The 144,179-nt window shown below is 39.8% G+C and overlaps 1 protein-coding gene and 1 long non-coding RNA gene across 3 annotated transcripts; one reads left to right on the top strand and one right to left on the bottom strand.

Annotated features, from left to right (window-relative positions):
- Positions 1-21,599: 21,599 nt before the first annotated feature.
- On the bottom strand, positions 21,600-29,002 carry LOC127354598 (uncharacterized). The gene is made up of 2 exons (XR_007881593.1): positions 28,956-29,002; positions 21,600-21,782 (listed from the first exon to the last, which is right to left on the bottom strand). It is a non-coding gene; the product is annotated as an uncharacterized LOC127354598 (long non-coding RNA).
- A 43,096-nt stretch (positions 29,003-72,098) lies between these two features.
- si:dkey-87k14.1 (leucine-rich repeat transmembrane protein FLRT2) lies at positions 72,099-141,612 on the top strand. Of its 2 annotated transcripts, XM_051383795.1 has the most exons (5): positions 72,099-72,488; positions 104,939-105,244; positions 127,899-127,992; positions 136,276-136,619; positions 138,145-141,612. In XM_051383795.1, the coding sequence occupies exon 5, from the start codon at positions 138,592-138,594 to the stop codon at positions 140,599-140,601; it is 2,010 nt and encodes a 669-aa protein (XP_051239755.1). In that variant the 5' UTR covers positions 72,099-72,488; positions 104,939-105,244; positions 127,899-127,992; positions 136,276-136,619; positions 138,145-138,591; the 3' UTR covers positions 140,602-141,612. The 2 variants fall into 2 exon arrangements, with proteins under 2 accessions (XP_051239755.1, XP_051239746.1); XM_051383786.1 differs by lacking the exon at positions 127,899-127,992.
- Positions 141,613-144,179: the final 2,567 nt, after the last annotated feature.

The following is a 144,179-nucleotide window of genomic DNA, read 5'->3' as shown; positions in this document are numbered from 1 at the left end:
TAATCTCACTCATATGCACCTGCCTAATGAAATAGATGTGCAGAATATTACCTTATTACTGTACTGTACCTTATTTTGTGAAGAAAAATGCAGGCATTTGTTTCTTTATGCATTGCAGCACTATTCAATCATCAAGCATATACATTGGATTGATTTTAGTTTGAGCTGGTCTATAATCCAGCATTGACTGTGTTGTTGAATAAAACCTGTATTACTACCAAAATATTAACCTGTTGGTAAGTTCAGCAATTAACTTGAATGTGCTATCCTTGGGGTCCTGATATACATACATTATTTCATACAAACAGCATTTTAAGTTCTGTTCTCCCCATCAAAATAAGGAACTATATGTTTTTACATTCTTCAAGTTATCTCTTATGTCTCTAATAGTGGCTACATTAACTCTTATGGGCAGGTCCAGGATCAGTCCAACATCCACCTCACTCACTCCACTCAAGGAACAGTTACCCACGCTGTCTTATTTTTTGAGCTTTTGGAAGGTTAATCACTCATAATTGTACCTCTGGAGATGCATGTGGAGCCAAAGCTTGGTTATGGACTTGGCTTTCTGCTCTCTTCGTGGACCCAACAAGACCACCGTCCACTGCTCCAAGCTCATGTCATCACCACAGACACACACACACTTGGTATGTGTGAGGACCCTGCACTTTTCCCTTCACTAACTTACCATAAACTGAAAGCATTCTATGTAATAACATCTAACAATGTAACATTCTTAGTGTGTAAATGTATTTCAATTTTAAGACCTGTTTTGAAATAATAATAATAATATATATTAATAATAATAATCAATTAAGAAGATCAACTCAAATTTTGTCAGTCCAATCTCTGCATTTTTGTTTTTTAGCTGCATCGTTGTACACAGAGTAATGAAGAAGTGACAGCATGGCAGGCTGTAAAAGATGTCCACAAAAATAGCGTCATAGTTAATGGAGGACAGCTTGACCCTGTACAGTTGTCATGAACACGGAAATTAGCTATAGAGACCAAAAAACGTTTTTTGTACCAGGCTTTAAACATGTGTATTACTGCTGTAAAGTTGTGCATTTTAATATGGGGTCTTTTTCTTGAGCCAGCCTCAAGTGACTGTTAGAGGAACTGCAGTTTTTTACGTCATTTGCCAGCCACGGAGGTGGCGACTTGGCCAAAATGTAAGGAAGTACTTTTTGTGGCCTAAACCTAACCAAACTATGACCTTTTCACAACTGTAACCATGCCAGCTTTATTCTGAAAGTCTAACTAGTAAATGAATGAAATGAAATATATTGTGTTTTGAAGCGGAGGGCCACTGACCAGGTTGCAGTATTTGACAAGTTGGAAGTGAGAATGTGTTGGGTGTATTATGAATATAGGGAGAGGTGTCTTTCACTGCAGATATAGTTGACACAAGCAACTCTGGAAGAAGCAGAGAAAGACCATGTTTATATCAGTCTTTTATCGAACTCTGAAGCAACTTCAGGTGAAAATTAAGGGAAGTGGGAACATTAGAGTTCAAGTGGGTAATGGCAGGTTGTTGGAGCAGGTGTATGCCTCTTGAGAAGTACGTCTACTGAGTGAGTGCAGTGTGTATTCCTGCACTGCCTGCTTAGAATGCTGAATAAAGCAGCATCAACTCTTACCTACAACCTTGTGAATTACGATGGACAATATTATCTATAATTTTCAGGAAAATAAGTGTATGATTAGATAACTGTTAATTAGTTAAATGTCCACTGTGCAGAATATATCAGTGTACTTGTTTTTGCAGAAAGCGAACAATGGATGAAGTACATCAAATAAATGATAAGTTCCTCTCTGTGGAATCCAACAGCCGGCACTACACTAAAGTTTAATTCTCGTTTTCTTTGTTCACAGAAGGCCATTTGGGAAGTAGATTGCAAGTGGATTGCATGGTATTGATTTTGGATTTGGCAGATGAAATTGTGTGATGTAGTCTCCACACATGCATACGGGCACACATGCACACACACCTACACACACACACACACACACACACACACACACACACACACAACATACACACACACACACACACACACACACACACACACACACACACACACACACACACACACACAAATAAAAGACATAAAAAGCTTTTTTTTAAATTCAAGTTAATAAGGCACAACAAATGCAACCAGGGCTTTTCTTTTGATTCTCCTGGATGTCATTCTCCAAAAACCTCATTTACATCTTGTATTAAAATGTAATCTGGATATGCTATCAGGATAATCAGAATCCACCTACGAGGAATGTGACTTGGTGCGTTGGTGCATAAAAATACAAATATACATATACAAATCACAGAAACATAAAGTACTTATACTTAAATATAATAATACTTATATATTACATATAAATAAATAAGCTAAGAAAGAAAGAAAACTGTGCTGAAGATGAACAGATCCTGGAACACCTGGAAAGGTCCTGCAAAATGATTTGTTAAAAAGAGTGGGAACCCTGAGTGAGAATGTGTTGTGGTGGTGGTGGATACATCATGCTCAAGCTACCCACAATTCAGAAAAATCTTTGCACATGTAAACAAAGCCACAATAATGATTGCTTTTGTGTACCGAAATGTTGAAGAAAAAAACTTGGGTATGGATCAAAAAGATAGGTTGATGTCTTGTTGGTGGAGCTTTGTAGTCTTTCAATTGCATTTTCATTCATGAGCAGTTTTACCATGCACAATGTAAGACTGCGGATATATAGGATTTGCATATTGTATAGCATTTTGCTCTGAAGTGTATTCCAAGAATCAAACCATTTTAACACTACAGATGCTACAATCTGAACTTAAGCGAGGTTACATTTGACAGCTCTTGGCCTCAAGAGATTTGCATCTTTTGTTTATTTTTGCACTGAGAAAAACAGCTGCAGTGTGTCAAAAAAGACAAATACTGTGTCCTTAATCCTTGTTTTGTGTTGACCTTTTTTTTTATAAAAGTAACATGTACAGTATGACACACATTTCTATAGAAGTAGCACCTTATCTATGCAGTCTGATGCAGCGTGACGAGTATGCTGTTTTAAGCAGCAATCCAGATTGAGGAGCTTTGCAGAGGATAGAGGAATCGGTTTCACACCTCGACTGAGAAAACACAGAGGCATCGCTGAAAGCAATACACAGTTGAAATGGTTTTGTAACAGCCTAAAGCGTTCTGTTATCCTCCTCAAAATAGATGCAAAGATAAGACAGTGGGAATCTGCTAGAAATGTTAGGATGCAAGGATGTTTGTATGACTGTGTACCAGTTGTTTTCAGTGACGAGGAGGTCATTATTTCTTAGTCCCCTATGTTTTACAGTACACCATGGGTGACATTCAAAGTGCAGAAAGGTCTTTAGATGCAAGACGCCTATACTGCTCATGTTTGATAAACTTTTCTCACATGTCTATTAAAGTGGAGTAATCCCAACTTTTGCACTTACAAAAAAAAAAAAACATGTATCTTATTTATTCTGTGCAGACTGAATGTCATGAAGTTAACTGTGTAAAAAGAAAAAAGAAAAGAAAATATTCACACTGATTTCTGAAATCCCATGGTAAACAGACTGTACTTATATAGCACCTTTCTACACTACATGCCACATTCATCCATTCACACACATTCATACAGTGACGACAGCACCAGGACCAATTCAGAGGGTCAGTATCTTGCTCAAGGAAATGAACTTGCTGAGATCCCAAATGTCACAGAACTGTTGAGCCTTTCTCACATTAGGTCACTTATTCCAACTCTTTGCTGGGTATTCTTGGGAATCCTCGTCTGTACTGTGCGTGTATCCTAATATATCTTAGAGGTCTATTGTTGTCCAAAAACTATTAAAAGCACATCAGTATGTATGATTAATGAAAAAATAAAAATAAACAAAAAATACAGACAGAGAATTGTATAAAACTTTTGGCAAAACGCATCAATGATATTCACAGGAAATAATCTGGTCAAATTTATCAAAATCACAAATTTTACACAAACTTCTTGCAATTATATTCACTGTTTGGGTTCATTGTACAGTTTATCAGTTGTTCTATGCTATTACTGTTATACATTGAATATAAAATGAAATATTAATTAATAAAAACATGTCACATTACATGTAAGTTTACCCAGTGGTAGAAAAGGAAAAAGCACTAAAGCAGCGGTTCCCAAACTTTTTAGGAAACACACCCTTTCTACATGCCGACAAGGTTGATGCACCCCAATCCCCCACACCTTAAAAAAAAGACACAGCCTATTTATAGCCACATTAAAGCCATCAAGTTTAAATAATGGCCAAATAATCAGAACACTTGTAACAAAATATCCAAGAGATTAAAACAATTCAAATGAAACTGAAACTACGCTGCAACAAAGTTATGATCAAGTCTGAGGGCACACACAGGCTCAGAGGCAGAGAGGCCCATCATGAGAGAAGATGGGAAAAAAATGCTTTAAATTTAAATTAGAATTAACATAGCAGTTACAGAAATTAGAACAGTGGAAATTTAAATCAAATTGCAATACAGTTACAAATGATCTTTCGCATAAAGAACGAAGATAATAAAAATAAAAAAGGAGAGGATCCGATTGCGGATTATCAAATGCAGTGCAGGTGGTTCAGCCTGAGAAAGACAGAGAAGCTTGAATACTCCCAGTAACATAACGGCAATAATGACAATACCCGTGGCCAAATTGTACTTACCCATATTAAAGAGACAAGTGTGCCTGCACCTTTTCACAAAGCTCTAAATGTTTGGTGCAATTGAAGACAGTTTAAGCCTCAAATCTTTCTCAACAGCCTCCAGACTTTGTGGTATATAGCCTTCACTGCTGTCAGAGCAGAGAAACCAGCCTGACATAATAAGTTGTGTCGAAGACCATCAAAACCCTCAAGGTTTGCTTTTCCAAGAATTGGTATGCTATCATTGCCTCAGTACAAAAATCCACAAGTGGCTGTTATTTGAAATCCAACTGCAGTGCTCCATCAGATGACAGGTCAATCAGCTCCTCATGTCCCTGAAATGACAGCTGTGGGAAAGGGAAGCTTCAAATGGGTTGTGAATCCTCGTCTGAGATGTGTCCATAGGTGGGAAGTATTTCTGCAGCGGCTCAGCGAGTTGGTTGAGGTGTTCAATTATTACTTTTCACCCATGACCACATTGTTTGCCGGCAAGAACACGTGAAGCAAGCATTACCCTGTGACAACCAAAGCACTTCAGTGTGTAGCAGAAATGCTTTGTGTTTCATTGCATAAGAGTGTAAAAGCCATGAATTTAGCAGAAGAACTTTGATGAAGTTTTGCTGCATCCTTTAGAAACCTGAAAGTAGATCGTCTGCATGTTTTTGGTTGCTAGGGCCTCCCTGTGAACACTGCAGTGTAACTAGAGAATGGACGGACTTAACTGAGCTACTCCCGTCACTTTTGCGACTTTATTGCACACTCCCATGCAGCGTGTCAATTATATTCAGATGGTCTTCATAAAGATGCCAATTAGATTTTTTTTTCCTGTTGTCCAGCTAGCAAAGCGCCAACAAAAGACATACTTCCTGCACTGTGCCTTCAAAATGATAAAATAAGTACACCATAAAATTTGCCAAATGCGGCCACTCAAGGACCGATCTACCTGAAGAGAGTGAAACTCGCTCTACTTCAAATGACTCACTCATATAGCTAGGGTACATCTGGAAATTGTATCGATATGGCACTAGACTTCATTTTTGATGGCCAATGGCCTTTAATACTACTTAACTATAAAATAGCAGCTGAACATATGCAGGGGTGAAGTAGTTACTTTCTTAAGAATTGCTTCTAAATTTGTGTATTTGCCGCGATCAAGATACGCAAGCTAGAACTACAGTTTTGTCTGGTTCATCCGGTACATTTGACGTGAGTAAGAACATTTCTTTGGTTCCCATCTTCCGAGAGTCTTAAGTTGAGGGTTATATTGGTGCGTTTAAGCGCATTGCTGCTGCTCTGCACTGGCCGAAGGATGTGTGGGTGATATTGTTACAGTGTAAACTAACGGATAAAGCTCAGGAGGCTAGCTCGTCTCTTTCTGTGGAGGACAGCCTCTCTTATGAGGAGTTAAAGGGCACGATATTGCGGGTGTATGAGCTGGTGCCTGAGGCAGATAGACAGCGTTTTCGTGGCCTTAGAAAAGCAGCAGGCCAGACGTACGCTGACTTTGCCAGGGAGAAGAGGATGCTGTTTGACCAGTGGTGTTCAGCATGTAAGGCAGATGACTTTGTGTCAATACGTGAGCTGTTATTATTAGAGGGGTTTAAAAACTGTGTGCCTGAGCGGACTGTTGTGTATTTAAATGAGCAGAAGGTGTCTACTCTGCGGCATGCTGCTAGGCTTGCTGATGAGTTCGCCCTAACACACAAAAGCGTCTTTATAAGACACGATCCTCCTATCGTGAATCTGCTTTTGGATCTAGGGACACGCGTGTCCCAAGTGCTGGTACATCTTTCTCTGGGCAGATAAACAGGGCTTTTTCTGTCATGAACCTGACCATCTAATTACCGACTGCACTGCGTGGAAACGTAAGCAGGAGGCTGCAATATCAAAGCAGGCCAAGGGTGTGGGGTTAATTAAAACAGTGTCCAGTTGTTCACCGTCTACCGTTCGAAAAGTACCTGAGGAATGTTTCAAACCTTTCATTTTCCTTGCATTTGTCTCACTCACAGGAAAGGCCGATGATCAGCGTCCCATCACAGTGTTGCGAGACACTGGTGGCTCCCAGTCGTTCATCCTTTCCACTGTGCTGCCCTTGAGTGAAGAGTCTGCCTGTGACGCCAGTACAATAGTAATTTTAAATAGTTTAAAAGTACAAATCTTTGTTTTCTGTCCTTCTTTAAACGCCTGGTAAATTATTAATTGTTACTCCTCTCTTCCCCTGGACGTTGCCACTGAGGTCGTTACACCAATACATGGGTTTTGCCTTTCCAAACTGTTATGTTAATGCTCGTTGAAGTCAACTTCCGCTGCAGCTGACTGTCTGATATCAACAAAATGACAAAATAAGTTGTGATGTTTCATTATGTTCAGTTTTATTCCAACTACTTGAACAGCATGCCAAAGGTACTGGCAAGAACGTCAATCTACTGTCACCCCTGGACATAAGTTTTACATATAACATACATTTAAATGTAAAACACAAAAAATACAAATCTCATGGCCGCATAACTTGATGGAAAGAGAGGGATGAAACAGGACAGCGTGACACAGAGCAACTGTTTCTGAATCTTTTTAATTTAAACAGATGAGTAACAGTGTCTCTATGCTACTTCCTCTAACTATGTTGTGTGAGTGACTCGCTGTTTGCTTGTTTTTTTAAAGGTTTTTTTGTCACTTTTCTTTTGTCCAAATTTCACCAAATTTTACTCTTGGGTCCCCAGAAATACACCCGCCAAGTGTGAAGTTGAGAGACCACAGCAGAAGCAAAATCAATTGTTTGCATTATCTACACCGATGAGCCATAACATTGTGAGCACTGACTGGTGAAGTGAATAACACTGATTATCTGGTTATCATGGCTCCTGTCAGTGGGTGGGATATGTTAGGCAGCAAGTAAACATTTTGTCCTCAAAGTTAATGTGTTCGAAGCAGGAAAAATGGACAGTGTGAGGATTTGAGCGACTTTGACAAGGGCCAAATTGTGATGGCTAGATGACTGGGTCAGAGCATCTTTTAAACTGCAGCTCTTGTGGGGGGTTCCCGGTCTACAGTGGTCAGTCATCAAAAGTGCTCCAAGGGACAGGGTCATGGGTGGCCAAGACTCACTGATGCATGTGGGGAGCGAAGGCTGGCAATTTTGAATTTTGAATTTTATGGTTGATTGGTGTAAGTTTCCATTTAAATTACCATGGCAATATTTCTTATAGGTCACACAATAGTAGGCTATTTAATGTCCAAATACTTAATATATGTGTTTATTTATTTGGTATATTTCCCACTACATTTTGGTTGTTGATATTTTCATTTGTTGATATGTCTTCTGCAATAAGTTACACATCTTTGAACTTGTAAGAAGAGTATAGGCTGTGCTTCAAAGGGATTTTCAATATTCTCCAAGCAACAGCAGGAGCCATAAGCAGTGATATCTGAATGCATGTGCAGTATGTAGCACTGCAAGCTAGACGCATCCCTACAACTCTTCCATTCCCTTTGAACTACAGTAGTTATTCCTGAGGATGTGTCTAAGGGAATTCCAATCTAAAGTGAGTTTACCTTGCATGTTTTTGTTTGTTTTTATTTTTTTTCAAAATAAACTTTTAAGGCTTATACAACTAAGTGTGCAAAAGTGAGCTATGACATGAGCAAGCACTTGGCGACAGGGGCAAGGAAAAACTGCCTTTTAAGGGGCAGAAACCTAGGACAGACCCTTCGGCTCTAGGTGGGTGGTCGTCTGCATCGACCAGTTGGGGTGAGAGAGAGAGAGAGAGACAGAGACAGAGACAGAGACAGACAGACAGACAGACAGACTGGTGCACAGCAACAACAGTAGCAACAACTACACTAATAGTAGTGACTGATGATGATGAACATGAAGAAGATGATGACGACGACAACAGCAACGGTGGGGGACAATGAGCAGTGAAAATAATAATAATAGTAACTCTAGTAATAATAATAATAATAATAATAATAATAATAATAATAATAACAATATCAGTGATATTAGCAATGATAGTCAAGCAGGACTATGGCAGGAGGCTCCACCAGGATCCATGAGAACCTGTGAGACGAGAAAGCACAAGAACTCCGGGGAAGAAGTAAAGTTAGTAACATGCATTAATGGGACATGAATGAGTGCAGAAAGAGAGAGAGAGGAAGAGAGGAGCTCAGTGCACCATGGGAAATCCCCCCGATAGTCTAGGCCTATAGCAGCATAACTAAGGGATGGTTCAGGACTCACCTGATCCAGCCCTAACTATAAGCTTTATCAAAGAGGAATGTCTTAAGCCTACTCTTAAATGTGGTGAGGGTGTCTGCCTCCCAAACCACAACTGGAAGCTGGTTCCACAGGAGAGGAGCTTGGTAACTGAAGGCTCTGGCTCCTGTTCTACTTTTAGAGACTATAGGAACCACAAGTAGCCCAGCATTCAGAGAACGTAGTGTTCTAGTGGGGTAATAGGGTACTACGAGCTCTTTAAGATATGAAGGGGCCTGACCATGAAGAGCTTTATAGGTGAGGAGGAGGATTTTAAATTCTATTCTAAATTTTACAGGGAGCCAGTGCAGAGAAGCTAGTACAGGAGAGATGGGATCTCTTTTTCTAGTTCCTGTCAGTACTCGTGCTGCAGCGTTTTGAATTAATTGGAGCGTCTTAATGGGCTTATTGGGGCAGCCTGATAATAAAGAGTTGCAGTAATCCAGCCTAGAAGTAACAAATGCATGGATTAGTTTTTCTGCATCTGTCTGTGATAGGATGTGTCTAATTTTTGTAATATTACGTAAATGAAAGAAGGCAGCCCTAGAGGTTTGCTTTATGTGGGAGTTAAAAGACAAATCCTGATCAAAGATAACTCCAAGATTCCTGACAGTGGGGCTAGAGGCCAAGGTAATGCCATCTAGAGTAGCTATATCTTTAGACAGTGAGTGTCTAAGGTTTTTGGGGCCAAGTAGAAGAATTTCGTTTTTTTCTGAGTTTAACATCAGAAAATTGCAGCTCATCCAGGATTTTATGTCCTTAAGACATGTTTGTAATTTAGATAATTGATTAATTTCATCGGGCTTGATCGATAGATATAACTGCGTATCATCTGCATAGCAATGAAAGTTAATGGAGTGATTCCTAATAATGTTGCCTAAAGGGAGCATGTATAAAGTAAATAGTATTGGTCCAAGTACAGAACCTTGTGGAACTCCATGACTAACTGTAGTATTTATTGAAGATTCATCGTTAACATGTACAAACTGCAAACGATCTGATAAGTATGACTTAAACCAGCTTAGTGCAGTTCCTTTAATGCCAATTTGATGCTCAAGTCTCTGTAAAAGAATTAACAACATCTTGATCACTTCTTCTTAGAGCTTTACCAAAATGGAAAATTTGTCCTGTGGTGGTGCTAGAAGAGAGGCCATCGAGTCATTAAATCAATAGGGTCTATTCACTTCTCAGCATCATAATGGCAGTCTATTTAGGGCTATGACAGCCATCTTACCCCCCTTCACTCTGCCACTGCCAACAATGGGTCAGCCTCTAGGTGTGTGTATTGTCACAAGTCTTTTGTAAGAAGAGCAACTGCAGACCAGCGTTTTTGAAAGTTTGTGTAGTTCAGTGCTGTGTAATTGCGCGACAAGGACCAGTGCAAGATATGTTGGTTGCAACAAGAGAGGATTGTGGTCAGAGAAAATGATGGTTGGCATAGGAATCGACCCAAGGTACCCTTCAAGGTGTTGTATTGCCAGTAGTAATACTCAGGCCTCTTTTTCAATGATGGTATTGCAGCTGGTGCTTTTTAAACTTTTAAGCTCATCCACCAAATTGAAAGGGCATCAAGTAGTGCTCCCCTGACCTTTCGTCCAGTTACTTCCATCATATATATGATTTTTTATGCAAAGTTGACAATACCAATTTGAACTTTGAAGCCACCAACCAGAGCCTAGAAGGATATAAATATGCTTTGGGTTGACTGTTTAAGGATAGTTGATCCAAGCGTCAGTATTTGACAACATGGGAATGTATTCAAATTAAGCATAGCGTTAGTTCAAGCAGGCCACAAAGTCAGGCTCAGCTCTCAATTCCAGCTATATCACATGATCACAGCTAATAATAAAGACACATCAGCTGATGGCTCAGCTGATTCCTCCTAAACTTCCTTTTGGAAACCATACACAGTCAGCTGACAGCTCAGCTTATTCCCTCAAGCATCCAATTGGCAAATATCATTCATGGCACCTTATTTAAGCTGCTTTAGCCTGCCTACCTTTGCTGCTTTCTCTACAAGCCATTTTGCAACCCACCTCCACCCCAGCTCCTCCTTTTTATGTTGTATCTGATTAATCAATGTAATTTTCTAATTGTCATTGATGCCTGCTCTGTTCTGTACCCTGGGGGATCTCTGCTGCTGCTCTTCTTGTCTTAAACCTTTTCATGTATGCACATGGAAGGGCAGGGAGGTGTGCTCTCCCTGCCTTAAGGTTTTCCACGTAGGCATGTGGAAGGGCAAGGAGGTCCCAGAACAGAGCCATACCACCAAATGTAATATTCTGCTTTGGAATTTTAGCTTTTGGAAAAGTTATTTTGACAAAAGTGGTCCTAACTGAACTATTTTTCTTGGTTCTGATTGGTTGTTTTCGTTCAGGCTCAGTGGATTTTTTTTTTTACAAATGCCGTTTAGGAGCTCTAGGAGGAACCAGAGGAACCTGCTTTTTATGCCTGATGTACTATTGTCAGAATATAGTGAAAGTTTAAGCAAATATGACAAAAGAAGAGAAGTTACCTACTGCAGCTTTAATAGAAAATGTTTTACTTTGCGTCAGACATTATATCAAAATAGACACACAGACAATATGCCAGATGTGTTTCTTCTCAGTACAATAATAAAATGTATACGGTTGATACCTTCATACCTTCTTTAGTGGCCTAGTTATTATAATCTTACCAGCTTTTGATATACTACAAATAAACAAAAGTGATTCGAGTCTAAATCTCTGATTATTACCACACAGCTCCTCACTTCACCTGGTGATAGTACTACCTGCTGTCAGAGCTTGAGAACTTCATTTTGAAACTTGGATCGATGATGAACTGTAACTCAGGAGCTTAGCTAAGCCTGATCCACATCTTTTTAAGGATCTATATCAGAATAAAAGAAAAAAAACCTGCAAATCATTCACTTAATTTATTCCACTCATGTATGTCTTAAGAGCATTTGCCCCGTGTTCTTCTCTTTTGCTTTTTCAAGTGCTCTTTCATTAAAAGTCTATGCCTTGCCTCCGTTGCTGTAACATATTCCTGAGGACAGCTGCCAGTGATGGTGGATTCTGAGGTGGAGTCGTCATTATAAATAATCTCAAAATTGCCCCGCACCTGTCAACCGGCGCAGCGGATTCACAACTTTCCCCCGGGGGATAATGATAGCCTTGGAAACTGATAAATGTGCGGGGTGTAATCAGGCCCGCCAGCTCACCCAGGCTGGTCTATTCTGGGAGGTGCAAAGGAGCCTGGGAGGGGGCCTTGACAGAGCTCAGGTGGATAAATAAAGAGAGGATCCTCTATAACCTTGTCTAGCCCTCCAACCCGCTCCACACACTATGGAGACATTCAGGCATACAGGATGAATTTTCTTTCAGGGTGAGATACAGTGTGAGCAGGTGGATAGTTTCTGATAGACTCTTTAGAATATTGTTCTTGTCAGGGTGGAAAATCCTCTGAAACAGCATTTAGAGCCGCTCAGGACACTAAAGCTTTAAAGTGAAGCTCATACTAATGAGATTCAATCAGGTGCTGGAAGCTTCCTGAAGAGCACTTGATTTTGTCTTTTCAGGTCTTTTACATTCTTCAAAAGATGAAGCTATGTTTATGTGTATTTGCACTCCCATAGCTTGTTTACAGTCATGTGATTCTGATGACGCATGAAATTTAAATGGAAGGCAGGTAGTGTCAAAACAGAATGGATGAGATGCTGTGCTAGTTTAAATGATATTAGAGAAAAATAATCGAACAGAAATTCACAACATATGTTGGATGTGATTCAGAGGAGTGATTTTTCATCTGAGTTAAAAGACTTGGCCTTTCCGAGGAGGAACTGAAGTTGTTATATGGCTCTGTTCAAAGCCACCAGACTCCTGTGTACACTTAAACTGATAAAGAATGTTTTAAAACAGGCTACATTTTGCTGCCACCACACACACAGAAGTACTTGCAAGCAGTTTTTTCATGTGTTTTTTTTAGGTCAATTTCTCTAATTTTCCCTCTTATGAACAACAGCTTTTGGTACTGGATAAAAGCTCCTTGTGGCTTCTCAGTCTGATTCTCAGAAAATCATGCAAGAATTCATCTTGCCAGAGTTCAAGCTAGCCACAATAGAACCGGACCAATGAGAGTCCTGTAAGGAACTCCTGGCAGCTACTGCATGAGCTACAGGCTTGGTTTAATGCTTTGTGTGTTTGCTCGTGTGTTTAACCCTCATAATACCTTCCCATTGACGCAGTTGTGTTCCTCCATCATGAATTTGACCCCAGTCTGGTCTGACTTGTTTAAAAAACAAAGGGTATGAACTATGATCCAGTACTGTGTTTCACCTTATTAGTCAACTCAATACCAACTCATTAACACCAAGCTTGACCCAAATTTCTATAATTTAGGGTCAGTAAACCTAAATTATATTGCATTTTTTGTTTTAAAAAAAGCAAAAAATCGGAATAATTTTGGCTATAGTTAATATAATAGGAATATATGTTGATTATCACAGTCTGGTATGTGTCAAAGTTTAGTCAGGACACTGTTTTGAAAGCATTTAATTTTTTTCAATGGTGACAAATAATGACACCTGTTGTTCTTCGGGGGGGGTGTGTGTCTGTGTGTGTCTGTGTGTGTGTGTATGTTATATGCGTGTATGTGTGCGTTATATGCGCTGTGTGTGTGTGTTTGCACAGTGTAACTGAATGGCCCTTCTGGGGTCAAATTACGGTAGGGAAGAACACAAAATTGATTGTATGTGGAGCTCCCATACCATGGAACCATCCATGTCATTTTGGTGAAATTAGATTCAAAAATGCCATATTTATGACATAAAAAACATTGAAATGGGGTCAAAAATGACCCCAAGACATTATGAGGGTTAAGAGGTTAGCATTGATACAGCTAGAATCAGTTTCATAAGAACTAGAGTATTTCTTCACTGAAAGAAGAGCAAAGAACAGCACTGGAGGCTTTTCTCCACGGAAAATGTGTTTTTGCATGTTTTCTGGCTCCAGTAGGAGTTTAACTATATTATATGGTTCGTTGATCTGATTAGTTGAAGTTTGCCTGTGATAGACGGTAATAAATGTAATGTAAATTGTTGATTTTGTTGGTAAGTATTTGACAAAGCCATCTGAATGCACCTCAGCTATTCAGTTGTATCTACAACACTGATGTGTTTCTGTGTCCACAGAAAGGTCATATGGTATATGGAAATAGTCACATGGTTTTGTCTTCAGTGCATATATGCGTGTGTGCTTGTGAGGGCCAAAATAAACACATATTGTAAGGAACTGTCAAATTGTCCCCTCTTCACCACCTCATGCTCCATGTGACATGTCTTCTGTGATTAGCTTTCCTATGACAGAGCTATCATTAACACAAAAGCAATTAGAGTTAGAGTAGATGGCTGTCATGGTGAGCCTGTTGTCACAACTGAATGGTATGACAAAATGTGGAAAAACAGACTCTTTATCTAAAACAGATGAGTGAAGCCCAACTCCTGTATTCACTCTTTGATGATCCTTATTTCAATTCCCGTCATCCCAGTGTGGTCTCTCTCCCCAACCACTACCTATTATACTCCCGTCTCTTTGCTCGGTTTACTTTCACTTTTAACCCCTCTCCCCCGCTATCTGCCCATCTCTACCTACCTCACTGTTATCAGAGAAACTGCAGACTAAAGTGGCGGTCTGGCCTCGCTGAGGTTTAACTCTTCTAATCTGCAGCCGGAATCTGGAGATCAGCTGGATCTAGCCCCGCTTATCTCATGGCTCAAATTACACTCTCCTGTGAGACAGTGAGTGAGTGTGTGTGTGTGTGTGTGTGTGTGTGTGTGTGTGTGACAGTGATTGACAAGGTGTGCAATAGCAAGAAAATGAGTGCAGGACCTGTGTGTGAAGTGTACAAGAATTAATAGATTACAAGGTGGTGCTGGCTGCCTGTCATATAAATGTTTAAGTTTCCACTTTTATCTACTGCAGGTTGTAAGTCTGGCTTTCCTCTCCAATAACATTGTGCAGCGCTGCAGGGCTACACAGCTCATCACACCTGCCTGCTTTAAAGTCAGTCTCAGAAGTGCCACTGATGTTCATACCTAGAATGATATTTTTGTTCCATAACTAAGCACAAAATAAGTTAAAGGTCCAGTGTGTAACATTTAGGAGGATCTATTGTCAGAAATGGAATATAATATTCATAGGTTTTCATTTCATCATTGTATAATCACCCCGGGGACCCCAGGTTGGGAACCACTGCTCTAGTGGACCAGCAGGGCTGTTACACACTTTGGTGTGAGACTTGGCTGGTATGTCACAGTTTGATGGAAAACAACACATCTTGAACAATGTAACATTTAAAACAAATAATAATAAAAAAAAACTGGGTGGAGATTTAAGGGATATATATATATATATATATATATATATATATATATATAGACTTGAATGTGGGAGTTTTTTCAAGCTCATAATTGGAGCACTTCCAAGGCTTGAAAGGCATGAAATTCTTCTGGTTGAATCATCACCACAAAACAGAACAACTGTGTTACCTATTATTTCACTTAGAAAGGCAAAAGTACAAGACTGTGCAGTGTAAATGTAAGGACAGCAGGGAAGTACGACTCCCAAGAAGCATCCACTCACCATGCTGTGGGCCTAACGCAAGATTTTAGGTTCAGAAATTACTGTACAGCGTGCACTTGTGCACACTACTGTCGAAAACATGACCTTTAGGTATTCAACTTTAAGTCAGTATGCTGTATTAATATGTGGGAGTGTTTTTTTAAGAGGTTCTATCTAGCCATCGGCGTGCATGTTGGCATTATTGTTGTGTTGTAGTCAGGAGTATTTTTATCTCTTTTTTTTAAATTGTATTTATTCTCCAGGCCAGGCTTAGAGTGTGAACAAAGAAATGTGCACTGTAAAATGTAAATTGTTGATATAAGTATAGTATATAAAACAAAGCCTAATCCTAATCCCTTTGTAATTCAGCTATTCTAGTACACACCTCAGTTTTATCTACAACACTGACGTGTCCACAGAAAGGTCATCTACAAAAAAAACATCACATGGATTTGTCTTCAGCCTGCTTTTCTGTGTGTGTTTGTGTGTGTGTGTGTGTGTGTGGTGTGTGGTGCGTCTTTGGGTGCACTCAGAGTTCATAAACTGCTCTCCTTATCCACTAGTTGTGTTTGACAGGCTGAGGCCAGCGTAGTGAGCAGAGCAGCAGTCAGACCACCTCACCACAGGGTGAAACCACAATCCACAGGAGAGAACGCCTTCACTTCTGCCAACACCCTGCGAGGACAACACACAACACACACTGGACAGCCACCTGGTAGTGTATCTCAGCAACTAGAGGGATTGAAATGTTGTACATTTATGTTGCCCAGAGGATTAATTTTACCCAACTGCTGTAAGTAGTATAAAGTAATTTGGAAAATAATTGACTGCAGCTCAGTACAGATCTAAAAGCATTTATTGTACATTATGAGTGGATTTATTTATTTATTTTATTAATTTTTCACGCATTTCCTGGCCACCATAGTTTCTCCTTCGTACTTGGAAGCGATCGAGTTGCAATGTTCAACTACACTGCTAGATGCCACTAAATAAAAAAAAAACATTCTGTGACTTCCTGTATATTCTTAGAAGGCTGCTGGAAACTGTCCCACTTAACTGCAGCTTTTCGTCACTGCCTCCTCCTGTTGTCGCCGGAGCTTGTCCACTTTCCATGCTCTGAATTTTTTTATTTTTTTCTCAAGCTGTGTGAATAAATCCATTTCTGGTTTTGTGATCACTTCTTAAAAGACTTGAAACTGATACAGATATATGGAAGCCCTAAATGGCCATGGAGTCAAACATTTTTTTTCGTGCCGTTATCACAAGTTAATTACTTTGCTATCTTTGGATAACAAAGCTTGTTTTATCATGATAACAAGTTAATATATCTCATTATCTAGAGATAACAAAGCTCGTTGTCTGACGATAAGTTAATTTATCAAGAGAAAACTTCTTCGGTCCCTGAAGCGGTGTCACCCGTGAAGTTGCTGTTGGGATAGCCTTCTCCTTAAATGATCTGAATGTGATCTGTCCCCACTGTCTGGAGCACATTGGGCAATAGGTGCTAGCTGCTAGAACTAAACAAAACTGTCATCACAAACAAAACATTATTTATTCATAATTATTAATCAGAGCATTCACAAAAATCCCTCAACATCAGCAGGGACAGGCTGTTACAGTTTACATCTCTTGCTTTGTTATCAGAGATAACAAAATAATTCCCCTGTGATCTTGAGATAACAGCATAAAAAAGGCTTGCGTATAAATCCCATAAAATGCACTAAAATTAGCAAAGTTGCCTTCTAAAGGATAACAAGAACTTGGCGAACAGTCAAAATAAGTATAGTTAATACATTTGAATAGGAAATGAAATGCTTATTGATGCTTTCTGACACACATTTCATGTTCCAAAGAAAGTTTGGCTGCACATTTCTCTGACCCAGTCACACCACCCACCAGGCTCATCAGCATGCTGACGTGGTCTGCCTCCTAATGCCTGGATACGCCCTTATTTGGACCCAAGGTTGGCTCTCTGACATTTCGAGCTGATTAAGAATTTGCCTGGGCCGTAACCTTTGCGTGGCGTGAATCTGGCTGTCATTGCATTAGTGCTTCCATTATTATGCAGTCACATCTAATCTCACCTGGAGTTCGGGGCCTTCCTCATGGATGGGAAGGCTGCTAAAAGCCTTTTAATGTATGTGGGGGGATTATTTGAATAGGGCTCTGATTCACAGATAGGGCTGAGGGCGAGGCGTTTAGCTAAGGCCAAATCGAATCAATGTCATTAGACAAAAAGATTCCTAATTTCTGGCTGAATTACACCTCATTTTGCTTCTGTTTAATAAGCTAAATGATATTGTAAGGGAAAAGGTGCCTAGTGCTGATACCGTAAACTCTTTAATTGTGGAGGAGACCTGTGTTTACCTCCTCTACAGAGAGAAACAGGCCTACAGCTGAGACTGATATCACATTATATTTCCTAAATTAATGTATTAATGATTTGTCATATTTTGGCAAGATTTTAGCTGTTGATGCTGTTTTTTCTACGGTTGAACACTTAATCCCCTTTTACTTGTCTTGATCAGTTCAACATTAATTAAGCAAACTGTCCACAGCACTAATTCCTTCAGTCTTACAACACAGTCTTGTTATATCCACCAGTCTGTTGCTGTGCTCTTTATTTTAAGGCAGGCAGATCCGGAACTTATTTATTATCATCAATCAATCATGAAGCATTTATTTCATCCAATAACCTGAACCCTATTCCCTAACCTTAAGTAGTACTACTGTTCCTACTACATTAGCATTACCACCACTACATTACCACTACTCAATTCCTCCATCCCAAAGTGTCTTTCTCGGCTCTAATCGGTTGTTTTCCTTCAGGCCTGGTAGATTCTTGCAAATTTCCTTAGGAGCACTAGAATGAGCCAAAATAACCAGATTTTTTTCACAGATGATCTGTCTCATGTACTACTGTCAGAATATAGTGAAAGTTTCAGCAAATAGTTATTTTTATTAAAGTTACCTACTGCAGCTTTAAACCGTGACTGGGATTGATTATCACATAGTTTTTTCTCTTTTCTTTGTTTTCTTTTAAATATTACAGGGTTAATTTGCTGTATATATTTTCTCATTCAGTATTTTCAAAGAATCATCTTTCCCTCTACAATCAATATAAAACACAAACCAATAATGACCATAGGAATCTGCCTTGTTACAAGGCACTGACCGAGCCAGGCTCTTGAGTCATGCACCATTGTGCTTTCTAATAGAGAACAGAGGGAGCAGGCACTGAAAGAATAAAAGCCCTAATCATATAATGGTTTGGAGTTTCACCGGTGGATCGAGGGAGATGTCAGCAGGGAGATGCACAAGTTTGGACCTCGGCGCTCTGAAATGTAAACTGCGCTCAAAGGTCCTGCCCAACGACAACGAGAAAGAGCCTTCTTCGAGGACACCTGTGACCGCGCCTGCCCCTCCAGCCCTCGCCTGCCTTTGATTTGGATCCAACACATCTCCCCTGGTGCAGTTCCACTTCCTCTGAGCTGAGACCAGGCGAGGATGCGAGTCAAGAAGCCTCTGGAGCTAGTCTGGTGTGAGCTTCTTTTTTACCTTTTTGTTGGCTCATCTTTTTTTTATTTTTCTGATTTTTTATCCATATACCCCAAGAGACATGAATGTTCACAATTTGAAAAAATATGGAAGACAAAATGGTTCACATTGAAAGTTCACATTATCAGCACTCTGGAAGAAGACAGTCAGCTAGAGTTTTTTGTAATATATGTAAATAACATGTAGAATTGCTCATTGTCATTGCATTATATTGTCATTGTGATCTCTAATAGATTATAGTTAGCCCTTCCACATGGTTACGCAATAGCATCTGTGCTTTGTCAAGAAATAGTGACATCTAATTCCATACACAACCACAAATTCAGTTTTTCAGATCAAACAAACAAGATACAACACATTGATTAGTGAGCTTGAGGGGTGTTGGGTTGATGTATTCAACTTTGAACAGAACCAGGCTAGCTGTACCTCCCTGCTTTCAGTCTTTATATGTTGGCTAACCACATCCTGACTCTACCTCTGTACTGAAAACACAGACAAGATAACTCAGAAAGAAGGCAAATACGTATTTTTCCCAAAATATGAAACTATTCATATGTTACTAAAGACTACAGGTATAAGTGGCCCAAATCAGATTCAGATCTATTTTTGTACAGCACATATCTTTTAAATCCTGATTTGGACCAATGCTATGTTCACACTGATTTATTGTTCAGATCTGACTTTTTTATTTTGTTTGTCTGTTAACATTATTTTTTATTTTTTTTGATCTAGAGTGACATAAAGAGGTCACATTGTAAAAAAAAACAGACCTGTATCTGATTTGGACAACATATATGAAAGTGGCCCGAACATGAGCCATTGAGACCTGATTTGTGCTGTTCACACTGTCATGAAAAAATCTGATCTGATTTACATATGAGCAAAAAAATCGGATAAGGGCCACTTGTGCCTGCAGTGTGAACATTGCCTTTCATGTGTGGTCCTCAACCAGATACATGTAGATTCTTTATGTCTGTATGACAGGGTGCTGCGAGTGATCTGTTCTTTTGTGAATGCCGGTCAGTTCAGGACTCTGACCTGTTCACACTGGACTCTGATATGGGCCACATTTTAAAAAAGAATGTTAACAGCCAAACCAAAAAATCTGACCTGGGCAATAATTGAGCAATAAAGCTTGCAGTGTGAACACAGCCTAAATTACATTTACAAAAGCATCTACTTAGACCAGCCAAATTGAATGGGCTGCCTTTTAGCAGCATGTAAGCTCTAAATGTGTGATTATCACCACTTTGTCAAGTTCTCAAAGCAACATGAGTCAAATACACAGACATTCAAAGACTCCAGCAACCACTAAAAGAGCAAAATCGTTTAATGGTGTGAAGGGAACATTCTGGGAGGTAATGATAACATTTGCTAAACAAACAAAATGCATCAAAAAAGAGGAACAGCTGTGGCAGGTGGCAGCTGACCAAAGGGTTAGATGGTTAGCCAACAGAACTGCTGCTTAACACCCCAAAATATATACAATACACTATAACTAGGAGCGGACATAACACCTCTGTGACAATGTACTCAGCTTCATAAAGCTGAAAGAAGGACAAAAAAACATACATCCCAGGCAGGAGTGAAGTTTGTATTTGACAAAGAAAAGTGAAATGTTAAAGCAACAATTAAATATGCTGTGCATTGTAAGATGATTGAGGTAATGTAACTGTGACAGTCATCTGCTGAAAATAACCTGCTCTCATTAATGGAGCGAAGCCTGCGAGCTAGTTCAGGCAGTCAACTCGAGCTGCGCTGATATACACACATGACATCCCTCACTCCATAATCACTAAACAAGCGCACCCTTCCAATCTAGGTCTATTTAAACTGCACAATTTCCCAGCTCTCCCTCTGCTCTGTCAATGCCGCTGTTGCCCTGCATCAGTATTGCTGCCTGCTGCGCCGTAAGCTCCACCACCTCCCCAGCATCCACCTGTAGGTTCCGGCTAGTGGTTTAAGGTATTTGCTCATCACTCCCCAATATCTCTATGTAAACATATCTTCGGGGAATGATGAGGTCAGAGCCTGGATGCCAAAATCTAAATATGCTATACTGCTGTAATAAACATTTCAAACGTGAGTTGTCTGACTGAACTGATTTATATGCTAGCAGAGCTGATAGGACATGTGGGAATGTTTGAAAAGATCGTGAGGATGCCAGTCATCAGGTTCCAATATTACAGTACATTCTGAGATGGTTAAAGGCTGTTGCTCTCATCAGTGGCTTCTATAGTCTATAGCACATAAAAACGTAGTAAAATATTTCAAAGAACTTGGGGTTTATCTACAACATATCATTCTTGATCATGAACTCTAAATGTGTGACAAAATAATCTTAACCTAAGATCCAAGATTAAAAGTAAAAGTAAAAGCACTGTAGTAACCTTTAACACGTCTTCAGTTCAGTCAGACAACTCACATTTTAAATGTTTATTACAGCAGTATAGAATATTCAGATTTTGGCGTCTAGGCTCTGACCTCATCATTCAATTCAATTCAATTCAATTTTATTTGTATAGCGCCAATTCATAACAGAAGTTATCTCAGGACACTTTTCAAATAGAGCAGGTCTAGACCGAACTCTTTAAAACATTAATTACAGAGACCCAACAGTACCACCATGAGCAAGCACTTGGCGACAAGGGCAAGGAAAAACTGCCTGTTAAAAGGCAGAAACCTAGGACAGATCCTTCGGCTCTAGGTGGGTGGTCATCTGTCTCGACCAGTTGGGGTGAGAGAGAGAGAAAGACAGACAGACAGACAGACAGACAGGTGCACAGCAACAACAGTAGCAACAACTACACTAATAGTAGTGACTGATGATGATGAACATGAAGAAGATGATGACGACGACAATAGCAATGGTAGGGGACAATGAGCAGAGACATTCCCTGCAGATATGTTACACAGAGATATTGGGGAGTGTAGAGCAAATACCTTCAACCCCTAGCCGGAGCCTACAGGTGGATGCTGGGGTGGTGGCGGGGCTTACAGAGCAGCAGCAATACGAATGCAGGACAACATTGACAGAGCAGAGGGAGAGCTGGGAAATTGTGCAGTTTAAATAGACCGCCAGATTGGAAGGGTGCACTTGGTTAGTGATTATGGTGTGAGGCATGTCTTATGTGTATATCAGCGCAGCTCGAGTTGACTGCCTGAACTAGCTCACAGGCTTCGCTCCATTTATGGAAGAATTTCTGGAAGTGAGCCAACTGAAGGGCAGTATCTCTCCACAACACTCTCTCTCACTCGGTCTCTCTCTCTCTTGCTCACTCTCTCTGGTAAACAAGCTGCTTTCTGGTTAACACTCTTCACATTTACGTTTAAACTATATGGCATTATAAATTAAATGATATGAAAAGGTTTATTTTTCATAGACATTATACAGAGAGTGGAAACATTGGGCTGGCAGCAGCAGCTCTACAGCAGCCACGCAACTGACACGCTCTGACAGATGTAGCTGTGACTCGCCCAAGGTGCAATATGTAAGAGTTGACCACCTGTTCATTCATACTCTAAACAAATAGGGGGCAGCATATCACCACAGTGCTACTGGTGCTGCTATTAACTGTAGCTGCTGTTAGCTAGTTAGCACAGTTAGCGTGGGAGCTGGATACTGGAAATACAGCCATTTGAGGCTGAATCCTTATCTTGACTTGGCATTTGACCTAGGACTTACCCTTTACTTCGGTCAAGGACAAACCCTATTAGACATCCTTTTCATCCAAGTCTAATTATCTGTAAGATATCCTACATGATGGATGGTGGCTCAAATGAGCAAATATATGAACGGAAGGGACAGATCCATTGACTTTATTGTGGTTTCACTGTGGGGGAAAAGAACACAAAAAATTCAGCTTTCACTCACTAAAAATGAGTCCATGTGCTGTTTTCTTCCTCCTCCAAATGAATCTGATTAATGTTGAAAGTTCAGTGCAGAGATGCTGTTGCTCTCAATGACTCCTGTTCTCTTCACTTTTCTGAAAAAGAAAGAAATGTCTTTTTCTCTGTCACATTTTACCTCTACTTAAGTCGGTGAGAAATAAATTGCCCTGATGCAGTGTTCTGCTTCCTCTAGGAGCTCGCTTTCATCTTTGTTCCCTCTTTTGTACAAAATGGATGCAGCAGACAGAAAGAGCTGCAAAATCTGTATGCATAAAACAAACAGCATATTTTGTATCTGGGAAACGTTTCTCTCTGTCACTGTGTGTGTGCGCTTGTGTGTGTTTTGTCCGCAAATGTTCTGGAGTAAACCAATCTTTATGGTTTACACTTAACCTCGCTTAACCCCAGGATAGAGTGTGTTGCTCTCACTCTTCTCACTTCAGCCAATGTGCATGTGTGTGTGTTTGTTTGTGAAGGTCAGCGCTGCGGGTCGCAGGGCTGCATGGCTGCAGCACAGCCAACTGTTGTTGGCAAAGTGTGCAATGCTCACATTAGAGAAATGAAGCGGCCGCCTGCTGGACGGAGGTGGAGGCAGATGTTGAGAGGCAGCTTCCCAGAGGGCAGAGAGGATTAGCAGGTTATGAGCATGCACTCTCTGCTGCTCCTGTCATTTTTACTTTCAGCTGAGTATTATTGGTCCTGACAAAATGTCACTTCCAGGTCTGACATATTAGCCCCAGTATGGGTTCCTAAAGTGAGTTTACTATTTGTTTGGCCTGGTTTTACAGTACGTCAGATTGGTTTATGCACACAGTGTATGATGCTCAATTTTTAACTTCCGTGTAGAAAAATCTAATTTAGTGTGTCCATTTAAAGCAGCATTTTAAAACAGGAACTCTTTGCATATTGATGAGGCTCTATGAGGCTCCTAATAAAGCTTTGTGGGGCAGGTAGCACTAGCTGTCGATCATGCATGTACTATAATGGAGAGTCATGGAGAAACTGTATCAGAAAGGTTCAATACATTTACATGTGTTAACTCGGTGGAACCAATACTGAAAAGAAAAATAAATTCTGTAAAGAATCTGTCTGCCCATCAGTACTACACAGGATTTGTTCAGGCACAGTATTTAGTGTATGTCACCCTCCTTTTGGCAGCACTTTGAAAATTTAGTTTAAAAGATCACAAGTAGCGTTTCCTGTCTCTGCTTTTCCTGTACAAAACAGGACACAATATCTGCTTACTGGTAACTCATGCTTGAGGCCTTTAACAATAACATTAACTATAACTTGTATAGGTGCCATAAGAGTTAACTATGCCAAAACTGAGCATTAATGTCTTTCTGGCTCAAACTGAAAAAAATCTGAAAGTAACATTTAGATGTTGGTATTTTTATGCCGTGCCTGGCAAGATTAGGCTTAGCGAGGTAGCAAAAATGAGCAAGCTAGCAAGCCACAAAGATAATTCTAACCACAGTTATTGTAAATATAAACAGTATTTGTCTTAAAAAAATTATTGATTTCTGCATAAACTTTCCTCCATAACTGTGTTTTATATAAAGTTGCTGTTCATCTTTGTCTCTGTCTTCCACTCTTCTCTCAATCAGCATGCTGCTGCTTGTCCCTGTACGTCTGCCCTCAGAAAAAGAAACAAATAAATAATTCAAGGTCATCTCAATATCATCAGGTCACTAGGTCATTTCCTTGTTCACTAGGTGGAGGTTTAAATGCAAGTGTGGGTGTGTGTCAACAGAGATAAGATTACAGTTTGGTGTGAAAGAGGAGAGAAAACTTGAACAAAGAGAGGCCACTGCCGCCCCTCTCCACTTACTGCCCGTTCTTGGGGTGAAGTCAGTCTGTCTGGCAGGCTGAACGTGAGGCTGTCTGCACAACAAAGGTATCACTTTCAGTCAGAGGTGGCCATCAACATGTCCGCCTAATGAGTTTGACCTTGGCATGGACACTGTCAAGAGGAAGTCTGAGAGGAAGCGCTCACAGCAGTACATTTTAAGATGACAGGTCTTTCCATGCTGTCAATCACATGGCACTGCATTGTTATGTACTGCATACACTGTAGACCTAATGCTCTGTATTGCTATTTGTCTGTGTGCTCCTAAGGCACAAATGTTGCCATGTATCACTGTCTGAATTGCTGTGTTTTTTCTACCAACATGTCCTCCAAACTAAATGGGTCATTTGTCACTGCCATTGGAATCAACCAGTGTTGGGCAATAACACACTACTACCTTTGTTCAGAAACGGGTAGTGTAAGGGATTTAGTGTTACCTTGGTCAGCTATTTTTAGATTTAGTCTTAGCCTTAGTCCTGAGATCAAAAGTCCATGTTAGTTTAAGTCATATTGAGTCAATATCATCCTTTTCATTTTAAGTAAATGTTTTGCCAGCTAAAACTTTGGACTCTAGTCTCATCTTAGTAGAAGTCCATGAACACTTTGGTCTAATTTTAGATGACATTAAAACATTTGTTGACAGAAAAGGTTTAGGGTCTTAGGTGTTTTCGGGAATACGGGCTGCAGACAACTTAGTTACAGTCTTAGGAATTTTTGCCATCTAGCGGGGTAGTTGCAGATTGCTATTCACTTGCTTCACCCACCCTCCCAGTAGTTTTTGGTTTGTCCAGTCTAGGCTACATGGCGATTCAACATTGGGAATTGTTGGGTCTTGGCACTATGAAAATAAAACTGCATTGAATTTCGGCTGCCATGGAATGCAATCAGCACTGTCTGTAGATAAAAACAGCTCATTATAAGGTAACAGAAACGCAACAATTCTTGTTTTCAGGTAATTGTATGCTAATGAAAGCATTATTTTATTAAATTTCTGCCAGTAGAGCCTCCTAAATGTTACACATTGGACCAATGTTCCAATGTAATGTTACATCTAGGGATGGCACTTTGGTCCTGGTGGAAATATCTCAACACATATTGGATGGACTGGTATAAAATCTGATGCACACATTCATGTTCCCCTCAGGTTGAACTAGCTTTTAACACCATCATCAGGTAAAAAATGTAACTTAAACTAATGCCTCAACTAGTTAGTGCTAAATAGCAAATGTTAGCATGCTAAGACTTGTAACAGGCTGTAAATATTGTTTCAAATTTAAAAATTACAAAGTTTTCTCACACGCTAGCTTCATTACCATTAACACTTAACGATGGCTTCTCCCTCTCCCTCTGCTCTGTCCTGCTCAGTGTGTCAGATGTTCAGTTATTCCTCTGCCTCCTTTAGTGATAATGGAACCTGTATTAAGTGTAATTTATTTACTGCGCTGGAGGCGAGGCTCAGTGAACTAGAGGCACGGCACCGCACCACAGAGATATCTTTAGCCGCTGTAGTTAGCCAGCCCCCAGTAGTCGGTGCAGGCCAACCCAAGGTAGCTTGTGCTAGCTGTCCCCCAGTTGTTCCCGAGCAGCCGGGAAGACAGGGAGGCTGGGTGACTGCTCTGAGGAAGCATTGATCCAAAACACAGAAGCCCACAGTTCACCACCAACAGGTTAATGTTTCCAATTAATTTTACCCACTCAGCGACACACCCACTGAGAAACCAACTCTGGTTATTGGCAGCTACATAGTCAGAAACGTGAATTTAGCGAAGCCAGCGGCCATAGTTAAATGTATCCCTGGGGCCAGAGCGGGCAACATCGAATCGATTACGCCAATCGGAGGTCACTAAAATTAATGTGGAGTTGGTGTGTAACTATGCTAAAACTATGTCGGACTCCGTAGTTTTCTCTGGACCCCTGCCCAATGTGACCAGTGATGACATGTATAGCCGCATGTCGTCATTCCACCGCTGGCTGTCGAGGTGGTGTCCAGAAAACGATGTGGGCTTCATTGATAACTGGAAGCCTTTTTGGGGGAAACCTGGTCTGATTAGGAGAGACGGCATCCATCCCACTTTGGATGGAGCGGCTCTCTTATCTAGCAATATGATTTTATTTATAAGTTTATTTCTAAAACCTGACAGTCCAGAGTTGGGACCAGGAAGCAGAGCTGCTGTCTTACACACTTCTCTGCTCTTCCATTAGTACAGTCACCCACCCAAACCCCATAGAGACTGTGTCTGTCCCCCGACCACCTAAATTATTTAAAGAAATAAAAACAAGAGGAATTAAACATAAAAACCTAATAAAAATGAAAACTAACTCCTCAGTAGCACAAAATAAAAGAATTAAATGTGGACTGTTAAATATCAGGTCTCTGTCCTCTAAAGCTGTTTTAGTGAATGAATTAATATCAGATTATGATATTGATTTACTTTGTCTTACTGAGACCTGGCTGTCCCACGAAGAGTATGTTAGCCTAAATGAATCCACCCCCCCAGTCATATTAATACTCACATTCCTAGGGGGCGGCAGTAGTTCAGTGTGTAGGGACTTGGCTTGGGAACCGGAGGGTCACCGGTTCAAATCCAAATTCAAATGTGTATTTCAGCCTGTGTGTGTAAGAATAAAAAAGAGTGAAAAGAAGAATTTCCCCTAGGGGATCAATAAAGTATGTATCATTCCTCGACGCACTGGCCGGGGGCGTGGAGTAGCAGCCATATATGATTCGGGCCTTTTAATTGACCCTAAACCTAAACTAAATTGTAATTCATTTGAAAGTCTCGTTCTTAGTCTTACTTCTCACCCATCCTGGAAAACACTGCAGCCAGTTCTGTTTATTATAGTGTACCGCGCTCGTGGCCCGTACTCTGATTTTCTATCATTTAGTCCTTAAATCAGATAAAGTAATTATTGTAGGTGATTTTAATATTCATGTGGATGTTAACAATGACAGCCTTAGTAACACATTTATATCATTAATAGACTCAGTTGGCTTCTGTCAGAGTGTAAATAAACCAACTCATTGTTTTAAATACACTCTTGACCTTGTTCTATCATATGGCATTGATATTGAACATTTAATAGTCTTCCCACAAAATCCTTTTCTATCTGAAATTCAAAAGTTATTAAATAATGGTCAATCATTAGCTTATAAGCCAATAGGCAAAACTTCCTACAGCAGATGCCTATGTGACTGTAGCTAAATTTAAGGAGGAGATTCCATCAGTGTTTAATTCAATGCCATGTGACTAATAGAGTCCTATAACAACTGTAGTCCCTCCCAAATTGATAATCTTGTTAATAGTGCTGCAAGCTCACTGCGAACAACATTAGATTCTATCACCCCTATAAAGAGAAAATTTTAAAACATAGGAGACTAGCACCGTGGTACAACTATCAAACCCGCATATTAAAGAAAAAAGTGGCGTTCTTGAAATTATTAGAATATCGCTCAATTTGGCAAGATAGTCTTAAAACCTATAGAAAGGCCCTCCTTAATGCCAGAGGAGCCTATTGTTCAGCACTAATAGAAGAAAATAAGAATAACCCTAGGTTCCTCTTCAGCACTATAGCCAGACTGACAGAGAGTCACAGCTCTATTGAGCCACGTATCCCCATAACCCTAAGTAGCAACGACTTTATGAGCTTCTTTTATAATAAAAATATCACTATTAGAGAGAAAATTAATCACCAAATGCCCTCAAGGGCTTAAAGAAGTTGTTCCCTTACTTGGCCCTTCTTTACTGGATATGATCAAGCTTTCTTTATTGCCAGGATATGTACCACAGTCCTTTAAAGTAGCTGTAATCAAACCCCTTCTTAAAACGCCCACTCTTGACCCAGGGGTTTTAGCCAACTATAGACCAATTTCTAACCTCCCCTTCCTCTCTAAGATTCTGGAGAACGTAGTCGGCAAACAATTCAATTCAATTCAATTTTATGTGCATAGCGCCAATTCATAACAAAAGTTATCTCAGGACACTTTTCAAATAGAGCAGGTCTAGACAGAACTCCTTATAACATTTACAGACAGTAAAGTAAGACCCAACAGTTCCCACCTTGATCAAGAACTTGGCGACGGGGGCAAGGAAAAACTGCCTTTTAAGAGGCAGAAACCTTGGACAGACCCTTCGGCTCTAGGTGGGTGGTCGTCTGCCTCGACCAGCTGGGGTGAGAGAGAGAGAGAGAGAGAGAGAGAGAGAGACAGCGAGAGAGAGAGAGAGAGAGACAGACAGACAGACAGACAGACAGACAGGTGCACAGCAACAACAGTCGCAACAACTACACTAATAGTAGTGACAGATGATGATGAACATGAAAAGGATGATGACGACAACAACAGCAACTGTGGGGGACAATGAGCAGTAACAATAGTAATAATAGTAACTGTAGTAATAAGAATATTAATAATAATAATAACAATAATATCAGGGATATTAGAAATGGCAATCTAGCAGGACCATGGCATGAGAACCTGCGAGACGAGAAAGCACAAGAACTCCGGGGAAGAAGTGAAGTTAGTAACATGCATTAATGGGACATGAATGTGTGCAGAAAGAGAGAGAGTGGAAGAGAGGAGCTCAGTGCACCATGGGAAATCCCCCGATAGTCTAGGCCTATAGCAGCATAACTAAGGGATGGTTCAGGACTCACCTGATCCAGCCCTAACTATAAGCTTTATCAAAGAGGAATGTCTTAAGCCTACTCTAGAATGTGGTGAGGGTGTATGCCTCCTGAACCACAACTGGAAGCTGGTTCCACAGGAGAGGAGCTTGGTAACTGAAGGCTCTGGCTCCTGTTCTACTTTTAGAGACTATAGGAACCACAAGTAGCCCAGCATTCAGAGAACGTAGTGTTCTAGTGGGGTAATAGGGTACTATGAGTTCTTTAAGATATGAAGGGGCCTGACCATGAAGAGCTTTATAGGTGAGGAGGAGGATTTTAAATTTTATTCTACATTTTACAGGAAGCCCGTGCAGAGAAGCTAGTACAGGAAAGATGTGATCTCTTTTTCTAGTTCCTGTCAGTACTCATGCTGCAGCATTTTGAATTAATTGGAGCGTTTTAATGGACTTATTAAGGCAACTTGATAATAAAGAGTTGCAGTAATCCAGCCTTGAAGTAACAAATGCATGGATTAGTTTTTCTGCATCTGTCTGTGATAGGATGTATCTAATTTTTGTAATATTAAGTAAATGAAAGAAGGCAGTCCTAGAGGTCTGCTTCATGTGGGAATTAAATGACATGTCTCTCTCCCTCTCTCTCTCTCTCTCTCTCTCTCTCTCTCTCTCTCTCACCCCAACTGGTCGAGACAGACGACCACCCACCTAGGTATTTGCTCTACACTCCCCAATATCTCTATGTAAACATATCTGCAGGGAATGTCTCTGCTCATTGTCCCCACCATTGCTATGTCGCACTTCTTCTGTTCATCATCATCAGTCACTACTATTAGTGTAGTTGTTGCTACTGTTGTTGCTGTGCACCTGTCTGTCTGTCTGTCTGTCTGTCTTTCTCTCTCTCACCCCAACTGTCGAGACAGACAACCACCCACCTAGAGCCGAAGGATCTGTCCTAGGTTTCTGCCTTTTAACAGGCAGTTTTTCCTTGCCCTTGTCGCCAAGTGTCTTGCTCATGGTGGTACTGTTGGGTCTCTGTAAATAATGTTATAAAGAGTTCGGTCTAGACCTGCTCTATTTGAAAAGTGTCCTGAGATAACTTCTGTTATGATTTGGCGCTATACAAATAAAATTGAACTGAATTGAATTGAATGTCCTGATCAAAGATAACTCCAAGATTCCTGACAGTGGTGCTAGAGGCCAAGGTAATGCCATCTAGAGTAGCTATATCTTTAGACAGTGAGTCTCTGAGGTTTTTGGGGCCAAGTACAAGAATTTTTTTTTTTTCTGAGTTTAACATCAGAAAATTACAGTTCAGCCAGGATTTTATGTCCTTTAGACATGTTTGTAATTTAGATAATTGATTAATTTCACTGGGCTGGATTACTGCAATTCCTTCTTATCAGGTTGCCCCAATAAGTCCATTAAAATGCTCCAATTAATTCAGAATGCTGCAGCACGAGTACTGACAGGAACTAGGAAAAGAGATCATATCTCTCCTGTATTACCATCTCTGCACTGGCTCCCTGTAAAATGTAGAATAGAATTTAGAATCCTCCTCCTCACCTACAAAGTTCTTCATGGTCAGGTTAAAGAGCTCATAGTACCCTATAACCCCACTGGAACACTGCGTTCTCTGAATGCTGGGCTACTTGTGGTTCCTATAGTCTCTTAAAGTAGAACAGGAGCCAGAGCCTTCAGTTACCAAGCTCCACATTTAAGAGTAGGCTTAAGACATTCCTTTTTGATAAAGGCTGATAGGGCTGCCTCAGGTGAGTCCTGAACCATCCCTTAGTTATGCTGCTATAGGCCTAGACTATCAGGGGATTTCCCATGATGCACTGAGCTCCTCTCTTCCTCTCTCTCTCTTTCTGCACTCATTCATGTCCCATTAATGCATGTTACTAACTTCACTTCTTCCCCGAAGTTCTTGTGCTTTCTCATGTCACAGGTTCTCATGGATCCTGGTGGAGCCTGCTGCCATGGTCCTGCTTGACTGCCATTGCTAATATCACTGATGTTATTGTTATTATTATTATTACTATAATCACTGCTCATTGTCCCCCATCGTTGTTGTCGTTGTCATAATCATCTTCTTCATGTTCATCATCATCAGTCACTACTATTAGTGTAGTTGTTGCTACTGTTGTTACTGTGCAACTGTCTGTCTGTCTGTCTGTCTGTCTGTCTGTCTGTCTGTCTGTCTGCTCTCTCTCTCTCTCTCTCTCTCTCTCTCTCTCTCTCTCTCTCTCTCTCTCACCCCAACTGGTCGAGGCAGACGACCACCCACCTAGAGCCGAAGGATCTGTCCTAGGTTTCTGCCTCTTAAAAGGCAGTTTTTCCTTGCCACCGTCGCCAAGTGCTTGCTCATGGTGGTACTGTTGGGTCTCTGTAAATAATGTTATAAGGAGTTCGGTTATGGATTGGCGCTATACAAATAAAATTTAACTGAATTGAATCAGCTTGTTGCATGCTGATATTAGCATTTAGCTCAAAGTACAGCCTCTAGCAAGGCTTTTGACGCTTGTTATCTTGTGATCTGATACTGAAGTCTGGTAATGTGTGCAACTTAACAGTAGATGGGAACTGACAAGCTGAAATTAGGGACGGTCTTAAAAGTGCATACAAACGGCTGAATGCCATGAATGCTTTTCATATTTTTGAGTTGTTCAAGGACCTTTTGTTGGACTATTAGTGAGGGAAAGACGTAGGAGCCAACGTTTAATATTATTGGAAGGTAGGTGTATGGTATTTTGTGGTAGTTTTTTTGGTCGTTACCAAAGTGACTACATGGTTTGCTGGTTAGTGCACCAAACAGTGACCAACAAGCCGTGTAAATTCTGACTTTTGTGGGCAATATGTGTACGCACTTTCTCCACCATTTATAAATGAGTGATATAGGTACACACTATTAATGTATTTTATGTATCTGATTTTATGTTTGCAACAACTAAGCAGGAGATTAAATGTAGTCTTTGAATAGAAACCAGGTTTTATAAAGTTGCAGAAGGACACATGCTGCACCAATCATCCCAGCAGATGTTCCCTTTCTCAGCTATAAACTGGGTTTTGAAGAAGGGAAAATTCTGCTCTTATCACTTATAGTTTCACCGGCGCATTAGCGACAGAGAACATGACTCAAACTTGTTTTCTTCTGAACGGAGCATGCTGAGAGCAGAAGGGACATTTCCCTTCCTCCCTTACTCAGCACTGCTTTTATGTTTGTGTTTATGGGCTGAATTTAAAGTACAATCGGCAAAAGCAAAGAAAGACTGAATCTTGCTCTTGATAGAACGTTACTTAGATCTTTCTTAATGTTTAAAATCCCAAATGATAAAGGACAGAACACCTCTGCTCACGTTAGCCAACCCAATTTTATTTTTCTATAATCGAGAGATTATGCAGGACATGTTATCAAGAACCCTGCACATAAGGCCAATTTGACTTCAGAAGAACATATAATGAGTGCAGAAGTTCTATTTATCTATCTTCTATCTATTTTAAGTGATATTTTAAGCCACGTGATCCTCTGGTTGCAACATCTGAACACACTGGAGGAGTACTGGGTTGATTAACAGCAGATTTGTCCATCCTGACAACAGAGAGGGAAATCATAAACACAAGCTTGGAGGATGCATCATCATTAAGCAGAATGAGTGGTGAAGACTGACCCACCTACTATTCTGTACCTGCAGTACGGCATGACTTTACTCTATTAAACAAGACAATGGGCCCTATTTTAGGGTTTGATGGGTGCACAGACCCTACACGCAAAAGGGTCATTGCCATATAAAAAGATGGACGTAAGCGTAGTCAAACATCCCTACCCCCTCTCTGGTGGCTGACTGCAGTATATGTCCTAAAGCCCACTGCTTTCAATGTTAGCAGAAGGGACATGGGCCAAATTAAAAAATCAAAATACACTTACAATACAAATACAAATAATTCTTTTCACAAAGATGGTTTCTGTCATTTATGCAGTTCTTCTCACACTGAAGTGTCTGATAAGTTTAGTTTTAATTAGATATTTGAAGCTAGAAAAACTGGGATTCACATCATTATGGATGGGCTAAAGCGTTAGAAAGAAGTGTCGCTCGTCTCTGTAGTAAGTTAGACATACTTTGACAAGGTAGAAGAATACATGGAATAAAAAACTGTAACTGGTAATGGTAAAACTGTACGATGTCACTTTGACCTGACTAAAACAAGGCAGCCCTCATGTGCCCTGGCCGATGGCATTCTGATTGCAATTGCATTTAAAATTGCAATAAAGCTGCTATAAGTAAGTTTTATAAAGATAACTTTGTCATATTTGCTGAACTTTAACTATATCCTGACATTAGTAGCACTAGGAGATCACAGATTATCTGTCCCTTGTACTACTGTCAGGATATAGTGTAAATTGCATCAATTAGGACAAAAAGTTATTTTTAGAAAAATGAACTACACCAGCGGTTTTTCCTAATGTTGGTATCTAGAGACAGATCCCATATCTAGAAACAGGGGCTAGCATATACCTGGGGTGCGTCTCATGATGCTTAATTGCATCCAAGTTTCCCGCAGTGCAGCTGCCCCCTGCTGGCCTTTATAAAGAATGCAAGTTTAAGAGACTGCACTTCACAGACCCAGAAGCCTGTCCACCATCCAGTTTATTTAATAAATAAAGAAGTTTGCTAAGGTGGGTAGTTTCTTGTGAGATAATCCCCCACTATATGAGACACATAAACTGGATAAATAAAAGAAGCAACAACAAACCAATGATCTGCATTCCTGAAGATTAATATAATTGATATTAGTAGATATCAGCCATTAGTAGTGCTATGGTGGCAAGTACAAATATACACAGATATATTATCATTATTATAAATTGTAAGATTTTTGTTTTGAAAGACAACTTAGCTATCACCATGACAAATTAGTCAACTTTAGTAGAAGACTGTAAGATGTGGTTGAAAGCTCCAGACAAACATAGCAAGCAAACCTTGGGTTAAGATTTACATAATAAAAAAAATGTATGAGGTTGGAATTGTAGGTATGCAACATTAAATTTAACAATTATACCTTGCACACAAGGTGGTAACTAATATTTTGACCAGCTTTTCAGAGCTTTGTAGAGACAGGTATGTGCAAACTGGTACTGTCACTGCAGGACTGAAGTAATGCTTTGCACAAAGGTTAAAAATATTCTCTGACCTGTGAGTTCAACATAAATAAGGTGACCCTAAACCTGTAGAGTCAGCGGAATCTCATTGTGGAAGAACATGTGTTTCCAGAGGCAAAGAATAACTGAGTTTGATCGAACGTCGGTCATTTTGTAACAGTCTATTTATCTCTGTGGAAGCTGGAAAGTGGGACAGTCTACAGAATCCAGACCAGTACATACTGTAGGCCATGCAATAAGATGAAACCAGCAGTATCAAAGAATGAGACACAAATAATTGCAGGATTAAGATTACCAGTGACTCTGGGCCAAATCCAGAAGATCAACAGATTCAAAATATTGCTTATGTCTGGTTACACTGACTGCAAGAAGGCTTTCTTTTGTATCACAAAATGTGATATTTACATACTGCAACTTGGTTCTAAGTCTGGAGAAACAGACAGATCTACCAGATTTTATTACAACCTATTATCAACAATTCACTTTTGGACTTTCACCAAAACACTATACAGTATGTTCAGGAGTACTGTTGCCAACTATGTGTCCTTACTTACACATAACTTTAAGCCTTAATGGAGCGAAGCCTGCAAGCTAGTTCAGGCAGTCAACCCGAGCTGCGCTGTTATACACACATGACATGCCTCACACCATAATCACTAAACAAGCGCACCCTTTCAATCTGGTGGTCTATTTAAACTGCACAATTTCCCAGCTCTCCCTCTGCTCTGTCAATGCCGCTGTTGCACTGCATCCGTATTGCTGCGGCTGCTCTGTAAGCTATTGTTGACTGCTGCGCTGTAAGCCCCACCACCACCTCAGCATCCACCTGTAGGCTCCGACTAGGGGTTTAAGGTATTTGCTCTACACTCCCCAATATCTCTATGTAAACATATCTGCAGGGAATGATGAGGTTGGATCCTAGACGCCAAAATCTAAATATGCTATACTGCTGTAATAAACATTTCAAACGTGAGTTGGTTGACTGAAATGTAGTTATATAAAAATGAATACCCTGTACAGTTGTTACGAACAGAGAAATTAGCTATAGAGACCAAAACCAGGCTTTAATCATGATTATTTCTGCTGTCAAGTTTTACTACAGGGCCTTATGGAGATCGACTCACTTTTGGAGCCAGCCTCAAGTGGCTGTTAGAGGAATTTCTGTTTTTCTTACTTCTGTGTTGGCTTCATTTGGAGCCATGAAGGTGGTCGCTTGATTTTTATCTACAAAGGAAGCAGGTCATCTTTATGGAGTCTGCCATGTTCAGCCTACATAGAACAAAAAAAACAAACATTTCACAGTCACCTTAATTTCTCCTACATGCTTGAAACGAGAGGGTGAGACGAGGGACTTGCAATCTGCAACTACACCACTAGATGCCACTAAATCCTACACACTGGACCTTTAAGTAACTGATTTTTGACCCGTTTTGCCCTATTTGTAGTGGTGTCATCAGCAGCAAGGCAGTTCCCCTATCGAGTACAATGCTCAATACAACCTATGGCTGGACCTCTTCATATAAAATAGTAGTAGCAATAAACTGTGTTGTCTTTAGAGGTCTATCGGGGGGTCCTAACTGAAAGAGCAATTTAAATAATTACTTAATTTGTTTGTATATTTGCAGATCCCACTAATGTACTGATGAAATAGACCTTTTTAACAGCGGCCATTTTGACATGAAATAATAGGGTAAACACGTGTTACCAAAATTGTTAATTAAAGCTGCAGCAGGTCACACTAGTGCTCGTAATGGGTCACCGGTTCAAGTACCACAGACCACAATATGGAGTGTGGACTGGTTTTCACTGTTTCACTTCCTGTGCACTGCCAAGGTGCCTAACCCCAAGAAACTGCTCATGGGTCGCTGCTAAGGTGGCAGCCCATCACTCCATCTTTCTCCCTGTTTGCATGTCAACAAGTGCATGAAGTGTGCCTTTCAGCCTGTATAAAATAAAAAAGAATGAAAAGAACAATTTCTCCAATAGGGGATTAATAAAGAATATATCTTATCTTATCTAATGGAATTTGCAAGAATCCACCAGGCTTGAATGAAAACAATCAATTGGAGCAAAAAAGATAAGATTGTTGAGTCTTCCCAGGTCCCAGGTTGCTGTCTCACTCTTAGCAGGTTAGTTCAATCTAATCAACTGGACAGGAGTGGATCCAGAAGGGTGGAGCTTAATAGCCCTGAAGGTCCCTGCAGTCCTGTGTCTGTGTGCTGTTCCTCACAGCAAATATTGTATTCATTAGATTCCATCAGTTTCACATGCCGACTTCAGTCACTGACTTCAGAGGGAAACATATACTTTGAACGAGCCTTTGATATGCCCCACAGATTTCACATCCCCGAATCCAGCTCAAAACAATGTAAACATTTAGCAGTTATCAGGCGACACAGTGTGGCAACAGTCGGCCACCCATCCAACTAAACATCCTTGCGTCTCCTGGGAGAGGATTTCAGGGCCTCCATTTCAAGTTGTTTACTTCCTCTGACAGCAACTATTCTGCCACTCAGCTGCAAAGAACTATAGCAACAGAAGCTGAATTATTCATCACAGTAAAAAGTGACAGCATTCATTAAATATTATTTGCAAAGGAGAACAATAGCATTCAAAAGCTTCTGAAGACAAAAACAGGCTGCACCGTCCCATATCCTCTGTTCCATGTGAGAACTTTTACATTTGCACAGGAGATTAAACTCTTGGTATGATCCAGCAGGAAGACACTGCCTGTGCTTTCAAGAGCAGCACAGTCCATGATAAATGGCAAAGCTAGTCAGGTGACAATTATAATGTGCTAATAGAAGTGATGGGACTCTTTCTTATCTTTTCAAAGAGAGATGAGAGGCAGACTGTGCACCTGCCAGCAGTACGACAACATCATATAGAAAACAGCCAAACACCACTAACAAGCTAAGAAGAGTTTGGGCTTTTTTTTCCTTGCTCATTTCAGGCAAATATTTCTTCTCACTGGGTAAAAGAAGAGCAGTGCTGAGGAGAATATTAAAATTAAAATGCAGTTTGGAGCCACGGTAAACCATATATAAAAGAGCAGGGAGTGGTTACATTCCATGCTAATAAACGCTCCCCCTATCCTATCTAAGTAGGGTTTAACTATTCAGACCATCAAGAGGTGTGTCACTTCCTTTGGTGCCACAAAACTGTAAAGGTAGTCAGGCACATAAACGGCATAGAGAATAAAATAAATTAAAAAACAAAGCTCCCCTTTTAGACTGTGGATTGAATTTCATGCTAGATCAACATTACTTCACGTTCTGTGGCACCAGACCAAAAGTCAGTCAGTCAGAGACAGGTCAGAGGAGATGTGACACCTTGGACGATGAAAAGATCATCTTGGAAGTGAAAAAACACATCTTTTTGTATGACAACAAAGATTCTGTTTAAGAAAAAGGCCTGGAATTTAATTACAGGAGTTTTGGGAATGGAAGGTGATGAGGTTGTCATGTATTAGCTTAAAGACAAAATACACAAGTGAAGAACATTCAATTAATTTTTTGGGGGGACAGGCAACATTCTCTGAAGGCACTCCGCTTCTGAAACGCTCTTGGAGTGACCCATGGATTCCCGTGGATAGACACAATGTCATAAAGTCGTGCAAGATGGAATTTTGGCGCAACAGCAGCTTCTGTGCAGGAGACCGCTAGGAAGAATCTAAAGGACCTATCAGACAGAGACACATTGCTACAGGCGTGGTCGTTTCAAAAACACTGTGGCAAAGTTGTGCTCTTGCTGTAGCTCTCTCTCACAGACTAGTAACATTTATTAAACTATTAGAACCGCTAGAAAAATGTAACGCACAGCACAAGAAAGGACTGACAGCTGGTGCAATGTACCATAGGAATTTGCCGTTGAGACGTTTCTAGTAACGCATCTTGGTGTGATAGCCCATCAAGGGAGTTGATGGCTTTGTCCTAACATTTAATGATGAATCCAGTATAAACCAAAAAAATTAATTTCCTACAGTAAGTTATATTTTACCAACTTTAAAGAAGTAAAACGTCTGCGAGCTTTGGGTCAGATTTACTTCAAGTTGTCCTAAAGAGAGAGAGACAGAGACAGACAGACAGACAGACAGAGCAACAACAGTAGCAACAATTACACCAATAGTAGTGACTGATGATGATGATGATGATGATGATGATGATGAACACGAAGATGATGACGACAACAACGATGGGGGACAACGAACAGCGACTGTAGCAGCAATAATAACAATATTAATAATAATAATAATATTTCAGTAATATTAGCAATGGCAGGACCATGGCAGGAGGCTCCACCAGGATCCATGAGAACCTGCGAGATGAGAAAGCACAAGAACTTACAAGAGTTAGTAACATGCATTAATGGGACATGAATGAGTGCAGAAAGAGAGAGAGAGGAAGAGAGGAGCTCAGTGCATCATGGGAAATCCCCCGATAGTCTAGGCCTATAGCAGGATAACTAAGGGATGTTTCAGGACTCACCTGAGGAGGAACATCTTAAGCCTACTCTTGAATGTGGTGAGGGTGTCTGCCTCCCAAACCACAACTGGAAGCTGGTTCCACAGGAGAGGAGCTTGGTAACTGAAGGCTCTGGCTCCTGTTCTACTTTTAGAGACTATAGGAACCACAAGTAGCCCAGCATTCAGAGAACGTAGTGTTCTAGAGGGGTAATAGGGTACTATGAGCTCTTTAAGATATGAAGGGGCCTGACCATGAAGAGCTTTATAGGTGAGGAGGAGGATTTTAAATTCTATTCTACATTTTACAGGGAGCCAGTGCAGAGAAGCTAGTACAGGAGAGATGTGATCTCTTTTTCTAGTTCCTGTCAGTACTCGTGCTGCAGCGTTCTGAATTAATTGGAGCGTTTTAATGGACTTATTGGGGCAACCTGATAATAAAGAGTTGCAGTAATCCAGCGTAGAAGTAACAAATGCATGGATTAGTTCTTCCGCATCAGAAAACTGTGTGTCTGTGTCGCCTGAACAAAGTGGCACAAAGAGTGTCTGAAAGTGCTGCAGCGACACCACGGGTCCTGTGGATGGAAAATATGGAGGCTGGTTTAGTTAAGGCAACAGCTTGCATGCCTCTTTTATGCTTCCTCCTTCTATCATGACAGATTATTTTTAAATTTTTATAAATTTCAACAGTCATCATCACAGGATGGCACAGTGTTTCTGTTTGCAGTTGCTAGCAAATAAACTACTACCTGCCTTGGAGCTTTGAAACAAAACTATTGACAAATATAAATAGTCAGACTGGTCTGCAGGGGCTGAAGGTCTTTATTTTTTACTGTGTGAGCCCCCAGGTCATAGCTTGACCTTTGAACCATACTGTAATGAGCCAACAAAGTGATGCGATCACCCTCTCTTTTTTTCTATGAAGTTAGAAATGAACTGGACATTCATATTTGGTTTATTGGAAAGATAGTGGCTCTAAACTCTTGTTAATAAATGTTCTACTTTTGGAAAAAAAAACAATTCTGTTGATGTTTCTTTTTCCTGCTGATATAATGAGGTTGTATGAGTGTGACTAGACAATGTTTGCCAGCCTGGCGCCCCATAAAACTACTGCAAAATACAATAAAACCAAAATTAATTATATGCACAAAAGCAGTCACAATACAGTGTAAGCACATAAATAGTGAGCTTTGGCTTTACATTGCACACACATCGGACACAAGGAGTTAAAAGTAACATTTCTAAAATCATACAGTGTATGTCCAGCTTTAGGTACATAATATGGAACAGGGCAACAATACATTGGCACTCTAGTTTTTCTGACCTTTAATATAAACATAAAAAGGAGTTTAGTTTCAAATGTTTCAATGTAATATAGATATTAAGATTCTAAAGAATCATGATTAATTATCACAAATTCTTACAACCTCAATATTGAGAAACATGATCCTGATTTCTATTTCATAACTGTAAAGCCCTTTCTGTGTTTCTGTTCATCGAACATGACACTGATTCTGTCTATTTGACCGAGGGCTACAAAAGACAAAGCTATAACCCTGTAATTATCCCACCACAGTTAATGGTCTTCATTTCTATAAAAGAACACTTAATATTTTACAGATAAAAATGGATAAAAAAGTGACCATTGTCGGTGCTGGTTTTCACTCTTCCTCTTCAGTGTTTCTCTTTTCCACTGAACACCATGCAACATTAACGTGATGAAGACTGATACTCTTTAGTAGGATGTTCATCAGCCGTGTATTAATATGTTTTGCATGTGTTAATACCATTTTTCTCCTCTGGCCCCCAAATGATCTTGCTCCAGATAAATCAAAGCTGGGTTTTTTACACTGCCTCGCTGTGACTCATATCATTTTACCATAATCATAACTCATGCTGTCACCATAATTAGTTAACTGTGTTTAATCACACGCAAAATTGATCCCTGGATAAGAAATGTTCCTAGAAATCCCTTCCCAACTGTGATTCCATTGCCCCCTGATTTGTAGCGACGTTGTGCTAATGTCTGTGCTCATGGTGGCAGTGTGAAAGGCAGCAGGAGGTCTGAGTATGAGCTTTACTCATGTTCTGGCAACACAACAGCTCAATACAGGCCCGGTCTTTATCAATAATTCTCTTTGTCTTGCGCCATGCACCTTTGAGGAAAACAACAGGGGGATGCTGGTGAGGTACAGAAAAGGGCGTGCATGTCATTACGCAGGCTGGATTCTCCGGAGACCTTCGATTCCTCTCTGTTTTTCTCTCCTCGTCTTCCCCTACATCTCTTCTCTGTCTTTGTCAGTATCAAAACATGCAGAACTCTAATTAATTAGTCCCACAAGACCCGGACAAGTTTGAGATAACAGACTTCCTCCTCAAGTCCAGACTGCTTATAGCTTGGCAGATCTTGTAACTCTGTAACCTCCTCAGCCGAGGCCTTCCTGTTTGACTCATTAACCCTTCTGAGCCCTCCCGAGGCTGTTTTGCTTATTCTTATTTTCATGGACACTTTACTTTGGTACCCGTAAGTAGGTGGTGCTGTCTAAACAGATAATGAATGAAACACAGTTATAGTTAAAGTTATAATTATTGAGAACTATTATACATTAATAAATATTTTGTAATGAAATGTACAGGTGTTATAAACTAGTTTGTTGTGCTTATGAATAGGGATTGCTAAAGTAAAAAGCAAGGATTGTTTGGGAGGGCCCAGTAGTTTTTTCTAACTATTTCTGTGTAACACTAAATACATTATTTTTTTAGGGAAATGACACATCACATGGGTACAAATTAATATATATATATTTTTTTTTTCACTGATCTAAATGAACTTGAATTAGTATTTAAGTCAACTTCAATTAACCTTTAAGTTTATCATCGAGGCAAATTTACAATAGCTTACATTTATTATTAATAGCTTCCTGATTGGGATAACTAAAATTCCTTTTTTGTTTACACTCAAAAGGGGAAATATATTTAGTGTAGTTGTTCACTTCCAGGGGCGGATCTAGAGCATGGGGTGACAGCTGTCAGCACTAAACAATGCCTGGCCACCCAAGTTTGGTGTCATATGCTGTTAGATTTAAAACATTAATTTAAAAAAGTGTAAAAAAAAACAGATTAATTGAATGATCTGCCACATTTTGGACTAAGTGATATGCTTAAGTTTATTGGAAAAAAGACATGTATGTCACAGTTGCAAGTGAAAGACTGAACGTGAGGAATTAAACCCAAATTCAGACGGACAGAGCAGGAGCAGTTCAGATAGTTTAAAAGCAAAAATATGGTGAAAAACTTCCATGAGGCAGTTTTCTAAAAGTCCATAAACTGAAAGTAGTCCACACAAAACTGAGAAAACAGGAACAGTCTGAAACCTTGACATATGAACAAGAAAAGAAAACAAAAGAAGCTTGGGGGGGGAATAACAAGACAGGTGAAAATAATAAGGGCAGGACAGAAAGTCAAGAAGACAGGAACAAAGTGATGTACGACAAGACACAAGAGAAGGAGAATTTCAAAATAAAGCAGGAAAAAACGAAACTGACACCAAAACCATGACACACTGAAAAAATGTCTGAAGATTTGGAAATAGAACATTGTACTGATTCCTAATACCACCTTTAGATATTTCTATTCAATGCTTCACTAATGTGCCACAATAATGTTTTTGAGTTCAAATATCCAAATTTCGGGGCTTTTGCAAGCAAATATTGATATATGTGATTGTTTGTGATTAAATCAGCATATAATATAATATTTCTCTAGATCCACCCCTCTTCCTTTATATAATGATGACAAACTGCTGGTTAATCCCACCGGCAACAATGGTTGCCGCTCTTTTTTTTTTTTACTTCTGGAAGCTCTAAAAGTGCTGTTTTGGTTTTGGCAGCTAATGCAAGTTTTTAAATAAAAGAATATGTTGTCTCCTCTAATTTGTATCAATGTCATGTAACTAGTGTGAATGGTCACATGACCAGGCCTCTTTACTTCCTGCTTGCACCGCTGGCGGGAAATGTCTGCCTCAAACTTGTACAAGAGGAAGTAAGTAAAATACCTTAATTAACAGATATAAGTGAAATATTTTGTACATATATTATTTAAAGGGTCTACTACTGATATATAATGAGAATTTTATGCCCGCATAAATCTTTTGATCAAAAAAAGAGTAAATGTAACCACGGCAACATTTGTTGCCACTAGCATAACACATAGTCATAGCATTATGCTAGGTGTCAAAGGTTTTAGCTGTTTATTCTATTTTTCTTATGTTTTTCTATACATTTCTATATATAAAAAAACAGAAAAACAACGCTTAAAAAAAAGCAAAATAGGGACAGGATTTTTAAAAGATCACGACGCCCAGCCACATCCGGTATACCAGATTTTGTGACCTATGGTCCAACTGCAGCAGATTGCATAAAACAAACTAAACCTGACCCTGTTGATTTGTTCCTTTTTGATGTATCCTCCTACTCTGAGGGAGCTCACTGTTGAGATGTCAAACCTCTACTCAATGCAAACCAAAGGGAAGGCACTTGATCTGAGCATGGATGAGTTGCTGAGTTTTTATGGGGTTCTGCTCGCATCTGGCTACAGTTCAGTACCACGGAGGCACATGTATTGGTCACATGACCCTGATGTCTACAATGAAGCCATCTCAAATGCAATAAGAAGGAACCGCTTTGACGAGATAATGGCTTCAATTCATCTGGTGGATAACTCAAAGGCCACAGACGACCCTTTCTACAAAGTGCGGCCCATCTTCAGTGCACTGAATGACACCTACAAGATGATGCCATACACAAAACAGCTGTCAATTGATGAAAGCATGATACCCTATTATGGCAGGCATGGCTGCAAGCAGTTCATCAGGGGCAAACCAATCCGGTTTGGATTCAAGCTGTGGAGCCTTGCTTCACCCACAGGGTACATGTTTCACATGGAGCCCTATTGTGGAGTCCACACATATCTGCCTGACACTGGCTTAGGACAGGGCCCAAGTGTAGTCCTTGGTCTGGCTGAACAAGCAGAAGTCCCTCCAGGATGCACATGTGTGTATGATAACCTTTTCACCTCACTTAGCCTCATTGATGAAATGACCAAACGGGGTTATGGGTCCCTTGGCACACTGAGACAGTGCCGTCTACATGACATCCCTTTTCAGGTGTGAAGGATTTTGAAAAAATGCCTCGTGGAAGCACGGAGGTCCTTACAGAGGGGGAGAAGTTACTGGTGCGATGGAAGGATAACAGTGTTGTAACCATGGCAACCAATGCTGTAGAAAGATATTCAGAGGGTCAAGCATCCAGGTGGAGCAAAGAGAAAAAAGCAGTTGTCAAAGTGCCACAACCTCTGTGTTTCTTTACATATAACCAAAACATGGTGGCGTGGATCTGCATGATCTTCATGTGTCAAGATATAGATCTGCAATAAGGTCAAAGAAGTGGTGGTGGCCAATCCTGGCCTGGTCCCTTCACAGTGCAGTGGTGAATAGTTGGCTGTTCTTCAGAGATGTTGTTGGCAGTGATTATTACCTCCTGACCTTTGACCTGCAACTGTGAAACCTCAGGATTCCACAAGAGGTGATGGGAAACATCACTGGCCTGTAAACACAGGAAAGCATTGCCAAAGATGCAGACGATGCTACAACCGCACTGTGTATGGATGTGAGAAGTGTGACGTTCCACTCCACATTGAGTGCTTCAAGATTTTTCATGGAGAGTAAAATCTAACTGATAAGCCTTTGAGCTGTTACATAAATCAAATCTACTGAAACTGGTAACTGTAAAATAAATATTCAGATTTTTGTCACTAATAGTGCGCCTTCAGTATGCACTGTTTTTATATCTTTTGCACTGTTTTTGCGGTACAGTGAATACTTACCTGCACTTTTTGGTGTTTCTGTTGAATGACACTGTGCACTCATCTTCTGGCCATGATGTTAGTGGTCAGTAAATGTTAAGTGAATCTAAGGTACTGCCACAATGTGAATTTATTTTATTTTTATACACTAGTATCAGTTCTTATTTTGTAAGTTCAAACACTTTTAGCTCTACTGTTATTTAACGGTTTTATGTGCTTTGAGCTGTGTTTTGCTCCTGTGTTACGTAAATCAAATTTTGTTATATCTTTTGCACTTTTTGGAGGTACAGTAAATACTGATAATGTGAATTTATTTTATTTTTTACAAACTAGTATCAGTTCTTATTTTGTAAGTTCAAACACTCTTAGCTCCACGGTTATTTAACCGTTTTATGAGACTATGAGATACAGTAATTGTGTTGTTGTCCTTGTTAGTTCCCTTCAGTATGCATTGAAATGATATCTAAATGTATCTAATAAAGTTCTAAACACATTTATAACCATGCCTAGTTATAATATGTTACTCATGTTCATGTTTTTTTTATTCTTTACATGTGTAAATAGGTCAAATTGAAGAATTTGTGTAAATTTAGACTATGCGGTTTCCCACCGGCAACAATTGTTGCCGAGTATTAAACCTTAATTTCCACTAACATAACCAACATGAAATGAAAAAATTAATACATATTATATGTTAGGGAGGTCTAAGGCGTTAAATGCATGCACTTATTTTGCAAGGAAAAATTTGGGATTAAACAGGTTAACACCAGATATATAAATAAAATATTTAAGCTAATGTTATATTTTCACAGACTGACAGAACAAGCTGCTGCTGTTCAGTTTTGAGACCTGGACTTTAACACCAACGACTCATGACTTAGGCTTGAGCCTTTTGATTCGCAAATACAATCCCATAAATGAAAAAGTATGTTATGTAAAAAGTGTGCCTCGAATCAATTAATTTTCCTTAATTTCCTGAATCAACTAACGCTAGCGCTATTCATTCCACCAGATCCACTTTGTTTGAACCAATTCGACAGCATCCACTTAAGTTACCCCAAATTGCTCCTGATGCTGAGCATCGGTGTATGAATGTGTATGAATGTGTTAGTTTCTGTTCAGTGGCCTTGACAATGTGTGTGAAAGGGTGAATGTGGCACGTAGTGTAAAAGCGCTTTGAGTGGTCGGAAGACTAGAAAGGCGCTATACAAGTACAGGTCCATTTACCATTTACCATTTACTTGAGACATGCAAAAATATGACTTGGTCCCATCTCTGTCAAAACAGCTCAGTCAGGCTGAGAGCCGGGTCAGCCTGTTCACAGTTCCGAGTAAAGACATGAAAGAGAAGTCATCTGGACCACCTCTTTGTCTCCAGAAAGTTCCCAGACAGAAAAGACATGCCGGGGTGAGGGATGTTTGGAGGAGTGCTATTTTTCTTTTGACTCAACACTGTTATTTCCCCCCTTAGGAAAAACTTGCCGCCAGCAAGATGATTATTTATTTACCATATGCATTATAGATAAAGACCACAGTCAATATGGACCATGGCATTCTACAGGTCATCAAATTGTACCCGGGAAGAAATATGGACACCACAGTTGGACATGCTTCTTTAATAGCTTTGGCTTGAATGTATTTTCTGGTGTAAAAAATGCTTTTCTCACACCTTTTCTTCTTTCTTCCTTTGAGAAGTACACAAGGGAAGACAAAGGAAACCGTTTTATGTATAATTGCACACTGCAAAGCCCTATATAATTTTTCACCCTGAAGCATGTAGTCACTTTCCAGGTTTCGGAACACTTTGAACTAATATGCTGAAGTGCATGAATTCTTTTTCTTTTTGAAATTCATCTTATCTACATGATGTTCGCAAATCTGTCACCACAAAAGTGCATGAAGTTTGAAAGGAGACTGTTCTGGCTGGTTTCCTGTGTGCTCTAACAGGATATAGTGTAGGTTTCCCTCGCTCTGCTTTGTTAAGCAGCTGCAAGTACAGGTTTACACTGACAATGACACGTGAATACATTATCACCTCAAACCAGAAGCCCAAGCTGGAAGAAAGCATCAAGAAGCTGGCCAGGAAGAACACAAATGACTTGTCTCTCGCTTGGATACATAAAACTCCTGCTGTCATCATTCCTGAAAAACGTCCGGTGAGGTTCTGCCTTATCGCAGCCAGGAGGATCCTGTCTCCTCACACACAAAACCTGGAGTCTGGGAATGTGGCTGTGTTGGTTGGAGGTCATGCAGTCATCATGCATGGACAGCCATCACCACACAGCTTTGCGCTATCTCTGTTTGAACAAGGAACAAACGAGGCAGGCTTGATAGCTTGCCTGTGCAGACATGTTGCTTCCAAGCAAGGAAGGAGAAGGAGGTGGGGGTGTCCGTGCAGGAGATTCTGGACCAGACAGCTTGATGTATGCTGGTTGAGGTAGCTCTACCAGGCCCCGGCGGCACAACACACCGCAGCCATGACCAAAGCTGTCAGGACCGAGCCGCTTTCATCTGATGGCAGATGAGAAAGATGAGCCGAATGTGAGCAGTCAGGGGAGCTGCTGTGTTAGGCTACATTACACTGCTGTATGCTTTTTACACCAACTGCATACCATCCACACGTCAGTCTGCTTTCACAGATGCATACATTCATGCTAACATCATCTTTGTTCATTTAAAAGCTGCATTCAAAGTTCATTTAAATGCTAATTTCCCCCTTAGGAAACCAAGCCCCAGTGGCTTAGGCTTTTTCTGTGCAACTATGGAACTGTTAATACTCATTCACATCTCTCAATCACAGTTTATAGCTTGGTATTGTAGCAAAAGCATTTTCATGAAACTGAGCTACTTCTAAAATAGAAATCATCCACCGGTTGACTAAATCTTAAAGAATGATATAATTCTTAGTGGATAATTTACATTAGACTGAAGCATGTCTGCAGATTTATACTGTACGTGTCATGGCAAAGACACTGATGAGGAGTCTTTATGTGGTGGATTGCCAGCATCTATAGGGTAAAAGGCATGATATTAACTAAACTGACATCTTGCATCTTTTCATGAAATGGTTTCTTCTGGGGACTATATTTCATTTAATCTGAATAGCATTAATGCTTGAAAGCAGAGTTCACTTCTCACTCAGAGTTCTCTAATGACATGGTAGTCAGTAGATCCACTGCTCTCTGTCTCAGATGGTGATGACATGGAAGAATGGTGTTTAAAGGTCCAGTGTGTAACATTTAGGATCTAGGAGGATTTATTGGCAGAAATTGAGTATAATATGCATAACTATGAAAAAAGAATAATTGTGTCTCCTTAGAATGAGCTGTTATTATCTACAGACACCATGGGTCGGCTTTCTTGGCAATCGTGTTTAACTGCTATGTTTCTACAGTAGCCTAGAACAGACAAACCACACTAGATAGAACTGTTCATGTTTTGTTTTTTTTACACTAAATCCTACACACAGGTCCTTTATATCAGTGCCTGGCATATATACTTTTGATTAAAGTGGTATTCTAGTGGGGTAATAGGGTGCTATGAGCTCTTTAAGATATGAAGGGGCCTGACCATGAAGAGCTTTATAGGTGAGGAGGAGGATTTTAAATGATATTCTGAGTTTTGGGCGGTCGTCTGTCTCGACCAGTTGGGGTGAGAGAGAGACAGAGAGACAGAGAGACAGACAGACAGAAAGACAGACAGACAGACAGACAGACAGACAGACAGACAGACAGACAGAGAGAGAGAGAGACAGAGACAGAGAGAGACAGACAGGTGCACAGTAACAACAGTATTGGCAATGGCAATCTAGCAATAGTAATAGTAATCCAGCCTAGAAGTAACAAATGCATGGATTAGTTTTTCTGCATCCGTCTGTGACAGGATGTGTCTAATTTTTGTAATATTACGTAATTGAAAAAAGGCAGTTCTGGAGGTTTGCTTTATGTGGGAATTAAAGGACATATCTTAATAATGTTATAAAGAGTTCGGTCTAGACCTGCTCTATTTGAAAAGTGTCCTGAGATAACTTCTGTTATGAATTGGTGCTATACAAATAAAATTGAATTGAATTGAATCGAATTGAATTAAAAGAATATTATGGTCAATGGTATCAAATGTGGCACAGATCTAACAATACAAGTACAGAGACAAGTCAATTGTCGGAAGCAACTAAAAGGTTGTTATTAACTTTTAACCAGTGCTGTCTCTGTTGCTATGTAGAAAGTCACACAACTGTTTGGCGACTCCCTTCTCCAGAATCTTAGAGAGGAAGGGGAGGTTAGAAATCGGTCTATAGTTGGCTAAAACCCCTGGGTCAAGAGTGGGCTTTTTAAGAAGGGGTTTAATTACAGCTACTTTAAATAACTGTTAAATTCAGACATGGCATTGAATTAAACACTGATGGAATCTCCTCCTTAAATTTAGCTACAGCACTGTCGGCAGCTGGGAAAGTTCAACCTGCCAAAGACGATGATGGTGCACTTCTACACCACCATCATCGAGTCCATCCCCATGACACTGACTCTTAAACTCACTCTGTATATATGCATTACATTAATGCAATTCTGTTGGTTTTTCTCTTGCACATTGTAAATATTATTCTTGTACAGCTTTAGATCTTTCTATCTTTATTTATATTTAGAAAAGTATGATTTTTTGTGATTCAGATTCCTTGTATGTGTAAAAACTTACTTAGCAATAAACCCGATTCTGATTCTGATTCTAAAAGGGTTAAACACTGCAGTGTTCTGTGGCAGGACATAAAACCCAGGCCAGTGGCAGCGTCAAAGAAGAAAATAAATATTAAACCCAGCTAAAAAGTTGGTGAAAGCATGCGATAATCTCTGAATAAACAAAAAGTTGAATAAGCAAGTCACTGGAAAAGGCCTCCAGAGAAACCCGTTCAACAAGAAACCTGACAAATTTTTCTGTTTACCAACACAGATTATGTTACAGCCTCTCTAAAAAAATGGAACAGACTGTTCTGTTCCATTTCTGAATGGTCAGAAATGCAGAATGTCTTGCAGATGTCTTTTGACAACATTTTTGCAGTGGTTAAACCATACAATGTGTATGCGAAGTTAGTGGGTGACCGTGGGCACTTCTATGCTTAAATTCTGTGTTGTTGTCCATGGGGGGGGGACCTCTAGCAACTCATCAAATACTGCTGCTTGCTCTCAAGATATGACGCTGTAGGTGCCACTTAGCATCATTTGTGGACTTGCAGGGCTCCACCTGCCAGATTTAGTATAAAGAGTCAGAAAGTCTGTAGATGGAGGTGGTGGGGAAGATGGGTGGATTGGCCAAGCAAACACAGGACTCTCACCCAGGAGACCGGTGCTCATGTCCAGCTTGAAACCAAAAATCAACATTGACTTCTTTTAACCCCCTAACCCTAAGTTACAAAAGGTACCTGACAGTCTTTTCCTATAGTAGCTTTGGTGGCTAATCCTAACCAAACATACAACTGTTTCACAATGTTAACCACACAAGCTTTATTTTAAAACTGGACGTTATTGCTTACTTGACTGCATATAAACCAACACTTCAACTGCTGACTGCTGAAAGTCCTGTGTTTGTTTGATCGATTTGGCATGAGACTGGGCTGGAATATGACTATGACATTTATCGTTCCGTAATTCAAACGGTTCCAAGCTAGGTAATTTGGTTCTTCTGCTTCTTCCTTCCTTCCTTCCTTATTATTATTAGTTGGAACCATCAACATAATGAAGATGAACAAAAAAACCTAAAAAAATCTAAATACATGTCAAATACATTCTCCCAAAGATGATTTCTGTCATTTTAAGTAGTTTTTATTGTTTATGTTCAAGTGTTCATTTTTCAGATTTTCTGTTATTTGAAGCTATAAAAAGTGGGTTTCACCTCATGATTGATGGCTGAGCCCTGCTTGTGATTTAGTCGGCCAGGTGTAAGGGCAGAACCTTGATACTACAGCACCAACCCCACTCACTACTGCGCAGACTCTAAGTTGGCTAAGTTTTACCAGTTTTAACCTGGTGTGACTGCTGACAAGGACCAGGGCTGGAGTTATTTTGGATGATAATAGGAGACCATCGGCAGTTCTCCATCAGCAGGCTTTGTGTTTCATGGTCAGTCTACTACATCTGCTTTCATTGCTTGCAAAATATTGTTATATCATAACATAATAATGTTATAGGCTAGCTATTCCAGCAGTTACAATATGCGAGGACTCACTGGGAAAGGCTCACCAGGGGTTTGATGCTGCAGACTCATAAAATTTCACAAGGGACATTATTTATTTTCATTAGCATTATATGACTTTATGTAAACTGGGATGCTTCTCTGTGCTTTTCTTTTACGTACACCAATAAAAGGTTTGGCTTGTAAGTCTTTACTCTATCAGCAACTTTGTTTTTCACCAGAGCTCCTTCAATGAAGGTAAGTCCAAGATAAAATACGCCAGTTAGCAAAATAAAGTCTGTTTCTTCTTGTACAATATTTTTACCATATGCAGTTCTGGAATGAAGTCATTTTGAGGGCCATTTTAGGCTTTGATAAATACAAATTTATTATGGCATGGTGCCCAAAATGTAGGGCCCCAAGGTCCAAAATAGCAGTAATTATTTATCCAGAATCTGTAGTAGTATAGTAGTAACACTCACAGTGACCATTTTACTGCACAATGACCTCTTTAAGTACATTGTGCTTTAATACTTTTTACCCCAGTAAGGACAGAATGCAGAATTTGTAGTGCAGTATTTTCACAGTGGGGCTGGTTTTTGTACTTTTACTTGATGGATCTAAATACTTCCTCAACACCTGGTTAGCACACTCACAGCCTAACTGCACCTGTGTGTTACCAGCCGATCCTTCCCCTCTAAGAAAGGTTGGCTTGTGGGTGTGATGTGTTACCTAGTTGCTTGCTAGCAGTCATTGGGGTGTCTTGTGATTTTCTTTTCATCAGATTGATTGCATTTGAACTGCGGCTTCCAGCTCTAAAACGTATTTGGGAGCCCTCCGGTTTTATACTATTTTAATTGTCTTTAGCCTGACTCATAGCTCTAACTAATGGTAATTAATTCTAGTTTTTGACAGTCTGCAGTGAAGGGTACAAGAAGACATAGAGGTAACGTTACATAAACAACAACTTTTTATTTCTTTACAGTGTTAGCAAACACAACACACGTTAACATTCACACTGCAACCTGAGTTTATCTACACACTGTAGGGCAGACTGAAGGAACCAAACTACCCCTGTGTTAACGTTACACCAAAGATGTTAACAAAGTTAGCTTTCTGAACATCTCTGGTTACAAATATACTGTATTTTTGGGAGAAATCTGATGCTACTGTTGATGTCTAGCATGATGACAGACACTGAGAATCATACTTTGTTTATTTGCTTATTTCGCCTTTGTGTAATTCCAGCGTAAGATATGTGAAAGAAACATTTTTGGGAGGCCTTTGTTATATGGTAAAAATAATAAAAATTTGAGGATTAAAAAAAAAAATAAATTATCTGATTATTTAAAAGGAAATGCATTTCGAAATCAAACTGCTCATATGCTAAACCAAACTGTCTCAGAACATTCATTTTTCCCTATAATTATGACCAAATAACTCAATTCTTAATGGAATATTTCTCAGAAGGTATTAGGAAATTACAGACACCTAAATTAAAGCCTTATTTCCCAACGTACAGCTCTAAACGGCATTTCCAACCCATGGTCATGCAAATTGTCAGCCTAAAAGAGTACGTTTTTAGTTCCGTCCATGATTTTAAACCCCCAAATTCCCAGAAAAAAATCAAGGACGTGACTTCAATGTCCTCAGTAATGATTACAGACTGTGGCTGTACACTCCTGATCCAAAGAATGTATCCTAATGACTGCAGTTACTCCTTGGGGAGGTGATTTATGCTTTTGCTGTTGCTCTCTCCACCTACACTTAAAGCCCACAGCTGAATGCAACAAGTCCCTTCTGTGGGGTTATTGGAAGAAAATCACTAACTGATATACAAGCTTACAGGGCAGGTTTAGGGGACGTGGCTATGCTGAATAAAAAAATAACATCATTTTACATTTTATTGTATGAAAAATATAAGCAGTAGCTTTCCAGGGCAAGTAAATAAAACGGTGGGTGGAATGGAATGTGGACTGGTAGTTCACCTGCAGGGCACTACCGAAGTATGTCTTGTCTATGTCTAATAACTAAGCTATATTAGTTGTTGCAGTGACCAACCCACAAATAATTATTGCCTGACAGAGCTGTTTTAGGGCCTTATTTAACACCCTTATTTCCAGCTGCAGTAAGCAGCTGTAGCTGTTTACAATAAAAGAGCTATAATAAAACCCCTGTACACTTATTGATCAGGACCAAACAGGAGACGGACACAGTTACAGACAAGATTCAATACTTTATTGCTATACAACTCGGTGCAAGTTGCTAGGGATTTGCTTCAGTGTGCTCAGGATCAACAAAGTCAGAAAAAAAGGACACAGAACATGTAAATACATATACAACACAAGGGCCCCAAAACATATAAGTACATATACGGTATCCCACACAGGATCACACTTGACACAGGCAAATAAAAAGGCATACTGTTCACAGCATACCTGGATGACAGTCCAGAAGACAGATGTCAAGTTAAAGTGACATGGTGCATAGGGATGCAGAGCGCAACCACAGCTGGTGAACATAGCTGGTGGAGACCAAATCAGGGCTAAAAGAGTATATTGCTCTGTCTGCTGGATATGTAAATGAACAACTTTGCTAACATATTCGCAGCGGTGGGAAGTAAATACTTTTCTGTACTCAAGTAGTTTTACAGGTATCTGTTCTTTACTTTATTTTTCTGGAAACATTTTAATTTTACTCCCTACTTTTTAAAACAAATGAAAGCAATACTACTACCTACTCTACCTTCTAAAAACATGCTCATTACTTTAGTTGTAATGCATTTGAGAGGAAGTTTTTTATTTTTTTCCTTCATTGCACATCTTTCCAACATCCAGACATCACGCACGACAGACATAACATGACCAAAAAGATGCAACAATATAACATGAAAATGTATTTTTACTTCATATACTTTTTGAGTAATGTGTACTTTTGGTACCTCTGCATCTCCTCCATATCAGCTTAGGTGATAATTTATTTACAGCTAGTTGTGCTGTGGCCAACCCTTATCTTACTAACTGGGGTACCTGCAAACCCCAAAAGTACACTTTTTATCATATCTCACAAGGGCTTTATTCTATAATTAAAATTTTTCATGACTTTGTCAATCAGTGTGTTCTTATGGACCTTATATCATTTTGTGTTTTAAGTGGTGTTTTTTAAAAGCACCACTTAAAACATATTGGAGTGCTGGGGACCCAAGTCAAAAGCACCCAATTCCACCTATACCATTTTAATAGATGGAACTATTTATTGAGTTCATGTTTGCCATAAGTCCTCTTTGAAAGTATCACACACTATTGGTTTACAGAATTTGCAAAATAACAGTCAGTAGTTCATTTATGTTTAATACAGTGTATCAGATAAGGGTTACTGCAGCTTCAACGCAACTCAATGAAGAAAATAATGTGAAATTAAACAATATCATTATCTCGCAATTGTGGCTATAGTGGTGGATGTGTCTTAATTTAATTGACATAATGCAGCTGCAGCTTTGAATTACTATAATGGATTAACAAACTTATATAATAGTAACTACACTGAACAAAATTATAAACGCAACACTTTTGTTTTTGCCCCATTCATCATGAGCTGAACTCAAAGATCTAAGACTTTCTCTATGTACACAAAAGGCCTACTTCTCTCAAATATTGTTCACAAATCTGTCAAAATCTGTGTTAGTGAGCACTTCTCCTTTGCAGAGATAATCCATCCACCTCACAGGTGTGGCATATCAAGATGCTGATCAGACAGCATGGGTATTGCACAGCTGTGCCATAGGCTGGCCACAATAAAAGGCCACTCGAAAATGTGCAGTTCCATCACACAGCACAATGCCACAGATGTCGCAAGTTTTGAGGGAGCGTGCAATTGGCATGCTGACTGCAGGAATGTCCACCAGAGCTGTTGCCCGTGAATTGAATGTTCTTTTCTCTACCATAAGCCGTCTCAGTGGCGTGCACATACTTTTTGAAGGGCAGGGGCGGAAAGAAAAAAAAGGGCACATAAAGCGTGTCCTCACCACTGTAGAGGGCACTTTAGACACGTTGGGGGGGTCTTCCCCCAGAACATTTTCAATTAAGTAGATGCCATTTCCTGTATTCTAGTGCATTTTAACACCATATTAGTCTCTCTTTTAGGCAGCATCCCTACCTAATAATAGAACTTAGAAGAGGGCAGTTGAGTGTTTTTTCCACCCAAGAGGGCAATTTAGTGTATTTTGCCAACCAGGAGAGCACTTTAGCACGCGTTTTGCCTCCCAATAGGACACTTTAGCGAGTTTTGGCTCCCAAGAGGGCACTTTAGCATGCGTTTTGGCTCCCAAGAGGGCACTTGAGGGCAGTTTAGCATGTGTTTTGGCTCCCAAGAGGGCATTTGAGAGCACTTTAGCACGCGTTTGGCTCCCAATGGGACACTTTAGCACGTGTTTTGGCTCCCAAGGCACTTTAGCACGCGTTTTGGCTCCCAAGAGGGCACTTGAGGGCAGTTTAGCACGCGTTTTGGCACCCAATGGGACACTTAAGCCTGCGTTTTGGCTCCCAAGAGGACACTTTAGCATGCGTTTTGGCTCCCAAGAGGACACTCTAGCACGCGTTTTGGCTCCCAATAGGACACTTTAGCGAGTTTTGGCTCCCAAGAGGGCACTTTAGCACACGTTTTTGCTCCTAATAGACACTTTAGCATTTTGGCTCCCAAGAGGGCACTTGAGGACAGTTTAGCACGTGTTTTGGCTCCCAATGAGGACACTCAAGAGCATCTTTTGGCTCAGGAGACACTTTAGCTTTTTGCCTCTTAATAGGACACTTTAGCGAGTTTTGGCTCCCAAGAGGGCACTTTAGCATGCGTTTTTCAACAGTTGGGCCACAAGGGGGGGCGGCCGCGCCTATATTCATATAGCACCTCTCTAGTCTTCTGACCACTTAAAGCACTTTTATACTACATGTACACTAACCCTAACCCTAACCCTATACTACATTTACCCATCAATACTGTGATGACAAAGGTCATCACAAACAGAATTTAACTCAATCATTAGATTCACGCATCGGGAGCAATTTGGGTGAAAGAGTGAAGTTGGAGTGCTTTAGAGTGTGATGGCTGCACAGGCAATCATAAAAGTAAAACCTGATTTAGTGCACGTTTATAAAGTGAAGATAATGTCTTATAACAAAGTGCTCTGCACTCAAAATCAACATAACGGTGATTCCCCAACACAAAAGTCTGCTAGATAACAAGTCTTTTTCTCCTTTAACCATTACTATTTTTTTATCATCCAAGTAGGATAACATGCTTTTCACCTGCTCCACTGCATATGTGTCAAAGGAGCTAATCACAGGTTTGAAAACTGGGCCCATTAGAGCGGACCTAATTAGAAATTGTTTCACTGTCTTTCGACAACAACATTAGAGCACATCTTATCACTTTCTATTCTAAAGGACTGATTCTGCTGCAGTAGCTCTTGAACTGTGTTTGATGTGGGAATCCTGTGGGAATTATTGTCTTCACCACCATTGCTGTCATTGAAGTCAGCTTCTCCCGGTTAGGATTCCTTCAGTGTTCGTGGTTTCCACAGAGGTCTCCTTCTCTCCAAAACAAACGGACCCACTGATTATACGACTGAATAAAGTAGTTCTACCTCATAAATCACTGTTTCTCCCAAGCTGTTGGCCAGACAAAGGACGTCGCAGAGGGGCTGCGAGCTGAGCTGCTGCTAGCTTAGCTTTCTCTGATAACTTAAGATCCAGATGTCCGATGACTAAAATCCTTCATCCGGTTCAAATCTAGAGTTAAAAAGCACCAAGATCTAAACAGTGGATGGTAAAAATGTGGCTTCAAACTGGATAAACAGTCAATGTATGACAGCCTCTGGCAGACAACCACAACGCTGACGCAGGCACAAAGGGGATATGACGCTATTAGCAGCGTTACCTGAATAAAATCACAGATTTCTCTGAGTTTGAACATTGTTGGAAACATTTGGGATAATGGAAGTACACAACTCAACTACATATAGAACATACAGTACTCTAGTGTTTATACACTGTTTAATGCGGAAATGTCAAGGATGATGAGGTTGTTGCAGTGATTAATTGCTTGCCTAAATGTAACCCTTAGTGAAGCTTTAAAGTGGCTACAATTAATATTTTTTTGAGAATGTATCTTTCATCAATGTGAAATACAATTACAATATGACAACATGAAAGGAGTCACTTGAAACGTATAATTATCACCTGAATTTGCAGCAACACCAGCTATACTACTAGACTGTTTTAGTTCACCGCTCACATAATGTTGTTTTCAGCTACAGCAGGCAGCTGTTTCTGTGAAAAAGCTGTAAAACCCACTGTACACTACCTGCCCAGCAGTTCTCCATATCAAAAGTAATATGTCCATGTTGTGTTCACAACTTTCTGCTGCCTAGTGGCAAAAGAAAGTTTTTGTGGCTGTGTTATGTGAAGAATGTTGTCACTGTTGATGGTCAGTATCACTGCACAGTGATCATAAACACACAACGATGTGAACCTCTGAATGCTGTCCTCTAGATCCACAGACATCAGACAGATGTCAAAGTGGCCTTTTACCACTCGTCACCATAACAACACATATCCTTTCACTCACCACACAATGCCCCTACTTCTTCACAGCGGATGGTAATAGTCCACAGTAATCAGGTATGGATACTGACGAAGGACTTGACGTGTTTGAGGATGTAATGAGCTGCAGTGCTTTGTCCTGGTTTTGGGTTGGAAGGTGTCAGTTATTTTGATCATATCGCAAGGAATTAGCAGTGGACAAAATTAGTCTTTCTACATGAAAGAGGAGATACTGTAAATACCATACTAATAAACAACTCTGCATCATGTTGAGGCCTGAGAATCAATAAACACACACAGATGCACTCTAGGATTACCTGATATGTTGGTTGTGTTATATGCAAGGCCTTAAAGCAATGGTGCCTCTGTTATTCCCACTCTGTGCCCAAACGCCTGTTCTTCCACTATGTAACTTTGGTTGCTGGGTTGCAAGGAGTGAGTACGGGGCCGATCACACAGTGATGCATCGCTACAGGTCAGGCAGCTGGTGTGCCTGTGGAGCAAGGAAGCGTGCCCAACCAGGCTTTCAAATATGATTATCAGAAAAAAAAGCAGATTCAAGCAGATGTCAAGCTCTAGTAAACTCTAAAGCTAGCTAACGTATTTACCAGAATAGTAAACAGTATCAAAACAGGAAGGAAGTGGTAATAAAAACGACTTTATGAGTTTCTTTTATGATAAAATGATTACTATGAGAGACAAAATTAATAACCAAATGCCCTCAACAGGTATCGCTGTCTCTCCACGTTCAGTGACTTTAACAAATGTAAAATCAGATATATATTTAGACTGTTTTTCTGCTATCGATCTTCATCGGTTAACTTCAATAATTTCTACATCGAAGCCTTCAATCTGTCTGTTAGACCCCATCCCAACTAGGCTGCTTAAAGAAGTCGTACCCTTAATTGGCACTTCTTTACTGGATATGATTAATCTTTCTTTATTATCAGGATATGTACCACAGTCCTTTAAAGTAGCTGTAATTAAACCCCTTCTTAAAAAGCCCACTCTTGACCCAGGGGTTTTAGCCAACTATAGACCGATCTCTAACCTCCCCTTCCTCTCTAAGATTCTGGAGAAAGTAGTCGCCAAGCAGTTGTGTGACTTTCTACATAGCAATAGCTTATTTGAGGATTTTCAGTCAGGATTTAGAGTTCATCACAGCACAGAGACAGCTCTGGTTAAAGTTATTAACAACCTTTTAATTGCTTCCGACAATAGACTTGTCTCTGTACTTGTATTGTTAGATCTTAGTGCTACATTTGACACCATTGACCATGATATTCTTTTACAGAGACTTGAGCATCAAACTGGCATTAAAGGAACCGCACTAAGCTGGTTTAAATCATACTTATCAGATCATTCTAAGTTTGTACACGATAATGATGAATCCTCCATAAATACTAAAGTTAGCCATGGAGTTCCACAAGGTTCTGTACTTGGACCAATTCTATTCACTTTATATATGCTTCCCTTTGGCAATATTATTAGGAATCACTCCATTAACTTTCATTATGCAGATGATACCCAGTTATACCTCGATCAAGCCTGATAAAATTATTCAGTTATCAAAGTTACAAACATGTTTTAAGGACATAAAAACCTGGATGAGCTGCAATTTTCTGGTGCTAAATTCAGAAAAAAATGAAATTCTTTTTTTTACTTGTTGCCCCAAATACCTCCGAGACTCACTGTCTAAAGATATAGTTACTCTACATGGTATAACTTGGCCTCTAGCACCAATGTCAGTAATCTTGGAGTTATCTTTGATCAGGACATGTCCTTTAATTACCACATAAAGCAGACCTCAAGGACTGCCTTTTATTACACATCACAGACGGATGCAGAAATACTAATCCATGCATTTGTTACTTCTAGGCTGGATTACTGCAATTCCTTATTATCAGGTTGCCCCAATAAATCCATTAAGATGCTCCAATTAATTCAGAACGCTGCAGCACAAGTACTGACAGGAACTAGGAAAAGAGATCATATATCTCCTGTATTAGCTTCTCTGCATTGGCTCCCTGTAAAATTCAGAATACAATTTGAAATCCTCCTCTTCACCTACAAAGCTCTTCATGGTCAGGCCCCTTCATATCTTAAAGAGCTCATAGTACCCTATTACCCCACTAGAACACTGCACTCTCTGAATGCTGGGCTACTTGTGGTTCCTATAGTGTCTAAAAGTAGAACAGGAGCCAGAGCTTTCAGTTACCAAGCTCCTCTCCTGTGGAACCAGCTTCCAGTTTTGGTTCGGGAGCAGTGTTGGGGGTGACGCATACAAAAGTTACAAAAGTAACGCGTTACCGTAATATATTACGTTAGGCAGTAACGGAGTAATATAACGCGTTACTAACTATATTTTGGTAATATTATTACAGTTACTGAGTCCGGTAATGCGTTACAATCTGAGCTGTCGCACAGGCAGAGGTTTCGAAAGAACAACCTAGGCGCAACAGCCGTAAATAAAGAGGAGAAGAAGACGGTTTTAAATCAACAGAAGAAGAAGAAGATGGTTTGGTTTGGAGATGGCAAGATGGCAACAACAACAACAACTGATAATTCAACATTTTCTAAGTGGTTATACTCGCACTATTTTGAATTTGTCACAGAAATGGATAAGAACCTCACAGTAAGGTGCACTTTATGTGCTGGTGGGAGGCCGAGGGAACTGTACACGGCTAAAAATAGTACAAGTAACCTCAAGAAACACCTGGAGAGAGTGCACAGCAACCTTAAGCTAGCGGCTAAACGACCTCTAGCTAGCAAACAGGTGGAAGATGGCGGCTCGAGCAAATCTAAACAACGAAAGTTGAGAGAAGGCTGGTGGCTGAGTATGTCGTGGAGGATGCGCTGCCTCTTTCTACAGTTGAGTCGCCGGTGTTTCATAAGCTTGTCAGCAAAATCCCTGTTCGATCAAGTGACAAGGTAAAAACAAATCTCTAATGATATAGTCCTATTGTTGAGGCATAAACACATTTCCACAGATAGTTCATTTAAGATGAGACACTACAAGTGGTGTGAGAGGTGATTCAATGATTAGAAATTGTTTTAATTTGTTAAGTCAGTTGTGTTTGCAGAGGGATTTTCATGGTTGTTATAGTCACATCATCTCAGAATACTTTAACAGTTAAGTAAAACAATAAATAATACATCTCCATGTTTTACAATACTCATAAATGAGACTGTGGGTGGTAATGAACAAAGCCCTCACTAAGAAAAAATATGGATAGAAATATATAAAGTTATGAGTCACTAGAGATTTGTATCTCAGTGTCTTAGCAAAAATCATTCACTATGCAATGTAAATTGAAATTCATATACTTGTAGTAGATTAAAAGAATACAAGTGAAAATATTGCGCGCCTTCATTTTGTAATGCCTTGTCCTAAATGTTTATTTTGGTGAAAGTAACTAAAAAGTAATGAGTAACTTATTACTCTACACAGAAGGTAATATTGTAAAGAAACGTATTACTTTCAAATGCAAGTAACTAGTAACATGAAATATATTACATTTTGAAAGTAACTTGCCCATCACTGTTCGGGAGGCAGACGCCATCTCCACAATTACTTAGCACTTTGAGATTCTTTTATGAAAAGTGCTTTACAAATAAAATGTATTATTATTATTATTATTATTACTTACTGTTAATGTTACTGTTGTGTTTTATTCAGGTTATTGTGGTATTGTGATGATGATTTGATTAACTCAGGTTACTGTAGTCTTTCAGACAGTGCTAAGGTGATGTTAGTTTAATGTTATGCTTCACACAGACACCATCTTTGCATGCAACTAACTCCCTTTTAATGGCACCGTTAATCTAAGATCACACACACACACATATCGGCCTAAACCTCAGTACACACACAAGGAGAGGGAACTCCCGCTCCTCCACACTCTTTGTCTCTCACCAACACGTGATTCATACATTGAAACATCTGGTCAGAGGACAAAGGACACACATCTTTCCTGGAGCACAACCCCCATGCACGCGCACACACCTTTTTCCTCTAATTTAGTTCCTTTAAGTTATATTGTATATAGTGTATTTTCCTCTGTTTGCTTTTATTATATCTCTTTAATAAAATGCTTGTGTTTATATATGCTGGCCTATTTAATTTCGTGTAAGAGTGAATGATACCAACCTCTTCTATGTAGAACTCCAAAGCTCCCACTTTAGCTATTAATAATGATTTTAGTTGTAGTTATTAATTTAATTATTAATCTGACTTCTGAATTAATAGTTTAGTGTATTGAGACTGATCAATCAATTATTGGCTATCGTTTCCCTTATTTAAGGGTGGTGCCCCGAGGATCTGAGAAGTCATTTTCTATTATCTTTTGATAAGTATACATTTTGATAACCATTAATTGATTAACCTAATACAGTTAAACCGCTATAACACCCTACGACGTGGAGCCCGACACTATAATCACTGCTCATTGTCCCCCATCATTGTCGTCGTCGTCATCATCTTCTTCATGTTCATCATCATCATCATCATCATCATCATCATCATCAGTCACTACTATTAGTGTAGTTGTTGCTACTGTTGTTGCTGTGCACCTTTGTCACTGTCTCTGTCCTTCTTCTGTTCTCTCTCTATTTCTGTCTCTCTCTGTCTCTCTCTCTTTCTCACCCCATCTGGTCGAGGCAGACTACCACCCACCTAGAGCCGAGGTCTCTCCGAGGTTTCTGCCTTTTAACAGGCAGTTTTTCCTTGCCGCTGTCGCCAAGGTCTTGCTCATGGTGGTACTGTTGGGTCTCTGTAAATAATGTTATAAAGAGTTCGGTCTAGACCTGCTCTATTTGAAAAGTGTCCTGAGATAACTTCTGTTATGAATAGTGACAATTTTCTTTACATTATATAACATGTCATTTTCCAAAAAGCCTTTTGTTAATCATATGATATTTCATTCCCAAGGTTGTCTCTATGATTGAATAAGTGTGGTGAGTCAGCCTGCCTTCAAGATGCACCAAAGGAATTCATTAGTCTGGGTTTCAGAGGAGAGTTTAAGCATGAAAACAGTAAGCATGTGAATGTCTTTGCATGAAATTGGAAGGATTTAAAAACCAGCTACAAAAGAAGAATAACAATATTGTTGTAAAGCATCTCCAACAGGTCCAGTGACAACCCCACGGTTTTGATTGACATAAAGAACTTTACAAGTGAGATTTTGCTATTTTTAGAGCCTTGCCAGTAGATTACAGCACAGGTTGTATCCATGCATCCATTCATATTTTAGCACTTATCCAGGAACAGGTTGCAGAAGCAGCAGGCTAAGCGAGGTAGTCCAGATGTCCCTCTCCCCAGCAAGGAGACCCCAGGGTAGACCCAAGGCAAACTGGATATATACATATGTCTCTGGAGGGGTCAGGAAGAGGCAGAAAACGTTACAGGGAAAAGGACGCACAGGTTTTATAATTACTAAATTAATTAAGGGAATGAACTGTGCTTAGTAAATTTATGGCAATCTGTCTCCAAAATGTTGACAATTCTGGATCAATTATAGTGCAGCAGGCTTGAGAGAATCACTGCCCACAACATCTTACAACCACCCAGCCAGACCAGCAATTGCAGGTGGAACAACTACCCCGGGAAGAGGGGGAAGAGAGCTGGGATAAGAGCTATGCTACCTAACTTAGTCCTACTCCAGATTCTGAGTACTTTTTGCAAATTTCTGTATACATTCACAAATCTCAGTGCGCATTTTACACATTTACAAATCTTATTATGCACAAAAGGATTGAGATACAGTTACACAACTCTGTTGTTATTGTTTCAAACATGACCCCATAAGAGCTCCCATTTTTTTTTCATAGACAGTGTTAGCTGACTGGAACATTTGTAGGCTTGAATGAACATAAAACTCTCCTGGTTGAATCATCAGTGCATAATATCAGCAACTGTGTTGGACAATATCTGTTTTTTTAAATAAAAAAAAGGCTCCTGTGAATTTATGTGAGCTACATAAATCAGTGATCTTAAAAGTGTATTACTTTTGCTGGAAAGTAGAAGGTATAGATTTTGCTTTTTAGAAAACTGCAACTGATTGTGCAGCTACTGTATATGAGCTCTTGTATTTTGAATGATCCACCATGCCAAACTGGCAGAAAAACAAAAATCCTCGTTACTAAAATAATAAAATCATCTTGCAAATAATCTATGTTGTCCTGGTAATGTTTGTATTATAGCTCCTGACTCAGATCGCCTGTGTAAATCTGACCGTCGGTACGATAAACTGTATGACACTTCAAACAGGTTAACCAGACCAGGTGGAACTGACTTGCAGTGATCTTTCTGAGGGACATTCTCATATCTACAGGCATACAGCCTAATAATGATCAACTTCCTTGCTGCTGTGGTTGATAAATTCATGCATAGTGATGTTAATTTTATGCGTAATGAACAATTTAACTTTCTAGAAGATGCATTTTCTGTAAAATAAAATAAATTATACTTGATTTGAACTGGTACTTATGGGCAAATTAATGTAGTCGTAGTTGTTCTTATGCCCTGAGCTGTAGAACAGGTTTATATGGCTTTTTAAAAAAGCCAGATCCTTGCTTTGAAAATCCTAGGTCAGTTGACTCCTAATGCACCCTTCCGCTTCCACTTAAGAGAGTGTTCTTCACCAGTCCAACCAGCACTGGACCTATGGGTGTTACTAGAGTCGAGAAAACGCCATGAGAAACTAGCTGCAGCTCTGTTATCAGACTCCCGTACAGGCTGAAATGGATGAGGTGTGACCAGCTGGGGACTCCATTTGACACAAACAATAACATCACATACTGAAGCTGCCGGGCCAACTGCATCTCTCATACTCGGTGTGTTGTAATCCGGCGAGGTAGCGCCGTCTGTAACATTATGCGAGCCTCTGAGCCTGATCTGAGCAGGTGTTGTATTGAATGCTGCTCTCAGAGCTCCTCCATGACAGAGAGCGGGGGATTCCTGAGCCGTTGGGATGAATAGCTGAAATAGCCCACACTCTCAGAACGTCTCGCTCTTGAGAATTATGTTTCAGTCTGTATTCTCTGACATCAGATGTGTACGATCTTAAATAGATCCTGGGACAAGTTTTGTTCCTAAAGACTTTCGAGATGTTTCCTGACATTGACGAGGACACCCACTTATAGCCTAAGTACCTGCTCAAACACATTTTTCAAACAATGTCTCTGTAGTCAGTCAGACGTTATGAGTGTTTCAGGGTTTTTAGGGCACTCTAAAGTGTTTACAGTTTTGAAGTGCTAAGGTGGGCTCTGTGAAGGCCTATCTGTTTGGATATTGGGATTTTATATTAAACCCAGCCAACCCAAGGCCACCGTCTTCACTAAATTTAAATTTTAAGTCAAAATCAATTTTTAACTGTTGAAATAAATTTTAAAAATGTTTTGCTGACCTGTAATATTTTGGTGAAATCATTTACTTTTTTCCTTTATAGAAAAACGTAAATCTTTGAGTTTTAACAGCAGAAAATTCAGTATTAAAAAAACTGAGCTGTGAGCTCAGAGAATTTTTCGTTTGGCTGCTTGAAAATTAGGTAATTTGATGTAAATCATTATCATTACTTTATTTAAAAAATAAAAAAATAAAACAGTAAAAAAATTAAAAGAATTATGATTTTTTTTTTTAAATGCACGTATGCGCGTGTATCTTACATGTTTCGTAGCACACCCAAAAACAGGGCTTTCCCCAAAAGCCACTGTGAAATTAGAACCCTGCTTCTACCATCAGTTTGCAGGCTAGATGGGTAGTCTGTGGCGTACTGACCAACGTGTTGGGGTCAGATAGTGACGGACAGTGACCCCCAAATTCCACCATACACCCGTTCCAGGCAAAGGTTGAAATTCCTCCAGAAGTGCCACAGCTTGTCCCAGAAGCATGTCTACGCTCTGCTCCATGTAGAATACTCAGCTGGCCTATTTTTGACAGAAGCTGTGACCCACTCTCATCACAGCACAGAGAAGGAAGTCAAACACAAAGAATCCGGCCAATTTTCAAAATAAAAAACCCTATGCAGACTCCAGATCAAATTTCACGGTACATCAGCATTGTGGCACCAGGCAGGAAGTCAGTCAGTCAGAGGAGATTTGAAGCGAAGAAACACACCGTTGTGTATTTTGGCTTTAAAAAGTGTAAAAAGATAAGTAAATAGTGTAATGTAACAATGAGATGTTTTGAAGAGGCTCCGCTTCTGAAAAGCTGTCGGTGGAATTTCAAGAAGTAAATTAAAAATGGTAAATGGACCTGTACTTGAACAGTGCCTTTCTAGTCTACCAACCACTCAAAGCACTCTAACACTACATGCCACATTCACCCTTTCACACAGTGATGCACAGCATCAGGGCAATTTGGGGTTCAGTATCTTGCTCAAGGATACTTCAACATGTGTGCAGGAGGTGCCGGGGATCGAACCAACAACTTTCTGATTAGGGGACGACCTGCTCTGCCTCTGCACCACAGCTGCCCACGAGAAGGAGTGTGGATCACAGAGCCAAAAAGCATTGCAGACTCTATGTTATAAAGCCAGGCCCAGAATTATGGGGTTAAAAGCAGCTGGCTTTCTTTATAAAAGGCTGATTTATTTTTCTAATGGTTCTAGCCAACCTAGTTAGTTTAACAAGCTTCACTAAATAATTACTATTGTTATTCCCCCAAATTATGCCAAGGCTTTTAATTTGGTGGTGTCTGACCCAATCAAAGCACTTTATCTCCTGTCCTTTAATAAAAGATGTGCAGCTAGTCCTTCCAGCTCCTCTACATTATTTATCATACAGTAAAGAATTCCAAGGACTCTCTAACGCAGGCAAACTGATTCATCACCAACCTCATAGCTTATAATAGCACCCCACAGGTCTTTATATGGATCTGGGCTTATATGTTTGAAACGCTAACAGCATATAAGTGCTGTTCAGCAGGAGGAATGTTATATATCTGGCTCTCTTCCTTGTAATGTATACCTCCCCCAGTGAAGTAATGAAGATTGCATTCCACCTGGAGGGCGCTATGATCTCACTGCACTTTGACAATACACAGATGTGATGTCTTTATTGCTACAGTGACATAGTTCACACCAGGATTTGACCAGCATGAGATTTTGAGGAACGTATATTTGTTTTAATGATGCTCACAGCCAGTGTTCTGTACTGATGCGCAATATGTCTGCATGCTGAAAATCTCCCCTAGACTCAACACACCTGCTCAAGAAAGTCTAATGTCTTTAAATGAAGTGTTAATGAGAGATAATTCATATTAATTCAATATCAAAGTTAATTTAAAGTCATTTTACAACACAGTGTTGTGCAACTAAATCACCCCTATGAAGTTACTTAAGTTAGTTAATACATTATTGATAAATATTCAAGATTCAAGATTCAAGAAGCTTTATATAAGAGAGAGAGAGAGAGAGAGAGAGAGAGAGAGAGGAGAGGGAGAGAGAGACAGACAGACAGACAGGTGCACAGCAACAACAGTATTGGCAATGGCAATCTAGCAGGACCATGGCAGGAGGCTCCACCAGGATCGATAAGAACCTGCGAGATGAGAAAACAAGTAACTAAATGTGACAAAGTGCAACAAAAATTGCAGTTAAATGTAGGTACAGTATATACAATATACAACAATACGCACCGTGCAGTTTAGCAGCATAAATTGAAATAAAATAAGTACAAACTAAGTAAGTGATAAGGAGCGATTGGATAAAGTGGTAACAGTGGTAAAAGTGATATTGTAGCAGCATTTGTTATCAGCATAAATTAACTATGGTACAGTACAACTAAATAAAGTGATGAAGTGAAAATTGGGTAAAAAATGGTAAAGTGACATTTGCTCAGGGCACAGTGTCTCCACTGTCCCTTTCACGATATATATATATATATATATATATATATATATATATATATATATATATACAGATTCTAATATTCCTGACCTTTGCTAGAAGTGCAATATTCATCAAGGTTCTCAATATCACTGCTTGTGGGTGTGTGAGGAGATTTAAAGAGTTCAGTGAAATATATCACAAATGACCTCCTAAATTAAATTAAGTGCTCTGTGCTGGAAGAATGTTGTTGTCGCCCCTCTGTTGTTTACTGATTGAAAAACTTAACATCAAGTTTGTCTCTGAAGAAACTCCCTGAAACATCTGGGAGATGTTTTTGGAATTTGTGTAAAGTGGTGACATTGAAAAGGCAGTGGAAGTGTGAAGTTCTGCTGAAATGACTAATGTGTGCTGTACTCCTGCTGTATTCCAATGTATTTATTCATTTTTATTTATTTTAGTTTTCACTGACCCTCCAGCATATCATAAACGAGATAAACAACACTGAAAATACTGACATATCACAAACATCTGTTGCATATCTGTTTTATTCGATCCCTTGTTGGATTACTGGGCTGCATACTAGTGCACAGCATCTCGGAATTATTTATTTTGAGAAAAAACTTCTAAATAAATAAAAAGTAAAAAGATTTACTTACTAATCAAATGTAAGTTATTCTTTGATTATTTAACACCAAATCCACTTTTTCGAGTTAGTAAATTATACTGTAATATAATGTATGGTCACAACAGCTGTTGGCTTCCTCAGAGAAGATCAACTAATTCTTTACTTTAGACCAAAGAATTATGTGTGAAAAATCACCGATTGTACTCACGTTGACTGCAATCTGGGCCACGGCTCTCTATCAAGATTTTTAAATAAAGCTTTTGTGATTTTATCCCACAAAGTGCATTCCAGGGGAATAATACATCAACAATATATCTTAATAAAAGAAGTAAGCTAACATAACTGAATCCTCCAAAAGTTTGGAGTCACTCATTCCCATGAATTAAACCCAACTCTCAACTTTGTGCAGTTTGTTAAGTATTGATGATAAAATTCCAGCTTGTTCCATTGACTCATTTTCTTTAAGTTGACTTTATATTATTACAAAAATGTAAACCCTGAAGCCTCAAGATTACTTGGCTGCCATTTTGGTAATTGATTAATTGTAAATTGTTGTTACGTTGTTTGGACAGGTAATACAATAATTTGCTTCAGATCTAACTTACTTACTTTAAAAATGTACTGTGTATTAAGTTGCTTTGGTGAACATGTTAGCAAACAGTTGCCTATTTACACATCCAGCAGATACAGACCAACATTAGCATTCTGGCCACCTGAATAATTTGAGTTGAATAGCCACTTTTCTTTTAGCTCTTGTTTGATTTCCACCAACTCTTGAGAAGAATATCCAGCTTTTGAGGTACTAAATGCTCCACTATGTTCACCAGATAGTCTCGAACTGTGTCTCCACACCACCTGCTCAGCCCCAAGCAGTGCTCTGAAAACGGCCACCTGCTGCAGTCCAAAATGACGCTAGTGTGAACCATAGCAGTAAAGTTGCAGCCAAACAATGAGCTAAAACTCATTATAAAAAGGTTAAGTAAGAGCAAAATAATTAGCAAAAGAGGCAAAAAAGTTTCTCTTAGCCGAAGGGAACTGCACAGTTGGTGAGAATTATCTATGGGTTCATCACTATGAGCGACCTTTCACATTACAACACATTCTCACTCCCAACTCGTCAAATAATGCTAATGCTTCTAAATATGACACTGTATCCCTCTAGTGTCATTTTTGGACGTGCAGGGCTCGGCGGTCAAGTTTGCAAGAATGAATATGCCACATCTGGTTAAACTTTCAGGACGGTTCTTCATTTCACACAAAGAACTTACAGCTGTTCCTGTTGGAGCTACTTTGCTCCAACATTAGTACAACGTGAAACTGCTCCCTGTGAAGTTAATAGATTTAAGTGTAAAAGGGTAGGGACCAAATCCATAGCTTCATCATGGTCCACAATGTTTTCATTAAAACAAACCACCATGGCTATCTTTAAGTGTATTAGAGACACGCAGCTATATTCCATAGTATGTTTTCTTAAAACTCAGGAGAGTTGCAATGCATGCTGGGAAGTCTATGACTAATGTGCTGGTCATGTTTCTTTAGAAACATAATTTAATGAATTGATTACACTCTGTACAAAACATATATTCAACTTATCATTTTAAGTCAAAAGACTTCAGGTTGGAAGAAATCATGTTTAGTTCTTAAGTGGTCAGAAAATAAAAACTAGAAATTGAATTAAGTAATTAAGTTTAATTAAGTTGAAGTGAAAAAGAACATATATGTATCCAGAAAGATCCAATTTTTATGGATGTGCATCCAGATCATATCTGTGGCTGTGGCTCAGAGGCACAGCGGGTCATCCACTGATCGAAAGGTTGTTAGTTCGATCCCCAACTCCTCCCACTCCATGTTGAAGTATCCTTGAGCAAGATACTGAACCCCAAATTGCTCCTGATGCTGTGCATCAGTGTGTGAATGTGTATGAATGTTAGTTTCTGTTCGATGGACTTTGCCATCACTGAGTGAATGTGTGTGAAAGGGTGAATGTGGCACGTAGTGTAAAAGCGCTTTGAGTGGTCGGAAGACTAGAAAGGCGCTATACAAGTACAGGTCCATTTACCATCATATCATATCATAAAAATAAAATCTGTGCATCTGTATGATCCAGTCTGTAATCTATTTTATACTAGCCATATCTTTGGCAAACATATCACCTCCTCAGATAGTATCATATTTTTGTGCATTTATTCCAGTGGTGGCCACTGTTTTTTTCTCCTAACATATGCATGCTGCTGCGATGTATCAGGAATAGAAATAAGTGAATAAGTGAAGTGAAATAAGTGAAAAGAAAATAAACTTTTTCAGACATAACAGCTTTTTTTTTTTAATGCTGCCAAACGAAACACAATCTCAGACTGAGAGTTGCTGAGCATAAGGCTGCCGTTGGAAACATGGATTATGCCATTGCTAGGTTCTACAAGGAGAAAAACCATGGGTCAGCCAATTCCCTCAAATTAATTGGGATTAAAAGAGTGCGACCCAATCCAACAGGGGTATTTGATTAGCCAGCTCCTAAGAAGGGAGGCATTTTGGATTGATGAATGGTCAATAATGTCCTTATTGTTTTATGTAAAATGCTGTAATTCTTGTGACTCTGTTAGATTAATCATTCTGTGTTTTTATATTTATTATGCTATGTCTTCTGTATTATGTAATTTTGTTAAATATTGTGTTTTTTGATATACTTTCTACTTTGAAAATGGTAAACCACTGAAGAATCACAGTAAAGTCATTCCAGTGTGCGGTGGTTCAGTTTGATTTTTAATATGTTTTTTATTTATTTATTTTATGTTGGGATAAAGGTAAAACCCTGTGGATACATTATTTTGTCAGAGCTTGCCACATATTGTTCTTGAGACTAAATTATACTTTAAGATCTGACATACTTTATTATGTTTGTTTTCTGTGGTAAATCCACACACTGTAAAAAAAATGTTGAGAGAACTCAATTTCAGGACTGTCTTCACTAGTCAAGTCAAAATAAACTACTTTACTTTACTTCTTTAGAAAAAAAGCTTTAAAAGCTGTTCAGGAAACTCATAGTGAAAAATGTTCCTTTCAATGTTTTGCAAATATTTTCAAAACATCAGATTCTTGGAGCCTGAGTAGCTCACCTCATCCCCTCTCTCTCCCCCTTTCCTGTCACTCTTCAGCTCTCATTAGCGATTACAGGCATTAAAAGCCCAAAAAATATTAAAACACTATTATAAAGTCAGATTCTACATTGCCCCTAAAGTCCTCAAAAGGAAATATTCCATGTGTCTATGCCCCTCTAAACTGAATGTGGCGGACATTCAGATTTCAGCAAGAGCAGTAAGATTTTAATGGTATGACATTCAGAGGTGAAAATAAAAGTTGATAAGCTGAGTTGTCTCCATTATACGACAGCTGTGTGCATCTGAAGCCGTTAGAGATGCATATGAATTTAAAGTAAATTATCTTGTGCCCACAAAAAATAAAATAGATAAAAAATATTTCCTTTTGGGGACTTTAGGGGCTCGGTAAGATTCAAATGCAACATGTTTCTAAAGATTTCTAAAGAAGAAAAGTTAATTTCCTCAAAAAATATAATGAATACAGTTGCCCCAAAATTATTGTTGTCTCAACTGTTTTTTTCACAGTGCATAACAACAGTTTCCTCCTTGTAATAACTCTAATAACAAATCTGAAGAAAATCTGGAATCCATTGAACAACCCTTCAGAAGAGTGTTTATGTCAGGAAATACTAACCTGACAGTGAATCATATGATAATGGCCTACAGTACTGGTGGAATTCCCCTTTAAACAACAACCACTGTATTGTTCACGTCGCCCTCAAGTTGGAACATTTTTCTGTTCCTTCAGAGGAGCTGCTTCTTGTTTTGAGTGTTCCCCCTCAGCACACCACATTAGTGTCTGTAAAGCCAGGGAATTTTCTCTATTTGCAAACATCACATGGTTCTGATCTGTGAAAGGCGGCTGTAGCCCCATTCCAATCCCAGCCTCCTGCTGCCTCAGCTGTCCTGGATGATCCCCACGTCGTCTCCCCTCACCGCCCGCTGAAAGTCCTGGAAATTCAAACCTACCTGTGATCTCATTGCTCGGGCCACAGAGGAGGAAAGGGGGGAGGGCGGACTGGTCCTTTTGGATGTGGAGTGCGAGATCAGAGCTGCAGGGGATCAAGAGAAGGGGAAGGGTTAGGTTTCAGCTGAGGTAGTGAGCAGAGCGCTGAGGTGCAGTCTGCTGAGCCTCTGCACAGCTGGTTGTCCAGGCTGAACTTTAAAGTTGGCAGGTTCTTTGGAGGAGCTGCGAAGGGACAAGACAGCAGCAACTCTACATCAAACCGACACAGAAGGTAGGCTGCCTATGTGTTATTATTTGCGCCCAAGAACTATATTTAGTATGATAAAGGGAAAATGCCAACATTTGTTCTGGTTGGTCTGGACTATATAAAACTATAATGAAAAAAGTAAATTTGGAAAAACGCTAAAATTCTGTTTATTAAATATTTTATATATATTAAATATATTTTTTACACTCCGTGTGTGGATATCTTTGACATTTGAGTTCATAGATATCAAACACTTGATTGTGCTCCTTATAGATTCTGAGATACAGACAATTTCTACTACAGTCTGTTTGCTTCAATTAAACCTCAAATCTTCCTTTTCTGAGACAACTTCTAACTCTCAAATACACAGTGAACCCAGACAACACTTCCATAGGACATCGTAATGTCAGCAAACACACAGTAGTTGTCAATTTTAAACTGAGAAATGTTTTATCTAGCCTATTGAACGTCTAAAACAATAGCTGGCTAATCAGTTAATTAATTGTATGACAGAAAATGTGAACTGTTTTAGCAATTGAATAATAATTAATAATTTATGAACACAAAATGTGAAAAACACTTGTTGCCAGCTTCACAAAAATTATGATTGGATGATTTTATCGGTTGTATTTCTGTAAATTATGTAAAAGTTGAATATCTTTGGGGGTTTTTTCACTAATGGTTGGATTAAAGGAATTTTAACAATGTTTTTCTTTTTTCTCTTAACAGTAAATCAGTGAATCAAAAAAATAAAAAAATAATAGCAACAATAATCTTCTTGCAGTCATAGTTTTAGTCAAATATGCCAGATATACTACATTTGTGGATCTGTAGTTTGCAAATAAAATTGTACATTTTAAAAGGTAGAATAACATAAATTGTGTTGTTTACAGATGATTATGATGACACCAAGATCATGTCTGTAGAATTGCTCTAAACTTTGAGGTCCACTGCAGTGCAGTTAGGACTGCCGTCATGACTGTTTAATGCTCCTCAAAGGCCTTTAACTTTGACTTTTAGAAAAAACTTTAATTTTAGCTTTAAACATCACACACAACGATTGATAAAAACACATGTATAAAGAGTGACACTTGGAAATGTGTATTTTATTATTTTTAGACCAAGAATAAAGTGAAAAATGTAGTAGTAAGCTAAATACATGGTTAACATTATCTGGGTTAGGAGGTGTTTCTAAAATCCCACTTTTCCTAGTTGTGCTTTGCTTACACTAATAACCAGGGGTGGATCTAGAGAAATATTCATGGTGTGTCCAGAGGGCCTGGAGACTTTAAGGGGTATATAATATCTGCTGATTTAATCACGAATAATCACATATATCAATATTTGCCTGATAATGCCCCCAAGTGAAGATATTTGAACTCAAAAAACATTACTGTGACACATTAGGTGGTGAAACATAAACTTACATTTAAATGAAGCAGTTGTCCAAAACTGTTAAATGGAAATTAAAAAGTGCATGCATAAATCCAAAATCCAGAACCGAAAGTAGTCCATGCAAAAACAGACATTTTGATTGATTATTGAACAGGCTATAAGCTTGACATATGAACAAGGACAAACTTGCAATGAAAATAATCAGGAAAAAAAACTGGAGGGAAAACCGAAAAAGACAGGAGGTGAAGTAAAACAAGAGATAAGAGACAACTTGCACTGGTGACATCATTTGGATTCAGTCGCGAGCATGGCTCAGCTCTCAGTCATGATGTGAAACCCCACTTTTACAGCTTCAAACTGATCAGAAAAATAAACACATGAATCATGGACATGTATAAGAGCTACCTAAAATCATTTAAAAATTATTTGACGTGTACTTTTTAGTTTGGTCTATCTGCTAACATGGAGGCAGCAGGCTTTATGACCTATACAGCTGGCCAATTCCATAAGCTTAATCCCCAATTCTTGGTGAAATATCCTCATGTTCTATGGTTGATCAAATGTATATCAGCACTTTGAATTCATGAGTTTGAGTCATTGCTATTTGCCAAAGTAGAGATCTGTTTACATGTATATAAAACAATGTCAACCCAATAGGATCAAATCCCCATGCTCGCTGCTGACAGAACAGCATCCAATTGTTGCAGCCCATCACCTTGTCATCGAGTCTCTTGAGCTTTCAGAGATATTGGAAGATTTCAGGCAGATTTTCTGAATCCTCACACTCCTACTGAAGAGGTGTATTGACTGGAGGTGAGACCACAGTTTTGGATCAATCTTGCCGGCAGCTTCTTTTAAGCTCAGCCCGGTGGTTTTATTTACAGACAATGACTGTTGAATCAAAGCAGTGGGCTTGTACATGCAAAACGGCCGCTTTCATTGCACTTTTTGGTAGAAATAACTCAAGTGTTGTGAAGGTTGCATTGAGTGAAACAAAAAAGGGCAGTTATTTGCTGCCTGGCTGTATTTACATTCAGCCATGCAAGTGAGCGTGAGAGCCTTTCTTCACTAAACAATGGGACGTTTACTGAAGATTTGTGGAGTTGTTTATTGGAGAGGCTTTGAAGCTGCAGTTTATCTAGCTACAGTGTCTGACAGTGAGTGTGCAGGCAGTCACAACTGATTACAGAGGAGGAAGTCACTGTTTGTTGGTCCTGGAGTGCAACGCCATGAGACAAGAGAAGGAATCTACACACACAAAGATGTCAAAAGCCAACAAAGTTTAATTAATGAGGAAAAATAAGGCAGTGTTTGGCGATATGATGGGAATCAGTGGTGTAAGGCATGTGTGGATGAATGAAACTGTGTCTGAAAGCTATGGGGTTGGGAAAAAGATGAGGAGGTGTTGAGGCTCCTAAGCAAGACTGAGTGTGACCTTTGTGCCTCCCACCTCTCATGTGGCGCCATTGCTCTGAAAACCCACCCAAGCTTCTACAAGAGGGAAACAGGACAGAGCAGCAGAGGAAGCCTGGAGGGTGGGCCCTCACAATTTGTTTGTGTTTTGTCTGTTTGGATGTGTTGTCTTAAGTGGCAGTGTGCCGAACTCTCAGGGCCACTGTAGATGTGACTTTTCTCATGTCACTCACATGTCAGACTGAATTCTTTCTGCAGTATGACAATGATTCTGTAGGAAAGATTACATACACACACACACACACACACACACACACACTACCTACTCTGATAGTACAGTGACTGGGCACCTAATGAGCACAAGATAAGTATGTGAGGAGATCTGCTCTCGGTTGGCCACTTGTCTTGGCTGGGGAGACCATTTAAAGTGGGTTCGAGCCCCAGGGCAGAGCTGAAATATGCAGGAGGAACACAGTGTAGGAAAATGAAGCGGAGAGCAAGATAGTTCCCGGGGTATTCTCTTACATAAATGAGGCAAGACGTATTGAGGCTAAGCCGTAACTTTCCCTTCTGAAAGTTGCAAACTGTTAACCAAGCAGGGCCGAGAATATCTCTCAATGTACCCTCCATCTGCTCACTGACTCACTTTGGCCTTTTCTCCCCATTTATCCTTTTCTCCTCAGTTTATCACTGGGAAGGAGAATGCATGTTAGAGATGCACATTAGCAAGAATTTAGATCAACTATCTTTTCCATTGGCTAGAATCTTTTTTCTTTTTTTTTCAAATGGCCACTTCACTGCATTCTTTTAGGAAAGATCACATTATTTTTGAAGAACTTATCAAAACATCTCTAATACATCCAGGTGGAGGCTAATTTTACAAGTTGAAGGAGTACTTTACTTACTTCTTACTTCTGTGATAAGTTAGTTTAAAACCAGTTTAGTGTGGTTGTAGTCCTGTGACTAGGGTCACATGGATTTTCAGTCCAGTTCCAGTCAATATAATCTAGCAGCCCTGTAACCCTAGGAATTATGTTTATATTTAGTGATTTGGTTTCTCATAATTTATGTCCAAGGCCAATATTCAGTGCCTACAAGGCTGGAGCATGGACTGGACCAGTGGGACCAGGGACTGCCTTGGGGTCTCAGGCCACACATGACACGTAACTCAAGATTTCTGAAGGGACCCTCACTGCACACAGCTCAAGCTGACCACAACTTCCACCTAGAGTCATCCCCACTCACAATGTGAGGACCCATGGTGTTGATCACACATTCGGCTACTACAGTATAAGGGTCCCTGGGACAAAAATGCTAATTTATATTTGTAGTCCCTAGGCAGGTAACAGAACATATGAAGAACCTTAGTTCTTAGAGCCCTTCGGCTCCTACAGTGTGAGCGTCCCTGGGCCCCACAGTGGTTATATTTTGAATTGAGAGCCTCCTTGCCACTTGTTGCATACACTGAGCGTAACACCTGGGTGCGACGGTATAAGATTTCCATGATTTAAGGGGGTGGGGCTCCAAAAGACATGTGCCCAGGGCCCTCACAGGTACCATGATCCGGCCATGAGTCCCTAAGGCTTTTTTACATTACATTTTGACTGTTTGTCAACATAGAGAAAAGCAGAGGTGTTACTAATAACATCAACCATGGCTATGTTCTATTAAAGTGTCCCAGTGAGCCATGGCAGTGTGAAAGTAAGTTAACATGAACAATACAGGAAACTGAAACTGAAGCGGCTGAATGGGATCATTTATTTCATGTGAAAAGGCCGATGTATTATGATGGAGACAGAAATCAATACTGGCTCAAAAAAAGCATTTTGAGTGCAGAATTGTTTTTTGTTTAAACACTTGAGGTGACCAATGCTTTCAGTCTTTAAATAGGTGAGTGTTAATTATGACTTTCAGAACCACAACCTGAAGAAGTGTGGCATTTATTTACAGCTGCAAAGGGAGGAGCTCAGGGTGGACAGTCGCTGCGTTACAAGAGCTGTTCAACGTGCCCTTGTTGACTCAAGAACTGCCCTCAGGTAAATCCCTGCTACCGTTGTGTTTTATTTGTTTGAGGTGAACTTGGTGAGATATTTGGTTCTTCTGAGGCAGCTTGAGAAACAGTTTTATAAGGAGGAGGAATCAATGGAAATCTAAACTGATTGGTCACATTTCTTAATAATAAAAGCATATGGTGTCTTCTAATAATTCTATTTAAATAAATTCTGTTTTACTGATGCAAAGATATTAGAAACGATGCATTTAATCGCCGCAATTTTTGCTGGTGCACCAATGTGAATCGATAAATCTGCAAATCTGGACCCGTGCAGGTCTAGTTGTGGTAGCTAAACTCATTATAAAAAACTAATTATCAAATTTCAGAAGAGGAGTAAATCACAGATTATTTTCTCTATAAATAGCACAGTAACAAAATTGGAAGTTCCGGTTTTGGTTATTTCCTGAGGATTTATAGTTGACTTTCTTTCTAAAGTTTCAAATTAAGTCTTGTACCATGAACCATAATTTGTTGACAGAATTTCTAATTGTTTCTATTGACAATTCAGCAGGGAGAATTTCATGCCTGTCTGTGAGTCGGAAATACTCCACTGATAGAGAAAATGAATAGGACTGACTGTAGGAACTCTTGTAACACTGCCCAGTTCTCCACTGTATTCAACCAGTGGGACTATTTCTACTTTACAAGAGTCTACCTTTAATAAATGCTAAGTCTGAGGAAGAGATGACCTGAATGCAGCGTTCGCCTCATAATAAGGAGCACAATGTACAGTACTTCGTGTATCGGCAGCAGTTTGCGTTGTATTTGGTAAAATAAATTAGGGTTACAGGATGTTTTGTGCTGCTGTGGCTCTTTGCAGGAAGAACATATTAGCACCAAGAAGGAGTGGAACGAGGTGAAAACATGACCGAACTCTGTCTAATTACCTTTTTCTTTTTCTCTGGAAGAGAATGGCAGGCAACTGGTGGGTTGTGTTTGAAAAGATGCTGCCAATAAACAAAGCAAAAACAGTAGAAGTGGTGAGGTCTGCCAACAGCTGGGATGCATTGGACCTTTAATAAAAGCTTAAGTTCCAATCAGCAAGGCTCTGCTTGTGCCAGCTAAATTATTTCCCCTGTATTAGCAGGCCCAGTAAGTTGCTACCTTAGATATAGATGCCAAAATGTTATTTTATTGCTCATCTGTGAAAATAAACAAAATGATGCAATGACCCATAAACAGCTCTAGCATTTGCTCATTCCACCCAGCAAAGGTGATAGATAGCTTTTATTGTATTATAATTTACATGAAATCAAAGTCAGGAAAGTTTAATTATCCCCCTGCATGAGCAACGCTGACATTCTGGTGAAGAGAATGAAAACACAGGGATGTTTGTACAGCCAGGCTCTGCTGATTAGCTGGCCAAACCCACTGCTGTTCCTGTTGGACATTAAAGCCGCACTGGATGAAGTTTTTATGTGTAAATATAGTTTTCTAATCAGGCAAAATGAGCTCCTGCTGCTCCTATCTGAGTTGCTGTAGAGGTGCTCAGAACATCTAGACTTAAAGCTGGAATAGTCTGATAATCTGACTGATTTTCCAGAGTGAGTACATTTTTAAATCTAACATCATGTTCATGTTAGCCAATGTGTTAGGCAGGTAGGGTTACTTGTCCAAACCACTGACAGTATAGCCGACTTCTCACTTGATTTATGAGCTCAGTAAACAGTTTCCTAATGAGTTTATGGTCTCAGTCTCTAGTTTCAGTCTTCTTCCATACAGCATGATGTTCATTTAGTAAATGATGGTCCCATTTTGGGTAAAATAGACCATAAAGCAGGGTATGCTTTAGGGCGTGGCTACCTTGTGATTGACAAGTCATTCTCAGTGAGTTCGTCCAGCTCAGCGCACCAAACTCAGATCAAACTGTCAAACTAGGCAGAGCTGATAAAATATGAATCAAGATTCTGTTACTGCATTTAATATCTCTTTCCTCAAATCACTTCACTAACATATTTGTGTGAATGAACGCAGCTCAATTTGCAGTACTACATTTCCACTTGCTCCAACAAACTGTCATAGCGAGGGCGATGTAAAAATCGTGTTCGCTTGTTACCTTTGTTTCCAGTTAGTAGGCGGTGTGTCACTGTTTTTCCTGCTTAAAGAGTTTTCCAATAAGTATTTAAATAGTAAAATCTAAAAGCATGAGCAGTGTTTTGTCCACAGTAAGCTGAACTCACAGATGTTGTCTGCCTTTTGTCTTTGGTATTTGGTACTAGGGAGGCGAGTGAAGAGAAGAGCACTGTTTGAACTTTACTGAAATTTTCTTGCTGAAGAGTTTTATCCCTTCACAGTTGGGGTCTCATCAGCATGCCAGGTTACCTCATTTACATTTAACTAAAACCTTATGCTGCTGGCAGACCTGCTGGAAGGCAAAAAAGAAGTAAAACGATGGTGAGTGAGAGAGGAGAGGGAAAAACCGATAAGCAACATTGGTGGGTGGATGAAGCTCTAGATGAGGGCACATCCAGTCAATGGAAGGCAGGGAAAGCAGCTTCTGATGGCTACACAGTTCGATTGTTTCTTCTTTAAATTAACGTCACTTGATCAGATTTTAAATGCGAAGGAAATGAAAGCCCTACATCAGTTTTGTTTTGTTCTAAAAGAATAGTCTAATAAGTTTGTTTCTTTGACGTGTTTATGTGAGACGGTTCACATAACATAAGCATGAGAGCATCTGCTATTATTGTCAAGCTATGAATAGTGCTGCTGCTGATTGTGATTTGTGGCTGAGGGCATTGAAAAGCTGCTCCACTGTAACTCTACACAGCCATGCAGCCATGTGGTGGACATTACTCTGATACAGATAATCCATGGTCAGAAAGGCAGCACATGGACCTCAAGGGACCCCTTTTTAGACAATTATCTGTCTGTATTATATTTTTATTAAATTTTTCAACAATCAAGGGAGGGACAATGCCCGACAAGAGGTCCAGGGGCATGTCCAGAGGGGGTGCCTGGGGTATCCACCCCTACAATCTGATTGGCAATTGACATTATCCTTATGTCTTCCACTCTGCAGCTTTCAGAAGCTATAGCAGGCACTTTTTTAAAGCTGAATATACTGATATATTATGTAACATGATGATCTAACGTATCCATTGGCACCAACCATGGCAGGAAGGGAGCTAAATAATGCTCCAAAGTTAGGCTAAAGTTTTGCGATGGAAAAACTGACATGGGTATTTTCAAAGGGATCCCTTGACCTCTGACCTCAAGATATCTGAATGAAAATGGCTTCTATGAGTTCCCACGAGTCTCCCCTTTCCGAAAACAATGCAGTTTTTTGCATGCAATATAAATGTTACTTTCGCCTAGTGTATTTGGTTATTTCAGCATTCTGGGGTTCATAAACAGTATTGGGATTGCATAAATTGGGAGTGACTGGAAAACTGAGACACTTACTTGATGACACCCCTGCATAAATCTTCCACGCTACCACCTCCAAATGCAGACTTTGTTGCTTTTTATAATACTGCTTGGGCTTCACCTTCACTTTTCATGTCTAGGCGAGGCAAAAAGTGACACTGGCATGCTATCCTCTAGTGGATTGGCGGGTCTGTTTTACTTCTTGTTTTCATCCACCAAACCACCCAAAAATAAATAATTAATTAAAATTGATCTTTTGTTGGGTGCAATTGTCTGAATTTTGAGTGTTGACAAAGTCAAACTCTGGAAACCCCTGACTAAAAAACATGTGTGCATCATTGAACTGATAGTAGTAACAACCCAGGGACCTGAACTGAATGTCTTTGTTTTATCTGGCAGGACTACAATCATTATACTGAAGGTCCTACATACAGTGTAAACAGTCTGTCCTGGTCTCATGTCATCCACTCCTCCTTAGGGGTTTGCAGATAGTTAATGGTGGCAGCAGCAGCTCGTATATCTTGTGAAATACATGTTGGAGGTGTGTACGGCTCCGTGTGTGAGCGAGTCAAAGGCACGAGAGCAGGAGAGGAGGCAGCATCAGTCTCCATTTGTTCAGCTGCTCACACACGATGAAGTGGCCCAGATAACACGCAGACACACACAAAACACACATACACACACCACCATCATGTGTCACAGCTTCCAGCAACATGTACAAATATTTTTAAAAAGTCAAAACAAATTATAGTCATCAAAAGAATAAGAATTATTATATTAACAAAATAAAATCAAAAAATACTAATAAACAAGAGTATTAAACCATCTGGAGAAAAAAATAATATGCTACAAAATGTAGGTAAAAAAGGTATCACACATTTCTAATAATTAACCCTTAGTGAGGGTTGGTTTATTAATGGTTAATATATTATTACCTAATGCTTTACACATCACTTATAAAGAAAAAAACATATACAGCTGGGGTGAGAGAGAAAGAGAGAGAGAGAGACAGAGACAGAGACAGACAGACAGACAGTTGCACAGCAACAACAGTAGCAACAACTACACTAATAGTAATGGTAAATGGACCTGTACTTGTATAGCGCCTTTCTAGTCTTCCGACCACTCAAAGCGCTTTTACACTATGTGCCACATTCACCCTTTCACACACATTCACACAGCGATGGCAAAGTCCATCGAACAGAAACTAACTCACTCATACACATTCACACACCGATGCTGTGCATCGGGAGCAATTTGGGGTTCAGTATCTTGCTCAAGGATACTTCGACACATGGCAGGAGGACTGATGATGGACTGATGATGATGAACATGAAGAAGATGTTGACAAGGACAACAGCAACGATGGGGGACAATGAGCAGTGACAATAGTAATAATAGTAACTGTAGTAATAATAATATTAATAATAATAATAACAATAATATCAGTGATATTAGCAATGGCAGTCAAGCAGGACCATGTTAGGAGGCTCCACCAGGATCCATGAGAACCTGTGAGACGAGAAAGCACAAGAACTCCGGGGAATAAGTTGAATTCAATTCCATTCAATATTATTTGTATAGCGCCAATTCATAACAGAAGTTATCTCAGGACCCTTTTCAAATAGAGCAGGTCTAGACCGAACTCTTTATAAGATTATTTACAGAGACCCAACAGTACCACCATGAGCAAGCACTTGGTGACAAGGGCAAGGAAAAACTGCCTGTTAAAAGGCAGAAACCTAGGACAGATCCTTCGGCTCTAGGTGGGTGGTCGTCTGTCTCGAAGAAGTGAAGTTAGTAACATGCATTAATGGGACATGAATGAGTGCAAAAAGAGAGAGACAGGAAGAGAGGAGCTCAGTGCACCATGGGAAATCCCCCGATAGTCTAGGCCTATAGCAGCATAACTAAGGGATGGTTCAGGACTCACCTGATCCAGATCCAGAGTATCTATATCTTTAGACAGTGAGTCTCTAAGGTTTTTGGGGCCAAGTACAAGAATTTAGTTTTTTTCTGAGTTTAACATCAGAAAATTGCAGCTCATCCAGGATTTTATGTCCTTAAGACATGTTTGTAATTTAGATAATTGATTCATTTCATCAGGCTTGATCGATAGATATAACTGCGCATCATCTGCATAGCAATGAAAGTTAATAGAGTGATTCCTAATAATACTGCCTAAAGGGAGCATATATAAAGTAAATAGTATTGGTCCAAGTACAGAACCTTGTGGAACTCCATGACTAACTGTAGTATTTATTGAAGATTCATCGTTAACATGTACAAACTGCGAACGATCTGATAAATATGACTTAAACCAGCTTAGTGCGGTTCCTTTAATGGCAATTTGATGCTCAAATCTCTGTAAAAGAATATTATGTCCATTGTCGGAAGTAATCAGAAGGTCATTATTAACTTTAACCAGAGCTGTTTCTGTGCTGTGATGAACTCTAAATCCTGACTGAAAATCCTCAAATAAACTATTGTGATGTAGAAAGTCACACAACGCTTTGGCGACTACTTTCTCCAGAATCTTAGAGAGGAAAGGGAGGTTAGAAATTGGTCTATAGTTGGCTAAAACCCCTGGGTCAAGAGTGGGCTTTTTAAGAAGGGGTTTAATTACAGCTACTTTAAAGGACTGTGGTACATATCCTGATAATAAAGAAAGATTAATCATATCTAGTAAAGAAGTGCCAATTAAGGGTACGACTTCTTTAAGCAGCCTAGTCGGGATCGGGTCTAATAGACAATCTTGGTACAAGGGGTGCACATTCTACCAGGTGGGGCTGATCACACAGAGATGTATTGCTGAAAACACGTCGTCTGCAAAACCATTGTTTCTCTATGGTACGGCCTGCCTGGCATATGCTCCTCTCTTGCGCTTCGGTTTTATAGCATTTTTTTATATGCATAAAAGCCATATATTATATATATTAATATTTTCAACTTTTCACTGCAAGATAGTGTTGTTTTTGGCAGCCTGTTTTTAATTTTTGTTTTAGTCTAGTCTTTGTGTCAAAATGTCATTTTAGTTTTTATTAGTTTTAGTCACGTTTATACTCTTTTTAGTCTAGTCAAGTTTCAGTCGACTAAAACTGATGAAATTTTATTCTAGTTTTAGTCAATGAAAATTGTATTTTAGTCTCTTTTTAGTAAAGCAATTCTATTTAACCCAGTTAATATAGTACAACTACCTAGTATAGTATAGACAAAACCAAAATTTTCTTTAAGTCACCCATTTCTCAAGTCAAACAAGGTTATCTTATTACTATATTATTGTTACCTTATAGACTCAAGAATACATTCAATTCTAGACACGGAAGACGCTCTGATTTGAATTTACAACATATTTATTTTACCTACCAAACAGGTACTAAGAAGTACACACACATAAATTTAAATAAAATAAAGAAATAAAATGTACATTACATTCAAGTTTAACTTAAAGAGAAACAAGGTGCTTGATTGCTCGAGGTACAATGACATAATAAAAAAGTGCAAATAAAATGTGTGTGTCTGTGACTAACGTTAACCCACCGCAGCTGCATCTTCTAAATAATGAAGCGAGTGGGGATTGAGGAAGTGACGCAGCCTGCGTCTGTGCAGTGCGCTGATGCAGCCCCGAGACTCAGGAAACAGAAATATTGCAAAATAACAATAACAGCGAGACGAAATAACGTTATAACATTTCGTCTCGTCTTGTTTTGGTCAACGAAAATTAGATATTTTAGCAGAGTTTTTATTTTGCAAACCATATTTAGTCCCATTTTTATCTATCAACAATATTGCATTATATATTTGATTTTGTCACATGACCACCATTTACATTGCGTCTCGTCTCGTTTCCGTCACGTGATGAAGGTTAGTTGACAACGATATTTAGTCATAATTTTCGTTTACAAAAGCAACACTACTGCAAGAGGCAATTTTACACTTGGCCCAGACAGCCATACTATGCCAGTAAATTGCTTTAGCTAGCTAGTTTGACTGTGAGAGAGCTATGGATCAAGAGTGTAGTGTGGCGTAGACCCACGTAACCTCAGTTATCCACCTCTTTGGAATGAAGTCAGAGTTTACTCATCTAGAGTTCGACGTCTGCTCGAATCTACTTTTTTTTTCCTGGTGATCATATTTGATCACCCAGTTGCTCATGCAGCCTCGCTTCCCAGGCGCACCAGATGTGTTTTCCCTGATGCTCTTTGCCAAGACTCTTTGGAAGTGGCCCACCTATAGCGATGTGTCTCTGTGTGATTGGGCCCTATCAGAAAGTTGCACCTTTTCGAAAATTTTAAATACATGGTTGTGTTTTTACACTTTTTTACACATTTTTATGCTTTTTTTTGGGATCATTTGTTGATATCAGTTGATATAAATATGAATGATGAGATGACAGGACAAACTCCCCTGCAGAGAACACTCCTGTGATAACATGTCTCCATGGTGGGGGTCAAATAACGGTATGTCACACAGGACAAAAGTGGTGTTTGATTGATGACAGCTCATCACTCAGTGCAGCGTGTTGGAGCAGCTCTGTTAGCGAGGGCTGCAGCCCCTTCCTGACTTATGGCCGCCATGTCCTGCTTTAATGGATATTGTTTTAGTGGTATATTTGCTTAGGGAGGCTTATACTGGCTTCTCCAGTTAATATGAGGAAGTGTGTGTGTGTGTGTGGGGGGGGGTGGCAGAACTGACCTGGGGGCTGTAGCAGAGCCTTGCCAACACAAACTGACTCACTTCTTGGAATCTTTCAATTTGCCTTAATAAATCAGAGCACAGAGCAGAGGCCAGCCAATCTACTGAAACACTAGACCCTGCATGTGAGTGTATGTGTGTATGCCATTGAATATGTGTGCATTCTTATTTGGTAAACTCACCAACAGCATGCAGCTTTAGATACAAACTGCGCTAAGTGTGCTGATTTTTGTAGCTTTATCTTGTGATTTAGTATTCTCTGGTCTGCTGCCAGAAAGTGTTTACCAGCATGTTTTGAGTCCTATTCAGATTTATTTTATCTTACACTGCATCAAGCAGTGCAAATACATAATCACCAGCCAGCCTACATTAGAAATAATGGTTATAACACTTTATAATAAGGGTACAAATCTTAAAGGTCCAATGTGTAGGATCTAGCTACATCTACCGGTCTAGTTGCAGATTGCAACACCCTTGCTTCACCCTCTCCTTCCAAGCACGAAGGAGAAACTACAGCTGCGAAAGGCACAAAAAACACAAACACTCCTTTCTAGAGTCAGTGTTTGGTTTGTCTCTTCTGGACTACTGTAGAAACATGGCAGACTCTATGAAAGGCGACCAAAATACCATTGAGTCAATTATCTTAGAAATATTAAGCTATTTTTTAGAATCAGAGAGGCTGAGAACATGCATGGTCCTGAAAAAAAAAGTGATCAAAGAGGAATCCATCTAATTGGTTGCATTTCATTTCATGTATCAATTAACATTCCTTGACTGATAATGTATTAAGTGTGAACCAATTGACAAAAAGTAACAGCAACTTAATCATTTGTTAGTGGTAAGCAACAGGATTTTATGATATATCCTGCATTCAGTCATCATAGGTCATGGATTATTGCTTAAGTATCGGATCGGAACATTTTATAAAGCGTTATCAAAATAATACCTGAACAATAGAATATTTATGGCATTTTGTTGATGGCAACAAGGGGACAAGAAATGTGTGATACAAAGCTAATCCCAGATGTACCTGCAGAATTCATCCAATCCAGTCGAATTCTTAAGGAAATTCAGGTACAATTTGGATATTATTTTCTTGCTTTTGGGCATCAGGTCTGTCAGCTATGATAACATTGCAATCAAGGGGGTAATTGCTGAGATCTGTGGACATGCTGACATGCGGACAGTGCAAGAAACACGTAGTAACTCTTCAAAACTACAACAGCAAACAAAATAGCAGGACATTCTTTGTCAGTGCTTTCTAAAGTGTCTCTGTCTCTCTCTCTTTCTCTGTCTCTCTCTCTCACCCCAACTGGTCGAGGCAGACCACCTAGAGCCGAAAGGTCTGTCCTAGGTTTCTGCCTTTTAACAGGCAGTTTTTCCTTGCCCCCGTCGCCAAGTGCTTGCTCATGGTGGTACTGTTGGGTCTCTGTAATTAATGTTATAAGGAGTTCAGTCTAGACCTGCTCTATTTGGAAAGTGTCCTGAGATAACTTCTGTTATGAATTGGCGCTATACAAATAAAATTGAATTGAATTGAATTAAAACCGCTCCAAATGGCCGCCACAGTGATATGTAATCACGTATTTCTGGCCAGTGTAGTGTTATTATTAGTGATAGGAATGATGGCCAAAAGTACTAAGTTTTGTTACAGTGCCACTAAAATGTCACAATTTCTTCCTTACTCAATTTCAAAGTCAAATGTTGAGTTTCATCAGCATGCAGTAAGAGTACAATGGACCATACAGAATCTGATTTATCAGACCAAAGCTGGAGTGTTGTTGCTGCTGAAGGCCCAATAAAGAGCAGTTGAATTAAAAGGAACTCTAACTGTCATCCATTTTTCAAAACCTGCCTGGACACGGACTGAAACAGAGCCTGCAGTGTCTGACAGGTCCCCTGTGGAACAGGGTCATTATCACTACTCCCAGCATGGCAGAATGACCTGACACTCAACTTTTTGACATTATTTGTCAAGTTTCTAAAATTTTCCATTTATAATGGATTTTAAACCTTCTAATGTAACTTTAAGTGAACAGCTGAAGGCTAGAGTTACATGTTTTGGCTGGAGGCGGTGAGGGAGCTGGCCTCTGGCCTGGAAGCTACAAATTCCAAGTTAAAGGCGGCTGTCAGTCGTGTCCAGGTTCCAGGTAAAAGTCCAGAGGAGTACAGAGGAAACCTGCGGGGAAATACACCAACCCACGTTTTAACACCGAAGGAAAGTGCTCCTGTTAATGACAGCTGGGAGTCTGTGGCACTTTGCGAATGTGGTGTGTGCTTAAGAGTGTGTAAATAAACCACTGCAGAATGATGTATAGGTGTCATTGAAAGAAGGCCTCCTCCATTAACCAAACCTTACTGGCTATATAACCTTGAGAAATGTGAGTTACAGTATGTAAAACAGGCAGAGAAAACAAAGGGTTGCCTGGCTTAATACTGCACAATCTGCTCAAAGTGCTTTTATTGTTTTGCTTGCTACAGAGGCTGTTGATACCTATTGTACAATTACAGCATTTCATAAAAACATTAGAGCTGATGTAAAGAAATACAGCATCTTTACTAAACTAGACATTTAGGAATTGTCATGAAATATGCATAAAAAAAATAAAAAAAAACTGTGATCAGTTTCAAAGCAGTTTTAGCAAGACAATGTCTTCATTCTTATGTCATTCAAAATATTACGCAGTAGGTACCCATCTAGCGTCATTTCTGGATGTACAAGGCTTCATGGTCAAGTAAGCAATAATACATATGCAATGTACAGTTACACTTTTAAAATAAAGGTGCCATGATAAACATTGTTAAACGGTCAGTTTGGTAAGGGAGGCACAAAAACGACTTGGTTAACACATGATGTAACTTAAAGCTGCAGTAGGTAATTAATTCAATTCAATCTAATTCAATTCAATTTTATTTGTATAGGGCAAATTTTATAACATAAGTTATCTCAGGACACTTTTCAAATAGAGCAGGTCTAGACAGTACTCCTTACTTGAATTATTTTTCAGAGACCCAACAGTTCCCACCATGAGCAAGCACTTGGCGACAGCAGCAAGGAAAAACTTGCTCCCGATGCTGTGCATCGGTGCGTGAATGTGTAAGAATGAGTTAGTTTCCGTTTGATGGACTTTGCCATCACTGAGTGAATGTGTGTGAAAGGGTGAATGTGACACGTAGTGTAAAAACGCTTTGAGTGGTCGGAAGACTAGAAAGATGCTATACAAGTACAGGTCCATTTACCATTTACCATATACTTCCTTTTAAGAGGCAGAAACCTTGGACAGACACAGGCTCTAGGTGAGTGGCTGTCTGTCTCGACCAGTTAGGGTTAGAAAGAGAGAGAGAGAGAGAGACACAGAGAGAGAGGTAAAGACAGAAGGACAGAGACAGAGACAAAGGTGCACAGCAACAACAGTAGCAACAACTGCACTTACTAGGTTAGTAACATGCATTAATGGGACATGAATGTGTGCAGAAAGAGAGGGAGAGGAAGAGAGGAGCTCAGTGCATCATGGGAAATCCCCTGGCAGTCTAGGCCTATAGCAGCCCAACTAAGGGATGGTTCAGGACTCACCTGATCCAGCCCTAACTAGATAGATAGATAGATAGATAGATAGATAGATAGATAGATAGATAGATAGAGAGATAGAGAGATAGATAGATACTTTATTTATCCCGAGGGAAATTCAAGTAACTATAAGCTTTATCAAAGAGGAACTATTTTGTCTGTCTTAAGCCTACCCTTAAATGTGGAGAGGGTGTCTGCCTCCCGAACCACAACTGGAAGCTGGTTCCACAGGAGAGGAGCTTGGTAACTGAAGGCTCTGTTCTACTTTTAGAGACTATAGGAACCACAAGCAGTATTAAAAAAAAAATGTACTTCATATTTACTGAAACTTTCCCTATATTCTGACAGTAGTAGATGAGACAGGTAATCTAAGAGGAGCCAGAGGAACCAGATTTTTCACAGATTATATGTCTCTTGAACTATTTTTTTCAGTTCAATTAAATTTTATTTGTATAGCGCCAATTTATAACAAAAGTTATCTCAGGACACTTTTTAAAGGTCCAGTGTGTAACATTTAGGAGGATCTATTAGCAGAAATGGAATATAATATTTAGAGGTATGTTTTAATTAGTGTATAATTGCCTGAAAATAAGAATTGTGTTTTAGTTACCTTAGAATGAGTCATTTTTATCTGCACACACTGTGGGTCACTTTCTGGAGGCCGCCAATGTAGCCTGGAGGTGCCAAATCAAACACTGGTTAGCTGTGTAGTTGCAGATTGGGCCATTCAACAGTTTTCTGCAAGCTGATTCCTTTACTTAGGATGGTGAACATAGCTGTCTGACTTTCAAGAGTGGCTGGAATAAGGAATGTTTCACTCAAAATGCACAAGTATATTGTCGCTTCACCCTATAGTCTGTAGGCCAGTACTGATTGCAATCTTCTGTGGCTCATGTTCATTTTACGATGATCCTTACTGAATTTAAGCAGCAGAAGTTAAGGGACAATATGCAAGAGTAGTATTACATGTCACTGTTTACACAACTGGATTATCCTTTTGTTGGATCAACTTCTTACGGGCATAACTATACCAACTTCTCCAGACACGACTATACCAGTGTTCAACAGCAAACGCATCCAGAAATTACACTATAGGGATCCCAATAGCATCATATTTTGAAGCGGAGGTCCACTGACCAAGCTGAAGTACTGGGGAATTGGGAGTGAGTCTGTTGGAAAAACTTTGATCAGTGATGCCTCATGCAGAGAAACTTTACTGGTTGTTACAGAGGCCATTCACCCAAAGAAATCGGGGCAACTGGAGGGAGAGTGGTTGGAGTTAGAGGGGTGAGGTACAGTATGTAAGTAGAAATTAGTGGGATAACCTGAAGGACCTGGCAGTCCATCAGACACATTCCTAAACATGCTCAGTTTTGTATACACAGATGCAGTTAATAGAAAGTGGAATTTATAATTTAATCCAGATATATACAGCACTGGCCAACACCTGTTTTTGGACAAAGACTTTTTGACGATACAACACACACATAGACACACTTGTTCAATTTGGAAGTTTCCCTGACATATTATTAATGGAGGGAGAACAGAGTCTTCATTCTTGAGCCTTGTCCCTCATTAAGGTGAAACATAAAATAATTGCATACAAATAGAACATAAAATTCCACATTTGTGTAGCTTATATATCAGTCATATACTCACATACTCTTGGAAGTCGTCAATTGTCTAGTCCATAGCATCAGTCTTAAGGGTTATTTATGCTGCACAGCTGTAAAAACACAGAACCCCTAATTTAAGAATAATTTCAAAACCTTTAAGTTCTCTTTTTAGAAATGACATTGATTATTATTTAGTAATATTATTACTGTTGTTTTAATCACTATTTCATATTCCTTTTAAATCTTATCATTTCAGATCAGATCAGTGTTTTTCATTATTATTACTCAGGCTTACTTATTTAGTTGCATTATTGGTATCTACAGGATAATATACCACATAGCTGCGTAAGAATGTGGTATGTATGTATATTAATTTTAATGTAGAATAAAACACTTTTTCTGCTTTGCAAGAAGCCACAACAATTTAATGTAAATTATCCTATATATTCTGAAGTGTTAGATTTATCACATACAACGTGATGTCACCATGTAGCTCTATTCTATTACAAACCAGTAATATAATAGAATACAATTAGATAGTTACAGTATTGAAAAACCAGTTCATTTAACCCAAAACATTGTTGAAACTGATCACATACACTACATTTTGTTAAACACATTCTTGATTAAGTTGCTTTTACTAGTAATTTTAGGTGACACTGTCTTGATTTAGAATTATAAATAAATACACAGGAAAAGTACTTAATCTGGAATCTTTCTGTAACTTGTGTGTGTCACTGTGTGTCAAATGACCAATACAAGCTGCTTCATCATCTTCTTTAACATTCAAAACTGAGTTTGTGTTAGTTAAAATTTACTGCATTACAGTGTATGTGTAGATACCTATACAACATTGTATAAATAAGTAAACTGTGTAAATAAAGAATGATCGAATTAGTTTAAATACTGTCAGTTAGGTTTCCAATCATGCCAAACGTAAATAGCACTTATGTTCCACATGTGGAAGTGCGGCATTTTTACATCACGCCCACAGCACTTGATAAAACACTTTCACATAGCATACACCAGTGTTTCCTCACTTTCAGCTCCTCCAGAAGCCTCCTCTCTCTTCTCTCCTTGTCTCCTCAAGGTGCATTTACAGAATTGGAAGATCGTTCATGATGACAGAGGGGGAACGATTTCCGGATCACAGAGATTTCATGTTTTCTCACGAGTTTTGTGGCCACTGTAGTTTCTCCAACAATGGAACGGGAAGATGATGCGAGCATGTTGCAATCAGCAATTACACTGCTAGATGCCACAAAATCCTTCACACTGGACCTTTGAGTAGTGACTCTAAATTGCCTTTAAATGGCCAAATTTCAGATGATTTTGGGTCCAGTCCCCCACAACCCTGCAATGGATAAATGGTTATGGATGGATGGATGGGTTTATATAAATATATATGCCATTGTAGGGGGTGGTGCACTATATATGTAATGATGTAGCTCATACACAAGGCCACATTTAGTGTTCTCTCAAGACAGATACAGTATTTGATGTATGTTTTATTTGACTCAAGTCTGTGTAATACATAAAACATCCATAGTGACATATACTGTATTGTTATTCCTCAAATGTTCTGTTTCCTCTTTGGAAATATCACAGTCACTCCAATGGAAACTGATTAAGGCCTTGGCCAAGAACTCTCCAGAAGTCTGTAGACTCAGTGAGTTGCAGTGGACTCCCGTTAGGAATCCAGCAGCTACTCTGTAAACAGCACAATAATCAGTATTTTACCAAAGACTGGGCACACTCTAAAAGCAAGTCTGCATGTGCAAGTCAGAGTGCTGTAACGTATGTGTGGAGCTGCAGGCGGGGTGTGTGGGTATTTTTTTCCATGCTGTTTGCTTTAGAGTAGGTAATGTGGTCGTCAATCTCACAGCCAAGGCAAAACCAAGTGTGGGCCAGCAATAAATTATTTTTAAGAACTTCCTGGGCAGCAGCAGGACTGCAGACTCACAGAATAAGCAACACATTCTTTTGAATGTGAATCATTTTCATTTCATGCTTTCTCAAAGTTACTTCAACAGGCACAAGATAAGTCTTACACTGGGCAGATACAATAGCTGAGCATAAATGTTTTCAGCCTACAGTTTATATTTTGGGGGAAGCTGTTTGCATCCTAATTACAACATTGTTGGGCAGAAGAAAATAGCAACATAGTGGTGATCTAGCTGCTCTCTGATCCTTACCAGTGCTGGTGCTAAAAAGTTTCAAAAGAAAAGTTCTAGATAGAATGTCATAGGATCATTAAAAAGATAAATGTTTAACCCAGAGGGCATGAATGTTCACATTTCATTGCAATCTGCCTGTGAAATAATAAAAAGTATCATGTATGTACATTTCACGTTTTATCAAGGCCGTAGTCATGGAGTCAACAAAAGCTCATTTCCTGCCATTCATATAGATACATATTTAAAAATTAACTAATAAATGGGATGAATCTTTTCTTTAGTTTTTAGGGATGGGAAATAAAAAAGTATAAATACTGTTTCTGTGTAGAGTAGTTTTTTTCAAGTATCTGCACTTACTTTATGCCCCTATATTTTTACACAAATATCCGTACTTTCTACTCCTTACATTTTCAGAACAGGTTCCTTACTTTAGTATTAATGCATTAGTATTAATATTAAATCATCGCACTCGACCGTCTTTGACGTTTCAGTTAGCTTTGCACAGAAACAGCCAGTAGAAATGTCCTTTAGAGAAACCAAGAGAGTAATTTTTACTTTTATACTATGAATAAAATTCAAAGCCAGTACTATTTCTCTTTTACTTGAGTAAAGAATCACTACTTCTACTTTTACACAAGTATCTTCTGCTTGAGTACAGAATTCGTGTACTTTCTCTCTCTGTTTGTTACAATAATATGTAGGCCAACAGCAGTCTGTACATTATGAATAGACTGTTACAATGATATTGATTTTTTTGTTATTATTGTTTTCCAATTTTTAATGAATCTAAAGTTAAGAAATAGACAGACAGTAACATTGATTGTAATTACCTCACAGCAGTCGAGACAAACATCATGCAGAACTGCAGTGCACCATAATACTAGAGTTGGTAGTATAATCATGGCAATATGTTAAGTTTACTACGTTTATGTCGGCAATTTGAGCTACAGTAGCTCATCTGTTGGATCGGACCACATCAATGAGCCTTGGCCGCCCATGACCCTGTCTCCGGTTCACCACTTTTCCTTCCTTGGACCACTTTTGATAAGTACTGACCACTGCAGACCAGGAACACCCCACAAGAGCTGCAGTTTTGGAGATGCTCTGACCCAGTCGTCTAGCCATCACAATGTGGCCCTTCTCAACGTCGCTCAAATCTTTATGCTGCCCATTTTTCCTGCTTCTAACACATCAACTTTGAGGACAAAATGTTCACTTGCTGCCTAATATATCCCACCCACTGACAGGTGCCATGGTAACCAGATAATTCACTTCACAGTTATTCACTTCACCAGTCAGTGCTCAGAATGTTATGGCTGATCGCGATCTAGCGGTCGACCTCAAAGGTAGTGTGGGTAGATCGCATGGCATTAAAAAAAATAGACGTCAGCCTATCATCCATCCATCCTCACTACAACCATTCTAACGTCTGACCGTTTCTGACACACAGGTCAGCACGCATGCGCGTTCAACAGCGGCAGTTACTTCAAAATTCCAGCAAGCTAGCAAGTTGCCCAGTTAGCCTAACTTATTTCGAACGTACTAAACTCCTTTCAAGACGGAGAGATGATAAAAGAGGCATTCGTTGAAGCGGCTGAATCGTTGTTTCAAGACTTTAAAAACAAACCAGAAATAGTATCTTCAATCAAATCTCTCCAGCTGTCAAGAAGTACAGTTACACGTCGCTGTGAAGCAATGGCCGAGGATGTGACCCAGGAACTTTGGAGGGATATAGTGGACTGCGAGTGTTTCTCACTGCCATTGGATGAGTCTACAGACGTGAGTGACACAGCCCAGTTGTGCATTTTTAATCGTATGGTGTTTACCGATATGATTGCAAAAGAGGAGCTGTTAACAGTATTGCCCAGGAAAGAACACACGCGGGGAGAGGACATTTTTCAGTCTTTTAAAAACTTTATTGAGAAAATTTAGCTCCCAGTGTGGAAATTGGTGTCCATCACCACGGATGGTGCACCCACGATGGTTGGCCGCTTGAATGGATTTATTGCCAAGTGCAGGGAGGATGATGCCTTCCCCGACTTCTTCAATTACCACTGCATAATACACGCATGCGCACGTTACGTGCAAAAATCCTCAACATGAGAGAGATAATGGATGTGGCAACAAAGATCGCCTGTTCTATTTGCAACAGATCTCTTCAAAGACGGCTGTTCCGTGTGCATCTGGAGAAGCCAGACTGCGACCACACTGAATTGTTGCTACACACTGACGTGAGATGGCTTAGTCGAGGGAAATTCCTGCAAAGATTTCAAGAGCTCTGTGCGGAGATTAAAGAGTGGCTACTAGACTTGGCATTTTTAACCAATCTGACCAACATGTTGAATGACCTTAATGTTGAGCTGCAAGGAAAAGACGAAACAGTGGTCAATATGATCAGCTCAGTTAATGCGTTCAAACGAAAAATGCAACATCTGGGCTCAAAGCTGCAGCGCCATGATTTGGCAAACTTCCAGAACCTCGTATCAGAACTGGAGAGGCAAGGGATGGCCTATACGCAACTTGACAGTGGACGCTACACAGAGCAGTTTGAAAACATTCTGTCAGACTTTAACAAACGGTTTCAAGACTTTGCTTTATTGGAGCCAGTTGCTACATTCATGTGCTACCCTTTTTGGGAGGATGCTGATGTTGATTTACTTGCATCAGAAATTGCAACACTGTTTTACCTTAACTCGTCTGGAGTGGAGGATGAGATCCTGACACTACAAGCTGACATTGAGCTCAAGTCCAGGGCTCATGGACAGTTTTGGAACTTACTCACAGAGGAAAAGTACCCCAACATGAGGAAATGTGCTACCTCCTTGACTGCATTGTTCAGCTCTACTTATTTATGTGAGTCAGCCTTTTACCACATGAAGATTATTAAATCCAAATACTGTTCCACTATGACTGATGATCATTTGGAAGTGTGCTTGAGGCTGGCTATCAGCAGCTACTGTCCGGACTATGCATCCCTGGCTGACTCCATTCAGTGCAAGTCATCAGCGTGAGGTATGTACTCAATATATATAAATAAATATATGTGTCATGGGGATGCCCCGTGACCTGTAACTTAAATGAGACACAACATAAAGTGCTTGTCCACCTCAGCCACTTTTTACATACCATCTAGCCGGCAGGTGTCTGGGGTTTGGTAATTAGTACCGATGTTGGGTTGAAACATGGTCAGGGAAATTGTATTATGTTTGTGTTACATTAGATCTGGAAGGAAGCCTAAGAAAATATTTGTGTTTCCATTTGATTAATTTGTGTGTTTCCCACCTCTCCTCTAGATTGCACCCAGGAACGGGCAAACCAGTCCCTGCCCAGGTGGACTCCTTTTATGGTCAGGTTCCTGGGGGAATGTGCCAAGTGTAATATAGATGAGGGGGAGATTTAGGAGGCGTTTGGGAGATTTGTGATTTTTTGAGATTGTGAACAGTTGGGATCTATTTTACTCTTTTGATATCTGTAGTGAGTTATTTCTACTGTTCTACCTATAAAACTTAACTATTGGGTATTAGATAAATGAATGTGTTATTGTTGTTGTTATCTTAATTGTTGCATCCTGTGGTAGGAGGAAGCTGCCAGGGGCCCCAGTTTAAAAGGGGTATAGCCCTGAGCAGAGTTGAGGTTATTTTTGATACCTCTAGTTACCTTTTTCCTTCATTTTCATTTTTATTTTGTTTGTTGTTTTCTCTTTAGTTTGGGCCAAGCTGACCCTCACTGTAAATAAGCTGCACTGATCCACTGCTTGGAAAAAAAGGGAAATAAAGAAATTTAGACTGACTCAACAGTTTCAAGGTCCCTTCCTTCCTCCCTTCACTTCAATATGTTTAGCACATTTTAATGTGGGTAGATCAGTTTGACCTGATCATTTTGAAAGTAGCTCACAAGCCGAAAAAGTGTGAGCACCCCTGGTATACAGCATGCAGCACGGGTGGATTCAAGGTGGAGTGCCCCCCATGCCCCCATGCCCCCATTTTTTGAAAAACTGCTGCAGGTGTCCTCTTGGATACCCCTATGGTAAATAAAACATGATAAAGTTCCCTCTAGGGTGCTAATCCTAACTAAATCCTGACTAAGCTGCGTCACCATAAATGCATCACAACTTTCTGTGCGCTGGTGCCCTTTTTATTTTCTCTCCCTTGCCGCTCCAACAGCCTGAGTCCGCCCCTGGCATGCAGGATTTATATCTGACGGGTAATGGATATGTACTACTACATAGGTAATTAGGATGTTCTCTGCTGCAGCCTGCAGTTTGTCATTTAAGCTCATAAGATGTATGAACTTCACATCAAACGCTGTCTGCTGCAGCGTTAGATCATTATGAATCAAGGGAGAGATGCAGCACACAGCCCATGGGTGAGGGAGCCACCGAACTCCTGGCAGTGTTTGGACGATTCCGAGCAGAGTGCAGATATGGAGGTGCAAGCTGTTGACAGCTGTTAGGTCCACAGGGCTGTCTGTGATAAGAGCACTCAGTGTGGGAAGGAGGTAGTGCTGTACTGTACCAAGCACCGACAAGCGTGCACTGAGAGTACATGTGGGGATTAGAAACCATACTGAGAGAGACAGTCTCAACCCACATGGAGAGCAACTATCTGGAGAGCAGGAATGTTTTTTTGTTTTTTTATTTGAGTTTTATGAATCAAGGATCTTTTTTACTAACAAAGACCACACCTATGAACGTTAACGTAATTTAGAAAGGTTTATTGCACGTAATGAATAAATGAAACCGATGTGATGTACTGTAGGAGAGATGAATGGATCGGGAAAGGGTTGAGGGATGAAGGGATGAGGGTCGAGGGATGGGGTAGGGGTCGAGGGATGGGGTAAGAGAGGATGACCGAAAGAAGGGTTGAGGGATGAAGGGTTGAAGGTTGATGAATAAAGGGGTATCAGAAGGAAGGGTGAGGGATGAACGGATAGAAGAAAGATGGGTTTGTTGGCGGATAGATGAATGGATGGAGGGGTTCAACAAGATGGTAAGAAGGAACCGAGTGAGTTGCAAGACTCTGAGGGGGGAACCGTCTCTTCGTATCTCTTGTATAGAGCCCCAGTGGTTCCTGTATTTGGTGGAGAGACGGGGAAAAAGGAAGTTCGGGGGGAGGGATGTGGAAACTGAGTCAAGGAGGGAGTGAACGGATAAGGTGTGCTTAAGTACGTTTTGGGCGGAAATGAGATGAGTGCAAGGTGTGGTCTTTCTGTGGCAGAAGTGGACGGGAAGTGCAATAGCAAACATGAAAGACAAACAGATATACATTGGTCTATAAGATAATCAATGACATGCAGAAAGAAGTAAAACATTTAACTATTAATAAATTACAGGGACAACATTTTTTTCCAATCAGAAAGATGTTTGAATGTCACTGAGCATGTTAAATAATGCACAAAGAAGAAAATATACCATAAACACTCACGTAAAGTGTTTTCCAAGTCAACTTTTAAAAATATTGTCATTGTTCTGTTGTCTTATAGAATACACTTCAATACTTCTTATTGGCGTTTCTTTTTGTTGTCTTTATTTATATATTTGTTGCTGAGGTAATATAGTAGTAATCAAGTTACAAATATTGTGATACTTGGACATGGATACTGACATACCTGGAGCTAAACTAGTACAAGGTGTTTTCAATCCAGTCTTCCACAAATTATTAATTAATTATTAGTAAACAAATAATTTGCATTGGCTAATATGTAATAATAATAATAATAATAATAACTTTATTTATTATGTATATATTCAATGGTAGGAATCAGGATTTCAAACATTTCAGGAGTAATGAGGCAGATACAATCAGACAATTAAAATCAAATAGAAGTGAGCATAAGAAGTGAACAATAAAAGACCCCCATAAATAAACATAAACACTAACACTGAAAAACATATTGCAAATCAACTGCACTGAGTCAAATAAGTTTAGACAATTAAAATGATGACGTGATTAAAAGAATGAAACACCCACTAGTTTATGATAAAAATAATAACTCTTATCAAACATGTGAAGTTTCATTGAGACTGGACCATGTACGTTATGAGGATGTGTTCAGGGTGGGATTGTTACAGAATATGTAATAATAATAAGAATTCCTACAGATACAATAGGGCCTTCGCACGGTCAGTACTCCGGCCCTACTTATAATAAATTAGATGATAGTAATTTAAACGATATCACTGAATCAGTAAGCCTTAGTCTCTCAGGCAGAGAGTTCCAGAGCATAAGGGCTCTTAGTGCAAAAGCACAGCCACCTCTGGCAAATAGGGGTGCAGCAATGTAGCTGGGTGCTGACCCGTGAAGTTCTAAAACTGACTGGTATCCAGTGAAGAGATGCTAACACAGGGCTGATCAGAGGAAACATTATTCCAGCTAAATAAAATTACTGCAAAATATTTACATTGAACATAACTGCAAGTTGTTTTCTGCCGATGCAAAGTGTTTAGTTCACTGTGATGCAGATTGTGTGTTTGGGCTCTTTTACCTGCAGAGATGAGCAGCAGATGTTTGTGTGTGTGATGTGAACATACTGTCTGTTTCAATTGATTTGACTACTGAACTAGTAACCTCAATATCCCCAGACTCCCTTAACAAATCGCAAAGTTTTGAGGGATATTGGATGAAGAGAAACTATATAAACTTTTTCAAACGTTATTTTAACAATGAGACAAATTTCTAACATTGGAAATGTTACACATTACATTATTTCTTACTGAGTTATTTCCCAGCGTGTTAGTTAGATGGCGGTCCAACATCCTCTGCCACCATCCACTGTGAGTGACTGTTGGGCTGACAACCTGTCAGCAGCCTTGCAGGAGAGATGCGAGCAGGATACCCACTTTTACTTCCTCTGGCATTAATGCATCATCTGTGACGCAGACAGCAGATTTTCACACAATCGAAAAAGCAAAAGTAGGTGTCCTTGCTCATAAAGTTCAGCTGTAAAATTCCACAGCGCAGGAACGTCTCTCCTGCAGGGCTGCTGATAGCACAGGTAAAAGTGACAGGCCAACGTTGCTGAACTGAAAAAAGGACAATAATAATGGACACTGACAAAATTCTCAGTATGGTACACCCCTATAGTGTTTATTGGAAGTGAGATCCAAATACAAGTGGTCATTTGAGACCCATTCTAATTCCAGGTGTGGACTGACGTTCTTACAGCTGTCCACTTGAGATTGGATTACCCAAGATGCATGTTAATACCAGTTGTAAACAGGCTCTAGGAGTACTGTGGAGCAAGGTTTTAATGAGTAAGTGAACATTACCCCTGATGGTTTCATGTTACTGTACTAACATATGGTCAATTTCATATCAGAAATAGACCTTTTCCATTGAAAACACTTAAGGCCACACATACCTGTAGATACAGAAGGCACCCATAGAGATTTTTTGTTTAACTTACTGACTTGACACTGAATTAAATGATTGGAAATGTGTCAATATAGGAATAGAACAGTGACATCATTTTGAGATTGAAAATAAAATTTGTTATTGAAACAGAACATTTGTCTTTGAAAGCTGTATTTGAACTGAAAAAACTAATTTTTAGTGGAAGTTCAACATCCTGTTTAACTTGTTTAAACAGTTGCATTTTGGTTAGGTTTATGCTTAGGTCAGCAGCATTCCTGTAAAATGACTTATTATAAAAATTCTGGAAATCCCCTGACCGTAAGGAATCTTGAAAAAAAAAGTTACACATTGAACTTGGAATATGAATAATTCTGTTAGCTGTAGTTCACTGGCATTACAATCACATCACTCTTTTATGAAATCTATAAGAAGTCAGTCAGCAGTGAGGAATAGCCATATCAACAGCAGCCCTGAGCTCAAACCTTTCACACTGACACTGTTGCTATGGTTGCTGGGTCTATGAATGCTGGGATGATGAGCCATACTGTTAATGCCACTTTACTATAAGCTCTTCAAAATACATACAATGAAAGCAAAATCCAAATGAAATTATGTTTCACCAAAACCAGAGAGTATACTGATGATCATCATTACTTATCTTGGAATGAGAACATTTTGATTCATGTCTCACACTGCAAAAGAATCCCAAAATGTTGGTTTTATTAAATAAGCTATTTATTTAAAGACTTTATTTTATTTTCAACAAGAAGCCAGTATCAATGAAACTTATGTGGAAAGAAGAAGCACTGGATGAAGTTGTGCAGGGCTTGAGTAAACAGGGCGTTTGCTGGCACGGCAGCTCTTTGGGACTGCATGCTGTCATGTAAAAACACTTCATTAGTGGATGCTGCTGAAAGATGGACATGGTGCACTGAGGGCAGCATTACTTCCCTCTGCTGCCAGCGGGGCCTTTGATGGGAAATACCTCACTGTTATTTTTACCTTCAACCTCCTCACCCATCCTTCTCACCCCTTCTGGCCTCCACACACACTCCCCTCATCCATCCATATATCATTCCCCCAACACTCCAATTTCTCAAAATACAATACCCTGGCTTGTTTCAGGACTCTAGATTCCTGTGGGGAGAATAATAATAACAATAGGAGTCTGCCAGCTCTGGAGGCGGTACCCCCGACCCCTTCAAAAGCCCCCAACTCAGGTTTGACTATTGAGGAGGCCGAGCTGCATTTTACCCTCTCTCTGCACACAAGAAAGGGGCCATTCATTAAAACAAGTCTTTCTTTTATGCACTCTATCAGTGGCACTGGACCAGAGCCAAGCCAAGACCCTGCAAGGAGCTGTTCTGCCTGCCACCGGAATGTGGAAGAGTGTGTTTTCAGGTGTTTTATGTGTGTGTAGATGTGTGTGCACACACAACATACCTGCTGGTAGGGGCTCGTAACTGGTGAAAGGAAATAAGTGACTTCTCAGTGGTATAAAAAGTAATTGGAGTTCACACTTTTAAATACCCCAGCTCTCTTTGTAAGACCCAGCAGTGCCTGCAGTTTCCAGATTTTCTACACTGATGATGTTTTTTATGTGCTCAGACCTATCGTGACGTCAACCATTGTTTGTCGGAGCCAGCGTAGGTGACGTACTGGGAGTTGAGCTGCTTTTATTGGCTGCATAGTTTTGACTGTCGTAGCAGAAGATTCTTGTATTACAGCTAGACGGTAAAATATGTTTGTGAAACGATTTTAGGCGAGAAATACTGGAGGCAATGCATTAACAGAATATTGCTTCTTTTTTGATCAGCACTGGCTAGTTTGACAGTTTGATCTGAGTTTGGTTCGTTGAGCTGGATGGACTCACTGAAAATGACTGGTCAATCACAATATTCTTTTTTTGGGGGGGGGGGGGGGGTTTTTTTTCTTTTGGGTGGGGTTTTTGTTTTCGCCCCCGGCCCCTGGGGCCCATTTTTATTTTTCTTTATAAAAAAAACTGAACCTATTCTTTTGCCGGGGGGTGGGGTGGGGGGGTTGGTTTTTTTTTTTTTTTTTTTTTGGTGGGGTTTTTTCTTTATTGGGGGGGGGGGGGGGGAGGGGGGGGTGTGGGGGGGTAGTATAAAGGGGGTTGGGGGGGAAAAAAGAAAAAAGGGGCTATACAAGAAAAGGTCCATTTACCATATGGCTACATAGCCTGCTTTATTGTCTATTTTACTCTAAATGGGACCATCATTTACTAAATGAACACCATGCTGTATGGAAGCAGAATGAAAGGAGAGATTGAGACCATAAACTTATCAGGAAACTGTTTTACTGAACTCATAAATTAAGTGAGAAGTAGGTTCATTTCTCCATAAGACTACACACTATATCCCATGTCTTTTTATTGCAGCCAACAGAGCTTCCCCCTGGTGGCCATTACATAGAATGCGGGTTTAAGACACTTCCACATCGGTTTCACTTCACAAACCCGGAAGCTGTCCATTGTCTATACTGTCATTGGCTCAGACTGGACACAACACAAAGCAAGGCGGCACAAGTGCACAGGAAGTTAATGTAAAGTGAGTAAATGACTCCCAAGAAAATGTTTTGGAGAACTCTGCAGTTCCTCTCAAAGGGTACAGCCTGCAGTAAAGAAACAACATTCCACAAATAAAATCATATGGAGAATCCACATGAAGACCAAGTAAACAGGTAGAGAATAAAATAACGAGTCTAAAAGCTATAAACTACTGTATGTGGCCATGAAAGCAGACTATACTGTGGTTCCAAACCAGTCAGGTTTATTTTCAAATTGTTTCAAAATAGAAGTATCTGAGTAAACCTAAGTATTAAATCTACTACAATTTGCAACAATTTAATACTGATACCTATGTGTGGTGTAATTAAGAAAGTTACAAGACTGTTTAATGTAGAATGCCTTTATTTTGAAGGTGTGTGTTTTGTAATTCTGATTTCCTGTGGGTGGGGTCATTGGCAGTTGGTCATTTTGAAGAAGCACATGTTGTAGTTAATGCCATCTCTATCCATCCATCTTTCGTTCGTTCATGGGGTATCCAGTGAGTATATTTAATTTAATAATTTAAGACCCAATTTAGGAACAATATTTTTTTTATTTTGTTTGTTTTGTGCTGAATTTATTTATTTGTTTGCCTACCTGTATCTTAATTAAGACATTTGAAGGTGCAACCTGTAAAGGGGAAATAAATACTTTATTTATTAATTAATGGTAATACAGAAAATACTTACCTGTATTTTCTTATGTGTTTATTTCAGTTTTACCTTTTCTTCATTAAAATTACCTGCCAAGTACAACACATCGCCTGTCTATTTGAGGAAAACTTTTTGAAGGAACGAGTTTAGCTTGCTGTTTCATGTTAGATGAGAGCAGTATACTATGTATCAGAGATTCACAACCGCTTTGGTGTCAGGCCCCAAATTCATACACATCATGCTACAGACCCATATTTGATAAGATGTAGAGTGAAACATATTCATTTGTATACATTTTCTAACTAACTTCTAGTCAGTAAAATAATACTCAAATTAAATTCTTCCCCATTTTTCAGGGGACCCCAGGGAACCCATGGTTGACAACCACAGCTATATACAACCTTTAAGCACAACAGACCATCACCTAGAATATTGGCATAGTAATATCTATATAGTTATTATTAGTGTCTGAATCGGGTCAGATTCCCCTTGAAAATAAATTAAAGAAGGTGTTAGAAATACTACCGCTTATGTCCGCTTTGGGCCTGCCAAAATCAACACAAAATGAAAGTTCATTGTGCTACTTTCAAACAGTAACAGGCCTTTCTACTAGAGCTAGACAGATCCATCAGCCAGTTAATGTGCGACACTGTATAATAGTGTTATGTGTTACATATATGCCAGCTTTCCATGGATGAAATAACCTGCATTGAAATCTGCCACAGTGAATGCAGGGAGCATATGATACAGCAGCAAATGTTGGACATTTGTGTAATAAGGTTTGCATTTGATTTGAAGGCTGGCTCATCTTGATGGATGGCGCGTATGTGTGCAAGTCAACTCTGATGGTTAATATCTCGCAGACGTCAGCTGAGCTGCTATCATCTGACTGCAGTGCTTTATTGTGAATTGCTGCTGTGCAGAAGATTTACTATACTATACAGTGACAGCTGCTGTCAGAGTGAGTGTGATTGTTTTCATATTGTCCTCTTCAACAGGACGCACAATATAGTTCAAAATAAAAAAAATTGCATTTGATTTGAGTCCATACAGGGACCGTCACTTGGATGGCAATTGGGGGTGGATTGTTGGGGGCTGATGTAAAGTAATAATTGTCATGATACATATTTAAAGTTGCTCAAATCAGTAGACTATCTTTATATTGAAGCAACATAAGAATGGTGGTTTTTTTTGCAATTTGGCAGCCCACAGTACAATTCACTTATACAACACAGTATACGGACAGCTGTACACGTTACATTACTTATGATAAAAAAAGCCAAATATCAAGCAAGTACAACAATACAAGACATACAGTAGCAAGCCATCTAAATGGTAATGCCATATTCACCTGTTCACACACATTCATACAGTGCACAAACAGAAACTAACTCATTCATTCTCATTCATACACTGATCCACAGCATCAGGAGTAATTTGGGGTTCAGTATCTTGCTCAAGACACCCTGGCATGCAGTGGGAGGAGCTGAAGTTTGAAACCATCTGATTAGTGGACGAGCTGAGCTACAGCTGCTGCAGCTAACATTACTGACTAGTCTTTACTTCAGCAAGCCCTTGCCAACGATTAAAACCCAGTCTCCTTTTCTCTTCTCTTAGCTTCCTCCATGAATCTTCCTCTCTTCGTCGCCGCCATATTGGACCGGGCAAGACTGGCCTGTAACAAATTCCAGCCAACCAGGGACCTGCGTTTTTTGGATAAAAAACATTAAAAGGTTTACATTTCTCAGCCAAGTCATTTTTATATTCAAAGGTTTATAGCTTCTACTGGCTGTTATAATATTGTTGTGTTTGGAGCTTTTTGAAGTGAGTTAGCAGCTCGCAGCCAGCTCTCGTCTGGATGTACATGGGTGAAAAACACAGTGGACAGTGGATCTTCCGTTGAACTTTACTTAACTTCGGCAGGTGAGTATGGCACAATATGTCATATATATATATTATTGAATAACTGTTATTGCTGTATGTGTTTTCTGGAATAATAACAAGAAATATGGTGTTATGCTGAACACGGATTATACACTCAAAAGAGTTTGTAACAAAGTGTAATATTTGTTTATTGTTTATTTTGTTCAAGATGGAAGCAGAAAATGCTGTGTAGCGATTATCAGCCTAAAGTGATAGTTTTGCAGTTTGCAGAAAATCTTTATTAAATGTGTAGCACCAGTTTGAGCCGGTGTGACATCATTCTGCGCATCACTACAAGTACAGAACATACATCTGTTTACATCAATGAAGACAGTTCTGCTGGGCTGTGGGCTTGGACAGAAAACCGCTACTTAGCTGGCACATCCATGCGATGAGCTGTGAGCACCACCGCTCAACCTGAACTACACTGACTCTGTAACTCTTGTTGAGTCTTGTTATGTTTTCCTGTGTGATCATGTTAGTTTTCCTAACCAATCAACATAGTACATTTAACAAAGCAACACTCTGCGAGGAGAGGAAGGAGAGATGCACCTGTGTATTATGATCTACCTTACAATATTGTATCTAAAGCCTGTCACCATCTATCTACGAGGTGTTGCACCAAATACAAGTTGCAAACTGTGGTTCACTTGAAGCCTACCTAGATTTCCTTGCATTCAATAAGCAAAGACCTTGTAACAAGTAATACAAATCACTTCAATTCCTAGTAATGTCTATTTGTGGAGCATTTGACTTATCTTAGGGAGATAGTCAAAATGGTCAATGAATTTAGTAATTGAAGATAGTTATCACTTAATACATTATTATGAATGGCGTATCAACAGTTAATTACTAATAATACTACCAGGGATTTGTGTTTTTAATTGTTTTTTAATTTATGTTATTTATGATAGGCTATACATGTGAGAAAGTAAATACTAAAATGGGGATGGGGGCCCATTGAGTATTGTGATAACCTGGCAAGGCAGCTGGACTTGTGAGATCACAAATCACGATTCAATCAGTGTCCTTTGAGGAAGTACTGGCAGCTACAGGGGTGAGACACAACAACGGCTGCTAAAGAGGGTAGCGTACATTCTGCTAGCCTCAGTTATATCAGAACTTGAGAGTATTTCTTCATTGGAAGAAAAGCAAGCGGAACGGAAGCTTTTCTTGATGGAAAAGATGTTTTTGCCATTGTCCTGACTGACTTTGGTAAGAGCCTGACTATGTTATATGTTTTGTTGATCTGATTGGTTGGGTGAGGGATAGGGTAAGGGTTAGCTCTTGATAGACGGTGACAGACAGATGGTTTATCCAATAATCTGCCATGTGTTTGACAGACCCCAAGAGAAAGCAGAGGATTAGACTATGGGAATGTCTTACACATATCATTACATAGAGAAGCTGTCCCTCCTGGCGAAACAAATCATTTTGCCTGTTTAAGCAGTAGGAGTGGTAGCCCTGGGGCCGGGACTTTTAAGGCCATGTTTAATGCTCTCCTGTCTCCACAGCGTCATGCTGTAATCTGGGGTTGCGGGGGCATTTAGCTATGGCAGATAAATAATGATCACAGAGGGGGTGATTTCCTAATGCTGATGTATGGCCGTGACGGGACAGGTGCTGGCTCCACAGCTTCCCAGCACCATGTCAATTAATCTCCTCTGTCATGTGATGAACCAGGCGTGAATTACCTAACACTTCCTCAACAGCACAGTCCATAAACTGTTGATTAGACACACACTCACACGCAGGGCATGTATACTTCTGTCTGGCTGGATACAAATTGCTATATGAACTTGGTTTATTTCACCTTTGTGCATCCTGGGAAAACTGATGGAGGTTTTCCAGCAACCTTTACACCCACAGTCATTCAGACTGGAAACTGTCTCATGGTCTGCATTAGCAGATGGAATTAATGACCATCAAAAAACTTCCAAGGTCAAGAATGAGCGTTCATGCTTAAGAATAAATTTGTTATAAACAGGAATTATTCTTTATGAGGATAGTTTTACTGATACAGCTTCCCTTGCCTGAATTTTCTCTCAGGGATTCGAACAGCAATAAGAACAAAAGTTTGTTCTCTAGCCTCTAGGATACCCCCAAAACATTAAATACATGCTTACAAAGACATGAGGAGCTTCCATTGTGTCTTTATCCCTATTCTTCATAGAAAATTAAACCAAACATTTAGGGGTGCTCTGACTTATGCAGTTCAGTCAGCCAACTCACGTTTGAAATGTTTATTACAGCAGTATAGCATATTTAGATTTTGGCGTCTAGGCTCCGACCTCGTCACTCCCCGCAGATATGTTTACATAGAGATATTGGGGAGTGATGAGCAAATACCTTAAACCCCCAGTCGGAGCCTACAGGTGGATGCTGGGGAGGTGGTGGGGCTTACAGCGCAGCAGGCAGCAATACTGATGCAGGGCAACAGTGGCATTGACAAAGCAGAGAGAGAGCTGGGAAATTGTGCAGTTTAAATAGACCGCCAGATTGAAAGGGTGCGCTTGGTTAGTGATTATGGTTGTCAACCATAGCCATGTCATGTGTGTATATCAGCACAGCCTGAACTAGCTCGCAGGCTTCGCTCCATTTGTGGCATGAAGTATGTGTCTCAGCTTTCCAGTTATACTGTTTAGGGACCCCAATATGCAGAAATATTTAAATACACTAAGTAAAAATAACACATTTATACCAAAATGTTTTTATACCTTCAAAACTGCATGGGACTAGCATAAAGTTGGAATGTCTGCAAAGGGAGACTTGTGGGTACCCATACAAGCCAATTTCATTTAGATAGCTTGAGGTCAGAGATCAAGAGATCCCTTTGAAAATGGCCATGCCAAAACATTGCCTAACTATGGAACATTATGCATTGCATAACGCCATCTGGCTTCATATGATACCAGTATCTTCTGGCTTCAAAACCTAGCCCGGTACAGCATCTGAAAGAAAAGAGTGGAAGAGGTAAGGATAATTGGGTGTCACTTGGGGTGTATATGCGCAACATCTGTTTTCCCTGTCCCAAGTTTTTTTTGTGATATTTTTCCTTGTCCAAATCAAGGGTCTAAGGATAGAGGGTTTTTTATGCTGTACAGATTGTAAAGCCCTCTGAGGCAAATTTATAATTTATAATTTTGAGCTATGACATGTCAAAGATAAAATGGTCTACATTTGCAGCTATATATGTTCAGTCTCAACCCGAAACGCAAAGTTCACCACACTGAGTGTGAAACAACATTTCCTGCAGTCCAAACTCTTCCCCAGTCGACTTGTCGCCACAGAACTACCTGATTCAAACCATATGTGAGTCATCTGAAGGAGCGAAGCCTCCATTAATCTCGTTACTCGGCCCGGAGCCACCTGACAAAGAATTATCTCGCTGGGTTCAACCCTCTAGTAAATAATTGGAGCAGAAAGTGATCCTACCTCATTAATATAGCCTGGATTAACATCAGTCACTGGCCAACTTACTGTAGAAGCTGTGCAGCCTGATGTGAGGCAAGGGTGTGAAAAAGACAGCCTGACAGTGGAAGCTGCTGATGAGCTGGACCTTTGTTCAGACTCCTCTGAAGAAAAGGAACACTTTGTTCCAGAGCAACAAAATTCTGCTCAGATTGCTATACATTTGGACAGATGTTGATTCCTGATGATTTCACAACCCCCTTGTTAAAAAAGATTCTTGATTAAGCTGCTTTTAGTAGTGATTTTAAGTGGCACAAACTTATTTTTGTAAGTTACAATCCTGATATAATAACCTTTGTTTTTTATACAGTACAAAAAAATTCCAAAATTAAGTCATTGTCACTTAAAATTCCTAAATCTACTTGATCAAGAATGTTTTTTTAACTTCCAAAATTAAGGTAGTTTTACTTTAAAATTTTGATGTAATCAAATTTCTTTTTAGTTAAATTAACTTATCTTGTTTTAAATTGTAGTTAGCTAGCATTAGCACAACATGCAACCAAAAGTGCCTTACGACGTGGATACAATTACTGTTTCTGCATACAAGTGTCTGTAATGTTTATTGTACAAGACAGTAGTGTTTACACTGTCATGTCAAAATTATACAAGACAAGCATATCATTTTTGTAAAAATTCATAATGGAGGTTATTTCTAACTCTGTTACACAAGTACTGTTAAGTATGAGTATCAAACGAGTAAAAATTGTTTACAGCAGTAGCGACATTGATGTATGCAAGCAATGGGCCAAAGCGGTGTGTATGTATTTATGTCTGTGCCTCTAATCACCACTTATTGAAGATCAGCCTTAAGTACACTTCGACACAGAGCGTGAGAAGGAGGTTATCAGTGAAAAGGAGGATAGAGAGTGGGAGGTGAAGCAGGGTCAAGGGGCACTGGTGAGTGGATGATAAGAATCCCATCCCTACTTAAGACCGGAAGAGACCCTGCTAACTCAGCAGGGAAAAGACAATCCAAGTGCTTAAGACAAAGTGCTGCACGAAGAACAGGAAATGTTGGTTGATTTTATGGCTAACAAACTATAATTTATAGAATTTATCATTTACTCTCGGTTCCTGCAGCCCTGCAGTAGCAATTCCTGATTCCCTCAGGAGTCAAATTCTAACAGGCAATTATTCTTATTATTATTATACTCTGCAATTATTAAAATAATACATTCATATATTAACAAATCTATATTGACAGGCTTAAGGAAGTAATATAGATAAATATATGGGGGAGGGAAAAATAAATTTTAAATAAATAAATATAAAGAAATAAAAATAATAAAAATAAAGAAAATAATAAAAATACATAAATAAATAATAGTAAATAAATAACATTGGTGATGGTGGTAATGATGATGATGATGATTGTGATGGTAATGGTGATTGTAATAGCGATTAATATAATTATAATAATGATTGTGGTTGTTATTATTATTATTATTATTATTATAATTATTATGTAATGTGGTTCTGATCTACTAACAAAAGATTTGCGGTTTGTGGAGATTTTCCGTAGTTCTGGAAGATAGTAATCCAAGATGGTCAGAAACTCAACGTCGTGTTTGGCGTCTTTAGAAACACCACATGTGAAGTTACCCGCAACGTAGAGAAGAGCGTGATACCTTGGCTGTAATATCAGTACTTGCTCTCCTATGGTGGCTCTCTTTTATGAGTATCTTAACATGTACATTCAGAATTCAGTCAGAAATAGATTGGTATATAGTCGTCCTCAGTGGCGGACTGGCCATCGGGAGCACTGGGACATTTCCCGGTGGCCTGGCCTGGATTGCCGATGGTCGATACCAAAGGCTCGGTTCGGATCGCGCTTGATTTTTAAATAAACAATCCGTTGTGCGGCTCATTAGGGTATCTGCTTTGCTGAAGCTCACACAGACTGAGCAGCAACGTTGGGCACAAACACAGCCCCTCCTCTCTTTTTCTGAGGCTCTCTGTCACAACACTGCCGACACACACACACACCAAGTTTATGGGGTGCCGTTTGTAAAGCAGCTCACGCTGAAAATAACAGCAACATTTTGTCACATTTAGCTTCAAACAATGTTTAAAAAACTAGTATGAATTTTTGAGGGTCACTTTTTTTGCACATTTACAACAATATTTGTCAACTTAGAGATATTTTAAATAGTTAAATCCAAATATTAAATGTTACGCCTAAATGTTAAATCTAAATCTAAATCTAAATGTTGAATCTAAATGTTAAATCTAAATCTAAATGTTAAATCTAAATCTAAATGCTAAATCTAAATCTAAATGTTAAATCTAAATGTTAAATCTAAATCTAAATTTAAATGTTAAATCTAAATGTTAAATCTCAATATAAATCTAAATGTTCAATCTAAATGTTTCGGGTGAAACTAAATATTTAACTAATATGCAAATTCAAAATGCAGGTAACCAGAAGTACCAAAATAAAAGCTTGAGGAGGTCAGTGTGTGTTTATAGTGTCAAATAACAAATAAAAACCATCTCAATGGACTCTTGGACATGGATTATCGTGATAATAACTACCTAAAATAAAAAACACGTTTGGAGAAACTGTATTTGAAGAGTACTTTGAGTTTTTAGTGTCACTTTGATGAAGGGTGCAGGACTTATGACCTGTAGCCACTATTGCCAGCCACGAGGGGGCTCACTTTGACTAGGGTGGCCATTTCCTTCACATCAAAAAGGAGGACACTTTGCATACACAGGGACACGCAAGCAGATATTTGGTGTAAGGTGCATACACATACCACATAGCTAACAATAAATATACAAGCTACAGCTCATGACAACGTGCCCTTCCAATTCAGATTACATAGGTCTAATAAACATCATACAGAAGTATTAGGGCCAGACTTTTTTTTTAAGTCATAATATTATTTCTACAAGAATAAAGTCGTAACATTACGTGAAAAAAGTCATAATATTAGGTCTACGAGAATAACGTCGTAACATTACGTGAATAAAGTCATAATATTGCGAGAATAAAGTCATAATATTACGAGAATAAAGTAGTAATTTTATGAGAACTGTCAGCAAAACTGTTTAACGACGAAATTATCAATACGTTAGCCTACCTGTTGACTGTACGGTACGACTGAGACAAACAGCGGCTGCTGGGCTCAGGCTGAGGCTGCTGTTTGGTTGAGCTGGTCACGTCAGATCTTGATAACTCTATCGAAGCTTTTTTCTCATTAAAACGAATTCTCGTAATATTATGACTTTATTCCCGCAATATTATGACATTATTCTCGTATTATTACGACTTTATTCTCGTAGACCTAATATTATGACTGTATTCTCATAATATTATGACTTTATTCTCGTAATATCTCCCCAAATTTTTTTTTTTCTTAGTCTGGCCCTGATACTCCGTCGTACCATCCAGTAAAATCAGGGAAATTATATTAAGCATCATTCTACTTCAGTGTACGTTCCAGCCCTCTGCAAAGCTCTGTCAAATCATCCTAACAGATGCTTTGTTAATTACCTCATCACCGGCTTAGTTCAAGGATTCCTAGCAGGTCTATGCTGGCTCCCAAAAGTGACCCATATCTGTAAAAACTTGCAGTCCACCTGAAGTCGGCTATTGCAGAGCCAGAAGTAGTAGAGGATCTTCTTTTTGAAAGCAGTTATTTAGGAATACATGTTATAGTATTTTCATATTGCCTGTTTGCACCGTGGGTCCAAGAGGACTGAAATTTCATCTGTGCTGTATGTTGTGCATGTATAGCATATTTGACAATAAAGCTGACTTTGACCAAAACGGCAGGTGACGTGATTTAAAAGCATCAAAGTCGGCATAAGGAGGTGGAGGGGTGGATGGATGAGTCAAACACAGGACTTCGTGTCCCATGTAAAACCAAATGTAAAAGTTCAGTTATTTTAAGTTTTAAAGGACCAGTGTGTAGAATTTAGTGGCATTTAGCAGTGAAGTTGCAGATGGCAACTCCCTCTTTATCCTTCCCTTCCAAGCTCAAAAACAGGCTTCAAAACATGAAACAGCCCTATCTATAGCCAATTTTTGGTTCACCCATTCGGATCTATTGGCAGAAATGGAATATAATATATATAATTATAACATAATACCGGTTGCCCAATCCAAATTTCCCAATACCAATGCTTTGGGACCTAGGAATGAGACACAACAATCAGCTATCTTTTTGGCTCTGATTGGTTCTTTTGTTGGCCCGGTGGATTCTTTGAAATGCCTTTAGGACAGGGGTTTTCAGAGTGTGGGATAGTGGGCCTCCCCTAAGAGAACTCAAAAGCAGCCGCCCCCCAATTATTATTACTTTTATTAGTGTTATTGATGTTGCTTTGTATGTTCCACGCAGGCTTAAAAACAGGTTTCAACAATAAATGTCATACACATCTTTATTTTTTTAACATCTTAAACATGTCTGTATGTTCTTAAACATATTTTTAAAACATTTTAAACATCTTTATCTGTGTATGTGCTCATATATTTTTTTTCACAATCTCTGTTTGTTCTTAAAAAAATTTTAAAACACACTTTTACATCCTATGTTTTTAACATCTTTTTAAAACACATTTTTATATCCTATGTTTTTAACATCTTTATGTGTTTTTAAACATAGTTTGAATACATTTAAACTGTTAAAAAACATCTTCACTTAAAAAAAACACAATTTAACTTTTCAACGTATTTTTTAAACACGTGCACTCATCCGACGTTATCCCACATTAACACTTACATAGTGGGCTGAAACACTGAAAATGATCTCCCCTCCCCATAAATCCTTAATATAATAATAAACCGATTGCAAATCTTGCCACCTTATTTTGCTCACCCCTATTTTAGTGGGAACAATGAGTCTGTGCCTTTGATGCACACAGGCGGTTGATGCGGGGATGCGCTGTAGAAAGAAATAAATGCAGATCATCCTCTACCCGCAGCTGTGACCGGTACTTACTTTTAATCATTGTCAATGCGGAAAATCCACACTCACACAGGTAAGTGGAGGTGAAGGGGATTAACACTTTTACAGCCTTTTGGTGAGGTGGGGGAACTCAGTCTCCACAGACAGTTAGAAGTGTGCAAGTGACACTTTACTAATCTTTTAGTCCATATTAGAGTTCAGCTGGACAAGGGCCTCCTCCTCTTGCAGGGTCAGTCCATCACGGGGTGTCACTGGGAAAGAGAACGGATTTCTCACTCACTGATTTGCCAAGGTGTCCTCTCCAAAATAGTCTCCAAACTGCTCACGCAACCCCTTCAAATGTGCATTGACCACCTGTTGTACACAGTCCAGTTGCAGTCCTGTCTTCTCCACAACATCCTCCAAGGTTGGGAACATTTCCAGCAAGCCCCATTCAACACGAGCGCACCACAGGTCCAACTTTTTCCTGAATGCAGAGACTTGATCGTGTGCCAAAAAGACATGGCACTCTTTGCCTTGCAGAGAAGTGTTCAGTGTGTTTATCCGGTCGAAGATATCAGACAGATATGCCAGCATTGCAACCCACCTTGCGTCCTTCCTCCATATGCTTCACCAGTGGGGAATCCATTTTGGCGAGGAAGGGGAGGACTTCCTCGCGCAGATCACACAAGTGGGTGAGGACCTTCATCTCATTGCAGAGAATAGAGAAGAGACAGGCATTCATGGCACGATTTAATTAGGTTTACAATTTTTACTGCCTCATCCAGGACCACGTGCAGCTCTTTGGGCATCCTCTTTGTTGCCAAGGCCTGGCGATGGATAATACAGTGTGACCAAACAGCGGCGGGCGCAACCGTTTGCACCTGTTTTACTAGACCGCTGTGGCGGCCTGTCATTGCCCTCGCACCATCAGTACATATTCCACAACAGTGGCTCCAGTCAATATGATTGTCCTGAATGAAGTCATTCCAAGCCTTAAAGATTTCTGCTGCTGTAGTGCGCGCTGGCAGAAGATGGCAAAACAGAAACTCCTCCTGGACACTGAGCTCTTTAATAAAGCGCACATACACCATCAGCCGTGCACAGTTAGCCACATCGGTGGACTCGTCCAGCTGAATGGAGAAGAAATGGCTCTCACGTATAGCGTCCAGCACCTGCTCCTTCACATCAGCTGCCATGTCGGAGATGCGGCGCTGGATGGTGTTGTCAGACATCGGGATGGCATCCAGCTTGGCAGCAGCAGCTTCGCCCATCATTACACATATCTTTGGCAGCAGGGAGGAGCAATGTCTCACCAATGTTGTGGGTTTTCCCGTCTTGGCAATGCATAACGCTATGCGGTATGATGCCTTGGTTGCCTTGGTATTTACAGTTCCAAATGTCTGGATGGCTTTCTTCTGTGACCGCAATTCATAATGCTTCCTATCAAAAAACTCCCGCGGCTTGGTTGTTAAACTTTAGTACTTAGTTTCAATATGGCGCCGGAGTTTACATGGTCACATACTGTCGTTAGCTAGCACCTCGTTGCAAATGACACACTGGCAGCGGAGCATCATCAGGACCAATGAATAAAAAACCTAACTTTAAATAATAAGGGTCATACTTCCTCCGTTTTCTGCTCGCCTCTGTGTCCACTCTCATTTTCACCTGAGGTACTAAAAATCGATCCATTTTGATACACTTCCATTGTTGCCAACTCCTCAGTAAGGAAAGTAGCTAAAAGTCACCAGAATTAATTTGCATAATGTAACCGCATGTAATGGACGCTGTAGGAGAGAGGAATAACGTCACGGGAGAGACAAAAAGTGGGTAAAAAACCCCTAAATTTAATACATTTTCATTTTTTAATGTATTTTTGGTGAGAGTGAGTGAAGAAACATTTACATTTATACCCTGCTCTGTAAGCCAGGGCGGGAACGGCGGCCATGCGCACGCGCAATTCATTTGCAGCCTGGACGCGGAGTGGTGTGTGTCCTCTCTGCTCTGACTGCAGGCTGGGACTGCTGCGCGAGGCTACTGTGAGACTGACCACCTGTGAGTGCTTTTGGACGGGGGAGGGGCTCATGGCAGCACCTGCTGCTCGTTGAGCACAGTAACTGCAGAGTGATACATGCTTTCACGTCAGAGTCTCCAAACACCACAAAAGTCTCCAATAACACCAGAAAAAGTCGCTAGATTTGTCGCTAGTCGCTTTTGATAAAAAAAGTTGCCAGGAGGATTTGGAAAGTCGCCAGATTTAGAGAGAAAGTCGCCAAGTTGGCAACACTGTACACTTCCTTCCTTTTTTTCCCCGGTGTATTTTTTCTCACACCGCTGAAGCCCCCCTGGGGAGGCGTGCCTCACACTTTGAAAACCGCTGCTGTAGGAGAACAAAGAACAAGGAGGAGCCAGAGTCTGATGTACTACTGTCAGGATGTAGTGAAAGTTTCAGCAAAAATGACAAAAAGTTATTTTTATAAAAGTTACCTACTGCAGCTGGTTATGGGCACACGGCTGTGTGGGAGTTTCCAAGCACACTGACTATTTTGGTTCATGTATGTGAAGAAGCACAAGTGAGCGTCATGGAATGTAAATCAGCGGGTGTGGTGATTAATAAATAGACTCTCAGCCAGTCACCAGCAGTGGTCTCATTGCTCCCAAAACAGCTGGTGAAGCATGAAACCACTCAACAAATAAAAAAAACATTGTTTTAACTATGTTAACTTCTTAACTTCTTTGTCCCCTGGTAGCTGACATTTAGTGCAGAGCTTACAATATGCAGAGTGGAATTATAATATAATTCAACTGATGAAGCTTCTCTTAAATGTCAACTTGTTTTGATTAAGTACAACAGGTTCTCCATTCTAGTCTTGGTTTTTTCATTGCATTTTAAAGGGTGAAGCCACCCTTTTGTTTCCTCGATTGTGTCTTTAACTTTTGCACTACACAGTTTGTCAGTCTAAAGACCCAGCTTACTTTTCAAAATCAGGTTTGAAGGAGCTCTACGTATAGATATCTTTGGAATGTCGATGCAGAAGGGACCTGCTCCATGCTGAAAAGTTCTCCAGGTAACTCAATAACTCACCCTAGGCTAATATAATATGCAAAACATGTCCTGTTTTCATTGCATGATTGGGCTTCATTTCCATCAACGATTAATTTCCAGGTGTTTTTCTCATCCTCCCTATTCAGAGGTTCACTGCTTTGATTAGCTGTGTTCCATCAGAGTTAAAAATGTCTGTCAGCTTAGTTTCTTTATTTTGGATTGTAAATCAACCGTCATTTCCATGTGGCATTAAAAAGCCTTCAAAAATAGTTACAATACAATCAGCATTTTTGTATTACTAAACCAATGGATCAGATAGCTGTGTCTAATAACCAACACAACTATTCAGTTTTCCTCAGCTCTTTTTAGGCTAATCAGACCAGTGGTTCCCAACCAGGAGGTCAGGACCCCCATTAGGGGTCGCCCAAGCTTCATGGGGGGTCACAAGGGTCGCCTCCTTGATTTCAAGGGGTGTAAGAAAACTTTAAAAAATATACACAGTAGGCCTTTATCTATTTGCCCATAGCATTTTGTTTTAGTTCTGTGAAGAAAAGTAAATGTAAATTGTTAGTAAATTGTCTAACAGAACAACGGCCAAACGCTGGGGACAAGAACACACTGCATTCGTCAGAAAGCCTATTAAATATTTATGTTTTTTAAAGTTTTTAAATGTGTGTGTACATATATACAGGGACGGCTGGTATATATGGGCTAACAGGGCCAAGCCCTCCCTATCTTTTACAGTAAAGATGAAAAACTATTATTAAAAACCTTAGAACATATTGTTCTGAATTTTGGTGGAACCTAGAGCAGCAAACAGTGAAAGAAAATAACCCGGATATATTCATATGCTGCCCATTTGGGCTAAATTCATTCAGCCCAAAGGCTACTGACCTTCGACCAATCACAGCGCAGTAGCTACAGTACAGTGACCTTCGACCAATCACAGCGTAGTAGCCACAGTACAGTGAGAGTAGTTTGTAGTAGAACGTGGAGAGCGGGAAGTGAGCAACTGTAGTTCAGTCAGCCAACTCACGTTTGAAATGTTTATTACAGCAGTATAACATATTTCGATTTTGGCGTCTAGGCTCCGACCTCGTCACTCCCTGCAGATATGTTTACATAGAGATATTGGGGAGTGATGTGCTACAGGTGGATGCTGGGGTGGTGGTGGGGCTTACAGTGCAGCAGGCAGCAATAGCTTACAGAGCAGCAGCAATATGGATGCAGGGCAACAGCGGCATTGACAGAGCAGAGGGAGAGCTGGGAAATTGTGCAGTTTAAATAGACCGCCAGAGTGGAAGGGTGCGCTTGGTTAGTGATTATGGAATAAGGCATGTCATGTGTGTATATCAGCGCAGCTCGAGTTGACTGCCTGAACTAGCTCGCAGGCTTCGCTCCATTAATGGTGGCATTAGCATGAACATGAACGAGGTGGATTATTTACTTTCTAATCAATTTTCTTTAAAGGAAAAATTGGAAGTGCAGAGATTGGGGACACATCATCCAAACAATGTACAAATAACACAAAAGGACAAACGACAAAATTGTAACTTTTGTGTTACGTGGTTTCAGTGACTGGCTAACAGCAAGTGTAGCTAGGAATTCACTTTTCTGTTTCCCATGTCTTTTTGGAGGAGACACGGCTTGGACCCAACAAGGAATTGTGGATTTAAAACACTTATCCAACAAAATTAGGAAACATAATGCAGCACGAGCCACATTGGAAATAGCGTAAAGCTGTCATTGCTGGGTAAAGTGAACATCGCCTGTCAGCTTAATGAGGGCCACCGCACCGCTGTACAGAGACACAACGAGCTGGTAAAGAAACACAGGCATTCACTATCACGGATTGTTGACTGTATTACATTTTGTGGGGACCATGAGCTCGCCCTGTGGGGGTCCAATTAATCTCCCACCATACTCCAGCAGCGACCAGTTCTCTTTTTTAGACAGTCAATCAGCCGATCACCTGTCAAACACACAGGTTGCCAAGTACGCGTCTAAGACCACAGACTCAAAACGAGACAGGCCCTGGAGAATTTTGGTCAAGCAGTCAAAGGCTCACTTTGAGAAAGCCAGGCACTTGGTGTCTATCAAACTCTTTGACCCTGAACTCTTTCCACTGTTTAAGAACACTTTCCCGCAGAAGCGACATTGCATGTGAACATTACCCAATGATCTGCAGAGAGAAACTGAAAGGTGAGCTGATGGTGATGTACAACAGTGTGGAGTTTGCGGGCCTAACGTCTGCAATGTCACTTTTGAGGATGCTGACTGAGAACAATCTTCAGAGCACTTTTTCTGAAACACTGAAAGTAACACAAATCGCGATCACAACCCCCATGACATCTGCAGAGTCAGAGAGGCGTTTCAGTACACTGAAGAGGATCAAATCCTTTCTTCGTAGTACAATGGGACAGGACAGGCTAAACGCACTGGCTATGCTGTTCATTGAGTGGGACTTCATCCAAAAGTCAGCAGACTTCATGACATGGTGATTAACCTGTTTGCGTCACAGAAAGGCCGTCGATGTGAGGTGCTTTTTAAATAAGGTATGCCCAAGCTCTGAAACAACTCTCTCTTCTACAAATACTGTTATTTTTGCTTTGGTTTTGTAGATTTATGTTTGGTTCATGGTGTTGCAAATTGTTGCTGGTACTTTTCTATAATGTTGCTGTGGCGCAAATGGCATGTGTTGATGTGTACAGAGGAGAGAGAGAGAGAGAGATGTTTTTGTAGTATACAATGTTGTTGCTGTAAATCACCACCAGCCGTCACTGCGTATATACATACACACATACACACATAATACAGACCAGAGAGAATTGTACAAAAAGTTCCCTAAACAGGAAATAAACTCCTCTTAATTCATCCAAATCACTTATCACTATTACTATTTGGGTTCATTGTAGAGTTTTGAATATAATCTGAAACATCCATAAAAATGTCACTTTGTCAGGGGTGACCAGTTTACTCAACCATAGAACAGGGGTCCCTTAAGGAAAAAGGTTGGGAACCACTGGATTAGAAGGCCCCCACACTGTTCATTGCAAGTGATCAGACTGGATCTGTGTGTTCAGACATCACCAACTGTGCATGGGTTGCTGTGGTAACAACATAGGCATCCGTAACTATGCACGTTGGTGTCAAAGTGGATGGATACTGTTTCTTTATATGTGAAGAAACCACATTATCATCACTATTTACACAAGGTTTTTTAAAACCTTTGTCCAAATCGTCCAACATTAACGTCTTTGGTTGGATGAAGCATTGTACAAACCCTTATACTTTACCCATTCACTCTGTTGGTTGGGAAGCAGCTGTCAGGTTCAAGTGCTGAGGTCTCAGATCCTTCCAGTGTAATCTAGCAGGTTACAGAGGGAGGTGATGGAATAAAACATAGAGAAGAAGAGGCAGTGAGAATGTGATCTCACGGAGGTGTGCTTTTAGTTGCATCAGCTTCCAAATTTGAATTGCTCTGAGGATACCAATGTGCTGTGAATAGCAATGCTCAATCCCATACAGCTGATACGGAAAATCTGCTGCTGGATTTGCAAATCGCTGAAAGCTAAGAAATTGTGAGATAATGCAGTGGGAATTGCCACGTCTGCTTTCTCTCAGTTAGTTTTGTAGTTATTTGTTGGACAGAAAACTGCTCAAACTTTAGAATAACAGGAAGTCATACCAGGCCGGGTACCAATAGGTTTTGTGAAACTTCCAAGCCTGGTAAGTGTCAAAAAAGGCCGCCAGAGAGAGAGAGAGACACCCTCAAAGATATGGCCCTCTGTGGCCAATTTCACCCTCCGAAAACCATCCATCATGGTTTCCAGGCTCAGATAGTGTCATTGGCTTGTTGACATCAGTAGCAGACAAGATGACACTCAGATTGGGGTGAGGGAGTTTTGTATGCCGCAGTGCACCCTGGGCTAAGCCTAAAGCTATGAGTAAATTGGCTCATCCTCCAACAGGTAGCACTGCTGCTGTCTCCCAAACAATAGCATTGCCTCTTTTGCTCCAGGAAGCGGCAACGGTTGTTTCATTTTCAAATTCAAAAGTAAAGGAAAACATGACGTTACAAACTGCTCACCAATATATCGTTAATTTTTTTTACAAGGCCAATAATAATTTACTAAAACAGCTGGATGCTGTCATAAAACAGGACGAAATACTGCATTTGATGCTGACTATTTTCAGTGGAGGATTTTACTGATCCTCACTCTTTAAATCCCTACACTCACATGCTAATTGGTAGTGTGCCATGGTTACCAAATGACCTTACATAGTAAACAGATTTTTTATATAGATGGTTGAGAAGATCTCTGACTTGATAGTTACAATAATCAGTGCATATATTACAGGGCTGATGGTAACAACTTACTTAAAGAGGTGCTCAACACTTAAATGTTATTTGAAATGTAAACTAAATTTTATGACTCTACTGTGATGAAATTGGTGTTGATATTGACATTCTTTGCTACAACACAGCCACAAGCTTTTCATCTGCATTTCTGTGGCCAATCACCAGGGACACAGAGGAGACGGAAGCACCCTGAAACACTGCCTGCTTCATATTGACACCTTCAACCGATTGAGGTGTTCAGACAGAGTGTGCCGTGCAGTGCAGTTCTGCAGACAGCTTGTGATCTACAGGGACATTGTTTGATGTTGATGTTGGAGGGGAACCAGCTATGCTGTGGGGCACTAGTGCAGAAACTAGTGATGCATTTATGGTAAAACAATTTAGGATTAGCACACTAGAGGTAACTTTACCACATTTCGTCCACTGGTGGGACACTCTATATGGCACAGGTTTGGAAAGGTAACGACAATGACCATAACAGCGCAGAAGTTGAAGTAAACCCAATGTGAACCTATTGTGACGTGTGTGTGGCATTATTCCCGTACTGTGAGTTGAGCTGCTCTCATTGGCTGCACAGTCTTGACTCATCCACAGCGGCAAACAATGGCACCTTGCCCAGTTTCATCAATCTCGTATTCCAGATAAACAGTACACTAAAATATGTTTGTGAAAAGATTTGAGCAGAAAAAATAGTCACACAGTAACAGAATCTTGATTGATATCTGATCAGCACTGCCTAGTTTGACAGTTTGATCTGAGTTTGGTGCGTTGAGCTGGACGAACTCACTGAGAATGACTTGTCAATCACAACGTAGCCACACCCTGAAACATACCTTGCTTTATCATCTATTTTACTCTAAATGGGACCATAATTTACTAAATGAACATCATGCTGTATGGAAGAAGACTGAAACTAGAGCTTGAGACCATAAACCCATTAGGAAACTGTTTACTGAGCTAATAAATCAAGTAAGAAGACAAATTTCTCCATGAGGCTCAGTTCTATGAGACTTATTTTTGCAGCCCATGGAGCTGCCCCCTGCTGTTCATGAGAAAGAATGCAGGGTTAAGATTTTTTTTCATCTCAAAGTATTAAACATTACAAAGATTAGTAATCAAATGTCTTAACACTTTTACCAGCGTATTCTAAAATTCGCCTGTGGTCAGTCAGGCACATATGCTCCATCCTTCTGGAGCCCAACATTCCTTACTTTCGTCTTCATGCAGGAAGTCATTATGGTGAGAAACATCATTAGTCATGTTACCTGAAACGTTCTTGGGGATCTGGGTTCCATTGCTGATCCCTCGTAGGTGACACAGAGCTTCACTCTGCATGTCACTTTGTTGGAGCTTGGCATGCTACTGGTGGAGGAGGGCGCTGTTTCACCCCTTGCTTGTTGGACTGGTTTCTTGGCTTGATGCAGCTGTCTACCCAGACACGCAGTCTCAGGTTTGGTTGGACTAACAGGGATGCTGGTAGCACCTCCCTTTTTGCCCTATTCTTTGGCTTTCCGATTTTGATGCCCGCTTGATGTTGATCTCGGTTCTGGGAGTCTGCAGTCGCTGCTATGGATCCAAGTTGCTCTCTCAGGGACCTGTACTGCTGTTTCCATTGTGAGGAGTAACTTCATCACGATCCCGTCGCCTGTTGTTGGTCGTATAGTTTTCCACAGCAGCCTTTGGTATGGCTTCTTTCAGCTGCTTGTGGATATAAGCACAGGGGACATTTTCACAATAACACAGCATTTCATTTTCCCATTGACCGGTGTCAGGGAGTTTTTTACTTTTAACAGGACCAATCCCAGTGTTTAGTAGGATTTCAAATGGGATGAGAGCACTTCTGTTTCTTACCCTGGCCCTTGTGTGCATTAAAACAAATAGTAGTGCTTTTTGTCCGCGTCAAACCTGTTCCTGTGCAACATTTTACAAATTTGTTTTCTAATCAGAATCAGGATCAGAATCAGAAATGTTTTAATATAAAATTTTAAAAATTTTAAAATTTATGGGAGAAATTAGAGAACCTTTGTGAAACTATGTTTCTGTATTTCCCTCACCATACCCCCTTTTGACACTTGGTCCTTCCCATGTGTCAACCTATGATAGTAGGGAAATAGATATTTTGGTAAATGGCACTTTTTGTTAGTGAATGAAAGCGTTCTTCTCTGGAGTTCCTCTGTTGCCTGCAATTCCTGCAAATTAAAAGATGTTCATGGTGAGTTAGTCAAAGCAATACATTGTTCGGCTGCGGCCTTCACAGCTACGTCAGCACTAGCATTGCCCTGTGAGATAAAATCAAGGTTGTTAGAATGTTTCTTTTTACATTTTCAGATAGCAATTTGTTTGGGTTACAACACGTTCATGCAGCTGTCCATCACCTGGAGTTTGGAGGAAAGTAGCAGAGTTAATAACAATTTCATATTTTGACTTTGGTGATAGTATCTTATTACATTGCTGTTGAAAAATGATAATTTTTTGTTCAAGTAGAATCATTGACACTTGTCAACATGTGTAACCAGTAAAGTCAGGTCAGTGTAACCAAAAATGTCACCTAATGCTATCACAGCTTTTTCTCTTTGTCTTTGTCGTCCCCCATGGTCCTGGATTAGTCCTGAAGTCAACTAACCCCTGTTCGTCTACAGTCTGTGTGAATGTCTTGTTACAGACTGGTAGGCCTATGTCAGAGGAGTCTGAAGAGCTAGCTTTACGTTAACAAAAGTTTTCTCAGCTTCTGGTGTCCATTGGACTTTGCCTTTTGCAGCAAGGCCTTTCCCATCATGCATTGATGCCAATGGTGCCTCAGTTTCAGCACAATGTGGGATCCACTGTCTGCAGTAGGATGTCATTCCCAAAAACTCTTTACCCGTTTCTTTGTTTCAGGCCGTGGAATGGTCTGAATTGCTTCAATTTGTTTGGGTGAGAGGGTTTTGCCCTCTGCTGTGATCACATGACCCAGAAAGATGACCTTTTCAGAGACAAGCTGCAGTTTAGAATAGCTAGCTGTATGGCATGTTAGATTGAGTGATTCAAAATATTTCTTTAATGCTTAAGATTGCATAAATGGCTAAAGGTAAACATATTTTCTTTAAAGGAGAATGCTAACCACTACTGACCACTACCGACCACTACTGACCGCCAGGGTCGACTGGGATGCTGAAGAAATGCATTAGCCAAATCAACAACAAAAAAACATTTACTCTCATATATTTAATTTTAGAGAAATTGTGTGTGGATTTAGAACATTCGGTGCACATGCGTTGACTGCAGCATTTACTGCTTGCAAATCCTAAACAAATATCTACTCCTTTGGCTCCAGCATCTTTGATCTTTATGACAGGAAACATTTGAGATCAAACAGGAGATTTTTTACATACATGGAACAATCACTCCAGCTTTTAGTAGAGATTCAAAAATACTTTAAGGTTTAATGCCTTCAACTGTTTCCTTTTTAAGGATATTGATTTGGACAAGTCCTGTATGATGATAATTTGGTGTTATTACAACAGCCACTGTGCCTTTGATTAGACCTACATCATACTTGTTTTTGTGCCCACAAGCATGATGGTACCTGATTTAGTTCAGGAATTTCAGAGACGTCTTTCACAAAAATGTGTTTGTCATGATATAGTTTATAATCAGTTGTTACCAGATTTGTTATTTGTTCTGTGTCTGGAATGAGCTCAATTGTTTCTGTTTTCTTTCGTGTTCACCACGGCAAAAATCTTTTATGGTATACCTTCAGTTTGTTTGTAAGAAATCAACATTAGGATTCAATTCAATTCAATTCAATTCAATTTTATTTGTATAGCGCCAATTCATAACAGAAGTTATCTCAGGACACTTTTCAAATAGAGCAGGTCTAGACCGAACTCTTTAAAACATTTAAATCTGATGTCTTTCCCCACCCAGTAGCTTCATTGCATTTGCTGGTCCAATACCCCAACTTCTCCCACCTGTCATGTTTAGATTTGACCAATGAGACATAATGATCTGAGTTTGGTTCCTGAAACAGAGTTTGACAACGTGGATTTTTCACAATCACTGAGACAGCACATCAACTGTCAACTGTCAATTGGAGATAGTTAGGGCCTGAAGAAACTAAATGGAGACAGATTATAGGCTAAATGTATGCTAATTACATGAGTTCAAAAACAGACAAAATTCCAGCTTTATTTGTATATTTGTTAAGAAAACAAATTTCCTGACTTCGATACTTTTATACCAAGGCAAGAAAGATTGTTGAGCCTCATTCCCATGGCATGAAATACAAATGCTTTGGGAAACTGGAAATGAAGCTCAACAATCAACTATCTTCCTTATTGTCTTTATCGTCTTTCTATCTTTCTCGGCTCTGATTGGTTGTTTTCATCCAGGCCTGGTGGATTCTTGCAAATGCCAGGATACAGAGAAAGTTTTAGCAAATATGATAAAAAAGGTTACCTACTGCAGCTTTAACACACTGCACACTGAGTATCAAATTAATTTGGTCAGGTTCACACAGGTTTCAAAGGAAAACAGTTTTAAGCAAACAACCGACCAGACAACAAACAGAAGAGTAGCAAACCTGTAGTTGCACCTAACTTTGTCCTGTTTATTGTGCCTCGATGCATATGCTAATGATGTCCACATTATGCTAAAGTCTCAACTAACGGTGTTGTAAGATGATGGCATGAATAAATACCACATGCAGACAGGTGAGCCTGATGTTAAAGTCTGATCAAAGAGCTGATTTCCCACCAAGAAATGAATACATCGATAAGAAAAGCCAGCGAGTGTAAATGGAAGTTTTGACAGAGAGTGACCTTCAGTGAGTGTCTAAAATCTCGGCAGGGAAGTCCCTTTGATGTCTGCTGAGGATGGGAGAATGATGAAAACAATATCAGCCCAGAGTCGCTGAAGACAGGAGCTTAAAAGGAATGGCAGCTCAAATATAAGGAATGATGTGCTGATGCAATTTGATTTCAAATAAAAAAAGAGGTTCACAGAGGAGCGAGGCGAGGGGAGGAATGATAGTGTCGTTATAGACTTCAGACTCAGGAAGGAGGGCGATAAAATGTAAAGAGAGGCATAAAGAAAAGAGGAAAGAAAGAAGAAAAGAAATGAGAGAGAGATGAGGAAGGAATTAGAGAGAGAGATAGAAAGAAAGGAAGAAAAGAAGAAAGAAAGAAAGTGTCATGGAGTATTAGGGCTGATGTAGAAGGGAAGTAAATTTACTCTAGTACTACTTAAGTATAGTTTTGATGTATTCTATTATAGCTTTATAGTTGTACTCCACTGCAGTACAGAGGGAATATTGTCCTTTTTTCTCCACTTGCCAGTTACAATGCAAAGTAAACCTGTAACCTGTAGGAGGCTCTATTGTCAGAAATGTAATATAATATGCACAGGTATGTTTTCATTAGTGTATAATCACCTGAATATAGTCATCGTTTTTATCTACAGACCATGGAATCCGCCATGTTGAACCGCCATGTTTCTACAGTAGCACAGAATGGACAAACCAAACACTGGCTCTAGATAGGGGCTTTCATTTTTTTCAAGAGTTCAAGGCCAACATGGTTTCTCTCTTTAGCTTGGTTGAGTCAAGGTTGGATCCCTGGCTCCTCCCACTGTATGTGGAAATATCCTTGAGCAAGATACTGAACCCCAAATTGTGTCATCAGTGTGTGAATGTGTGTGACAGGGCGAATGTGGCACATAGTGTAATGAGTTGATGGTCTCAGTCTCTAGTTTCAGTCTTCTACTTTCTACACCATGGTCCTTTAAGATCACATTATAATATTATTAGATTGTAATGTAATTAGAGTGCTTCTATTGCAAGAATACGCTTTTTTTGTTCCCTTTTTGGTCAAAATATTTTGGCTTTATTCTTAAAACCTTTTTCCTTGATATTCTTTCATTTTATTCCACTTATATGGAGATACGACTTTTCTCTCAAAATATTATGCATTTCCTTGTAAATTGCTTTATTTAGTTCTGCAAATATTTACATAGTTAATGGTTAGAGTTCCTTTTTTAAATATGAAAAATATTAAAAAACACAATTCTCAAAATATTACATTTTGTTGCGTAATTTTCTTACAATTCTGAAAATGTTAAGACTTTATTTGCAATTCATCCTCAAATTCTCAGATGTTTTTGTTTTTCTGGCCCTAATTCTCATGAGACTGAGTGCTTGAAGTACAGGAGCACCACACACACACACACACACACACACACACACACACACACACACACACACTGTGGTACATACATTACTCCACCTTCATAAACTATTCAATCCTTGTGGGGATTTTAATGCTTTCTGTGTTCCAGCCTCAAACATGGACTGAAAATGAATTCAATTAGTCTGTTTTTGTCAACAAAACAGCCAATGATGACAAAAAGAAAACCTTACTGAATTAGGCAAATATATACAGAAGTATTTCATTAAAGTATTCAAGGATTCCCCAACCAGAGATACCTCAAGGACATTGGAAGAGATTTCGGAGCTGCTTAATTGAACTTTTAATCTTTTTTTACTCCAAACAACTTCCGCGTTGGTCTGCGTATTAACTGTTTATCAGCAGGTCAGTGTCTCAAATGTGCTAATTGAATGATTTTAAATTCCCCCTGCGATAAGAGGAAACATGGAACGGTTTCCCTAAGACGTCGTCTAGTTCTCCCTCTGACTTCCTCCTCCCTGAAAAAATTACACAAACAGATGGAAGATTGAGATTTTTTTCCCTTGCTTGCTAATCCACCCCTGACTGAGCCTTAGCCTCATTAAAGAAACCCGACACTGATTGAACCGCCTGTCAAACCCCCCAAGTCCTGACAAAAACCTCTTTGTTGTCGTCTCCTCCACTGTCTGTCTTGTCTGTATGTCTGCTCCTCTATTAATAGTAAAAGGTGCAGGGGAAAGACAGCGGCGCTGCGCTCAAAGGTCGAGGCACAGCGGAGGAGTGGAGGCTCGGATGGATGTCTGCAGCGATACATGGTAGTAAACTACGAGTGTGTACATGGATGCAGGGATAAAAAATGCATCAGGGTGGTCACAGTTTCTCGAGCGTTTGGCTGTATCCCCGCCCAGAGCTTCGACAAAGCTCACTATGGTTTTTTAGGAATCACCATTCCAAACAGGCAGCAGAAATAGCTAAAGGCTTCTTTGTGTGACCCCCAGGGTCAGAGAGATGTGTTTTACAAATGCCGTCTACAAAGGGGTCGAGAGTAAAGCCCTCCAAGGCTAAGTGAGTATTTTAATTCAACACAGTGAATTTTCCCTGGCGCAATCGCTTGTGCACAATGCAGTGTGTTGTAACTGACTGCTCACAGAGCGGCTTGCAAGGCCTCAGAAGGGGGCGGCTCTAGAGAAATGTTCATGAGGTGTCAAGTGGGTACCATAAACATATGGTGTTTAATCACAATAAATCAATATTTGTTTGGAAAGACAAATTAAGTTATTAGAACATTTGAGGAACATTAGTAAATCACTGAATAGAAATATCTAAAGGTGATATTAGAAATCAATACATTATCCTCACCTCCTCCACTTGCACTGTCTTTCAGAGGCTGTTTGGGGCTAAGTTTTGAAGCTAGAGAGAAGTTCATGGTATCAGATGAAACTAGAAGGACTAACGCATCCATTGGTACCAACCAGGTCTAGCATTGGGAAGGGGTTAAATAACACTACAAAGTTAGGCAAAATTTTGGCAAAGGAAAAACTGACATGGCCATTTTAAAAAGGGATTCCTTGACCTCTGACCTCAAGAGATCTGAATGAAAATGGGTTCTATGGGTACCCACAAGTCTTTCCTTTCCCACTTTATGCTAATCCCATGCAGTTTTTCGGCAAAATCCATGCAGTTTTTTTTGCAAGTCATATAAATGTTATTCTCAGCTAGTTATTGGGGTCAATCAACAAAATTGGAATTGCATAAATTGGGAATGACTGCAAAGCTGAGATACATACTGAGACTAACACAATGGGACAGAAAATGAAAATAGAAGAGAAAATAAATAAAGAAAAGTCACCAAAAACTCATCAAAACTGTTTTTATACATTCTTTCCAGCAAACACCAACTCTGGTTTGGTCAAAATGAACCCTTAATTTACAGAGTTAGATGTGAACTATTCTTGAAAAGGGCTGCAATGGCCACGATGTCAGCTAATGTTAATCCTTGGGGACAAATGCGCCTGTCAAAGTATGTCCACTAAAAGTTGTTTCTGCTACTGGCAGGCTCAGATTGTTATTCTAAGTGTCTGACAACATTTTTGAAAGGATCCCTACAGAGATAGACCTTTTGTTAAACCAGAAACAGTCGTATTATCGCTGTCACTCGCCACCAGACTCCTAAGACAAAACAAAACCTCTCAGAGCATTATAACATTGTATATTTATCTTTTAGGGCAGATATGTGGCATCAAACTATAATAATACTTCTGATCATTGTTGAGATCCTGGAAAATTATTGCCACCATTCTCCCTCTGCTCAGGCATCAGTTCAGTGTATTTGCTGTGGTATTTTGGTCATCACATCTTTTAGGGGAAATTATTAAAAAGTGGTATGATCATTATGGCCTTTTGTAGTGTCAGGGTTCTTATTTTTGTGTCTGTCAGCAGCAGTGGATTTGTTGTTGACCAGATCCCTCAATCTGAACAGCTGGGTGTAACTAGACTACCTGGGACCCAGAAATCATTTAGCCTGCTTTGACTTGGATTGCAGATTTGTTTTGGGGTTATCTTTCACTGTAATACTTGTACTTTTTTGTTATTTCATGTTTGTTGGAAACCAATCAGAGTAATAATCATACAATACATAAATTTCACTTATTGATCTTATGATGCCTGAAAAAGCTGAATATTGCTACATTTTACTGTTGATTTCAATGCATGAAACCAAAATATTATTGGAAAACTACACTTTCTTTGCAACAGTCCTAGTTTGAGCAGACTTTGCTCAGAAAAGTCAGAAAAAAATGTGTAGGGGAGACAGGGGGTAAGATGAGCCATTTTTCATATTTAGGATCACTACATCAAGGCAATCGTAGTTTTGTTGCTAACTAATATATCTGCATATATCTCAGGATGTTGTGCATCCCTTCAAACAAACAGAATGAGTGTAAACATAACTGTTTCGATAATATAGCTTGTCCAAGAAAAGTGGTCTCGTGGCATCCCTACCCCTCCACACCTCCACCCCACCCCTCCCTCACCTTCTCCCTCCCTAAATAACACTCACTGCTTCACATTCATGTGTATTTTTATTTATTATGCACAATTCAACAGGTACAATAACTTTTTTTATTATTATTATTGCATATTACTGCTGAACAGCTGTTTTGTAAAAAAACATTTTAACATGAGAATGCCTTAAAGTGTGCTTAGGAAGAGAACATTAACAGCTGTGTTTTTGGAATATACACAGAATATGTTTTTGGATACAACTTACCCCAGAGCTACCATTTTGACTTTATTAGTCCCCACAGCTAAAATGGTGCACTTTTATGCTAGGTTTATGACCTCATGTTGTAGCTCATAGATGCCACAACTGATGTATAAAACAAATTTAAAATGATTTATTTTGGTCCAAACACAATTCTCATGAAACTTATGATAGACTAAATTCACTTTCAGGAGTGAAAAATGATTTTGTTAGAAATAAATATCTAACCACTTTACCCATGTGGTTCTTACATTCACAGACTCCATGAAATGATGCCTTCCTCCTAATTATTTGGTCACATGATCAATGTTTTTTACCATTTCCTAGCAACAAGGGGTGGCTCAACTTACCCTTTGGCTCAACTTACCCCAGTCTCCCTACTACCTAGTAAAAGAAGAATAGAGTTTTGTTATGTTGGCATAACAGTTTACACTCAAGGTCTATGTTGAGCTTTCAAATAGTCTTCAGCAGACAAAGTTTGCTTAGTTGTCATATATGGCTCAAACTCAATTATAAAAGTCAATTATAAAAAATAAATAAATAAAAAACTTTACTTTATATCCCTGAGGCTGTTTTAAAGCCCTTTCTGGTGGTGAAATAATACATTCCCATGCCTTAAATTAGTCAAATTTGAAGATATGAAATCCTAAAAGTATCAGAACCAGCCTTTAAAAGACCCACCATGTGTAATTTGTGCATATTTGTGGAATATAAAGTTCTCCTCAGGCAATGTCTTTTCAACTCTGTGGTCCCATTTTGCAGCATAAGCTGTCTGTTGAAAATCTGTACTTTTAGCTGAAATAACCCCAGTGGCATTATCACGGTTATTTTGTCTGACTTAACAAAGCTCCCCCAGAGCCGCAGAAAACATTATATAAGCCTTATACAGGAGGAGTGCTCCTCAAGATGAGTTAATGCCCCTTTACACTGTGATTTTGGGCTGTTGACAAATGTGAGACAAACGTAGTAAAATATTTGCTCGTCCAGCTCCATGTCTGAGTTAAACTTAGCATGCTGTCGACATGAGTCGGCATCCGTCATTCAATCTGACAGCCTCAAAACTGATATTGTACAACATGACACAGATTGAAATCAAGAGATGTACTGAACTTATCGTGCAGTGTATAGATGCTATAAAGTGACATTCATTTTTAAAATCAGTAAAGTGTCCCTTTAAATCCCCCATAATCCCCCCCAAAAAAGTGTGGACATGAGTTTAGTGTTCAGTGGGGAAATATGGGCAGTAATTTGTGCTTTTTAAGAAAATAAATTGGGGTCCTCAGGGACTCCAGTCAAAAGCACCCAATTGACCCTTCCTAAATCCTCTTGGAAGCTAGGTCAACTTTCCCCCTTTCTGTACTTGAAAATACGATCACATTTTAAAGATGGTTAAAAGATAAAAGCAACATGTAGTAGGTGACATATAGTCACATCTAAAGTTAACTAATGTTAGCAAAATGCTAGCTAAGTAGCTAATTAGCTACTAAATTGCTAACATTACCAGAACATCAGATGTCAGTAGCAATCGAACTAATCTGTTAAAAGAGAAAACGAACATAAGGTCATATCGCAAGTAGCTATTCTAGCTAACTAGCTAGCGAAGCTACATTAATTGTTGGTTAGGTAATTAGCTGGAGAGTTTAGCTTGACATCTATATTTGAATTGTAAAATGTATGTAAACCTGTTTTTAGAATTAGAATCGTGACTTGTAGGTCTAGTGTGTAGGATTTAGTGACATCTAGCAATGTAATTGTAGATCCCAATTCCTTTACTTCACCCTTGCCTTCCAAGCACAAAGAAGAGACTATGGTGGCTGCAAAACACACATAAAAATGTGAATTCCCCTGTCTACAGTGAGTGTTTGGTTTGTCCCTTCTGGGCTACTGTGGAAACATGGCAGTTCAACATGGCAGAATATGTAGAAGGCGACCCGAAACATCTGTAGATAAAAACGGCTCATTCTAAGGTACAAAAACATAACAATTTGTATATTCAAGTGATTGTATACTAATGAAAACATACCTATTAATATTCATAAATTCAATTTCTGCCAGTAGATCATCCTAAATGTTACACACTGGAACAGAAATTACATGAAATATAGGTTAATTATTAAAAATGGCTATAACGCTTGCTGTGTAAATTAGGGTGGCCATTTCCTTCACATCAAAAAGGAGGACACTTTGCATACACAGGGACATGCAAGCAGATATTTGTTTGGTATGATCCGGTTTTAAATTTTAATATTTTTCCACCAGATTACATAAAGGTGCATACACATACCACATAGCTAATAATAAATATACAAGATACAGCTCATGACTACGTGCCCTTCCAATTCAGATTACATAGGTCTAATAAACATCATACAGAAACTGTTTTTATCCGGATAGATAAAGAGTAAAACAAATGCAGCACCTTCTGTTTCAGATGTATAGGCTTTGCCTATACATATGAGTATGAGCATTTTTAAGAATTTCAGTCCAACAACCAACGTTAGCTCACGTTAGTTCTCTGTCGTTGAGAGCTTGATTGACAGCCTGGTGGTAGCCATGTGTTGATAGGTCGCGACACGAAAATGTAACCAATGAAATTACTTATTTTGAAAAGGCTTTTTAGCCAATAAGTATTAAACTAACGAGGTAATGTGTCAAAAGGCGGGCCTTTTTAGTTATTTTCTCAAAAGGAGGACAAACGAGTGCATTTAAGAATTTAAAGGGCATTTAAAAGCCGGACGAATGGCCACCCTAGTGTAAATTGAAGTTATAAATTATGAATTAGCTACATATGTTGTGTTCAATGTTGTACTGTGTTGTACTGTATTATCTGTTCCCTGTAATCTCTAAAATAAATGAGAGAGAAAGACAGAAGGGGGAGGGGGCTGTGAGTCTGTAAACATAAAATCCTGCAGCCTTACACACTGCTGAAAGCCACAGAAGATCATCTTCTTTAAGCAAACGCATCTGTGTTTGTTTGATTGTGTGCACGGCTTGAGGTGAGTAGGGCCTGTAAAATGATTTTACACTGGGGCCATTGATAACTGGCAGCACTGTCACTATGGCCATGCATATGGTAAGCAACCATAATGTCCAACATAATGAACTTGTAAATGCCATTTTATTTAAGAAATAGCAGTAACTAATACTGTGTGTTTTAGTTATAACTCAAACAAACAGATTTCCCTATTCATTGTCCATTTTGTAAACAGATCCCTGTAATCTGCTCCCACATCCAGGTAATCTGTTACTCCCCAACCACTGCACTAAACCCTCTGAGCAGCTGTTCAGGGTGCTGCGAGTTTACACACACAAAGGAGCCAGATTACAGTGACATGGCACAAGCGAGCCGGACTAAACCAACATCGTCATGCTAGCCACGGACTCCACATGCACTGTGATGAGCTGCAGACAGATTTAGCCTGAATTTTAATTTAATAGATTGGAGTGGAGAGAGGTGGCAGCAGATGTGCTGTTTGGCAGAGAGTGTTCAAACCGGGAGAGTTGTGAATAAAGGATATGAGTAAACCACAGACTGTGTGTGTGTCCATGATCTGTGCATAGTTGAAGGTTAGCAGTTATTTGAATGGTGTTGTAGCTGCACACTGATGCTTTATGTGAAGAGTTTAGCAAACTGAAGCAAATCAACACAGTTTAGGTCTGTATGTGTGTGTGGATGTTTGAACATGTCCGAAGGTGGACGGGTCAAATGTTAAATACTGTATTTTTCAGAAGTCTCAGTTTTGTTTCAGCGTCCTGCTGGATGTTTGAGTCTGTATTTGCTGCAACAAATCCGCCTACAAGAAGGCCTTCATTAAAGGGAATAAACTACTCCCTCAAATTGCAAAAACATTTCTCTCTGTCACAGGAAATACAATGAGCACAAACCAAAAACTGCTAGGACATGTCACTGACTTTTCTCACCTGCTGCAGGAGTCAGTGACACATGGTGAAGTTCAGACAAATGAGAGCAGACTAAAGAGTTTAGCCAGGGAGGATAACTACTAGCTTTTGAAAACACACTTGAAAAGGAGACAGATTAACACACTGTGCATACACTGTTCAATGTCTGGTCTTAAAGCAGCAGTATAAAAAATTACTTTTTGACATATTTACTGAAACTTTGACTATATCCTGACAGATAATGTGTGAAAAAATCAGGTTCCTCTGGCTCCTCCTAGTGCTAAACAACCAATCAGAGCCAAGAAAGTTGATACTTTGCGACCTAGGAAAAATGGTGCTATCGCAGCTATCTCGCGACATTTCACCGAGACACACCCCCTTTTGGTCGTAATTTCAACCGTCCAGCTCGGGGTACCTCAGAGTACACCGAGCTAAACGAGGGTGAACGTACGACCCGCAAAACAAAGATGGCAGCGCCCATATTGAAATGTATTTTCTTTGTATTTGTACTACGTTGGTCGTTTTAATGTTAATTTTAAATGCTCTTACACACTGTTTACATTGCTGCTTTAGTCCGGTCACCAATTTATGTATTGCACGGTGTTGTTGTGCGTGCAATACAATGTAAAGTTTTGTTTTCAAGCTGGTTTGCTAAATAGGCTTATGTAGCAAACAATAACACTAGCCTGCCCCTGCCCCTGGTGGCCCCTGGTGGCCCCTGGTGGCTCGAGACAAACGCCACAGCACTTGTTGAAATTGAAATAAAATATTATTGAAATGTTGCTTGCAATAACGGAATTACTTGAAATGTTAGTGTTTCTGTAGAAAAACATTATTATTTCACATTGAGCTTGTTTAGATGAGCCACAAGCAATAACAACACAGCTGCTGCACTGGTGGCGTCCATGTTCTTTCCGACTAACGTAATGCCCAAAGACAACTGGAACGCTATAAGTGGTACAAGCCAGGCAATTACGTCACGTTCTCGCGTCAGAGCAACTCGGGCGGGGGATTTACGAGACAAATGGATAGCACCAAAAGACTCAACAATCAACTAGCACTTAGCAGGAAAGGAGGAAGTTGATCGAGGTTCTGACCAAGAGCAAAAATGGGCGGGACTTAGGAAGGGTCAATGGTGTGCTGTGATTAAACATACAACAACAGATAAACAAACAAACAAAAGAAAGCGGTGAATAAGCAATCAGGGATCGACCCATGCAAGACTGAGCTGGCTTAAAAAAAGGTCTGCATTCTGTGAGAGCGTTTCAAGTCACATATTTGTTCAGTAATACCTTTGTGTAAGCCCTACCACCATAACATCATACATACAAATAGAATAGTAAATGCCATGATGGCTCTTTTTAGCCTTCACTCATCTTCCAGCATAGGAATTCTGGTTTGTTTTTGGCTTTAGGAAAATAGGTTGGAAACATATAGCGGGGGCTCAACTGGGATTTTTTGGGACATTTTTGCCCCAGGGCCCCTTAGAGGGGTTTATCTGGCCCTGCTGTTATTATTCTACTTCTCATGCATCTCTCTCACCTACATGATGATCTGTATACATGTTAGGTTCAATTTTTTTTTTTTTTTACTGGTCAAAAAGTCTGGAAATGTGGTGTGTTAGTTTAAAACACACCTCCACAAAATGAGAGAGAGGAAGGGAGGGAGGGAGATAAAGGACGCTGTGAGGGGAGAGAGACAAAGGGGGTGTATGAGTGGAGAGAGAGAGAGAGAGAGAGAGAGAGAGAGAGAGAGAGAGACGACTCGTTAACAGAGATAGTCTCGGGGCTCCATGAGGGACCAAGCAGTCTCTGGAACACTTTACCCAGACTATGGACTTCATAATCCGCGTTGCTGTCCGGGCGGCGGGGGGTAGGCTGGGAGCCTCTAACTCTCCTCTCCTCTCTGCTTCATGTCCCTTTCTCCCTCTGTGAAGGCAGCGGAGGAACTTCACCGGCAGCTCCGGAGCAGCGCGGCCAGCCGGGAGTCTCAGTCTGCCGGGGTGTGTTTGAGGAAGACGGGGGGAAAGATGCGGAGTAGACTACTGCTGGTGACCTGAACTTCCCTCCCTTCCTGGCTGCTTCGGTCAGGACCTAGCGCAATGCCCCAGTTCTCCAATGCCGGAAAACCAAGTAAAACCAGTCCGAAGCCGCAGCGGGAGCTGGGAGCCGACGCAGCGGGCAGGATGCGGACTTTTTGCCCGGTCTGAGCTCAGCAGTCTGCGGAGAGACGAGCTGTCAGGCTGGATGTGCAGTAACAAGACTTTCTGCTTTTCTTAAGGTAAGAAAACGGGAAATGAATACAGCATGGACTAGTAATTGTGCATTTTTTAAATCCTAGAATTTGATTGTATTCATATATGTTCAAATATTCTGGGAATATTTTTTTCACCATGAACTTAATAAACGGTATTATTTTTAGCTTTAACGGCAATAATAATAATTAGCTAATTAATGATTTTAAACTCCTCTTTCATGAATACCAATCCAAAATGATTTTAATCGCGTAAAAGCACAAACAGGTTAAAGGAAGGTCCTCATGGATTATACTTAAAATGGACTGCGCTCTCTCAAGGCGCAAACCAAATAAACCCACCAGTCTGTTCTGCAAACTGGGACAGAGCTGCAAAACACAGGCAGTTTTCTTTAAACCTGACTTTTTGATGGGCACATGAATATGTCGTCGGATTAATGCCCTGCTCATAATAACCGCGGCGAGGTCGGGTCACCATAATTTGACTCAGTTTGACTCCTTGTTTGCCCCCCCAAGGAACATTACATAACTATTGAACTGTCTTGGCCACAAATCAATGCAATCTGTCAATTGGCTGCTGCCCGGTGCCATTTTATTAATCATCACTACCTCCTAACTAACAGCAACTAATAATACATTATCTGCCTTTACAAGGGCTGTATTGGATTGTAAACTCAGCAGCAGTATAAGTATGAGTTTTTATTGATATTTTTTTTCTTGGATTCACCAAAATAATTAGGCTTTTGTTCATAAGCCAACTAACACCAATGCTGTTGACTAGGAAATATCTCCACTTTATTTCAATCTTTCGACCTTTCCTCACAGTGAGAGGCCCACATCGATCTTAGTTTGTCCCAAGTGCAAGGAATTTGTTTCATCTTATCTCAGCTGACAGGCTACGTTCATCACAATCCTAACTTAGAAATAATTAAGAGCACATATTTGGCTTTGTAGAAAGTATTGTGGTAAAATCTGCCCCATCATCTGACACCCCCATCTTTCCATGTTGCAGGGCATTATCCTTCTGGGCTGGACTGAGTAACTAACAGATTCATGGTGCTCATCTGGGAGCCAGCCCTCTCCTTACTAGCTCACCTAAAACCTTGTTGCTCACAAAATGCTTTTGGCTGCCATGTTTTAATCCTTTGAATTTTATCAGTTTTTTAAATGCTCTTTTTGTCAGTTTGTTCATGTTCATGGTTACCAACTGGAGGAGGAATTAAAAAAAGTTTGAATCCGCTTAGTGTATGTTTTCATTTTGAGCTCACGTTAGTAATCTGCACATAGACTTGCCAAACAAGTTTTTTTTAACCATTTTACCACACCTGTGATCTCAGTATCATTTCAAAAACATCCCTTTCCTCTGGGTGTGTGTCTGAGGAATGTGTAACACATCTTAAAGTCATTGGTATGCACACTTCTCTGCTCTCCCAATTTACAATGCCTCACTTTGCATTTGTGGGATAGAGAGGGAAAATAAATCCTTTTGTCTTTAACGGAAAGCATGCATTTTGAGGAGACTGATTTTCCCATTATTCCTATTTCGCAACAGGTTTCTGGATCCAAATGTCAAGTCCGAGGAACCAGCAGTGTGTGACGTGAAAGGGAGAGAAAGCCAGGAAGAGGACATCCAATGATAACCCTCCAGCGTGTCGTACATGGCTCTGTCAGTGCCTAGTGCTGTGAAGAAAGCTCTACCCAATGGTAGAAGAGAGGAGAGAGTGAAAATGTGATGAACTTCTCCCAGCTCAATTATGGACAGTGGCTGGTGAAGGAATCATATTGCTTAATGAGACCATTGCTCTTGTGTTGGGAATTTTAGGACAACGAATTACCAAGGGATTACTCAAGACCTTCTTCAGCACCAGGCTGGACATGATGGTGTTATTAAGCCAACAGCCGAAATCTAATGACTGCTCTGTTGGATTTTTCAAATCGTAATTTCTTACCATTTTTCCTCTGATTTGGTGTTGTCTGTATTTTTTCTTATCTGTTTGAAATGGAGATACAGTTGCGTTTATGGAATAAGGACTGGGTCTCCTTTATAAGGCCATGGATACCTATACTGTTAGGCCTTCACCTCCAGTTCTCCCGGGCCTCAAACTGTCCCGAGGAGTGCCGCTGTGATCGCACCTTTGTTTACTGCAACGAGCGGAGCCTGACCTCAGTGCCTCTGGGAATCGGTGAGGGTTATAAGACCCTCTACCTCCACAACAACCAAATCAATAATGCTGGGTTTCCGTTGGAGCTCCATCATGTGTCTTCAGTGGAAACTGTGTATCTCTATGGCAACCAGCTGGATGAGTTCCCCATTAACCTGCCCAAAAATGTAAGGGTTCTCCATCTGCAAGAGAACAACATTCAGACCATCTCCAGAGTGGCTCTAGCTCAGCTTCTTTGGCTGGAAGAGCTGCATTTGGACGATAACTCCATTTCTACTGTAGGGGTTGAGGAAGGGGCCTTCCGTGAGGCAGTGAGCCTGAAGATGCTTTTCCTCACCAAAAACCACCTGAGCAGTGTGCCTATTGGTCTTCCAGATGATCTAAAAGAGTTGCGATTGGACGAGAACCGCATCGCAGTTATCGCAGAGGAAGCATTTAGGAATGTCACGCGCCTGCAGCGCCTCCTGTTGGACGGGAACCTGTTGACAGATGAAGGGATTGCACCAGGGACCTTTCAGGACCTGGTCACCCTGAGGGAGCTGTCCTTGGCCCGCAACTCACTTACGTACCCTCCCCCATTCCTCCCAGGAGAGGTGCTCGTCAAATTGAACTTTCAGGAAAATCAGATAGACCAGATCCCTGTCAGGGCATTCGCAGGGTTGCACAAGCTGGAGAGGCTGGATATTTCTAACAACCAGCTGCAGTCGTTGACACAGGGGGTCTTTGATGGCCTCGTCAGTCTCAGACAGCTCACTGTTCGGAACAACCTTTGGCTGTGTGACTGCAGCATCAAATGGGTGGTGTCATGGCTTAAATCTCTGCCGGCCTCGCTCAATGTGCGTGGCTTCATGTGCCATAAACCTGAGAAGTTCCGGGGCATGGTGATCAGGGAGCTGAGTGCTGAGTTGGTCCAGTGCCCACAGAGCACGGCGACGGCGCTCCTTCTCACCTCACCAGTTGACACTGCTCTGATCCCATCCCTATCATCTTCCACAAACTCCCCCCTGGTCACTCAGTATGTTCCCTCCTCCTCCAGGCGACCCTTCCCCACATTGCCCACCCTGTATTCAACCAGAGAGGGGGGGTTGAGGACTAAGCAACCTCTGGACCCCCGGAGGGAGACTTTGCAGGTCACATTTTCCATACTGAATGGCTCCGCTATCCATGTCAGATGGGTGGCCGCCTTTCCAGTCACTGCCTACAAGGTGACCTGGGCTAGGATGGGCCCCAGTCTGACAGGGGACACCGTCAGGGAGAGGATAGTGGGTGGGGATCACCGGGGGATCAGACTGGCTAATCTTGAGCCAAAGTCCACCTATCGGATCTGTGTCATTCCCTTGGATGCGTTCAATAATTACCGGCCCAAAGATGATACTGTGTGCACTGAGGCCATGACCATGCCGGCATCTTTCAGCCCTGACAACAACAAAAGACCGTCGGGGCCTGAGCAGGCAACGCAACAGGAACCCAGCTCACCTTTCTTGCTGGCTGGGCTGATTGGTGGGGCTGTGATCCTGGTGCTGGTGGTCCTCCTCAGCATCTTCTGCTGGCACATGCATAAGAAGAGCCGCTCCAAGTCCTCCACCAAGTGGAAATACAATCGGGGTCGGAGAAAAGATGACTACTGTGAGGCAGGCACCAAGAAAGATAACTCTATCCTGGAAATGACTGAGACCAGCTTCCAGATAGTCTCACTCAACAACGAACAGCTCCTCAAGGGAGATTTCCACATTCAGCCTATTTACACCCCTAATGGGGGCATTGGATTCCGAGACTGCCCCCTGGGGAACAACAGCACAGTCTACTGCAAGAACAATGTTCAGGATGCAGACTTTTGTCACACATGATGATTTTGGAGAGCATTTTTACTGACAACTACCCACACTTTACTGGACACTGTACAGTCTTAATATTATTTGAAACCCCCACGTCTTCAAGAAATGTAATTTATACAACTAACTGGCCGATATCTTTTGTATAACATTGGATTTATAAGTTATTGCTTTCTGGAGTTGTGCTGTTTGAGTTCCATGCATACAGACATGTAGAATCAGGATTCATTTATTATCTAAGTATTAAGGGGTTTTGATTTTCAGTAATAGTAAATTTTGAAGTCATTGTATACTGTAACCATAACAGATACAGAACTAACACTGTAGCTGCAGTGCATTCTAAGAGTCCTGAATCCAGCTGGTAGAATTCTGTATGAGAGGAGGAAAAACAGGCACAAATCTGCCACACTCACCACTAGATGGCATCATTTTCTGGAAACGATAGTCCACCACACTTTTCCTGTGGCTGTTCTAAATGAAGTCATCACAATAATATGGCACATTTCTTTAATTGCTACTACAGTCAATAGAGATACAAATGATTAGATTCCTGCAAAAAGGAAGAGGGCATATTCTTATTCAAATGAAACTTTTCTCAGCTTGAAAAGAAAATGTAAAGGTCATACTCATTAAACATTCACAGAAAGTGGCAGGCTGCAGTGCTTTCACCTGTTTTTCAAGATTAATACATTATCACAGTTAAGGGGTCATGTTATTATTGCTAGCTGTGTTTTATGGTGGGTGTCACACAGTGAGCAGCCAAAAAGCACATCTGCCGTCTACTGTATGTTTAACCCACTGAGAACCGACTCTTCCCCTTTTGTTCAGCAAAAGTAATGTTATGGTAAAACAGTATATGTATGTGCCTTGAAGTTATCAGCTTACAATGTCTTTTGAATCCATGTTTTTGCACAAACGGTGTACTGTATATACATTCAATTGAATTGTTGTTGAGGAAACCTCTTGCTCTTGAATATTTATTTACCTCATTACACATTTAATTAAATACATATCTCCAAAAGTGAACTTATTCCTCGTGATCTGTCCCGGAATGATCACTAACATGAATTGTTTGCATGTAAAAGAGCACAGTGGGAGTAGCAGAGTTCTGTTTGGAGAGGGAGGGGTCCTTTGAGGACTGCACACTCATAAGTCAAAAGAGATTGCACTTAAAGTCTACTTAACACAAAACCATAGTAAAGCAGCCTCACTGCTGGGCTGTTTGCAGCCAGGAGCATGCACTTACCAAAGCAGTCACACAATGGTCTGAATATGTGGTATATTAGGTTGTTTTGTACCTGAAAATGAGAAATTATTAGTATAATTTAATCACTTGTAAGTTGATAAGGTGAAATTTCACATCTGTCATTGCTTAGAACCAGTGCCTGAATTGGAAACAGGTGCCAGTACCATAATTCAACACAAACCTAACCCTAAACACAACATAATCCTAACCCTAATTATTTTGCCATTTTTAATCAATTTTAACTTTCAGCTCTGTTTTCTAAGTGTTAATCTAGCTATCATTTATCATTTTATGACTTTTATTGTTTACCTCTTGAGAGAAATAGATTTTTTGATGGTGGGGGGAACTGGTGCACCCAGAGAAAACCCACACAGGGAGAACATTCAAACTCCACACAGAAAGGCCATTTACATGTGTTGATGTTTAAACCAGAAACGTCAGTATCCCTAAATTAACTCACAGTGTGAGGTCAAAATAGTGAAGCAAAAAGAGAGTACGTCAGACTGACATTATATATGACATAATTGTTGCTGTGTTGCAAATCAGCCGTTGCTTGTTGTACTTGGATTTAGTATCATCTCTTGAGCAGTGCCCAAAATCTAGTGTCAGTTACTCGCCTCCAAAACGCAAGGAGTAGAGTGGAGATAAAAGCACAACTTGTAAAAAATGGGCCACACTTTAAGTTACGAGTTGTTAAGTTCCTGTAGCCGGAAAGGCCTAATAACAGGCTTCAGAGCATGTCTGGAACATTTTTTAAATGGGGGCCCCAGAGGCCTGGCCAGTTATATTGTGGGAAAGAAAGGAGGTATTCATACTGTGTGTTTACTCCACTCAAAGGGTAATTTCACCCAAATCACCAAATATATGTCCTCAATAATTCTGGTTCTTAAATTTCTTCTGTCATTATGGAAGCCAAAAAATAAATAAAATTCAAGCCCCATAACATAAACTGATTCGATTTTCATCAATTGTCAAAAATAACTGGGAAACTGGCAATAAAACGAGAGTTAAAACAATAATAAAATATTGGCCAATAGCGTTGAAGGATGGTCAAAAGAGGCTGGCAGGCTTACCTTTTTTTATACTTTATCTTACATTAATTATGATACAAAATTTGCATATTTGATTGAATTATACATTATTTAATTTATTGTTTTAAATGAATATTACCAAATTTAAAATGTATCACATTTTGGTTTTATTTGTCCAGGTTTTTAGTTCTGTTAGATTTGTACCACCACCCAGTACAATGGAGTTGAAAGGAACTGAATTGAATTGTTCTGAACCTGAAAAATGATTTTTACACTTTTCTGTCCCGGTTAATCTGGATAATCTACACAGCCATTGTTTGGTGCAGTGACGTGTGGGTTATTCATGGTGACAGTGTTTTAATAGAAATACACCAGTAGGTATAAGTGAAAATGTTTCTACATTTATGCACATTTTTAAAAAAAATTCTAGTAAACTGACTTTTTAATTATGATAGAACAGTTTTATTGAATTATCAGCTACATAGCTTGCATTGTCCTGCACTGACTTTAAGCTGTATAGTAACTTTAGGCCTTTCTACTGTAAAAAGATATCCCTCTTTCTTTTTATCCTCTCTAATTAGAGCTGAAAATCTATCTTCAGAAATACAGCAGCTGTATAAATGATGAATCGGTTAAAAGGACACTGTACTTCCCTGGTTAAAGTGCCTTAGAGACAAAATGATCAAACGTATTACTTATTTTTCTCTATAAACTGTGTTGGACAGTTTTTAATCTTACTGATGGACACAGATCCATATTTCTAATAAAGCAGGAATAACAGACAGCAGAGATGACTGAAAACATACTGTAGTTTCCCTTTAAAAGCACATCTTTACATTGTCAGTGAGCCAAATCTTAAAGCATAATTCTGGTTTATTACAACTTGGGTCTTATTTTGGTAGTTTTGTCTCACCTTTTAATCAGTAATGATAAAGTTGCACTCAATGAGATGTGAAAAGAAGTCAAGACAAGCCAAGGAACACGAGCAGTCAGATGATCAGCCAGGTTGTAAAGAAAACTCTAGGTTTGTCGAACTTATTTAAAAGAGAAAAATGAAGGTGGACAGTAAAAGCATCACCCCAACTGTTTATTTTAAACATCAATCACAGTTTACAGACCCACTTTGTGCTTCAACTTCCAGCTAAAGTGGTTTAGATGATCTGAATAAACTTTGGTTTGTTTTCAACAGTCTAATTGTCTGACTGCTTGTGTTGGAACTTTTCTTATTCAGTTATGTAACCATTTTCTGACATCAATCTGGCAGCTATTACTGGTGAGTACAATGTTATTATAAGTGACAGAAATAAAAACGGCAA

Source organism: Dicentrarchus labrax, unplaced genomic scaffold, assembly GCF_905237075.1.
Source record: "Dicentrarchus labrax unplaced genomic scaffold, dlabrax2021, whole genome shotgun sequence".
Taxonomy (NCBI): domain Eukaryota; kingdom Metazoa; phylum Chordata; class Actinopteri; family Moronidae; genus Dicentrarchus; species Dicentrarchus labrax.
This window is presented reverse-complemented; position numbering and strand designations above follow the sequence as displayed.

Excerpts from the sequence above, each read along its gene's own strand:
- si:dkey-87k14.1 (XM_051383786.1), top strand. The coding sequence starts at position 138,592 with ATGGAGATACAGTTGCGTTTATGGAATAAGGACTGGGTCTCCTTTATA.